At 32.1% G+C, this 103837-nt stretch overlaps 13 protein-coding genes, 1 long non-coding RNA gene and 1 pseudogene across 32 annotated transcripts; 7 read left to right on the top strand and 8 right to left on the bottom strand.

Moving 5' to 3' along the window:
* Positions 1-4992: 4992 nt before the first annotated feature.
* On the bottom strand, positions 4993-6896 carry LOC137814953 (Eukaryotic aspartyl protease family protein). The gene has a single exon (XM_068617931.2). It carries the CDS (start codon positions 6666-6668, stop codon positions 5337-5339), a length of 1332 nt encoding a protein of 443 aa, XP_068474032.2. The 5' UTR covers positions 6669-6896; the 3' UTR covers positions 4993-5336.
* Positions 6897-17223: 10327 nt separating this feature from the next.
* On the top strand, positions 17224-19148 carry LOC137814950 (carbon-sulfur lyase). 5 transcript variants are annotated; one of them, XM_090294019.1, is made up of 3 exons: positions 17310-17359; positions 17896-18003; positions 18401-19148. In XM_090294019.1, the coding sequence occupies exon 3, from the start codon at positions 18459-18461 to the stop codon at positions 18870-18872; it is 414 nt and encodes a 137-aa protein (XP_090150145.1). In that variant the 5' UTR covers positions 17310-17359; positions 17896-18003; positions 18401-18458; the 3' UTR covers positions 18873-19148. The 5 variants fall into 5 exon arrangements, 2 of the variants coding, with proteins under 2 accessions (XP_068474024.1, XP_090150145.1); XM_068617923.2 differs by lacking the exon at positions 17896-18003 and having other exon boundaries at positions 17224-17359; XR_016514910.1 differs by lacking the exon at positions 17896-18003 and having other exon boundaries at positions 17244-17359; positions 18319-19148.
* Positions 19149-19674: 526 nt separating this feature from the next.
* On the bottom strand, positions 19675-26078 carry EMB1467 (NADH-ubiquinone dehydrogenase). The gene is made up of 5 exons (XM_068617919.2): positions 25428-26078; positions 24341-24587; positions 23432-23726; positions 21368-21742; positions 19675-20822 (listed from the first exon to the last, which is right to left on the bottom strand). The coding sequence occupies exons 1-5, from the start codon at positions 25849-25851 to the stop codon at positions 19923-19925; spliced, it is 2241 nt and encodes a 746-aa protein (XP_068474020.2). The 5' UTR covers positions 25852-26078; the 3' UTR covers positions 19675-19922.
* Positions 26079-27746: 1668 nt separating this feature from the next.
* LOC137814941 (signal peptidase complex subunit 3B) lies at positions 27747-29735 on the bottom strand. The gene is made up of 6 exons (XM_068617909.2): positions 29540-29735; positions 29412-29459; positions 28974-29036; positions 28420-28473; positions 28102-28188; positions 27747-28012 (listed from the first exon to the last, which is right to left on the bottom strand). The coding sequence occupies exons 1-6, from the start codon at positions 29663-29665 to the stop codon at positions 27887-27889; spliced, it is 504 nt and encodes a 167-aa protein (XP_068474010.1). The 5' UTR covers positions 29666-29735; the 3' UTR covers positions 27747-27886.
* A 4234-nt stretch (positions 29736-33969) lies between these two features.
* On the top strand, positions 33970-39373 carry LOC137814948 (protein GAMETE EXPRESSED 1). 6 transcript variants are annotated; one of them, XR_011081699.2, is made up of 11 exons: positions 33970-34135; positions 34514-35031; positions 35119-35706; positions 35783-35909; positions 35986-36172; positions 36250-36397; positions 36473-37096; positions 38207-38295; positions 38393-38458; positions 38710-38838; positions 38913-39373. XR_011081699.2 is itself a non-coding variant. In XM_068617915.2 (7 exons), the coding sequence occupies exons 2-7, from the start codon at positions 34556-34558 to the stop codon at positions 36723-36725; spliced, it is 1779 nt and encodes a 592-aa protein (XP_068474016.2). In that variant the 5' UTR covers positions 33970-34135; positions 34514-34555; the 3' UTR covers positions 36726-37349. The 6 variants fall into 6 exon arrangements, 4 of the variants coding, with proteins under 4 accessions (XP_068474016.2, XP_090150137.1, XP_090150141.1 ...); XR_016514909.1 differs by lacking the exon at positions 38913-39373 and having other exon boundaries at positions 33970-35031; positions 38710-38831; XM_068617915.2 differs by lacking the exons at positions 38207-38295; positions 38393-38458; positions 38710-38838; positions 38913-39373 and having other exon boundaries at positions 36473-37349.
* A 556-nt stretch (positions 39374-39929) lies between these two features.
* Positions 39930-47435, bottom strand: LOC137814946 (Zn-dependent exopeptidases superfamily protein). 3 transcript variants are annotated; one of them, XM_068617914.2, is made up of 16 exons: positions 47104-47435; positions 46898-47011; positions 46638-46752; positions 46350-46432; positions 46174-46250; positions 45675-45752; positions 44893-44964; positions 44728-44801; positions 44137-44269; positions 43947-44018; positions 42884-43003; positions 42655-42726; positions 42343-42483; positions 41560-41644; positions 41008-41449; positions 39930-40513 (listed from the first exon to the last, which is right to left on the bottom strand). In XM_068617914.2, exons 1-16 carry the CDS (start codon positions 47168-47170, stop codon positions 40249-40251), a joined length of 2010 nt encoding a protein of 669 aa, XP_068474015.2. In that variant the 5' UTR covers positions 47171-47435; the 3' UTR covers positions 39930-40248. The 3 variants fall into 3 exon arrangements, 2 of the variants coding, with proteins under 2 accessions (XP_068474015.2, XP_090150130.1); XR_016514907.1 differs by lacking the exon at positions 41560-41644 and having other exon boundaries at positions 47104-47433; XM_090294004.1 differs by lacking the exons at positions 44893-44964; positions 45675-45752; positions 46174-46250; ... (2 more) ...; positions 46898-47011; positions 47104-47435 and having other exon boundaries at positions 44137-44273.
* A 2391-nt stretch (positions 47436-49826) lies between these two features.
* LOC137814945 (agamous-like MADS-box protein AGL80) lies at positions 49827-50877 on the top strand. The gene has a single exon (XM_068617913.2). It carries the CDS (start codon positions 49894-49896, stop codon positions 50608-50610), a length of 717 nt encoding a protein of 238 aa, XP_068474014.2. The 5' UTR covers positions 49827-49893; the 3' UTR covers positions 50611-50877.
* A 1177-nt stretch (positions 50878-52054) lies between these two features.
* On the bottom strand, positions 52055-53885 carry LOC137814944 (U-box domain-containing protein 21). The gene has a single exon (XM_068617912.2). The coding sequence runs from the start codon at positions 53549-53551 to the stop codon at positions 52211-52213; it is 1341 nt and encodes a 446-aa protein (XP_068474013.2). The 5' UTR covers positions 53552-53885; the 3' UTR covers positions 52055-52210.
* Positions 53886-55543: 1658 nt separating this feature from the next.
* LOC137814940 (zinc finger protein 4) lies at positions 55544-58310 on the bottom strand. 6 transcript variants are annotated; one of them, XM_068617904.2, is made up of 3 exons: positions 58049-58310; positions 56840-56985; positions 55544-56645 (listed from the first exon to the last, which is right to left on the bottom strand). In XM_068617904.2, the coding sequence occupies exon 3, from the start codon at positions 56539-56541 to the stop codon at positions 55771-55773; it is 771 nt and encodes a 256-aa protein (XP_068474005.2). In that variant the 5' UTR covers positions 56542-56645; positions 56840-56985; positions 58049-58310; the 3' UTR covers positions 55544-55770. The 6 variants fall into 6 exon arrangements, with proteins under 6 accessions (XP_068474005.2, XP_068474009.2, XP_068474008.2 ...); XM_068617908.2 differs by having other exon boundaries at positions 57686-58254; XM_068617907.2 differs by having other exon boundaries at positions 56840-56981; positions 58049-58228.
* Positions 58311-62409: 4099 nt separating this feature from the next.
* LOC137814937 (protein GAMETE EXPRESSED 1-like) lies at positions 62410-64699 on the top strand (annotated as a pseudogene). Its single transcript, XR_016519426.1, has 6 exons — positions 62410-62990; positions 63069-63656; positions 63736-63862; positions 63939-64125; positions 64203-64350; positions 64426-64699. The product of XR_016519426.1 is annotated as a protein GAMETE EXPRESSED 1-like (transcript).
* Positions 64700-65562: 863 nt separating this feature from the next.
* On the top strand, positions 65563-68236 carry LOC137814939 (uncharacterized). Its single transcript, XR_011081697.2, has 4 exons — positions 65563-66066; positions 66308-66424; positions 67385-67636; positions 67713-68236. It is a non-coding gene; the product is annotated as an uncharacterized LOC137814939 (long non-coding RNA).
* Positions 68193-71505, bottom strand: LOC137814936 (uncharacterized). The gene is made up of 4 exons (XM_090293973.1): positions 70252-71505; positions 69893-70096; positions 68526-68636; positions 68193-68383 (listed from the first exon to the last, which is right to left on the bottom strand). The coding sequence occupies exons 1-4, from the start codon at positions 71482-71484 to the stop codon at positions 68297-68299; spliced, it is 1635 nt and encodes a 544-aa protein (XP_090150099.1). The 5' UTR covers positions 71485-71505; the 3' UTR covers positions 68193-68296.
* A 2558-nt stretch (positions 71506-74063) lies between these two features.
* LOC137814935 (putative oxidoreductase At4g09670) lies at positions 74064-75740 on the top strand. The gene is made up of 2 exons (XM_068617901.2): positions 74064-74696; positions 74864-75740. Exons 1-2 carry the CDS (start codon positions 74220-74222, stop codon positions 75482-75484), a joined length of 1098 nt encoding a protein of 365 aa, XP_068474002.1. The 5' UTR covers positions 74064-74219; the 3' UTR covers positions 75485-75740.
* A 1893-nt stretch (positions 75741-77633) lies between these two features.
* Positions 77634-80623, top strand: LOC137814934 (uncharacterized). Its single transcript, XM_068617900.2, has 3 exons — positions 77634-78184; positions 79112-79349; positions 80127-80623. Exons 1-3 carry the CDS (start codon positions 77660-77662, stop codon positions 80273-80275), a joined length of 912 nt encoding a protein of 303 aa, XP_068474001.2. The 5' UTR covers positions 77634-77659; the 3' UTR covers positions 80276-80623.
* Positions 80624-84177: 3554 nt separating this feature from the next.
* KAN (Homeodomain-like superfamily protein) lies at positions 84178-91033 on the bottom strand. 2 transcript variants are annotated; one of them, XM_068617899.2, is made up of 6 exons: positions 89382-91033; positions 89048-89124; positions 88502-88550; positions 87976-88129; positions 84895-84994; positions 84178-84646 (listed from the first exon to the last, which is right to left on the bottom strand). In XM_068617899.2, exons 1-6 carry the CDS (start codon positions 90328-90330, stop codon positions 84527-84529), a joined length of 1449 nt encoding a protein of 482 aa, XP_068474000.1. In that variant the 5' UTR covers positions 90331-91033; the 3' UTR covers positions 84178-84526. The 2 variants fall into 2 exon arrangements, with proteins under 2 accessions (XP_068474000.1, XP_068473999.1); XM_068617898.2 differs by having other exon boundaries at positions 84178-84649; positions 89382-90932.
* Positions 91034-103837: the final 12804 nt, after the last annotated feature.

The raw sequence follows: 103837 nt of genomic DNA, 5'->3' as shown, positions 1-103837 counted from the left end.
GATTTCAAGATTCCATAATATACTATACTACTGTATAACGAGATTATGAAGTTATACCAGTCGGACGATACTTGGAGGTCAACACTTTGTAAAGGTTGACCGACACAACCAAAACCATTACATCCAAATAGAGGAATAACAATACTAATAAGTGATCAAACATTAGATAATACACTTTTAATCACAATATAAATTCTTAATTCGACCTAATAACAAATGACCTATAATAATCATATAAATAGACACAGATTTCAATAACCATATACGTCATCGTACAGTACTAATAACATCGAATACCAAACACCGAATTTTCACTTAAGTGGTGTGAGAGTGTCTTTTACAAATACAATTCCAAAATTTCATATTGAAATCACAAAGACGAGAAGTGGAAAAACACAAAGAAATCATTTCTAAAATAAATCATTTCTAAAAGAGAGGAAAAATGATAAACTGATTGACCAACTAATAATTCTCTTTGATTTGCATCCCATTCAAAAACAGAAATCTTATAATATACTTTGAATAACTCGAGTAGAAAAAGTATTCGAGTACCAAAAGCTATTCGACGTGTAGAACAAATAGTACACCAAATAAGAAAGTTTATTCTACACCTACTTCCATGGCCATAACTTAACCTAATTGACCCTTCCTTTCCCTTGAATTCCAAATTTAAATTTTGGTCCTTGTTTGTGAATGAATTGGGCAGTGTTTGTTGTAGCGAGGTGGAATATAATATGGGAGCTTTCCACATCTTTTGTTTCTTTTTTGGCCAAAATCAGAGATTCCAATCATCTCCAACTTAGCCATAGCTGTAAAATAAATAAAGAAAGAATAAATAGTGTGTGTAATTATTATTACTAGAATCTTGGGTCAGAAAATAACGTAACATTTTCCTTGGGATTGCACTTTTCTTTTGGTGAAGTCTGCTCCAGGATTTTATGGCCAGCTGGTTCCTATAAATAATAATGTTGTGACTGTGACGTAACTTACTTTCGACCTATTCTCCATTCTCCCCTGCAACAACTTTTCACTCTCTACTACACCTGCTTCAACATCTTTTTCCTCCATCATCTTTTCTTCACAAAATACTCCACAAGATATAACAATTTATTTTCTATCAATTATACTGTTATATCACTTTTTTACAACTTTTATTTATTTACATTTCTTGATTTATAAAAAAACCTCATACATGTGTTTAAAAAATGGAAAATAAAAAAATGCAAAATGTTTTATTAAGATAAAAAAAATTAACATTTTTTAGAAATAAAACTTGAAATAGTTTGAAATCTAGGGACTATTGTATTTAATAAGGTTGTAAGTCATTTATGGGCATGGGCCATTCCATGTTTGCTTCTTTTGACCCACTCTCTAATTATAACCCTTATCACTAACATGCCCCCACTCTCTTCCTTCTGCCATTTATTCACAGACGTGTCTCCTTCTCTCAATTTTCATTTTGATGGAAAAGTAGAGTTAATGCATGTTAAATCTGCCAAAAAAGAAGAAGAGATATCGTAATTAAAGAACGATTTAGTTGTCTATGACTCACCTAATTAGAAAAATTGATATCTAAAATTATAGAAAAAATCACAAGGAAAAGGGATTGATTTTTTTATTTAGATAGGTTGAAGGAGAGAGATTAACTCTCTAAACGCCATTCTAACCCACAAAAACCTTTGAATCAGAACAATATATGAAAAATATATTACTATAGTATTTTAATACTTAATATTTGCTACAAAATTATTTAAAGCCACGAGCTTGTTTACTTCCATGCAACCCTTTTTCACTAGTTAAACAGTCTAAAATACAGTTTGAAGATCAATTTAATAATTAATTAGTTCAACTTGAGTTATGAACTAAATATACTAAAATTAAATTAAAATTTTGACCTCCTAAAGAATAGGTAGATAACTAAGCAAAGTCGACCAAGGCATTTTAACCACACAAATGTTGTAAAAACTCTTATATTTTATTTCCAATTTTCCAGTTATAAATGCTAGCGTTTAGCATACACTTTATAGAAAAGTATTAACTATACTTCAAATTGTATAGAATAAAATAATTTTGTTTACAAAAATAAATTATTAAAAAGGTTAAAGTGTAATTGAAATTTTATTTAAGTACTTAATTGAAAAGCTAATAAATAAAAATATTACTAAAAATATATAATATTTTTTAACTTTCTAAGATGAAAAATGTCTCTAGATCAGAAACGGCTAATAACTGAGGGTGATTAGGGTGATTGTCCAACTTCGTAATCGAGCTATTATTTGTCATTAATGATCATCATGAATAAAACGGCTTAATCAATGAGCCTTAAATGATGAACGATTATTGATGAAACAATGAAAAATAATTACGTGACTAATTCAAAAGACTGATAATGGTCTCTAACCTGATTAACCTATAAATATTCATTTTCTAAGAACTATAATTTTATCTTACTTCATACTCTTAATTTTCTTATTGATAAGAATTTACAATTTTTGTACTTCTACGAACTTAAATATCAGATAGTTGCTCTCAGCTGAATTTTCTCATCTCTTTATAAACCAATTAAAAACTCGTTACCTACAAACTCACTTTCAGTAACAACAATAAATATGTTAAAATTATTTAAAGGAATTGTTAAATTCAAACTCAATTCAATCCATTTTAACTAATATAGGTTGAGTTGTAAGATAACCACACTTATATTAATTTTGTTTAATGTAAAAAATATATTTTTTACATTAATTTAGAATTTTCTTTTTATTCTCTTTCTTACTTATTTTTATGCAATATACTGATAAATTTAAATTTTCACCTTTTTTTTTGTCGTTCATTCCTATTTTTCAACCATTTTGTTTGCAATAATGAGTAGGAGGAAAACCGGAGGGTGTGGTAGGGTCTCATTGACTATCCAATGGGAGGATAAAATTATGCAAGCCTATATATACACCCATGAAATAATAATATAAATAAAGGAAGTAAACACTTATGAGATATTTCAACACATTAAAAAATATTTTAAAAGTAATTAAATAACATATATTAAAATAAATAGAAATACCCAAGGACAAAATGTCCCTTCATATTGGGTATCATTAATTTGTGTGAGTGATCCTTCAGATTTTTTGTGTGAGAAAATATTTGAATGTGTTTCGTTTATTAGTTAGTGTAGCATGCAAATTAAGGCAACTATAGTTTATACTCCCAACAAACCAAATAAACGAGTTATTGAAACATATTTAGAAAGAAAAAATGCAAGAGAAAGTAGATTGGTTTATGAGTGTGTTGGAAAACAAAAAGTTGAAAACCTTTTGCTTAGATGATTAATTGTTGTACCAATGAAATTTATTTGATGACAAAAAACACGTTAGGTGTGTATATGGAATAGGGTAACAGGAATTCAAGCATTGATCATTCTATATTTTGTGGGACATGTGTGCAGATATTTTTATGCGTGTGGTGTGGATAACATTACTGTATTTCCTTTATAATTCACATTTGAATTTATTTTTGCTATAATAATAATTACAGGCTGTGCATTACAAGTATTAGTTAAAGCCTTTTTATAATAATTTGTTTACGTCCAAATCCCTTTCCAAAATAGTAGTAAAGTGAAGTGTTAAGATGATGATGTGAAAAACTATTTTACGTTGTAAGATTAAAAAAGTGTTGATAATGCAAAATGAGTTTAGTAATGTATTAAGTTTGCTTAATTTGATTAAGACGGGGTTCACTTTATTCCCATGAGGCTATAACATTATTTTGTTAAGAACTTTAATCATAGGAAAGATACTGTCGGGAATTAGAAGTGTGTTGGGAGGTGAAGTAGTCGAAAGTAGCTGTTCTTGTCCCATCCAACCTCGTTTCTTCTTCGTAATCGTAAAATCTTGTTCCTTCACTTTCTTCCTTCTACTACTAATGCCTTTGTCCTCTTCTTATCAAACCAATAAATACCCTTTTACCTTTTCGGCCAAACCTTATTTTAAACTACTATTATACTATTGCTGAAACCACTTTTTGTGGCGGCATGAGAACTTAACTTGGTTAATACCACCACTAGTCAATGTTTTCTAGTCAATGTTTTAGGGGTCAAATTTTAAACATAAAATATGTTTCTAAGATTTTGCCTCCTATATTTTAACTTATTTTCTCTCACACCATTCTACAATCTGCATTAAGTAGAGAGAGAAAAATCACGTTAATTGGCCATTCCTAAATTATGTACCTTTTCCATTTAATTGGATAGTTGTAGTTGTTTTTTTGGGTAATAGTTGTCATTGCCAGCTCATTCCCTCTTTTTGAAGATTCATCAGAAAAAAAGAAAAACACAACTTTGGCTCTGCTCACAGATTAGCCTGTGTTGGGAACCTGAGATTGATGTATAAAGATGGAGGTGAGAGAGACAAGCACGTGCCAAAGAGACAGAGAGAATCAATTAAATTGTCAAAAACAAAAAAAATATAAACTAAAGGAAAAAAAAAAGTAAGTTTCTTTGTCTCAAATAAAATATAAAAAAATGAATATAAGTTAATATATTTGCACATAGATAGAGAAGTGTGTTTGAAGTAGATGAGTTTTTGACATGAGAAAGAAGTTAGTAATTGCAAGTTGCAACATTGTGTGTGATGCATGCCACGAGGTGTCGTATTCAAACCTTAAGACCGCCACTCTAAAACTTGGTACATGGTCCTGCCAACTATTTCCAAGAACCTATCGCCATTGTTCAAACCGATTCTAATGGATGTGATTCAATCAAATACACTTTTCATTAATCACCAATAATGCACAAACTCACTTTCTTTCGCCCTAACATTAACTTCTTTTAATGTGCCTTCAAAATACGCTGCATTGCAATTACTAAACCTATGCAATGTGTATGATATTTCCGCAACCTGCAAAAGGTTTTTTTTCCTATACATAATATTATATTTAAAAAACAAAGCAATGGTTCATATATTTATATTAAATATGATATATAATATAATACACACCCTCTAATTAATCCTCGTATATATACAATGCGTCACGGTGTTCTTCATATTACAGTGTACAGCATTACTACTTATGTGGCTTCTTCACACATCCTCCAAGACCAGCCCCACACGTCGATCTAAAACCATCCACGTTTTCGTCTCATCATGGCAACAGTTGCAGAACTTTCTTTTTCTTCATCGCTCTTGGACCGTGTGATTAGTTTCAACTTTATAATCATCATCATTATCACCACCGATATCACACTCATCGGACACGTGACAGGTTGTCCTTCGTACAAAAATCCCTAATCACCTACAGCTGACACACGTAAGGTACATGCACCAACACGTATCTAAGCGTTTCCTTTATTGAGCCAATTTGCTACAATCAGCCGCACCGAAACCCACTCTGCGATTGACGAGATCAAACTCCACCCACAGATTCTGCTGATGGAAATTCCCAATGATGTTACTGGCCGCACCCAATTTATCAGAGTTGCCAATCCCGACGCAGTAGACCCCACCCTCCACGGAAGCGAGAACCCTCTCCTTGGGGATCACTATTTCCACGCCCTTCTCGAACTCGAACACCATGTCCCCTATCAGCCGTCCGATCTCAACCGCGTTCCCATCGAAACACATGTCCGCAACGCCAGAGTACACGTAATCCTTCTTCATCCTGGGCCCCACAGCCCTCACTACTTGCGCCCGCACCTTATCATAAGCCTCATTAACAAGGTAAGTAAAATCGGATCCGGAGTCAATCATAGTTTGACCCGACCCGCCAGCGTCAGCACGAAAAACCGCCGGGGAGATATTCAATTTTCTGCCCCCGATTCTTATCCCCAGCAAGGCGACAGTATAAGCCAAGGGGTCAAGATTTGGCATGCGTTGACTCTGAGTAAAAGTCAACATTTGGATATACTTAAACCGGAGAGAGTTCGGGTTGTGGCCAAGGTAGAAGGAACCGGATGAAGTGGAGCCGGGTCGGGTTTCTCGGGTGGGGACGCAATAGGAGAATTTGGTAATTTTGGATTGTGAAGCGAAGGAGAGGCGTCCACGGTTCATTCCCAAAATGCCCCTGGGGTCGGTGGACTCCGTGGCGCAGCCGAGGATGAGAGGAGGGGTAAAAAGGGAACGGGAGAAAGTGAACTTTTCTCTGACGAGATTTCCCTCGGCGTAGGTACCGTCGGCGTAGAAGTAGGAGTAGTGACAGAGGCGGTTCTGGTCGCAGGAAGTGGGGAGAGTAAAATCGGGAATTCGTGGTTTGCAAACGGGGTGAGTACAGGGAAGAATGGAGAAAGTGGAGGAAAGAGAAGGGTCAAAGGAGGCGGTTGGGGGAGGCACCTTGGGTGGTTTTCGGTGACACTGAATCCACGAGAGTTGGCTTCCGGTGTCCAACAACATAGGCTGAACCTGCGGTGGGGTCCCAATGGGAAGGTTGACGATTAAAACCATGGAGTATTTGAAGGTGAGCCTGTAGTTATATGGAGAAGAAGGCGAAGTGAGTCGCGTGTGGTTTGTGGTGCGGTTTGAGTAGGCAATGAGAGAGTCGCGCAGCATCTTGGAGGCGGTGTTGGTGGAGAGAGGGAGTGAGGTGAGAGGAAAAGAGAGTGAGAAAGAGGTGTGGTTGAGTTGCAGGGAGAGGTGTGGAGAGAAGAGAAGAGAAAAGAAGAGGAAGAAGAAGAGTGGAGGCATGGTGATGATGTTAGTGTGTTGTGCGAGAGTTGTGGGTTTAGGTTGAAATGTTGTATATATAGGGAGAAGAAAAGAAGAAAGGAAGGGGAAAAGAAGACGCGTTTTGAAATGGGTAATTCAGATCTATCTGTGTATCTTACGTTATGTTATGATCCCACCCAATTGAATTTAGGGTGAGATATTTAAAGTTGGAAGGTGTATCTTGCTCAGATGGTTTTATAATTTCATTTATATCTCTCTGTCTTATGATCTCTCTTTCCTTCTTTATTACGCTCCCATACTTCACTACACCTAAACCACTTTTTTTCAAAAATCAAATACACTACTCCTTAACTCTTTATTATTATTTGTTCTTTCTAAACTTCATAAATTGATTTCAAGTGAAGAAACTTCACATTACTTATTGTTTAAGTAACTAATAGCATAACAATATAGTAATTATAATGTTAAGTACGAGTTAAAATTGTTTTCTGTGAATTGTTGTTTGAGTTATTATTCTCATATTGTTGTTATAAGTTGAAGTTGTTTTCCTTATTTTTTGTGTTATTATTCTTTCTATCATTTACATTCTAAAAATATATAATTGTGGATACAAAGTATTAACGACCTCAAACATATAACATTTAGTGTAACTAAGAATATGGAAACTCTTAACTAATATGTAATATGTCTTTCTTTCTTTGTGTTATCTATATATACTAAAATCTTCATCCTATCTCTTTTATATTTGATATTGAACTAATTTAATAATAAATGTTGTATTCTTTTAAGGATAATTATATAAAATCCCTTAATTTATACGATATGACATTAATAATTATTCAAAATCTTTTAATTTACATGACAATAATATATTTAAATATAAATATTAATAGACAATTTATTTATACCTAATATTGTTAAACAATCACTGGAACACTCTAATGTGGCCTCATGCATAAATAATCAATGAAAAAAATGGTCAAATTTATTCTATCTCCAATCACTATCAGCATGACACTACTTTGTTATTATTATTATTATTATATTATAATGTTTTTAAACACATAGTATATAACAAGTTAAAGTGGTGTGTGAATTTTGAAAGATTAGATAAAACATTTGAAGAGTGAATTAACAGAAAAAGAAGGAGGGTGAGATACGACTTGAGACGTTGATGTTGGTGAAGTACAGCTGGTGCTTGAAAGAAGAAGACGAAGAAGAAGAAGGAGTGGGTAACCCAACATCATGCTACTGTGCTAGTACGACAGAAAGTGACGTGTGGCTGGTCAACTCACACTGAGTAAAAAACAAACTATTCAACTGTTACATCCCCTACAAAATCTTTTTTTACACTTAAATAATTTAAAAGTAACAAATTCATTTTTAATATTAAATTCCTATATTTATTAAATATTCAAAATAAATTGGAAGTGTGAATTTTATTATTCACTAGTTTTAGATTTTCCAAAATTTATTTAACCTTATTCTTTTATAATTCGATTGGATCCCAGCTTTTAAAGCAGTTACGCTTTCCGCAGTTATTATCTTAATGCTTCATTTATTAATTCGGTTTAGTATATCGTAATCCAAAAGGCTCTTGCTCACTCACTCAATAAAAAAATCTTAAAACCCTTTTTAAAAATTGACAGAGAAATGTATAAAAAAATATTAAAAACCCTATATTTATCTCATGTCTTATTCGTTATAATTAATTATTTTAAAAAATAAGTGATGAACGGATTTAGTATTCCTATGATATAAACATATTCATTAAATATCTGTTGACACCAAACAATATTTTTCTTAGATTTAACATATTGGTAATTCTATCCTTTTTAATAAAAAGGTAATTATATTTATTTTTGTCTTGGCTATAAAATAAGAAACATAAATTTTTTAGAGAGTAGAGTGAATATAAATTCGATATTAATTTTTTTAGTGTATAAGAATATCTCTTTCACTCGAAATTAAGGGAGTAGAGTGAGTTCTTTTATTTGCCACACCAATATTCTAACCATTATTAAATATTACTAAACCCTAAATTTTACTAGAGTCGCTATATTTTAAGGTATTATATATTTTAAAATTAATCATATTACTCATAAATATATTTTATTTTATTAAAATTGGAAACTATTTTTTTTATTATAATTTTTAATATGTATTCACATTATTTATTACAAATTTTAATATGTATTCATATTGTTTATATTATTTTATTACATAACAAAACATTTTACAATTTTTTTTGAAGAAATAAATTCAAATGAGATTATGGCGAGTTAATGGTGATGATGCCACCAAAAGCAATTTCACCCTTTTCATAATACGGAGACTATGCATTGAATGACTACTCACAAAAACAATCTAGAAAATAGGAATTTGAATAATGTGTGAATAAGTTTGGTTTTGTCCTTTTGGTAATTCATGTGATGAAATTTCTAACTATGTATTATTCTCTTGTCCACATGTAAGACAAATATTTTTAGCAAGAAAAAATTAGGAAGTATTGATATATTTTAAAAGCTATTCCTTTAGATAACATTATATACATTTATGATGTAAGAAATATAGAACTAGTTTGCTTGTTTTATTTTTTTCATTCTCGATCTTAAACTAATATTATAAATCTTGAAAGCTAATTTCTTAGTAGTTATTTATTATTTCGGTCTATGAGCAAAAATAATTATTAAAATTTTCTTTTATGATTATCATACTTGCAATGAAATCTTATTTAGTTTTAACTAAACCCTAAACAATATGGATATTAATGGGAGATTTGAAGTACTTTTTTAACTTAAATAAATTGTCGACTTCTTATTAAAAAAAAGTACGAATAAATTGTTGTCTAAAATTATTGAGCCGCGCAATCTTTTTTTGTCCCAATTGGAAATCCTATAACTTTTGCATATTTTGTTACATTATAAAATTTGTTTAGTTGCATTTTACACTGTAGAGCTCACAGATCATGTCTCCCAAAGAGCACGCGTTTGAAAATTTATCCGACAAAAACTTGCAAATTATCTAATATTTTGTCACTACATAAAACAACCATCCAAGTTGATAGCTATCTAAACAAGTTAGGCAAATATCTTGAAACAATTCTATAAATGATTATATTATTAACACCTAAAAATAATAAGCGATTATTAGGAATAACCGAAGTATATCGAACTCGTGCATGAAACTATATATTATAAGTAATTCGATAAGAATCCGATAACGGATGATCTGATAAAGTCTGATAATGGTGACTTGATATAGTCAATAAACTCTGGTTAGAATAAATTCTAAATGAATGTGATACCATATTGAAAAAAAATGAATTTTAAACTTAACTTAACCTTATAAAACTAGTTGATAATGTGAAGTTTAAACCGATTTATACAATATAAAATGTCTTTATCTCTAATTAACATGAGATATACAAATAATTATGTATTTTTTTATAAATTCTCCTTCTTGCTTAACATATTACTGAAAATGTATTCGATGCTTATCATACAAAAGTTTGCTCAATTTTAGTCAAATTTCATCTTAGATGAGAATAATTCAAATCAAGCATGTCATTCCACTGTAGAGATTGATGAAAGGAGCATGCATACAGATAAAGAAACAAAATACAACAGCCCACACACACTTAAATAATTAACTGGATGCAAGATTATTTAATTGTTTGCGCGAAAACAAAATGTACTTTATTTAATTTTATGAATGAACTGAATATTCACTGAACATGAAACAAAATATGTTGGATATCAAATTCCCAAACACATGTAAATGCATAAAAAACTAATTCACGGGTCACACAAAAACATTTTTGACTAAGAATCACCGATTTCAGCAGACTCATCATCTTGTCGGTATTCTTACTAACATGTCATTGTGAAAAATAGCATAAACAAAACGAACAAGAATTTTGAGTTTCTATTAAAATCGACACATACATTTAATATTATCTTATTATATTTAGATTTAAATTACTTCTTATAAAATATTTGTAAAAAAACAATATATTATTAATATGTATAGATTAATAAAGGAAGAACCAAAGTATGATGATAAAATATAACATCCAACAAGAAAGATTAACATAAACTATTGGTATGAGCTATATACTACAACCTGCACTTTTTTTTTTTTTTTTAGTTTGTGAGAATGGATTATCCATTTTGGTTGAGTATGATCCAGCAGAGGTTGATAACTCTTAATCTAATTTATTGGCTCATTTATCAATCAGTTTCAACAAAATAAAGATTGGTGGATTTAAACTATTTATTGTTTGTTTTGTTTATGCTATTAAATATTTAAAATATTTATATTTTTTAATTGAATTTTTGTCATGAATTAGAGTGGCATAATTGTTTAATTTTATAGTCTTGTAAAAATGAACTCGACAATAAAAAAATAAACTTTACAACCTAAATTCTTTATAAAAAAATATATTATTTCATTTTATAAATTAAATATTAAAATAAAAATAAAATTAAACAATTACGTCAGTGTATCATACAAAACATTGTGTTGTACACAAGACTATAAAATTAAACAATGTCATTCCAATTCATGATAGAGATTAAATTGAATAATATAAATATTTTAAATATTTAACATAACATTTTTTAATAGAATTCAATAAACATGCTTAAATTTAGAAGGGATTTACAACTTAATTATTATTTTTATGTAAAAACACATAAACAATGACGTCACCCTATTTAACAACTAAATATAATGATATAAATTCAATTTTTTTAATAAAAATGAAATTACAAATATTTAAATTTATGAAAGGTGTAAAATGAAATGAATTTTTTGTTTAAAATGGACAAAGAATATATAGAAAGAAAAAGAAGATAAATATTGATAGAGAAGATATAGGTACATGTGAGGCATGTAGTGAAATTGGATTTATAAAGTTGAAATGTAATTATTGAAGAAGTGAATGAAGGTAGTTTCATGTGTTTGGACCACTTTGAAGAGACCCACTTTAAGCCATTTCCACTCATAAATCCTTTCTCTTTAGAAACTTAGATCACCAGATATCTCGTGGGACATCACAAAAAACTCATAATTAATATATTGCACAACACTCTATCTTTTCTATCAATTCTATCTTTCAATTGATACATGATATTTAACAAAAACGTAAAGATCATTCAAATATTTTTTTAATAATATAGTTTTATTTACTTATATAATTTAGAAAATAATTAGCAAGATAAAACGTGAAATATAAAGAAGGTGAATGAATTCATAATGTATGGTCACACTCATGGACCAGGGTCAACCAGCACACTGTTTTTTTTGTCCTTTCCATTTTTAACGTTTTCTTCTGCAACTTCCCAGTACAAAAACATGGCAAACAAATTTGTAATTCTCGATGTTTACCGCTAAATAATATTTTATAATATATAATTGTTAGTTATGAATACAAGTATTTAATTATTCGTTTATTCATAAGTAAAAGTATAAATAACATAACTCAGTATGATCATATACTTTAGGAGTATAGATGAAAGATAATTTAAATATATTATTATTTTTTAATATTTTTAAAAGTTAAATTGTTGTAAATTTTGAGTTCTAAAATAGAATACTTCACGTACAACATTTGACTCTAGTGGTTAGTTTTTTTTAACAGCAAGAAAAAATAAATGAATATCAATCACTTCAGGGTAATTCAACCATTTTATAAAATAATCCAATTCAAAAGAGAAATTTTAAAACTCACCAAAAGCTCTCAACTCAAAACCAACAAGGGCAGCTAAAGAAAACATAACACCACAAAATCACTTGCTGAAAACAATCAAAGGCTCTTGATAAAAAACAAATAAGTCAACGGATTAGGTCACCAATCAGGAAAAAGAAAAACAAGCAGAAACACATTTAGATGTTAACTAGGACCAAACCTTTAGTTGAACAAAGGAAAAGATTTCATAATGGTCAATCACTCCTCTTTTAAAGATGTGCTTATTCCTATGCCTCAAAATCTCACCAATAACTGCAATCCAAACACTTTCCCAAGCAACATTTAACAGAGTAAATGCAGATCCTTAGTATTGTTTGATCGATTATGCGGAAGCAAGAGTAAGGAGAAAGAGCAATGCCCCCCCTATTGAAAGGGGAGAACCAAGAATCCGGAGAAACATTAACATAGTAAAGAGAAAGGGAGAAGGGATATGATGGAACGTAAAAGAACCGTGAAGAGAAAAAGAGTATTGTATTTCAGTGTGTGTTTCAAGGGATACAAGTGGGCATAAAAAGCAGAAAAATAACAGAGGCTGGCAACCCAAACAATTCCAAACAGAGACAAAATGTTGCTGAATTGATCGTTATGTCCTCGAAAAAACTGCATAGCTTGGTCCTCACATTTCCTTTTACTAATAACAAAAGCCACAAAACATGAACACTTATATTGACAAACACATATAAGGTTAGATCGAAAATTTTAAAGCTCATCCCAAATAATTATGAGTTTTGTAAAATAGTCAGTTAGTGACAAATCATTCTGACTTAAAGAAGACGCCTCTAATTGCAAATCGAAAATCCTAAAGAGATCACCTTGGGTTCTTGTTTTTAAATCGTTCCAAACATCAACTGTTACATCCAGATTACACTTTGTCTAATTAGAAGAGAGATCGAAAGTACTAACCATGACACAACCATGTTGTTGCATCTAGCCCACGCCGAATAGGTAGGATCGCTCGTTGGTGGACAAAGATGAGTGCTCAAGACGAATTCCATTTTGTTCTTCGCATATAACGCCGTTATGATGGACCTACTCCTAGGATGATAGTTCGTTGAGTCGAGAAACGACGAGACCAATGAAGCTGCGGGATTCTCACCATGATGAAGAAAGAGGTAGCTATTTGTAGAGAGTTCCGACGTAGCTGATCTTGTTGTTCGTTCTCCCGCCATTTTGCTAAAAGAAAGAAAAAGAAACATAACGTAAGCACAAGAAATCATAAAGATGAAGAAAAAGAAAGAAGGCAGAGCGTGCAACAAAGCTCTTCAAAGGAAGAGCTCTGATACCATAACAAAGTAGATGCAGATCCTTAGTATTGTTTGATAGATTTTGCGGAAGCAAGAGTAAGGAGAAAGAGCAATATACCCCTTGATTGAAATGGGAGAACCAAGAATCCAGAGAAACCCTAACATAGTAAAGAGAAAGGGAGAAAGGATATGATGGAACATAAAAAGAATTGCGAAGAGAAAAAGAGTATTGTATTTCAGTGTGTGTTACAAGGGTTACAAGCGGGTATAAAAAGCAACAAAATAATAGAGGCGGGTAGCTTAAACGGTGCCAAACAGAAAAGCCCCAACACAGAGTAAAGGCCTGTAGGTAGCTAAATAAAAATACAAAGTACAAATTTTTTATCAAAATACTTTTCCAAGCAACATTAACAAAGGTTTGAGTATTGCACAATTTCAAATGCAAGAAATGTGAAATAGAATCATTATGATCAACTGACACCACCCCAAGTCACTCATAACATTGGTTTCAAACTAACCAAGCAATTCTACATTCAAAAAATAGATGCCTTGTTGTCTCATCTACTTCCCCACATATACAACAGGATGTACTACCAACTTCAACCCATCGTCTAACCAAGTTAGCCTTAGAAGTGATCGAGTTACCCAACACCCTCCAAGCAGTGAACATAGCTGAAGGCAAAACCTTGATCTTCCAAAAAGGAGCAAACAGAGAAGAACACTCCCTTTCATAAGGACCCCTTAATATATTATATGTTGAACTAAATGAGAATCTAGTAGTTAGTGATAACTCAATAGATTTAAAGTTGTGACAATGATATTTTTACAAAATACCTAATAAACAAGGGACTTGACAGAGAGATTTTCTTTTTAGACAAAGGATAGAGTACACATTTATTACCATATTGTGTTTTGTGATCCCTAGACTTGAAGTTTCAAAGAAGCAAAAGGGAAAAAAAATGAAAAAGAAGACACACGAAAGATGAAAAGTAAGTGTGTGATTGAACTTAAGATGTGTTTAGACTAGAGAGATAATACGTGAAAATTTGAGAGAATGAATATACGATAATTTGAGATAAAATAATAAGTGTGTTTGAACTAATATATATTAAAGTAATATGTGAAAAAAAGAATTATTAAAATTTATGAGTGATATAATGATTTTGATTTTTTTTATTAAAATTTTGAATAATTATTAGATTTGTAGTAATATATAGTGTTGAAGATTTACATTAACTATAAATAAAACTATCTATTTTATAAATTGGTTTGATAAAATTGAGTGAAACTTAACGTCACTTGTTATTATATGGTACCATAAGTAAATATGGTGAGTGACCTACTTGAATATAAAAATGGCAGCATGAATTTTGTGGAGGAGAGGAAGTGTTTGGATTGACATGTGATTTGTTTGAGAAGGTCCTCAAACAACATGGAGCTGTTCCCCCACCCATCATCCATCACCCATCACCCATCTTTTCTTTCGCTTTCTTCTTACCTTTAAACAAAACCATAATCATCAACCCTCATTCCTAACTAACCATACTTACAATCATTCACCTAAACTAATTACTGCTACCATTTTTATTCTCTTCTGCAACTCATTTATCATTTTTTCCATAAATTTATTCCAAAACATTTATAATAAGGAAGAATAAAAAAAATGAATTTCTCTGTTAACTAAAACAATTTTTGCATCAATTGAAAGAAAGTTACCAGGCTAATGAAAACTAACAATAAATCTACCGACACTATTTTTTGTTAAAGACTTTAAATTTGAAAAAAAAAATGTTACTCATTGAGTAGAAATTCCTTATGGTCTCTTTTAGTTCTGCAGTACGTGTCACCAAATAAAAAATAATTTTATCTTATAACAATAGGAAATAAAAAACAAATATTCATTATTATAGCTTCTCACAGTTGTTCTGAATACACATTTGAAGCATGGTGAATTAAACTTTAAATGGAGGATGTAATATCACCTTCTAAACTTTAAATGAATTAATAAACTATGTTTTGTCTTGTTTTGATTAATTAAACTGTAGAGAAGATGAGGTGTCTCAAAATTAAAAATATTCCCACAAAAAAATCTAAATGTTTAAATGCATGGACACGTGCATGGGGACATAAGAAGAGGTGAAGCGAATCGAGTACGTTTAGTATGATCTAATAGATATTCAATAAATGCGGATTCGGTGCCTTCATCTCATGCATTGCAATAGGAGAAAATCAAATATTTAACTTTTTTTTTCAATGGGGAAAGACTAAAATAAATAAGTTATATAATTTTTTTTATATAATTATATAATAAATTTAACTCCAGAAATTCAACCTTTTTATTTCATTATTTGTTCTTGACATTTTTATTTTTTGTACTTTTGCTTTTACTCGTGTGTACTCAGCAAAGGAATATGGACAAATTCTACCTACACCATACCAATTTGAATCCCTATCATCTTTCAAATTTCCAAATTTACCCTTTATTTAACATTTGAAAATTCAGAATTCAAAATGTACAATTTGAAAATCAAAATCTCATTTTTAGTCAGAAAATTAAGAATGTAAAAAGTACATTTTGGAAAAAAAGAATTTCCAGAATTCACAGATGTGTTATTGAAATCCAAATTCAAAAATGTTTTTCGAAAAATGATTTTAAAAATATTTTTTATCTGCACCTCTTTTCAGGTCATTTTCGTTATTCTATTGGGTACAAGTTCAAATTGTTATGGTGCAGAAAGAATTTGCCTCAAATCTGGAGGATAAGCCCAACAACATGGGTTACGTACGATTAGAGCCAGTCTGGACTGTTTCTTCCTGTACCTCAATATGTTATTTTGTCATCCCATATAAAATATAAAAATACCTTTTCATGCTTGTGCCACCCCATTTTTATTTTTTTTATCAGTAATAAAAAATAAATAAATACGAACCACTTCTGGTTCAACCTTTATATAACACATAATAAAGACCAACTTTATACATAGTATCGATGCTTCTGTAGCATAGTGGTAGTGCGTTCGTTTCGTAAGTCGTGAGTTCGATCCTCGCTGGGAGCTTGCTTTTAATACCCCTGTGTTGGGTGTCCAATTCTGGGAATTTCTTGCCGGAAAGAATGAAAAGTTGTACCGGATTTATGAATGAACTATTTTCTTAACCAGACAATAGACATAGTAATGTATGAAAGAGTCCATGAATGGATTATAAATAATGGATTTTACATAACTTGGTATTATCTAAGATGCATAAATAACTTAATCTCAAATAAATAAAATATCTAAAATTTTATATTAACGAGAGATATTTTAATTATTAGTTCTAATAATTATCAATAAATATGGTTCAATATTTAATATAAGAGTTATATTTTAAACCTGAAGAGTATTAAGAAAATAATGATATAGGAATGTAGTAAAATTATATCCGAAATTTAAAAGTATAAATTGACGGAAAATAAAGAAAAAACATGGATTGTGCATTGGGACTGTGATTTGATGAGATTAAAGATAAATAAATCTTCATTATTTAGCGCTATATTAATACCAACAAAGTGTTAGTTAGTGGACAAAATTTGATGTGTCTTTTATTAAAAAAAAGAATGCAAAATAATAAAGAATATTTAATTCTGACATATGGGCAGAAGGTAGTGGCAAATTTAGCCATTGCTACCTCAAAAGAAAAGTAGTCAGTTCAATACCTGCAAGGCCATATAACTGGTATGAAATGTTTCAATTTTGTATTTATTTAATACCCATTTGATGCAACCGTGAAAGGGTTCTGAGAATCTTTGATTTAATTCTGTTTCTTGCAAAGGGTTTTGCTGTACTTCTTAATACTTCTCTCTTTTGTTGATGAGAATACCTTTGCCAACTAAGCTGCTTTGTTATTCTCTTGCGTGCACCTTGATCAATGTTCCTTATTTGTTCGAAATTTAGACCAACAACGCTTTTTCCATGGTTTTTTATTTGCTAGCGTAAGTGGGTAGTTGGAAATTTCATAAAGTTCTTGAAAATTTTATAGAGGTTAAGAGGTGATGTGAGGGGAGACTGGTTGTGGCTTGAAACAATTGCGAGATGTTTATGGAAAGTTCTTTCTTAGATTCGTATCCAAACACGGTGCCACCGCTGTGGTTAATTGATTTGTGATAATATGACATTGATGTTTATGTTTATGTTGTAGTTTGACCATTTTGGTATGCTGCATGTCTGCACCATGATTTTGTCTTCTAATTTTCTTGAAGTTTACTGCTTAGGATCCTTATGGAGGCAGGGGATGAATGTGATATTGCTGTGCATTCTCCAAGTTTTTCGGTCATGTTATAAGGACGATTAGTGATAATAAGTTTAACATTTATCTGATTGTAAGTTGAACTTTTATGTGCATACTCTGTACTTTCATTAGGTCCTGATCTTGAATCAAACCTGATTGAGTTGCACAATTATATTTCAAAATCTTTAGTTCTTTTCATTTTGTTAAATCAAAGATTTATTCAGCTCAACAATAGAAGTCCATGTTTAATTGATGTGAGCCTCACCGAATTCCTCACTTTGATTTTCAAAATCCCCCACCCTTTTTCTTTCTCTCTTTCTTTGGAAACAAAATCTGTAGTTTGTTAACAGCATGAATGAGTATTTGTCACAAACTCATAATCTAATTATTACTGAATTTGTATCAGAAGGCCTTTTGATGGATATGATTCCAACTTGTTCCCTACTTAATTTGAAGTTCTGATACCGATCTCAATCTTCATTGACTAGCCTGTGACTATAGAAGCCAACATTTCATTCATAATTAGCAGCTGTTCAGAACTCTGAAATGGATGCGGAAAAAGTGGTACACACTGGAGGTTGTCATTGCAAGAGTGTAAGGTGGAAAGTGGTTGCTCCTTCCAGTGTTGTGGCATGGGATTGCAACTGCTCAACCTGCAACATGAGAGCCAATACTCACTTCATTGTGCCTGCTGACAATTTTGAGCTCTTGGGAGATTCAGAGAAGTTTCTCACAACTTACACTTTTGGCACTCAGACTGCAAAGCACACATTCTGTAAAATCTGTGGCATAACCTCGTTCTATTATCCACGCTCAAATCCAGATGGGGTTGCAGTTACATTTAGATGTGTTGACCCTGGAACATTGACCCATGTTGAAATCAGACATTTTGATGGGAAGAATTGGGACAGCGCATATAATCAGACAGGTATCTCCTCATATTCAGAGGTGCAGAAGTAACTATCGTCACATCCAGGAGCAAAAAATAGATTCATTAGCTGTCCTCCTGCGTCAAGTTTTCACTCCGTAGATTCATTTTGTGTTGCTACTACAAATGCTTTGGAAAAGATAAATCTGATGTAATGCAATAATAAAAATGTGGATTTCGGAGTGTTTATGCTTCTAGTCCAAGGTTCCCTTTTGTATGCTAAACATGTCTTCAAGAACTATGAAGAGAGAACTTCTCAAGTTTAATTTTCACATTATCAAAGTAAATGTTTCTATACTATTACTCAATTACAAATTATCTTAAGTATAATTTTCAAAATAATTATTATAACACTCAACAAATTTATTATATATAACAATTTTAACTAAATGACAATATAAAAAACAAAATTCTTTGATATTTGATGAGAGATGTTCGTGCTGTGTATAAATGCAAATAATTCATGAATAAAAGACAACTGAATAAAACAGTGAGAGGTAAGAATTGTCTACCACTAACAATATCCCTGACAACATGTTAGAGGAATGAAGCAGTCCAAGTCATGAACTTAAAGGAATTTACACAAATGGTAAAATAAAATCAAAACCATAAATCAGCATAAAAAAGTGACATTTGTATCGTTCGAACTCAATCATTTTTCTACCAAATCCCCAATGTAACCTTAGACTAGGTGATTAGAAAGTTCCAACTCAATTTTCAACTTATCTTTCTGCTTACCCCAGTAACCTAGTACGTCGAATTTAACTTGGGCTTAAACTGTTCATCCTTGATACAGCAAACGAAAATAATTTGCAATAAAATTTGACTCCTGACTACGGAAAATGAATGAGTCGAGTAAACTTTTTCACAATCAGTCGGATAACTCAAATTGTACACGGCAACAGTTCTAAATAGTGGTGCTTTCACACCGCATATTACAAATGGAACAGATAAATCCTAGTTTTAATTTATTGGATACTACTTCCAACATCCAATAAGTTTTTGGCAAGCAAAGTCTTGCATGGCCAGGATTGATAAACGTGAATCTTCATTATTGAAACCAAAAAATAAAAATCCATGTTTCACTTCTTCAAAAGCATAGCACTGCATTGTGCCATTATCTTTGATGCCCTGGTAATGGCGTCAGTCATATAGAAATTTTCAACTACAGTCCCGAATGGAGTTGTGTCTACCTTCTCAGTGAAGGTTGGTCTGAGTGAAGATGGCAATGAGGCTGGTTCTCTCTCATCCACGTTCACAAGGTTTGGGGCTACATTCCTGATTCGGGCACGAATAGCCCCAATTGTATCATAGGGCAAACGCACTCCTGCCACCTCAGACAGAGCTCGAATTATTTTCCAATCATCTCTGGAGTCACCAACTGTTGGAACTGCAGGCAACGTTTGTTGCGCGCACCCTTCAGTATTTTGATAGGTTCCTTCCTTCTCACTGAATGCTGCCGTTGGCAAAATAACATTTGCACGGTAAACACTCTTGTCACCATGGTGACCTTGATAAACAACAAAAGCATCATCTGGGATCTTGTCTAAGTTCACATCATCAGCACCCATCAAAAATACAAATTTTGCAGACTCAAGGCTTTTCTCAGATTGCGGAACAAGTCCAAGGTCAAGTGCAGCAGCCTGGGCAGCATGGAGAAGCAATACATTAAGGCCATTCCAGTCAGGTCTGACAACATTTGCCTTTTGTGCAATGGTTTCAATGGCGGCAAAAATTGCATCCTGGTCATTCCTCTCAAAAACCCCAGCACCAACAATGATAACAGGGTTTTTGGCATCTGAAAGTGTCTTGAAAAATGGGTGGCGACCCTCAGCAATTTCAACAAGGGTTTGAGGGTCAGTACCAAGATGTTTGTGGTCATAGTTGAAATCAGTAGCAGGGCCAATGTACCCAACTTTGGCTTGGTTTGATCTGACAGTCTTGCGTATTCTGGCATTAACCATTGCAGCTTCTACCCGTGGCTGCAAATTTGAGAATGAACACATAAGATAATTAAAGACAACTAGAAGCGACTAAAAATTAGGCATGCATAGAAGATCCCAGCCTATATATAACCAATAGATGAGATAAGTCAAAACACAACACTTCAAAAAGTTTAAATTGTTGAATAACTCAAGCTCCTCCATGCCATAAAATGCCCAAAACAACATTTATGAAAATAAAATCCAGTGCAGAAAGAGAATATTTGCCAAAAAAAATTGATGATAGGAAAAACTCATTTTCTAAAGCAGCATGTCATTGTAAGACTTCAGACCGACTTCTCATAGATACTGTCAAAGTATAAAGAGAATTGAAGGTATCCAAGAGAATTGACAACATAATAGAATACTCTATAATGGGAAAATAGCCAAAACATGGGATTCCTTTTACGTAAGTGGATTGTCAAATCATTATGAGATGAAGTACTGAAAGAAAATCTATAGTCTATACACAGGAACAATTTGACCATCTGTGACATTAAAATACAGAGATATTATTAAAATAAATTAGAGATAATGACAAATACCTGGGTACCAACCAACAGGAACACATCCGCTTTTTCAAGACCAGCAATGCTAGTATTCATAATATATCCTGATCTGAGATCAGCATTAGTATTTACACCAATGCCTTCACCCCATACATCATTTGACCCCATCCTATTTAAGAAATCTTTTAGGGCAATCATGGACTCAGCATCAGAAAGTTTCCCAGCTACTCCAACAATTTCTTCTGGTTTAACTTGGTGGGCAATCTCTGCTACCACAGTAAGGGCATCACGCCAGTTAACAGCCTTAAATCGTCCATCAGGACCACGAATCATGGGGTCATTTAACCTCTGCCTTTTCAAACCATCATAACAAAAGCGAGTTTTGTCTGAAATCCATTCTTCATTTATATCCTGCAATGGGAAAGCAGTTCAAACCTAAAAAATAGCAAACATAAGAACAGAAACCAACCTCTTCTCTCCTTGAGAAGGGGTTTTTTGTTCAAGAAAAAAAGATAAAGATCTCCCCATTGGTAATAGAGCAAGGTTTTCCCAAAAGCATAAAAATATAAAGGAATTTAAGAACTATAAATTCAACTCAGAAAATGATAAATGAAACCCCTTGGTCCCAAAAGATCAACCCTTACTTGGGGATCCTCGCTAGTTGCTCATGTAATTACAATGTTCTCTTAAATTTTAACACAGATTAGGATTCTCTCATGTGAGCTTTTCATATGAATATTAATATGGAGAAAGGCACAAAATTATTTGAATCACAATTTGCATGGCCTAGTACAGTGCATCCGGGACTCTGTAAAGCCTTCTCTCCCTGCATGGCCCTATCTTAAAATTTAAATGAGAGGATCTCAATCGCTGTAAAAATACATTAACATTGTACGACTAATTAGTCAAGACTTACTCCATAATTCATGGTCAATAGCACTCAAAATCTCATACATTCCCTCCAACGACCCTCTCACAAAAACATAAGACCAGTCAAATATCTTAGTAAAGCAACTGCCTGTAAATGGGAGTGTAATATCATAGGTTTAAAACTCATGTATTTTATTTTGAAAGTATGGTTATCCAGTCAGAAATAATCAGAAAACCACTTGGCGGTTTACTTGATCCCACTAGATCATGATAATTTTTTACAACATCCTTCATAGTATGAAATAGGATGAATTGAGACGATATTTTGTAAGTACATAATTATCATGAATAAGTTCACTATTTCTTTCTTTTCCAATTGCCTGGAAAGAGCAAGATGTTTCTTTTGTCAACAATTTCTGATCTCTAGTAGACCTAGCCAACCTGGTCCTTGTTGAAGGTTTTCTTTTCCTTCTTTAATTTTCAATACCACAAAATTATACTTATTTCTAGGTTTATAAACTCATTTATTCTTATAGTTGTACAAACCTTACCTTATAGTTTTTACACTTAAAAATTATATAATTCGGTCCCTATACATACTGTATTAAATCCCTATACATATCATTTTTAATTAGTTCCTACAGTCTACAGCCTACAGGGACTAAAATAGATTATGTTTAAGTAAAGGGACTAAAGGATTAAAAAAAATTCAACTATATGGGCAACATGAGTAAGTAAACTTTATTTCTACTAACATAAAGCAATCAAATTGAAATTAAGATAAAAAAACAATACCAATTTTTTTGAGTACTACATATAGTTCCTTTAAACCATGCACAATGTGTTTCAGAGGCTGCTAGTAAAGAATGTTAGAAAACCATCTTGTTCATGCCATAAAAGTAATTACCATAAAATAACAACAACAGAAACCATATCCCACTAGGTAGAAAAAGTAGTAATTGTCATAGTGAAATGAGAAAAAATAAATAGACCGTGGCCAAAATTCATCAGTATATTGTTTTGATGTGCATCAATTCCTATTAAGTTATAATCAACTTCCGAACAATAAATATTTTTCTAAACAAACTCATAAAACAAGGGAGAAGTATTTCTCAAGCACCAGAAAACATGGGACAATGGTCTTTCTTACAGAAATTAAATAACTTTAAAAACCACAAAGAAGCAGCAATCACAAACAGTTCAACAAAATATTTCCATGAGAAAACCTACCTCATTTAAACGAGGAACAATGCGCATCACTTCAGCTCCTCTGCTATCAATTCGAATATTGGAGCCAACAGCATCAGTAACATCAATGGTCTCAGTGCCCTTCAACTCCCAATTTCGGGCTTTAAATGCAAACGGTTTTGAAGTGAGAGCCCCCACAGGACAGATATCTATGACATTTCCAGAAAGCTCACTTGTCAAAAGTTTTTCAACATATGTCCCAATCTCTTCTCCACTGCCACGACCTAACATTCCAAGATCCTGAACCCCAGCGACCTCAGTTGCAAATCTAACACACCTGTTGCAAGAAAGAAACATTCCACCAGAGCCCTTTCAAGCACTCAGAAAACATTGTTTACCAGGCAAATTAACTGATAGCAAGGAGAGTTTCTCATATGTCAAAGGTTGTGTTTAAAAAATTAACAACACATGCCAAATGCCAAAAGCAGAAATAAAAGAAACCAAAGATGGTCATCTGCTGACATAGCAAAAAGTAACAAAACAATCTGACAAAATTATTACTCACAAAGGTCGCTTCATCATATGCAAGTTAAATTGACCCGTGAATTTTCTCATTAACAATCATAACAACATAACCACTACTTCATTATTAAATAGAATTATACAACACAGGGGCCCCTTAAATTTTTCAAAAATACTATTCAACTAAACATTATATAAATCAATGTATTTCATAACTCTTTTAGAAGAAAGAAGTCATAAATACGACTTCCAATGTATAGCTTTTTATTAAAATCGCATTCACAATAACCAGATGTGCAGAGAAAAATAGAATGTTAAAATCTGCATTCAGAGTAAAAAGATTTGCAGGAGAAAACAGAATATTAAATTTGCATTCACAATAATCAGATTTGCTGGGGTAAAAATTATAAAGTTTAATCCAATATTGACCTTGTACATTGAATGCACCGAGTCATCACAGTCTTCACCAGAGGTCCAAGATTTTTATCTACCACAGATCTCTTCACTTCAGTAAACCGCCCACGATCAGAGCCAAATGCCATAGACTGATCCTGAAGATCACATTCCCCACCCTGATCACAAATTGGGCAATCTAATGGATGATTCATCAATAAAAACTCCATCACCCCCTCTCGAGCCTTCTTTGCCACAGGTGTGTCAGTCTTAATTTTCATCCCTAAATGAACATCTTATCTTATTAGACTACGTCTTTAACAAGAATCATAGCAACAACTGGTTAAAAACTTCATTAAACAAAATCCAAGGATGCTTATCTGTTTTTTGTGTATATGACTGTATATGAATATTAAATGAATACAAAGTAATATCTGATAAAGAAAATGAAGATACCACAAGCAAAACCGAATGGCAAATTATGATTTTTTTCAACAAATGTCTCTGACATTTAAAAAATAATAATATGCTATAGTGCAGATAAGGAAAAAGAGAGAAAAACTAAACTAACGAAATTGTGCACAAACTACATCATATAAAAAACTGCAAAATGAGCAATAAAATGTCATGTAGGACAAGTTTGTTGAATTTTACAATAACTACCTTAAAAGTCATCTAATCAAAATTTCTGACTGATTAACTATCTATAAAACTTTAAAGGTCTGCATATAAATTAAACTCTATTACAGAATGCTTATATGTCAGTTGGTGACTAAATGATGTATTCAATAAAACTCAATCGAATTTCTCGAGCATCACCATCATCACAAATTATAATTTTCATATAACATCAACCGATCAAAGATGACAACTATTCCAACGAATTAGAAAACTGAACAACACCAAGTAACCTGAAACTCAACAACTAAGTTCGAGAATGCTCATCTAAAACTCTATCCTACGGAAACCAGACTCAAATAATCAAATGAAAATAAGTCACGACACACAGAATCACCCAAATCACCAACAATATCAAAATCTAACGATCTAAATCATCACCATACAAGATAATCATAAAAGAGACACCGAAATCATCACTCTAACATAAACGGTATAAGCTAACCAGGAAGAGCGGGCATGGCGCAAGAGGCGACAGGTTTGGGCGATTTCTCGACCTCGACAAGGCACATGCGACAATTGCCAGCGATGGAGAGTCTGCTATGGTAGCAGAATCGCGGGATGTCAACGCCGGCGACCTCGCAGGCCTGGAGAACGGTCATTCCCTTGGGGATTTTGACGGGGTAACCGTCCACGAAGACCTCGATGGCATCATCGGGGTTCGCGAAGTGAACGCGCGCGCCGGCGAGCGGGGTCCGCGGCGGAAGATCGACGGGCGGCGGCTGCTCTGGCTGTGCGGCGGAGGCCTCGGGATTGCGAAGCGGAGGCTTGGAGACGATGGTTCGGAGGAAGATGGTGGGGTTTTGGGAAGAGAGGAGGAACCTGGAGGTGGGTCTGAGGGTCTTCGAAGCTAACAAACCAAACCCCATTCTCTCTTTTTTATTTTCTGATTCGCTTTCTCTTTGCTTCGATAGATAATGGCTTTGCTTGGAGTGGGAGATGGGGATGCAACACGCGAGGGTCGCAGATCGTTGAAGGAATCTTCGGTTTTTGAAGCTGCGATGTGAGTGAGTTTGTTGGTGAAGAGAAGGGAATGGTTTTCAGATTTGGGTGGGTATAGTGGTCCGATACTCGGTTTTGGTTTTACCCGACCCGAAAATAATAAATGGTTGAAAATGAATTAAAACTGCTTTGAGGACTTCCGATTCCAATCTTGGGGAAGTTTCTTCCTACACCTTTACATTTTTCTTCTTACACCCCTACATTCTTTAAAATATCGAAATTATCTTCTTACAGTTTTATGTAGAGGTTCCGTAAGAAAAAGTGTTTCCAAAATAAGAGTTTTGTAAGTAAAAAATATTTATGGAATAGAAAATCCAAAAGACAAAAAATAATTTTGAAATATCTTTTTCTGGAATACATTTTTTTTATTTTCAGATTAATAAATTTAGAATTAATAAAATGTGTTTTAGATGTTGTGCAAATATTTCAGAAAGAACAATCTGGAAGTTATTTAAAAAAAAAAAAAAAATCTTCTTTAAAAAATGATGGGGTGAAGGAAGAAATTTAGGGTTCTTCTTCCTGCAGCCCTACGTTTTTCTTTCTGCATCCCACAATTTTCTAAATTTCGACTGGTATTGATCTCTTATTTAAAAAAGGACACCATGGTTACCGGAAATAGGGATCTGAGAATGTGTTATATGGATTCTTCAATCTAGAATTGGATTTTTTTTTCTGGATGAGGGATGTTCTAGAAACAAATTTTGCATAAATTATTAATTTATGGATTGCTGAATCTAGAAACCTAATTTTATTACAGATTGGTGGATCCAGAATGCCTTTTTTGAATTATGAATTTTTGAATGTGAAATGCATATTTTGAATTACGGATTGGTGAATCCAAAATTTTACCAAAATGGTAAATCCAAAATTTTTCTGAATTCCATCATCCATAATGTAAAAAAATAAATACAGTTCAAGTGCATTTTAGGGTTTTTAAAAAATAATAGAGACAGTTTGGTCTTTGCAAAACATTATGGGGTGCAGAAGAAAAATGTAGGGATGCAGGAAGAAACTGTCAGAAATTTATTTGGGTGCAGGAAGAAACAGGCCCATTAATAGCCCACTCAACAAAATCATGAATCAAATAAGGCTTTTTCTTCGTACACTCCTATGATTACTAAATGCACTCTATACTATTCATCAAAATAATATTCAATTTTAAAATACATTCGCAAATTATATAGCAATAATTATTACTTCATTTTTGAAGAATTCGTGCCAATTATTAACAATTTTTTTTCCAATGATATAACAATTGATTATAATTAATTATCTATCTCATATAACAGATTATAGTGTCAAAAGATTTTAGTCACTCAATTCAAGTTATATTTATTATCCATCCCAATTAAGTGAATTCATGGATCAACCAGCAAAATCAAAATCATTCAACAAAATCTCGACAATTCAGATTTTATCTCAATAAATAACACCCAAAATATAGGTTACATATTGAATCAGTGCAACGTTAATATTAATTTTGGATGCAAGTAATTTTATAAAAATGATTATCAATCGAAATGGTACTTATGTTTGTATGCTTTTATTTTCAAAAGTTGTAAATCTTAATATAAATTTTCAACTGCCATGCAAAAGCTACCTCAATAAAGTTATTATTATTTTTCCTCAAGATAGAGAGGCATCGCTTTTTAATTGATTAACAATTTCAAAATTTCCAAGCAAACTCTAGATAAACATCCTCTTTTTTTTCAGAAGGAATTAAAAAGGATGAGATCAAGTCAAGAGACAATTGAAGACTAAATTCAAACTTCTAATGTTTGGGTATTCATTCAAATGCTATTGATTTCACTTTCCAAAACACAAACTTCATGATTCTTTTCTTTGAACTAACCGTCATAGAAAGGGTTAGAGTTACAGCTACATAAATAACATCACAAGACATCATCTATATTCCTCTGGCAATCTGTGACCTGGCATAACTATTTTATCTGCAAACATTTTGCCAGTCTTAGGCATAACATGCCAATGCATAGTCAGGTTATATTCTTTGCCACGCAAATTGCTTCCCTAAACATGAAAAAAATAAGAACATTAAGGCAAAGCGAAATCTGAAGCAAATCATAAATTAGTCATAAAACATGCTTAGATTTGTGTACCTGGTCAATGAAGCGGTACTTATTTGATGTATGAATCCAAAACTTGGCATGCTCTTTAGAGGGAATGATAGCATCCCATAGAGATATCTGTAAAAGGGAATTTCAAGAACCTAAGCAACATTCATGACACAACATATACCCAAGAGGGGAGATAAACAGCAAGGCAAGGCATCCGAGTGACACGAATAATATAAACAAAATCAATAAACATTATTATGTCTCCTTTTGTTTTTTCCCTTTATAAAAAGGAGCTGAAAAACTTATAATAGAAATAATTATATTTCAATTGTAGATACAAACCAACAAATCAGCTGTTACCTGATTCAAGGAATTCTTAGGTGTTTCATACTCAGCAGCAAGAAAAACAAAAACCTGCAACCATACAAAATGAAACAAAACTAAGTCCTGGACAACCCTGAAATTCTAGCTTCCAAAATATTTAGAATAATAACTTGTGAGAAATAAGAAGATAATGGGTAATTAAAATAAAGCAGATCCAAGGTTTCCATAGAAATACAACTTTGTACACACAAAAATGAAACATGATATAATAATAGACAAGACAATTTAAACATTAAGACACGCATTATGCTGGGAGGCATAGAAAAGAAAACAAACACACATTTCGTAAGGATTTATGTTCAAGAAATGATGTTTATTTTCTCTAAAAGCTCTCTCTCAGAGGGGTTTCTTTTCAAGAATAAATTGAACCAAAACACGGGGGGCAAAGTTGATAACATGACAAGATATGAAAACATTATCAATTTTCATTTTAGCTCCTACCTACGAAGAACATCCTTCTTTCTTTTGAGAGGCAAAGGGTGAAAACACACAAAAAATTAGAATGAAAAATCAAAATTAAAGGGAATAACCTGTTTTGTGTTCCATGTAAAAAGGGACTGCAAATCTGCTGATATATTCAATGTCATGCTGACCTACAAAAATTGAAAGGCTTCCACATTCAGATTAAATAACGACTAAAGATGACATTTGAATATCAGCGAAAGGGATTACATGCAAGCTGTTTCACTTTGAATTCTCCAATTCTGGATCCATAATTAATTAACTTTAGGTAGCTTTTGCATTGATCAAAAAATTATACCGAGTCTTGCTACAAACTTGTGTTCACAATAAAATAAAACATCCAAACAAAAATGTCACAACTTCAAAGTCAATTTTAACCGAAATAAAATTTAATGATTTCATTCAAAATCAATTTCGTAATCGCTCATCCAAACACACAACGATACGTTCACATGATATCATAAATGTGAAATTCAAAATAGGAGAAAGAAAGATGAATAAGTTACCTGGTCATTGGCGTTGGGCTGTTTCTTGAACCAGTTTATGTTCAAGACCTAGACAGAGTGAGTGAGTGAGTGAGTAAAAGGCATAGATGGATCTCTAAAGAAGAAATGAAAATCGAAAGAGAAGAGACCTTGACTTGGGCAGAGGGAGAGGGGAAATTAAGGTTGTCGGAGAGAGAGGCCATGCCGCACATAAGAGCTAGAACGGTGACGGCGAAGGTGAGCAACGCGTTCGTTCTGTACCCCAGTGAATGCATTTTCACTGTGTAGCCAGAAACAGGGGAGTGAAGGGATTATTGTAGGAGGAGGCTGCGCATTGGGCTCAATGGGCTCAGTTAATCAATTTTAAAAAATATATTTATTTATTAATTAATATATTTTCATTGGAATTTTTAATATCAAGAATAAAATGGAATTTCAGTTAATTGAAAATTATTTCTTTAATCATATCAAAATAGTTAAATTTGAATTATATTTTAGTCACTAGTTCAAAATGTTGCTTGTAATTGAAATTGGAGACGGAAAAAGATTAATGAATTTTTGTATTACTAATTATTTCAGTGTATTTATTTTTTTATTATATTAAAATATTTTTTTATTAAATATTTTTTTATTTTTTTAAATAAGTAACTAAATTATTATTTTTATTTATTAGAGATTATAATTATTCAACTAAAAGAAGATACCAAAGAAAGTTAAAAAAATAATGTATCCTCTCTTTGTTTCTATTATAGATAGTTATTAAAATAAAAGATATTATTAAATAAATAAAAAATTTCATAAAAGAAAATTATAAAAACAAATACAAATAGTTTTTACAATTTTACTGTAGGTTGTTTTTATTTATCTTATAAGTAGTATGATTTGAGATAGAAAGAAACATTTAGGTTCTTATAGCATGATTTGGCAAAATGTGAGTAGACAGAAAAGTACATAGTTTATGCATATGAGAAAAACTAGAGAAAGTGTGAATTAGTATTTCAGAAAGACAAAGTGTATCAGAAGTCTATGGGTGGGCTGCTTCTTCCTGCACCTCCATGCCTTCTTGTGCCACCCCCATATATTTTTTATATTCCAAAAATACCCTTTATTAATATTCTGGATTACATAATCCGGAAGTCTTTTTCTAGATCCAGAATTAGCTTCTGGATTATGTAATCCGGAAGCCTTTTGTGATTAGCTTCCGGATTACATAATCCGGAAATCTTTTCTATACATAAAATTAGCTTCTGGATTATGTAATCCAGAAATCTTTTTTTTCAGAGGAGTGATTAGCTTCTGGATTACATAATCCGAAAGTCTTTTCTAAATATGAGATTGACTTCCGGATTATGTAATCCGAAATATATCCGGATTACATAATCCATAGGCTTATTTCAAATGCAAAAAAGAGTTCCGGATTTCATAAATCTCAAGAACACTTCCGGATTCAAAAACAGCTTCCGGATTATGTATGGAGGTGGCACAAAAAAGGAGAAAATGGTATTTTTACATTTAGTATGGGGGTGGCAGAAGAAGGTATGGAGGTGTAGGAAGAAAGAGTCCTATGGGTGTAGGTTTCTGCAGAGGAGAAAAATTAGAGAAAGTGTGGATTGGTGTTTGAAGAAAGCAAAACGTGGATCAAAAGTCTTTGGGTGTAGGTTTTCGAGAGGAAAAAAATCAGAAAAAAAATGTAAATTAGGGTTTCAAAAAGGCTATTTATCCTAATGACAAATATAATCAAAGAAAAAACCAAAAGTGTTGGAAAAATATCTTGAATACAACCAGCCATATACATCTTTTGTTTTTGTCACATCCATTTTCTTGTTTTGATAAATTTTGTTTTTATTTATTTTTTACAACACGTGTCATTTCTCTTTGTTTTGTGTTCTCTCCAAATATATATATAGATTTATGTTTGGCAAAAAATTATGCGAACAATGCCATTTCTTTCCGTTTGTGTTATAAGGATCAAATAAATAGTTTTAGAGGAGGAGTGATACATTTAGAATTACAACTAAATATTTTATTATTAAAGTTAAAATAGTATGTAAATAGAAATTCAGTTATTTAGGTTTTATCTTAAAAGAATCATCATTTTTCTAAAAATTTATTTTTCCTTTTCTTTGTCTTTTCTTTAAGATTCTGATCTTCTTGTTCATCAATTTGACAATCGGAGTCTGTCATTAGACTCTTTAACAGAGTAAGTTCATTTTTGTTATTTTCTGCATAGGTTTTGCATGTGACTCCTTTAACTTCAGGGTCATAATGATATAGTTAGATTTTTTATCAGGACTCTGGTGTAGGTTAAACTACCCTTGAGCTTTTGGTAGGTTTGAAGCTCTTAGTGAACATTTGCTCAAGTTCAGGTAAGGGAAGTTAGTTCAAATTTTCAATAGAATCCTAAGTTATAAGATCTGGATGCGGGGGTGACGTGATCACCAGTTTCACTTTTGCTCGTAGGAATGTCTTTCTTTAAGAGTAAAGTAATATATTGTCTGAAATGGTTAATTTTGAATATTATATATTGATTTTAGAGTGAATAAGTTATTGAAAGTGCTAGAATGGTAATATAAATGAGTTGAATTGTATTTGAATAGTTTGTTGAATTACATGAGATGTGATGTTTGATGAAAATTGGTTGTTTGATTTTAGATGATGATTGATTTAGAGAACATATATGAGTGAAAACTCTCAATTGAATGTGTAAATTTATAAAATTATAAGTTGAATGAAATTTTAGTTCAAAAATATAACAGGTAAAAGGATTATGCAAATTTTTTTTTACATATGAGCGAGATAATTCTTGTTCAAACGAGACAAAATCTCGCTGAGATGAGATCTGGAAGAAATTTTGGATGCTCTTTAGTTCAATCTCGCTCAAATAAGAGAAGTTTCGCTCAAGTTAGACTCTTTGTAAAAAAACTTAAAACTATAATTTTTATCTTTGCTTTTAAAATGTTGGATTATTTATATTTTATAATTTTTAATTATAAATTATGTAAAATTTTATTTTATGTATATTTAATTAAAAGAATCTTTAATTAAATATTTATGTAATTATTGGATGAATTTTTAATCAAGACATGATATTTATAAGAATTAAATATTGTTTTAAGATAGTTTATTGGATGCATTTAGTTAGTGTTGATTTGATTGAGCATAATTCAGAGCCAATAGCCTTTATATGCCCATTATATGGTTCCATTGGGAGATTACCAAACACTGTTATTGGTTTTTGCTAACAACATTTATAAAAACATGAATGGATAAAAACTGTCACCAAATTAAACATCAGCATAAAAACTCACAACATTCTTCCAATCCAAAGTCAAGTTGTGTCGATATGTTGTATTATTTTATCCATCAACAATTATTATCAGAAAAGGAAGCATTTGTCTCTTTTAAAAAAAAATTAAGTTATCAATAATTACATCAATATTCATGATAAGTTTGTCCTACCTATTAGTAAATGTTAATAAATAAACTTTATTTCTCAAATCAATGGTAATAAGATTACTACAAGTGGAAAACTATTTCGATACTAAAAGTTAATTTAATTTAAATAACTCTTTAAAGTCTTTTGATTTCACTGAATTTTTAACTACACATCTTCACTTAATTTTTTTGATGGAATCTTCTTATTTTAGAAAATAAATAGGTATTTACTCTCTAATTGTCATTTGTTAATTTTTGTTAAACTATGACAATTATATTTTTTTGGTAAAATATGAAATTTTGCTTTAAAATTATATGAATTCAAGAATTTACTTCATAAACATCGCAATTAAACATATTCCTTTATTTGATTTAGGTTTCCAAATCTTTACGCACAGCCTAGTCAAAGTTAATATTTGTTAAGTTTTACAAGTAGTTCAATAATTTAACTATAAACATTTTATTACAAAATTCAATAAAATTATACACTCCTTTAAAATAACTCAATAATATATATATATACTACTTTCATCAGTAATAGAATTTCAAGACATGATTTTTCTGAATTTTGAAAAAAAAAGTTTGAGTTTTATATATATAAAACTCAAACTTTTTTTTTTTTTGCAAAATTCAGAAAAATCATGTCTTGAAATTCTATTAAAATTTTCCTGGTGAAAGTAGTGTGTTGAAATTTTTTGAAGTGTGATAAGATAGAGATTCCTCCTTAAGAATCATTGTAACTGTTAGTGCCTCCTTAACTGCAGAGCGTGAAAGAGTTGTGTCCAATGGTTTCTTCTCCTACATAAGCTTTATTTATAACTTTTCATTTTCACAATCTTGCAAACACCAAAAGCACCATTTCCACCTTCAGGTTTGTCCCATTTGTTTGAGAATAACATAATATATGCTGCTTTTGATTAATTTTACTTTTTGTTGCTTTCAACTTATTATATTGATACAACCGGTCCCTTTCATGATGTGAAGTTGTAAAACAATGAATTATCTGAAATTGTTTGTTCTTTTGTGATTTGTTGTTTGAATAAAAGGAAAGTTTCCTGGTTCACTTTGCTTTGTGCCGACTTTATATTTCTTGCATCCCAAGTTTCTCTTTCCTTATATATCACTTTCAACCATAGCCCAAATTATAGTCACACTCAACTTGTAGAGAATAGAGGATCTGCACAATTACACTTTCCATATAAATTTTCATTTCTCTCTCTCTCTGTTTCTCAATTTAATTGTGAAAGTAGGAAACAGAAGGAATTGATAGCAAAGCCAAGATAGGATTTAATCAATCGTTCACTGTTTAGGTTTGAGATTCTGAACCGAAAGTTTTCAAGGTTACGGTGGTTTTGGCATAGAAAGCCGAACTAATGTTAATTAAGAGTTTCGATACTATCCAAACTTTGCTTCTTTTTGTCTTCATACAAACAAGTGGCATGCAACAAATAGGTGTTTTCCAGGAAGAAAAGGATAGGAAAAATACCTATTTTGCAATTAAAACAAAATTGAATATAATTAGGAGTAGATTATATTAGAACCAACTGTCATAATTCATAGTGTAGCCTTACACCCTTTATTTCCTTGTCAAAGGAATGTCTTAGTTTATCAATTTATTTCAATATTCTGAATTTCGTAATTGTTTTTGGTAGCAAAAGTTGATTATCTTATGTTGTTTTGTGATGCAGGGTTGCGAAACTAGGACATAAATTCTGTGATTATATTTTCCTATGGGTGGTGGGAGTCCTCTTCTGGTTATTATTTTGTTCTCATTCTTGCTAAGAAGTGAGTCGTGGGGATGGTTTTCATCATCAAAGGAGACTCCTTCAAGTGACAGGACCTATTCCAATGGAGGCAATTTTAGAGGTTCTAGTGCCGAGTTCTCCATTGAGGCCTTCAACGACCAAAAGGGGGTGAGATTAGTAGATAATGCTCAGAAGAAAATGATTAGCTCAAACTCTTGTTGGCAAAATGCTTATCAACATCTTTTTGCTGGGTGTTCTGAGATTTTGTCTGTTGATGAGAAAAGGTCTAGATTAGCTTGGCACCTAAGTGATTGCTTTCAGAGGGATTCTGGAAGATCTCCTTTTCCCCACTGTGACCCCAAAGCTTCTATTGCTTCATGCTTGAGAACCTTAGATGACCTTGCCCATAAGGTTTACCTTGAATTCTACCTTGAAACCAACACCATTTGTTATCAGTTGCAGTTAAGTGCAGTTCCTTTTCCCAATTTATATTTTTTATTTTTTATGTGTTTGTCTCAACTTTTCTAATGTTTTGTACACTTTTATAGGGCATATGCATTCAAACATGAAACAGAGAGACTTGTGACTGAATTAAAAAGTTCAGCCCAGTATGTTGAGGACAAGTTAGATAACATTGAAGAGAAATCAGAACTTCTATTACAAGACTCTAAACGGATTCATGGTTCTCTTGATTTAATTGGTAGTCACACTCAAAAAGTAGCTGAAAATGCTAGAAATCTAGAAGGTCACATAGATTCTGTGTTAATTCATTCACAGAATGTTTACGAGCAGACTACAAAAATTGCACTATCACAATCACAGTTACAAGAAGGTCAAGAGGATATGAAGAGAAGTTTGGATGATGGGGTAACAATGCTCAAAGAATCTTATAACTATTTGGGAAAAGAAATTGAAAAGTTAAGGGATGAAGCCATTGAGATAGAGAATGAGGTAATTAAAGTCGGAGATGCCATGTCATCAAGGATGAACACCCTGCAAAGCAAAGCTGAAGATATTGGGAATATGGCTGGGCTTTCCTTAGATAAGCAACAACAACTTTTAGAGGGGCAATCCACATCACTTGAGTCCCTAAACTCGTTAATTGAGTTTCAATCCAAAGCACTAGAAGAGAGCAGGTAGACAAGTTAACTCTTATAAATTTGAACAGAGATTATATTCCGAAAAAGTTTAGCTCCTTGGTGTATTTTGCAGGAAAACACTACAGTATTTTGCTGAATATGGGCATAGGCAACATGAAGAGCTTGTTCAGCGTCAGGAACAGATTCAAGGATTTCATGATCGTTTGATGGAAAATTCAAAATCAATATTGTCTTCTCAGGTTTGCATTTTCTTGTAGACTACTTATTTTTGTACTTAATGATTTTTTAACCAAAACTTCTATTTCTACTTTACAGGAATCTTTTGAATCAAAGCAGGCTTCCATGTTTGTTGTTTTAGACAGGATTTTTGCTTTGCAAAATGCCTTGTTACTTGAATCAAGAATGATCAAAGCTTTCTTTGTTTATTCCATATCAATCTTCGTCATCTTCATGTTGACTAGTACGAAGCAAACATACAATATGAGACCGTTCCTATATATTGGTATGTACCGACTAGTGCTATGAGTTTATAAACCTCAAATTATATATTTTTGACTAAATATTATTGGTTGTTTACAGAGCTTTTTGCAACTTTCTTTGTGGAAGTGCTCATTATTCGTTTAACCAGTGACAACATTGAGCACCAAACCTGGATAATAAATGTTGCCAGATTATTATTCATGATAGCTGCTTCAGTTCAACTGTTGCATGCCATTTGCACATACAAGTAAGTTGACAAACATTAAAAAATGCTATTTTGGATATAAACTTTATATCTCAAAATTGTTTGTTAATCATGCAGGAACTATGAAACTTTGAACCATCAAATGTTGTTAACTCTAATAAATAAGGTTAACACCCTGCAAAAACAAAAGGAATTGTCATGGGACGTGGATACTGATTACGAGGATTGGTCTGAATGGGTAGATGCTGATTTACCCGATGATGTGAATTGCCTTGATGATCCTGATTACATACCTTCAGAAGAAGTTGCAGAGGATTCAATCACAGCTATGACAAATTATAACCTACGTTCTCGCAGTCTTTTTCATTGATTGTTACCACTTCATACTAATTTAGTTAATTAGAACTTTGAAGTCCACCAGTGAACATCACTTTATTCCATTAATTTATTTCATGATTCTGGACTATGTGTACTAGTGTTTGTAAAAGTTTTTGAAAAGATTCTTGTAAATTTTGATTTAGGTTAAGAACCGAGACCAGGGGAAGGGTGGCTGGTTGAGATGTTTATGGTTGAGATGTTTAGAGTGGTACTAAAATAGGTGCCACCAGTGTGCTAAATTGATTTTTGGCAGTGTGTTTGTTTGCTCACAAAGAGATGCATGACATTGATGATGTTTATGTGATGCAAAATTTGGAAGCGAGAAGAGCAAAGGTGGAGAATTCCAAGTTACTTTAGTTTGAGGTAAACCTATTGCTGCCTCAGTGCAAGATAGTTGCTTCAGTGGAAACACATTTTCATTATGTGACCATTTTGGTATGCTGCATACCTGCACCCATGATTATGTCTTTTGATTGTGTCTTCAAGCTTATTGCTTAGGATCCTTATGTAGCCAGGGAATGAATGTGATGTTGTGCATTCTTAAAGCTATACGGTCATGTTATAAGGACGATTTGTATGTTGAACTTTTCTGTGAATACTATGTATTTCATAGTTCTTTCGATTTTGTTAAATCAAATAATTTATTCATCTCAAAAGTAAAAAAGTTCATGCACCGAATTCCTTACTTTGATTACTTAATTCTTTCTCTGGCACCCTCTTTTTTTCTCTATTTCTTTGGAGAATCTATTATTCACTTCCTTTTCAAATATTTCTTATAGTATTTTACTTACTCCTACAAATTAGGACTAAATTAAGGATATTTGTACATAATTAAGGATAAACCTATAACTTAACTAATCAAATATCTCTATCTCCACACACCCTCCCAAGTTTGGTAAAAGAATGCACATTCTCAACTTGTTTAATAATCACCCAAAAACATGGTTTGTCACAACTTCAGTAAGAATATATGCCAACTGATCTTCAGATCGAATATTTGACAATTCCAAAATATTTTTATCAACCTCTACATGTTTCATATGGTCATATTGGTCAGAATTGTAAGCAATGTCGTCTAGCTTTATTATCACAATATATTTGAATGGGATGCATATATGCATACCCTACATACTCTGGAGAAGTATACAAGATAGAAACATTCTTCTTTTCCAGGAGTTGGAGTTCTTCTTGAACAAAACTCCTTTTCCAGGAGAACCTTTTATGTTTGACTATGATCTTTTTGAATACTTCTTGGATGTTTGACTATGATCCCACCACTTGGGAGTATCCGATGATTTTATAGCATGTGCGTCCATCCTTATACACTTGTAGTTACCCTTTTCGAAACCTTTTGATTGCTTTCCTTGCTTAATTGTCATCATAGTTGTGAGAACAGAAATCATATATTTTGTTTTAACGTTGTTCACTGGACTGCCTCTCTCCAAATCAATGGATAACATTCTTCTAAATTAGGTGTCACTTCCTTGTCCAAGATTTCTCCACGAACTTGCTCAAAATCATCATCCAATCGAGGGATATATGAGCAAGAGTTATACTTTAAGGTAGTCTTCTTGCCACTAGTTTTTCTTCTTCTCAGGATGTAATTGTAACTTCTTTTAGCTGTCAGCTAAGTTTGTTCCCATTGATATTGCTTTTTAGGTTCATTGGAAGGGTTATAGACCTGATACGGATTCTTGGGAACCAATTGAAGGTCTCAAGTGGAAGGTATTGCCTTTGTCATTAAGTTCCATATAGTTTGTGTACGGTTTTTTTTAGAACTGTATTTAAAGGTTTGGTGTGATTATGATGCGTGTTGGTGTTAGGGAGGTGTTGACGTGATATGTGGCAGTACCTGTTCCTAAACAAAGAGAATCCTTTAAATAACGAGAAGAACAAACAACTAGTTGTTTTTATGGATATTGTTCAATAGCTTAAGCCCAAATTTACATTAATGGAAAATGTGTTGATATCTGAAGGCTTTCTTGGGAGATATGGGTCGCCTTCTTCAAATTAATTTATCAAGCGCCTCTGGTAATTATGGCTGCAGGTGCTTATGGGCTTCCTCAGTTCTGTTTGCCCATCTTATGGGGGTTGTGCCTTCTCAGGTGATTAATAGTTAATTAAATTTTACTATTGGTGAATAACCTGTGTTAAATTTATATTTTCTTATGTAATGCAGAAGTTGCCTCAATTTCCACTCCCAACTCATGATGTATTGCGAGGGTGTTATTCCCTTCGAGTTTGAAGTACGTAATTGATCAATTATTCAACCTTTAAGAATAGATTACTTGTTAAAGGCTTGATGTGGTCTGAGGTTACCTTTGGAGACACAAAATATCACTCAGATGCTGAAGTTGCTTGTGTGCAGATTTTGGTACGAACAACACAATATTTAGCATCAAGACTCATCTGGACCATGTTTTATATCCTGGTGATTATGCTCTTGCTAGTTATGAAGAAAAGGACCAAAAGAAACGTGGGAAGCCTGGTTCGTGGAAGCTTATATAAATTGAAATGGAGGTTTGTGATAGGAGAGTTGATCAAAACAAAATGATCTCAAGAATGTGAACAATTTTTGAAAGATTTGTAAAAGAAAAACCTGATATTATTTTATTTTAATATATTCTTAGACAGGTCACTAATAAGAATCGAGTAATATTAATTCAAATTGCTATAATTCTAAATACTTATTAATTAATTTTCTAAATATAAATTTAATTATGTATTCAGTTATCAAATTGGTAGGATTTAGACTTTAATTGCTGGAAGAAAAAATAGCATCCCCTTTAATTGCATTATAGCACGAAATGATAACTTCACCAAATTGTGCCAACGAAGGATTAAATGAAACTTCAACTCTTAATCGAATTATTAAAATATTTCATCCCATTTAACATCAAATGGCAATAACATAGTCCATGGTACTTCTGTCTAAACACCAACTTGCCTACTGATTAGTTCAAATAAAACATTTTGCTTGATGCTATTACGTTTCTGGTGCAATGGAATTTTAGATGCAAAGCTATCAAGTTGATCTTACTCAACACGTTACAAAAGTAAATCCTAATTCAAATAATAGAAAAAAAACCAATGTTGATCGTCAACAAGAAACTATTGTTTCACTACTCGTCAATTAAACATTTTAAACCCTTCGATGATTCTAGATGACCACAAATAAATTAGAACCATCTGTCAATGATAATAAAAGTGAAAATATTAACCAAATAAAAATGGTATAGTACTGACTAGGCATTTACAGCACCAGCTAATTTAGACTATTTTCATTATATTTGCTTACACACTTACCTACAATTGACAAAAATGATCGTGTAATAGAGAAATTTCTGAAATAGAATTCATGAGCACAAGAATGCGGCCCCAAATAATGCACATCCTTGAAAATTCTTCAAAAATGGATCATTTGTCTATCAAAGGACTCCTCCCCCCAATCCCCTATATAATATTTTTAACCTAGTTTTACAATTTACTACTAGTCAGATCCCTGAAGTAAAATGTCAATCCCTCTTCATTGCTTTGGAAAAAAAGGTTCTTGCAGTTGCTATTGCAAGGTATGAGAAGACTGTCAAAGTGATGCCCCCAAATAGAACAAACCGATCATAAGCAGCATTTTGGACTGTGTAGACCCGCATACCTATTGAATTCCAGTTGCTCTCAGTCCAGACAGGGTCCACAATCCCCATTTTTTCAGAGGAATTAGGAGACAAAACATTCCACACTCCTGATTCAAATTTTAGCCGTGTTGAGTATGCTGGAACATACCTGTAAAAGATTAAACATCACATCCATTTACCCATTTATTCACATGTAAAGCCACCAAGAGAGGGCGCATTACATGCACGGTGAAACCCCCCATAAGAATTAACTACAGATCCCAAATTACGTACACCATATGTACATACTTCATGGTGCCAATTGTGATGTAAAGTTTACATATGGTATAGATTTAGAACATGATGACAAAAGCGAATGACACCATCCCATTGGAGTACAAAACGACTAGACAAATCTATATTAATACCTAGTGTGGTGGTGATTATGCATGTGTGTGAACATGTTAGTACCTAGGTTGAAGGTGTCAAAAGCAAGTGGAGTAACTTCCAAAAATGAGTTACACACATCAGTGGCTTAGGCTTTCGTTCTCTATCATCAAGAAATACTTAAAGTGGAACAAACAAAAGTTTTAGTTTTAGAGGAGTTTATAAGCTAAAACATCCAAATGTTGAATCAAACATAGCCTTTGAGAGGGAAGATACCTTGTTGTGGAGAGAGCACAAACTCCCTTTCCATCAGTCTCTACTTTGATGCAAACTTCATCTTTACCATTACAACCATGTTGACAACCTGAGCTGTTAGTCTCCCTTGGGATAGAAGTTCTGTCAGCCAGAAAATTCCAAATGAACCTGGGAACATCATTGATATAACCTGTATATGGTGTAGATGAAGGTTCATCCAAGATAACACCAACATAATGGCTTGGACAGGTTGACAAGGGTGAAATATATTTCTTCACCAATTCACAAGAAAGACCAGGATCACAGTCCAACAAGCAACCCATAAGTTGTTCAACAAGTGAGACATTGACATTTATAGCAGCATAAGTTGGATCTTGAACATCTTCAATTTCACTAGCGAGTATGTAAAGGGTTCGAGCAACAAGAGAAGCAGCAGCAACTACAGCTGACGAATTTACATTTGCTGCATCAATCATACAAAAATAAGAATGCATGTGACATGAGGCAGCCATCAAAATGTAGGACAATCGAGCAAGTAAAAGGAAATAATGTCAAGAGCATTGACTGGCTCACATAAGTCATCAAGGTGACTGTGGTAGAACTTGTTGACAAAGACAGAGTCAAAATCTTCAAGAACAACACCAGAGATTGCAGGATTCTGATCAAAAGAGGAGGGGGAAAAAGAAGAAAAAGACCAATGACCACCGGAGATTTTTTGAATTATATGCCAATATACAAAAATAAGTTATTCAACAAAATATTTTCAAAAAAGCAGTCAAATTCTGCCAATATGAATGATGTGAGAATTATCCATAAAAAAAATGAATTACGCTTATACAAATATGGCACATTGGGTCAACTACATCTTTCACGTAACTTATTGAAGTAGTCAGTTTTTATAACCTTTATTATTAGAGCATGTTATTGCAATTTGTCAACCCGCTCTTTGAGCATTGGTACTACTCAAGATGTGATGTTCACATTTCTAATATTATGTACACTATTATACTGAGAATCTGTATACCCAAATAAGGACAGTTCATGAGCTTTATATCAAATTAATTTAAAGAAAATGTGCAAGTATCTTGGTATATGACTGTTATGTATAGAAAAAGGTGACTTGATGAAACTTTATGATCTCTAATGTAAGATAACATAAATAAGAATCACGAGATCAAGAAGGCTCCTTAGAACTTCTGAAACACTATATTTAATAACTTCAACCAACTGACCATGTCCTTACCTTATGAGTTGTTTACCATCTATTAATTTTCTGATAGCTATTGCTGTACTTTTTTCATAATATAATTATTTAGGGGAGGGGGCAGGAAAAAAGTTGTATTATCTATCCTGTACCTTTTCCAAAAAGGACATTAAAGATGATGGAGGTATCCCAGGATTTGAAGAACTTGCAGATGCTATCTTTACGTTTTCAGATAACAGTGATTCCTGTGCACGTTTCAAGGCAGCCAATGTCTGATTTGTGGCAGAAGAATCCTGCATTGATGATGAAGTGTTAGTCATAAGCAGATTTGGCATATTTCTCTAATTCTGGTAGTGCATACACAGAAACTATGTAACAATACACACTATCCAACTAATATTTCAAAATTTATAATAAAAGCAATGAATGTGCACATAGTTGAAATATCAATCAAGATTACTCACCCCTTCTGTATGAGCAAAAAATTTGTTAACACCTTCACTGAGACCCTTTCCAACAGAACCAATTTCAATGACCTGTGAAATACCATTCAGGAAAGTGCAAGGTTATTAGCAGAAAAAATAATCAAGAAGAAGCATTTATAAAAAGTCTGGCCTATAGATTTAAATGTGACACAGTAGATCCCCTCCAATACTTCCCAGCAGTCATATTTACAAGGAAGATTAGAAATACCGATTCGATTAATCCCTGATTAAGACCATGAACAGCATCTGAGTGCAAGTCAAGTTCTACCAAAAATCTCCTACTTCCAAGATAACCCCATGCCTCTCCAGTGAAAACTGCGAAAACAAGCTGCATTGAGTTCAAGAATTTATCAGCAATCAAGTGTAGACTAGGGGAAATATGTCAGTAAAGTACTTGGTTTTAGAGCATTAACAGATTTTAAAAAGCAACCCTGGAAGTTGAAAAGCATAAAGCACCAAACAATAGGAACCATAATGCGTCTATGTATGATAAACCTCATACAATTACTCGTTTATATACCCACACCCTGGTATGATAGCCACAGTAAGTTTCCTGCCATTAGTGAATTAGTGCACTTCCACAAATAATTCAAATCTCATAACAAAAGGGAAGGATAGTGGATAATTATCTCCCATACCCCGAGAAGATAACCAGTAATTAAGATATTGACCTATCAGGATAATATCCACCACAAAGATCTTGGGGTGTGTTTAAATGAGGGATTTTACAATTTTAGAGATTTTGAAATGCTTTGAAATTGAATTGCTTTTGTTTAAATTCCTATACTTTGTAAATGATTTGTTTGGATAAATCAGTTCAAATTTCTTAAATTTCAAATTTTGGATAGGTTCATTCGATTTCTACTAGTATAAATTGAAATTTTAATGTTAAACATCAGTTCATTTTAAATATTTAATGTAAGAGAAGAATATAGAAGAGAGAACATAAAGAATTTTAAATTCCTATCTTGTAGGTGGAATTTCAAAATTTTACAAGTTTAAGTAATCCAAATACTCATAAAAAAATTATAGAATTTCAATTTCTTTTAAAATACCATATTCAAAGAAAATAATTTTCAATAACGCATATTAAATTATCTAAAAAATTAATTGTTCTCTGAATTTTTTCCATCCAAACACTGAAGACACAAAAAAAGTTAGATAAACTCAAAGCTAAATGATAATATGAACAAATTGAGGATAGATTTACATGACCAAAAAACTTAAATTAAAAAAAAAAAGTTAATATCCGTGGACCATCCCGAACACACCTGTTTACTAAGGTCACCAAGACCGTCCAAATGAGAAAGTGCATCAACAGCCGCTAGTAATGCAATTAAACCCTGTCCGTATCCAATACATTAGACTATAATTTGATTTAAGGACAAGCACATATCATAAAGAAACACAAAATGTGGCCACAAGAAATGGAGAGAATTTAGTAGATGCACTTTCACTCACAGAAATAGGGGAGTCTGCCCCAAGGCTTTTGTCCCGAAAAAATGAAGCAGAATCCATGGAGGCCACTGTCAATAAAATGGGCTTAGACTGTTGTAAGGAAGAAGTGTTGATCGGAGGAAGAGATGACCAGACACTGCCTTCCATACGAAACATACACAAAATTAACAACGAATATAACAGTAAAATTATAATTTTATCAGCAAAAATGAGAAGTGAAGGATGTTAAAATATTCTTCATATGGATCGGGGACAGTCCATTTCCACTACGGGAACAATGTGAGGCTAAATATTTTCTTTTCAAAGATAGTATCAATTTATCTAATCTAATAATGGACACCATATTCACATGGGCAATTTACTGCATTCTTTATCCAGTACAGTACATAAATAAGCCTTTCTTACATCAATATAAACTCAAAGCTGATCATATTTTATATATGGCAATATTCTACACAGATAAAAGGATTACTTTCAAGACTACAAGAGAAATTTTCAGGGAAAAATCTGAAAATTTGGTGTCTTGACTGTGTTGCCTGATTAACTACGAATCTAATTTAGTATCACTATAAAGTAGAGTCCAAGAAACTTCACCTGTATCCACCTAAAGGAAGGCAAGTTTCTTCTTTTAAACAAGACTTTGAATCAAGTGTCCCAGATTTCACCGTCTAATTGAAGGTAACAAAAAAAAAGTAAATAATGAAATATTTTTCTTCATAAGATGGATAAAACAATTTTTTACAAGAATCTGAATAACACCTGCATCACCAGATCAAACTCAGCCACATTAGAAGTATAAGCTTTCTTTTTGTCCTCATTCTTTGTTACAAACTGTACAAATAGTAAAGAGAGAATCAATCAAATTAATTTTTACATACAAGAAATAACAGAATTCATCAGTTCACTACAAAATTAATGGCAATGGAATTAACAATACCACAAAAAATTGTGGAGATTTGTGTAGGTTACTATATATATATATACAACCAAGTTTTTTCCTAGGGGCAGTTGGCTGTACGGGTCAAATTCTCAAGTTAACTACTTTTATGAGTTTAAGATCCTAGGTACAGAAAACAAGTTAACTCATCAATCTTTTTTTTAAGAAAACAAGTAATTAAGTTTGAAATCAAATATAATTGTTGCCCCCACAATGATTGTTTTATTAAGATTCAAATGCTTTGAAGTTGGCTCCTTTCTTAAAGGTTGGCACTTTAGGAATTTATCTTTTCATTAATTTACTCATGACATATTATCATACTTTAGGTCGTTTACCACTTTGCTATATTATGAAGTTAAAATGTTGATGTTGTTATATATTAAAAGTATTATCTTATGCATATAGGTCATCAACAATTTTTAATATGCTGTAATCTTATACGATTTTACAATTTTTGTCTTTGGAATCTAAACAAGTTTGTGCAGACTCTCGAGTTTAACAACCTGGATATGGATCAATTAACTGACTCACTACATTCTCAAAGTACAATGAATCATCACCAGTACTTTTGCAAGTATAAGAGCATGAGAGAACCAAGCAGTACCTCTTTAAGAGTCTTTGACCCACTTTCTGTGAGTAAAAACACAGGAAAACTGTAGGATTTCCACATAATACCCGAACCCTGCACAAGTTGAGACAAAAATAAAAATAAAAACAAAGATATTAATCATTCTAAAAAATTGAATCTGATGTCTCAAGACTGTAAAAGCAATAGGATTAGCCAATATCCAACAAATAATCGATAAAATTCCACCACAGATCTTTTGAATTCATCTAATATCTATATGCTTCAGAACATAATTCAAGAAATTTTTTGCCTATTTATTTACTTACTAAATAATAGCTCTATGACACTAGGTTTTAACAATGTATATCCATTAAAATTAAGAATTTCATAAAAACCTAATTTGCATGATCAAATCAGAGTTGGAAAATGATTATTGGTAACAAGCAAGGATAAAAAAGAAAGGACAAATAATGATGATGTCATGAGCTATAAATATGCCAATAAACTTGATGAAAAAGGGCAGCTCATATCTTACAATTGGATTCCATTCATAGCCGGTATTATGGTAAGGCGCAAATTGACCTTGTGGAAACTTTTGATCGGGAGAAAATCCTAAACATGACAGAAAAAAAGTATCACTGACAGCTCTATAAACAAGGATCAGTCTATCCTTGTTTGAAAATAAACGAGGAGCAAAACAATGATTTCTACCATTTAACTTATTCTGCAAATCAGTACTTGGTTCCACAAGTACACCGCTGACTTTACTAGCAAATCTAGAGTCATCTGATATTCTGAAAGGGAAAATACGTATTCAGAAAACAAGCACAATTTGACTAATCACAAGTGAATATAGAGTAATAACAACCAGCGTCACTTAAAAATAACTAAGCACGGATAACATTTTTCCTGAAGTTACAAAGATTCCGCAACTACAGTTAAAACTAAAATGCAATAAATTACAGCACCTCCTGAAACAGAAACGTTGAATTATGATACCTAGTAAAGAGAATTGGAAACTCCTCCAGTGACACCAGTATAGCAGACGGCTCAGCTATTTTGTCAACATTTTCGAACCGTACAATAGGAGCCACAACCTTATCCCGTCCAGGATCTAACAATTCGAAAACAATAAAGCAAGGAAAATTCACCGGCACAGCAAACATCGTCATCGTTTATATTTAACTCGCAATTAATCCCAAAATCGCAGTTAATAATAAAAAAACGCGAATGAGAGAGAATGCGAGAGCGTGACTCACTAGAACAACCGATGTTTCCAGAGAGATTCAGCAGCCGCACGCAAGGATATCCTTCGATGGAAGCATACATAGTGTTCTGAAGATCGGGAACTGATTCCATGGAGCTCGATTGTCCTGCGGAAAGAAAACGCGATCAGTGAGAAATGACAGTTCAAACGACGCTTAGTGACGATATCGTGAATCGAAGAGTGAAGTCAACGAGGTACCAGAGGAGCGGAAGGGAAGGTGGAAGGTAAAGAGGAGGAGGCAGAGAGAATGAACGAGCAGCGCCATGGATGACTAAACCCTAGTGAGAATGGTGCATGAGCTGGTGCATTAGCGGGTGCAGAGAGTGTGGATTTTCTTCTATGCCGTCTTCTCAGCTTCCTTTCTCTGATTTGGAATTGGTTGGATTCTCAGAATTCAGAGAGATCAGTAGCAATGAAGCAACGTACGGTTTAGATTCTGCTTCCAAAGGACAACTGCTTTGTGCTAGGTACTTGGTTCTACCACTTCATCAAAATCCAATACAAAATTATAAATTTATTTCGTGATTTTTGTTCTAACTGGTTGCACATATTATTTATAGTATATAGTTTATACAAAAATTTAATTTGTAGATACATATTTCACATATTTTATAAAAGAAATAGAATATTCACTTTTTAAGCTGTCCTCTTATTACAAATCGTCGTGTTATCGTTTAATTACAAAGCATTATATATGATAATTTTATTAATGATTATCTTAATTATCTATGAGCTATTAGGATTGACTAATTAGTGAGATAAATTAAATACGAGGAGTGATGTTAAAGACAAATTAGATTATAATTTAATTATATCTGTGACGGTGATAATTACACCAAGAAGTGATATATATTTTACTTTGTTGTTCAATGACAAAAATTAAATTCACATCAGATAACATTTAAACTTATTTTATATACTAATTGCTTTTTATGCATAATCATTCGTAAAAATAATTGATTAAATAAAACTTTGGTTCTTTTTGTTTTTTACTCTTTATGTATGATTTTGTTTCTATAACTATTTTTAAATGAGTTATTGTAATTTTAAATATTTTCAAGTACAGTTACATGTTAAATATATTTATATTTAAATAATTGTACATGTAACTAGAATGTGCTTTTTTAAGAAAAAAAATATTTTAAATTTATAATTCATAAAGAAAAATTGGATCAAAATATCAATTAATTCTACAATTAAAAAGAATATATTCTAAATTATAGAATTTAAAAGGTATTTTTTAATCCAGTACAATATATATTCTATAATTTAAAATATTTTTTTTTTAAAATATATATTTTGAATTGCAAAATTTAAAAAGTATTTTTAAATTCAGAAATATCTTATGAATTTTATAATTTGGGATATTAAATAGAAAAAAATATTGAATTGTAAAATTTATAAGGTATTTGCATATCCAACAATATATTACAGATTCTATAATTCAATTCAAAATGTATTTTTTAAAAACAAAATAAGATTTTCGTCTGAACTATGAGTGTCAGGAGAAACTATCAAGTTGTAGGAATGTATTTTTTCCAATTTTAGATTTTCATATTTTCAAAATGAAGGGTGTTTTTGGAAATTTAAAAAATATGTAGAGTGCACGTTAAAAATGTTGGGTGTAAAAAGAATTTCACTTAATATAATTTGATTTTTACTAGTTCAAATAATCTTGGCCCATGGTGGACCAAGTATGCCTTTTACTATATATTTTCATAAATGATAAAAGTAATTAAGGATTTGAAAGTATAGTCTTGACATCGATTTGGTAAGATAGGTTTACATTTTGATGGATTCATCACTATTTTTTGTTTTTTAGTTTATTAAAATTAACTTATTAAAATCAAAATAATAAATAATAATTTAAAATATACAATTTCATGTGTTGTGTCTATTGTTGAATCCATTTTTTCATACTAAATTTAATATTATATAAGTTGGTAATGTTTTTTTGTTTATGATTCATTCGGGAAAGGTAACCACGAATAGATGTTAGATTAAATAAAATATTTTCGTACATAAAGCTGTATTAAAATTATAGCCAACAGATAATTATTAATACGAGTAAAAGTATATCATATTTACTTAAGCATAATCTAGTTAAATTTGATATAGGTGTCTTTAGGATATGTCTCAACCTTTTTAAAACAATTATTAATACAAGTGTTGTGGCTTAATTTTATGTTAGAATCTGTATTATATATTAAAAAAATTATATTGTAAAGTGAATTATAAATTTAACTTAATTTTATAAAAATTAACTTATAAGATGAGATTTTACTTATATATTATGACAACTTTTTATTTTTAATTAATATCTATTTATGTACTATGAAAAATATTATATCTTCAGTATTTTTTTTTCTTTTTTTTTTCTCTCCAATATTTTAACTAGTGTATAATTCCATATTCTCATGCATAATTGATGAAGATCTGTCCCTTTGCCCAAGGCATAGCAATAATAGTGATTAATGACAGTTAATCAGATAAAGGTATTTTCTGTAATAGAAATATCATAGGGATAAAGTGATATAATGATGTCATAATTTTGATTCTATAAACAAGAACTGTGGCATCTAACTAACTGATATTGCCTTGTAAAAATATATGACAATGAATTTAAGATTTTTGAATTATTAATTACATTACTACTCTATTGACTGAGAATATGTTTTTCCAATGCATTCCGATTCTAGCCATTAAATTGCACACTTGCATCACTTATTATTCCGTTCGAATATCTTAGTAAGAAATAAATTCTGTATCCTCCATTGATGGAAAGGCACTTAAACTCAACATCTCCTATTTGGTAACATATATTTGGTATTGAATGGTCCATGTCAATGTTGCGAACAGTGACTCAACACAAAATAAAATTGGTTACGACAAAGTGATCTATATAAAGATGAGAATGCTAGAACAAGGGAACCACAACAACAACGTTTTCTAGTTTCATATAGTTCTAACTGTCTTCTCATCAGCAGCATGACTAGAAAGAAGGTGAAGTTGGCATTCATAGCCAATGACTCAGCTAGGAAGGCAACGTTCAAGAAGAGGAAGAAGGGTCTAATGAAGAAGGTGAGTGAACTTAGCACCCTCTGTGGGATTGATGCATGTGCTATAGTTTATAGTCCTTATGATCCTCAACCGGAGGTTTGGCCATCCCCAATGGGGGTCCAAAGGGTGCTTGCCAAGTTCAGAAGAATGCCTGAATTGGAGCAAAGCAAGAAGATGGTGAACCAAGAGAGTTTTCTGAGGCAGAGAATCCTAAAGGCCAAAGACCAGTTGAAGAAACAAAGGAAGGATAATAGGGAAAAAGAGATGACTCAGCTAATGTTTCAGTACCTTAGTGCTGGTAAAATTATGCACAATATAAGCATGGTTGATTTGAATGATCTGGCATGGCTGATTGATCAAAATTTGAAGGACATCAACAGGAGGATTGAGGTGTTGAGTAAGAATACTCAGAGTCAAACCCAAGTTGCAGCACCAGCGGTGACTGATGTTGTTGCCAAGATTGAAGACAAGGGACAAGGGAGTCATAATGGTCAGGGATTTGACATCAACATGGATCTCATGCACAAACAGAACTGGTTTATGAATTTGATGAATAGTGGTGGTGGTGGTGGTGGGAATGAGACTATGCCTTTTGGAGATGTTAATCACCAAAATGGCTTTTGGCCAAACCCATTTTTCCATTGAAGGATGTCACGTGCTTGGTTTGATGTCTTGCTATCATTGCCATTCACTTTATATGTGTCTGGGCATGAGAATAAGTGACCAGGGAATCATGGTCAAAAAGGGTTGTTAAATAGAATAAACACCTTCTGGTGTGGCTGTTTATTTTGAAGATTTGGTATTCACTAAAATTATTATTTAGAAAAGGAAGCATGTTTACCTTCCGATGTGTAAACCTATTTCAGAAAAGTTGTAAATTACTTTATCCCATAAATTAATTTATAGTTTCTTATCATGTTCTTGAAAAAATTTCATCACCTTTCATAATATGAATACACTTTACTTGTTTAGCAGAATCTAAAATTGAAATACAGAAATAGGTAGCTTGAAAGTAATAGTAAGTGCTGGTTGTTTGAGATATGATGCCACTGATATAAAGCACATGATTGGTGTGCTTGGATGCAAACTTTATTGGAATACTTTAGTTTCACAGTGGGATGTTCTTTATTTAAAAAAAAGATTTCATGCATCATAACTAGGATTGTGACCACACCATCATTACTTCCACTCTTAATCATCACCACCACCTCCGCTATAATAGAAATCATGTCCCAAGTCAAGGTATTTTTGGCCTCATAATGTCCCAAGGACTATGACAAATTTCCTTCATTTGTTTATTTTCAGCATGCCTCTTAACTATTATTCTTCCATATTATATTGCAAAACTTTTAAGTTTCAGAGGAAGTTTGTGATAGTATAAACTCTTGTATCAGGAACTTTACGAGGCAGGGTAGTTCTCAGTCTTCTACCAATTGGAACCTTGTGAAGTGAGAAAGCATTGCTCAGACAAAAAAGAAATGACACCTTGGTAAGCATGTGAGGGATCTGATGTGTAGGAAGGACAAGCTTCTATATACCTGGGGATAATTTTCTCATGCAGTTCAAATTCATATGCAAGGACTCAGTTTTCATGTAAGCAAGGGGATGTTTCTCGTTGGTGCTATTTGAAAACATGGTTCAGTATGTAAATAGAGTGCTGAGTATATTTTAATTTGGACTTCTTCTATGACTGGTGCTCATTTTGCAAAGGATGGATATAAGTAGCATCAGGAAACAATCATGAAATGTTCATATATAAGTAGCTGCAAACAAATGATGTCAAATTACAGTGTAATGTTCATGTTTTAATATACAAGAGTGAAAAGCTCAACTAGCCTAGTAATTTGAAGAGTGAAGTACTTTTTAGTTTTACCCTAAATACTATCAACATGTTTTAGCATAAAGATGCTTGAATTGGCTTTAGCAGTGTCATTGAATGGTGTAATTTTTCTCATCACTGCGTCTTTTTGTACATTTGATTATTCTTTTTTTCAATTGCTTGTTGGTTTTACGGAAGTTGCTTCAGAATCAATCGGAAAAAATGCAATACACCATATGAAACACAATGACACAAAGATGTTCCTCTGTATTTGCCACAATAATGATTATTGTATTCTAACTAATTACATGGAATCAATTTTCCAAAGAATGAACTGAAAGAATCAATTGAATGTTTGAGCCTACAATTTCTATGCTTTGTTCGTGTGTGTATCTTTTTACATCAAAGAATTATGTTTGAATAAAATCAGAATGACTTCTTAAGATACTTGAAATCCGATGATGAGTCAGTGCACTTGGCTTTGTTCCTATAACCGTTCAACAGTTTCAACAACTCTGTAGCATTCTCCTTTGTTCTCTCATCACAACCAACCTGCAGCAAAACCAAGAGCTTTTGAAAAGCCCCTAGTTGAACTGCCTCAATCAGAGCATCTTCCTCCTTCTTGTCAGAATTCTTCTTAAGAATAGAGACAGCAAAACTTGAAGCCAATGGTGACACCCTCAAAAGCTTCTTAACGACAAGAGGCAAAGTAAGAGCATTGTTTTTAACAACCTCCTTACCCTTCTGGATATCACAAATGCAATCCAACACCCCAAGTGCCTTCTCACACACCCCTTTCTCTCCATCAACAATAGCCTCTAGCAAAAGTGAAACCAAATCCAATTCCACAAATTTTTGAGCAATTTCCCCTCTGTTCTCAGCAGATGACACCAAGTTAAAAATTGTTGTCAAACAAGCCTTGGTGGAAGCACTCCCAATAGGCTCCCTGATCATAGTAACCAAAGCTTCAACAATTTTTCCAACTTTGGCCAATTCTTGAACACACACTTGCCTGAGCAACAAAGCAGCACTTTGCCTTGATGCAAGGTCTTTCCCCTCTAGAAACCAGACCATGCAATTCAATGAAGCCTTTGAACTCAATTTAGACACACCCTCTTCCCCAAGTGGGATCATCCATGTGAGCACCTCCAAAATCTCCTCCAAAACAACCACATGCTTGTCAAAAGAGTCACCACTTGAGAAACAATCAAAGGCATATGCAAGAACTGCATCGGGACTATTGCCAGCATCAGTTCCAGAATGATTCCCAATTATGAACCTCTTGTTCCTCTCATCTCTCCCCCAAACCTTAATCTTCCCAACCAACTCCTGGCACTTTTTATCATCCCCACGCTGAGAAGCCGACAAGATCCTCGTACATGTCTGAGAAACGTCGTAGCTGGAGACAGGAATCCGAGGAGTGGGGATCCTCTGAAACCCATAAGAGCTGTTTTCAACACACCAATCCTGAATCATCCTACGAATGACATGGTTGGGGATGGTGTCAAAGGTAGTGAGCACCTGGTTGGTGACGGGGCAGGTCTTGTTCCCTCCCTCAATCCACTTCTCAATGCTGACCCTGTCGTAGGTGATGCCGGTCGATAAAGTGACCGGGTCCGTCATCAACTCCAAACTCACCGGACACCGAAAGTGGTTGGGGATGACAACCTCCACCTCCAACTCACCACCACAACCATCACCTTGAATCTGTCCCTTCTCCTTCTTGGCACGACGGAAAACGTTTCTTCTAGTCCAAGACAACACCATTTTGATGATGATCTTACTACAAACAAAGCAAGTTGTTTCTCTGTTTCCTTGGTTTGGTGTGAATTAGAATTTGATATGAACAAAAAGGAGGTTGTGTGGTTGGTATATATACGTGGAGGAGGGTGTGAGATAAGGAAGGGTCATAAAGGTGGCACACGGGTCAAAGCTAGCTAGGTGAGATGCGTGGTTCAACCACGAATGTTTCAAATCAATTCAACTCAAATAATAATCTATTCTATATATTTGGTGTGTCAGAGAGCTTTTCCACGTTGACCGTTGAAAGTTTGAAGGCGTGTGAGGGTAAGGTTGGGATTGAAGGAGAAGTTTGATTTAAACGCTCTTAACAAAGTAGTAGTTGTAGGATATTATAGTAGCTGAAAGTATATTAGATTCAGAACAGAGAATTTTCTGGTGTAGCACTGCGCGTTGTGCCAACGCTGTAGCGCGTTATAGTAGCCGTGTAGGCGCAGCAACTTTTCTATATATAAATTTATCAAATTACCTTCAAAATCAACTTAATTAACCTATTTTTATCTATAGATATTTTATTTCCCAAAAATTAATATTATTCCAGAAATATTTTTTAGGTTTAATTACCTTTTTCGTCCGCTAATAGTCAATTTGGTATAGTGGTTTTTAAAAAATTCAATTTGGTCCCTAAATTTTTTAAAATGTATTCAAAATGATAATTTTTTGTTAAATATTACCAAACGGCATTAAGTGATGCTTATGTGGCAGACACGTGTAAGTTACGTGGATTGTGCTTACATTACTTTGGTGAATACTGAATTATGATTTAGGTTATTCAAATTGGGGATTTCGAATTTCTGATTTAGGGTTTCTAATACGAAGATTGCTCCCTTGGTTAGATTCTGTGGTGCGCTTCCCTGCTTCGATTGATTCCATTCGGAGGTGTGCTCTCCTCATTCGATTCTGTGGTGCGAGTGAAATAAAAAACAGAACCACTGTGAAACTAAGTCAAAAATTACTAACCTTATAAAAGAGCAACCACAATGGATCGCAATCGCTCCCCCTTCACCACCTTTGGACCGCACACATAATTGCTCCTCCAAATCGACCATGGGAATGCAACTCACCATCGTAACTCACGATCGCACCACATAATCGAATGAGGGGAGCACACCTCCGAATGGAATCGAAGCAGGGAAGCGCACCACAAAATCCAACCAGGGGAGCAATCCTCATATCAGAAACCCTAAATCAGAAATTCGAAATCCCCAATTTGAATAACCTAAACCCTAATTCAGTATTCACCAAGGTAATGTAAGCACAATCCATGTAACTTACACGTGTCTGCCACATAAGCACCACTTAACGCCGTTTGGTGATATTTAACCGAAAGAACCATTTTGAATACATTTTAAAAAACTTAAGGAGCAAATTGAATTTTTTAAAAATCACCGTACCAAATTGACTATTGACTATAAATATAGGGACGAAAAAAGTAATTAAACCTATTTTTTATTAACAAAGTATAATCATCATGTGGTAGAATTTATGATTTTCACATATTCTCCCACCCTTGTGACCATTTCCACATCTTTATTATGAAAGAACTTTTGATGTATTTTCTTTTTCAGTGCATCTGTTATTACACTCTTGGGCCTATCTACACCATTAGGATAATCTTTTATACATTTTTCCTTTTAGTTAGCCTCTCACACTCAATAGTGTATCCACACCCTTATGAAAGAACCTCTAATTCATTTTATCTTTTAATGGTTCCCTCACACCCTTGGGTGCATCCTTGTAGAAGAATCTTTGATACATGTTTTCTTTAGTGTAACTCTCACACCCTTGTGAATGTAAAAATTTGATTTGAAGTTGACTTTGTTTCGGTTCTCGGGGATGTGTTGGACATCTCTAGGAATATTTAATTAGAAGATATAGATTTATAAGTCTCAAATTGTTTTTCTTATGATTGAAGAAGCAAAATAGTTCATTACGTGAAAAATGATACAGAAATCACGGTTGAAGGTCAGAAACTTACTGTAGAAAATAAACATGATTTATTTGGAAAACACAGAACCTGGAAACTTGTCCTCTCACAGTAATTATACAGAGAAAAACAGCAAACTAAGATTTTGTAAGACGAAAACCTGAGAACAAAATTACATGAGATCAGCAAGTTTGATAATGAAAGTGATGAATCTGACACCATTGCCTTCATGCATGTCCTACTGTACAGGAATATGGCTTCAAAGTTTCAATGTCAACTCAGGTGTTGAGTTCTCTATGTCAGCCGGTGGATGATTCACCCCAATAAAACTCAAATTAGAGCTTCCACTGAGTGTGAAATTCTGATGAGTATGGCCTCCCTTATTGGGAACCTGATGGTAACTACCTTGCCACAAGAGTTCTGCCTCATCCTCCTCCAAGAACATTGGAAGACCAATATATCCTTGCTCAAATCTTGCACTGCTTTTCATCTCAGGAGGCCTCATTGTTGGTGAAAAGCCGTGGTGCAGTGAAGAGTGTGCCTTTATCCCTAAGGACCTGAAAGAACCGTGAAGAGGGAGAGATGCTAGACTGGCATACCTCTCAGAGAGAAACCCCATGCGCAAGGCTCTCTTTGCTAATGTTCTTTCTCTCTTGTGCGCATTTTGGTGGCCTCCAAGAGCCTGAGAGCTGAAAAACTTGCGGTTACAGTAGTTGCAAGAGAAGACCCGTGGCATGGTTTGAGAGGGAGGATCGTTGTTGCTCTCGCTACCAGTGCTTGAGGATGAGAGTCCTGATGAATCTGCAACCACCAACTCATTGTTGTTGAAGTTGAGAGTTAAGTCAAGGGAGATAGCATCTGAATGGAGATGATGTTCTATTGGTTTCGTGACATGGGAAGAGTTGGTGAGGTTGTCACTGCAAGGACCTGCATAGGTTTCTTGAATAGTTATGTTGGAAGCAACCTGGCTGTTAACTTCAGATTCATGTTCTGCTGAGGCCACCAGTTCAAGATCAAAGTGTTGTTTCATGATTTAGCAGAGCTAAGTTCCAAACTAGTTGACCAAACAAGTGAAACAATCCACCCTCACAATAAGATCCATTTAAGAGCTTGCAGTGAAATAATTGATTGGTCCTGCAATGAAAATCCAACAGTTAGTAAGTCTCATAAAATGAAATTCTGAATTCTTGACTCAGTTTGACAACAAGCATATAAAACTGCTCATCCGTGTATGTTGGTTTTTTGATCCTGCGGAAGATTATTAGTTATCCACTATGGGGAGAGAAACAAACATGCTATGCTTTATTTTTTCTTTGTGGAGAACGTACGCTTAGTGGTGGCAGCCTGGCACAGATACACATTTTCATTGACATGGAAATGATGGCATGTTTTGTGATTCAAGTGCCTTGATAAGTCTACTTTCTGCTAAAAAGCATTTGTACTGGGCACTTCGTTTTGCGTTATGCTGGCCTACCTAAATAGTAAAAGAAGCAGGTACTAACATCATGCATCATGATTCGAAATTTTTGGTATATTGGTTGAACACAGAAATGTACAATAAAAGCCCCTGGTACCTCATCTTCTTACTAACAAATGGGACTCATCTATGATTTGATGAAAATCTACAAAACCAGATTCTTTTTCCTTTTTTTTCTTTTTGTAGTCTCCCTCAGTTGATAGAGTTATCTATCCCTAGCCTATTCTGCTCTTTGTGGCTCTTCTAAGAAAGAAAAAGCCAATAAAACAAGAATCCTAAATGTATGATTGAAATTTAAAGTCGAACTAGATACTTATAAGTTATAACTAGTTTATTTTGGAAATTCCCATGAACTCTTCATGCAAGGAACTGTTCCTGATTGAATCTTGCCTGCATATGTTTATTATCTGGCCCACTTCTTTGTAAGTATGTGAAAATCTGGAATAAGGTAGATAGGAGACATGTCATGAACTATAAGTTGACCAATAAATAGTGAATTTATATTCACCTTGTACTGAGCACTATCATGGATCCATAAAATCAAATGCCTATTACTTAATTAGTAACAACCTCCTCAGTTATGATCTGATATCAATCTGGAATTTTTATTAAAGATTTTCTATGTACAGATTTTCAAGAACCAAATCACCTATGAGTAGCATTAAGACAGTAAAAGATAGGGTGAGTGAGTAGCTACCTGTTATTGTTAAGAAAAACCAAAATATAAAAAATTGAGGAATAACAACTTGTGCATATCCCAAGTCAGAGTTGCAAGCAGATACTTGTTTCATTTTCTTCAATGCCAATTCTTGGAGGGAAATAAGAATTACTTGTAATAATATATACTGAAAGGAAAGTCAGTTTAGAATTTGGTGATGGGGTAAACAAGGCAAAAGTAGAGCACAGAAGGGTTGATGCAACGTTTGAAGGTAGGATACTAGGATCCATAAAACATGTGGTCTTTCCAGTGATTGAAACTTACTTGTTCAGAAACCAAGAAAGAGACCAAGAAACAAGCAGAAAACGAAAGCAAGAAGAGAAGTAGCAAACATCACATAACCTCTCTCAAGTAAGTTTGAAGATGAAGTGAAAGTAGCTTGCTTCCAAGATCACCAATGAAAACTGCTTTGAAATTGAAGACATGTATGGTGCATCTCCCTTGTTGCTTCTCTTGGAGTGGTTGATTATGAGAAGACAAAAACAAATCTATGTGGTTTTCATGTTCCTTAAACACTAATAGAGGGAGGGTAGAGTGAGAGCTAAGAGGCTTTATGTTCTAACATTAAAAAACAATTTAAGTGAAAAGGAATAATAATAAAAAAGAGTAAACAGAGACAGTGAGATTGTGGGTGTTTAATTATGGGAAAACAAAGGTAAGATGGGACTGGTGGATTGGGAGACGGAGAAATCAGAACAAAAGGTAGTGGGAAAAAACAAATTTTAAAAGAGTATAATGGATTCATAGTTTTTTCTTCTACAAGATTTGTTGAACTAATTTTATTTTTAGATAAATTATTAAATCTTCTATTATGATGGTATCTAATCTGTCCATTTATTTTAATCTACCCAATAATGTTGACTCTAGTGTGAATATACATTTATATTAAGAATTTAGAGAAGAAATATATTATTCATAACATTGTAATAATTATATCTAATTCTAGCATGTGTTTTGGAGAGAAAAAGAATGCTGAAGTTTTGGATAGTTAAGATAATACTGAATAGAAAAAAAAATGTTACTTTCGCAAGTATAAAGATACTAATTTATAAAAAAAAATTCACATGGATTCATATTTTAATAAATAATTATTTTTTTAATTTAAGTTTTCAAACCACCATAAAAAATGTATTATGACTCTTCATATAAAACTACAAACAATATACATTTTTTTAATTTTGTATAAGGATAAACTCTAAATTAACATATTTATTTATTTATTTTTATTGATAAAAAGATAAAAAAATATGAAATGAAAGTATGAAGAAAGGAGTTTCTACCCCATGCATTGTGGACTTATCTGAACCACTTTTGGAGTGGGCAAGAGAGAGAAACAAAAAGAGAGACAAGAGAATCTTTGGTGGGAACAAAGCTTCTTCTCATTTCTTCCCCATACTATGTTCAATCAACCTGCTTCATCTTTTTACCCCTTTTACATACGTCATGGAACCAATCACATCTTTTCTTTCCTTTCTCTTCAAACACAAAACGTTCATGGTTGTTTGATAACTTACATTAGAAGGAGAATTATTTACTGAAATATGAGTCTATATGTAGTTGTTAAAAGTAATTATTTTAGTTATATATAATGTCAATTTTTTTTATCAACAATAAAGAATAAATTAATATAAACCATTTTAGAAACGGTCCAACCCTTATACAAAATTAAAACGTACTAATAAACTTTCCTCTAACATAACTAACAAGCCTCCAACCAACAAAAGCAAGCTCGTGAGAACAACAAAGAAACAAAAACACATCAATTAACTAATCTCATACAAAACAAAGAATCAAGACATCAAATAGAATAAGAGAAAAAAGATGAAGATGTCTTGGATGTGACCCATGACCAAATCTTTGACTAGGCAAGAGCAAAATTTATGAGACATCAACCACACCACCTTTAAATTTTATTCATATGCTTCCAAATCTCACTCACTACTACAATCCAGCACTACCCAAACATCATCAACAAATTCAGACGTTCTACCCAACTTAAACTGTAAAAAATGATAACATTAGTCATTGTGATCCAGAGACTTCACTCATAGCCAAACATAACATTGACTCAGCAAAAGTAAAAAAAAAATAATGTTAGTTAATAACTAATGTATACAAAGTGAAAATTTTGACACTATTGTAGTTTAGCTCTTGAAGAAAATTGTTTTATAATACCATGTTTTCGAAAATTCTCATTATAAAAAAAATCCAAAACTTGATATTTGTATTTGGAAACAATAATCAAGATTTTTATATCGACGTCTTTGTAATTGATAATGTATTCGTAAAGTTGTTGCAATATAAATTGACGTGATACATTAGTGATGTAAATTAACGTATTTTTTTTATCATTGAAGGTATGGTTTTAAGATTATTGTGTGGTATAACTTTATTGGGTGATAGGATTTTGTTCTTCATTGTAATCTTTAAAGGAGCAACACGGTGCATAGTTGGTATAGTATAATTGATTAAAAATTCAAAGCAAATATTCTATTGATTTTGTTTTGCACTCAGAAACTCCTGTGAGCTTGAAGAATGGCTACTAATTAATCCACTAAGGCTAAACACATTTTGAAAAAGATTAGTGATTTTTTTTGAATCATATCACGCTAATCCAGAAAAATATTTGTAAAACAGAAAAAGAAAAGAATCCCTTGAGAAAGTAGAGAAAGATAACATGCGTGTTCTGATTTATTCAATCACAGAAATGGCACGTGAGAAAGTGATGGTCCACCTTTTGGTCATGCCAAACGGAGACATGTCCATGTTTCCGCCGCTTACAGCACTTCCCATAAGCATCTTCAAATATTTCTCTCGGTTTCACTTTTCAAGATCTCTCATCATGGAATACTGATTCTAGTACAGTACTCATAAGAAAAATTTATTCATGTACTATATTTCATATCCATATTATGTACATATTTATTCAGGTATTATAAGAAAAATTATATAGGTAATTGAATCACCCCTAATTGTTATTCAATCTTTATTGTTGATAAAAAAAAAATATAAGGAAAACATGTTTTTGTTATTCAAAATTGTTGCTGACAATAGTCCAATAACTTAATTCAATTCTTTAAAAAAAAACTTCAAAATATATGCAGTATTCCTGGAACCAGAATTATAGAAGGAAGAGACCAAATGTATTGTAGAAAATAAATTTCATATAATCTAATGGATATTTATAACTGTTCATACAAAATATTTATGATATTAACAAGAATTAATTACTTTTTTCTGTGCCTAAATTCGGAATAAATTTATTTTATTGAACGCCTTATATTCCTTCTTAACCATTGTAACGGTTAGTCTCTCTTTTAATAAACGTTATGCTTTACAACTTCATTTTCACAATCTTGCAAACGCACCGTTTCTACCCTTCAGGTTTGTCCCTTCAGTTTTGTGAAGTGCATGCATTCATGCAACTTTGTGATTGATACGTGCATTCTCATACACATAGGAAGTGTAAATTTAGTTTCATTTGTGTCTTTCACTCATTCATCTACTTATTATTTTTTCTTCTTTCACTTTTAGCCATCAAAATTCAGATTTTAACATCATGTTAATCATAGCACACAAGGATACCACCGATTTTGCTTTTTAACACTTTCTTGTTTTGCTTCACCAATGTTTAGAAAATTGTTAATATTATTTTACGCAATTCTGATTTGTTAATATTCATTGTTTTTTGACATTTGTTGTTTGCAATAAAAGGAAAGTTTCCTGGTTCAGTTTGCTTTGTGCTATAAAGACTTTATATTTCTTGCATCCCAAAGTTTTTCTTTCCTTACATATACCTTTTAACCATAGCCCAAATCAACCTTAAATTATTGTCACACTCAACTTGTTGAAAACAGAGGATATGTCAAGGTACACTTTCCTTCTAAATTTTTATTCTCTCTCTCTCAGTGTCTCTCAATTTAATATTGAAGTGCATATACTGCATACTATCCAACATAGAGATTGTGTATTTGTTTTCCACCTTACAAAGAAGGAAACAGAAGAATGAGATAGCAAAGAAGGAAACGGAAGAATGAGATAGCAAATACGTTTAAAAGTTTTGCTATACAAATAGAAAACCACAATAGGATTTAATTACTCATTCAATGGTTAGATTCGAGATTCTGAACCCAAGTTTCCAAGGTTAGGGTGGTTTTGGCATAGAAAACCAAACTAATGGTAATTAAGAGTTTCGATAGTATCCACACTTTTCTTCTTTTTGTCTTCATAAACAAGAGGCTTGCAGCATAGAGGTGTTGTCCAGAAAGAACAGGATAGGAAAAATACCCTTTTGCAATTACAACAAAATTGAATATAATTAGAGTAGATTATATTAAAATTAACCTTCTATAATATAACTTTTATTTCATTACTTTTTCTAAATGAGAATACAATATCTTTAAATATTCATACAATAAACTTATCAAATTTTACATTTTCTCATAACAAATATACAATAAATTATATTTAAAATTATAGTATAAATGATATATAAAATCAAAATTGATAATGACTTTGAGTTTTGAGTTTAATGCTAACAATAATTTCTGATGTACAGTTACACCTTTTATTTCTTTGTCAAAAAAAAGGTTGTAGTCCTCTGCACAGATAACAGTCCTTTGCTTTCTTGGTGAAGTTTTTATCTTAAATTTTGAGACATAAGGCTCGTCGTAGTTTATCAATTTATTTCGCGTCTTATTTTTGTAGTGCAACATGAGGTAATTGTTTTTGGTAGCAAAAGTTGATTATGTTGTTTTTTGATGCAGGGTTGCGAAACTAGGACATAAATTCTGTGATTATATTTTCCTATGGGTGGTGGGAGTCCTCTTCTAGTTATTATTTTGTTATCATTCTTGCTAAGAAGTGAGTCGTGGGGATGGTTTTCATCATCAAAGGAGACTCCTTCAAGTGACAGGACCTATTCCAATGGAGGCAATTTTAGAGGTTCTAGTGCCGAGTTCTCCATTGAGGCCTTAAACGATCAAAAGGGAGTGAAATTAATAGATAATGCTCAGAAGAAAATGATTAGCTCAAACTCTTGTTGGCAAAATGCGTATCAACATCTTTTTGCAGGGTGTTCTGAGATCTTGTCTGTTGATGAGAAAAGGTCTAGATTAGCTTGGCACCTAAGTGATTGCTTTCAGAGGGATTCTGGAAGATCTCCTTTTCCCAACTGTGACCCCAAAGCTTCTATTGCTTCATGCTTGAGAACCTTAGATGACCTTGCCCATAAGGTTTACCTTGAATTCTACCTTGAAACCAACACCATTTGTTATCAGTTGCAGTTAAGTGCAGTTCCTTTTCCCAATTCATATTTTTTATGTGTGTCTCAACTTGACTAATGTTTTGTACACTTTTATAGGGCATATGCATTCAAACATGAAACGGAGAGACTTGTGACTGAATTAAAAAGTTCAGCCCAGTATGTTGAGGACAAGTTAGATAACATTGAAGAGAAATCAGAACTTCTATTACAAGACTCTAAACGGATTCATGGTTCTCTTGATTTAATTGGTAGTCACACTCAAAAAGTAGCTGAAAATGCTAGAAATCTGGAAGGTCACATAGATTCTGTGTTAATTCATTCACAGAATGTTTACGAGCAGACTACAAAAATTGCACTATCACAATCACAGTTACAAGAAGGTCAAGAGGATATGAAGAGAAGTTTGGATGATGGGGTAACAATGCTCAAAGAATCTTATAACTATTTGGGAAAAGAAATTGAAAAGTTAAGGGATGAAGCCATTGAGATAGAGAATGAGGTAATTAAAGTCGGAGATGCCATGTCATCAAGGATGAACACCCTGCAAAGCAAAGCTGAAGATATTGGGAATATGGCTGGGCTTTCCTTAGATAAGCAACAACAACTTTTAGAGGGGCAATCCACATCACTTGAGTCCCTAAACTCGTTAATTGAGTTTCAATCCAAAGCACTAGAAGAGAGCAGGTAGACAAGTTAACTCTTATAAATTTGAACAGAGATTATATACCGAAAAAGTTTAGCTCCTTGGTGTATTATTTTGCAGGAAAACCCTACAATATTTTGCTGAATATGGGCATAGGCAACATGAAGAGCTTGTTCAGCGTCAGGAACAGATTCAAGGATTTCATGATCGTTTGATGGACAATTCAAAATCAATATTGTCTTCTCAGGTTTACAATTTCTCGTAGACTACTTGTTTTTGTACTTAATGAATTTTTAACCAAAACTTCTATTTCTACTTTACAGGAATCTTTTGAATCAAAGCAGGCTTCCATGTTTGTTGTTTTAGATAGGATTTTTGCTTTGCAAAATGCCCTGTTACTTGAATCAAGAATGATTAAAGCTTTCTTTGTTTATTCCATATCAATCTTCGTCATCTTCATGTTGACTAGTACGAAGCAAACATACAATATGAGACCGTTCCTATATATTGGTATGTACCGACTAGTGCTATGAGTTTATAAACCTCAAATTATATATTTTTGACTGAATATTATTGGTTGTTTACAGAGCTTTTTGCAACTTTCTTTGTGGAAGTGCTCATTATTCGTTTAACAAGTGACAACATTGAGCACCAAACCTGGATAATAAATGTGGCCAGATTATTATTCATGGTAGCTGCTTCAGTTCAACTGCTACATGCCATTTGCACATACAAGTAAGTAGACAAACATTAAAAACGGCTATTTTGAATATAAACTTTATATCTCAGAATTGTTTGTTAATCGTGCAGGAACTATGAAACTTTGAACTATCAAATGTTGTTAACTCTAATAAACAAGGTTAACACCCTGCAAAAACAAAAAGAATTGTCATGGGACGTGGATACTGATTACGAGGATTGGTCTGAATGGGTGGATGCTGATGTATCCGATGATGTGAATTGCCTTGATGATCCTGATTATATACCTCCAGAAGACGTTGCAGAGAATTCAATCACAGCTATAAAAAATTATAACCTACGTTCTCGCAATCTTTTTCATTGATTGTTATCAATACTAATTTAGTAAATTAGAACTTTGAAGTCCACCAGTGAACATCAGTTTACTCTATTAATTTGTTTCATGATTCTGGATTATGTGTGTAGTGGTGTTTGTAAAGGTATGGGAAAGTTCTTCCTTTAGAGTGTTACTGAAATACAGTGTCACCACCACTGTGCTTAATTGATTTGTGGTAATATTTTTGCTCACAAATAGATAGATGACATTGATGTTTATCTGTACGCAAAATTTGGAAGCGAGAAGAGCAAAGGTGGAGGATTTCAAGTTACTTTAGTTTGAGGTAAGCCTATTGCTGCCGCAATGCAAGATAGTTGCCTCAGTGATAAGGATGATTACTGATAATTAGTTTAATATTTATCTGATTGGTATGTTGACCTTTTCTGTGAATACTATGTATTTCATATATTCATCTCAAAAGTAAACCGAATTCCTTACTTTGATTTGCTTAATTCTTTCTCTGGCGCCCTCTTTCTTTGAAGAATCTATTATTCACTTCTTTTTCAAATATTTCTTAATAGTATTTTACATACTCTAGGACTAAATTAAGGATCCTATTATACAATATTTTGTACATAATTAAGGACAAACCTATACTTTAACTAATCAAATATCTCTATCTCAACACTCCCTCTCATGTTTAGGTAAATGAATACATTCTGAACTTGTTTAATAATCACCCAAAAACCTGGTTTGTCCTTAACTTGTTTAATAATGAGAAGAATTGACTTCTTTATATAACAATTTAAACTTTATTTTGCTTTTACATTCTTCACAACCAATCACCGGGCCAGTTTCTTTCTATCCTTCTAAGTCTGTATTCCACTCTCTCACCCTTTCATTAAATAAAGAGGTTCCTTTAAGGTCATGTCCTTCATGTTGGGATTTTTTTTTGTATTTGCGCTCTTGAATCTTTTCTGTCTAACTTGCATTTATATATAACCTATATGCAATCTGTAGTTGTTACTATAAATTATCCTGTTGTGGAGATGTATTTATGTGATTCCTTTTTCCTGTATTTTTTAGTATAATTTTAATATTTTTCATTTATTTTTTGGTATCTTATGCATATCTCATTTTCATCTCCTGTTTTTACTGCATGGCTGATAGATATTTGGTAGCTGAACTTGTTGTTGAAAGGTTTTTGGATCTAGTATTTGGTTGGTAAATCAGTTAACTTCATATCATTCCCTCTTCTCTGTTTCAGGTTCAATCTTTCTTTTGAAGAAAGCTTAGATGATATTGATGGTTCTGATGAGGGGAGAGATGAAGCTGGAAAGCCCTGTTTTTCTGCGATAGAAAGAAGTGCTGGTTTTGTAGATAGGGAACTTGCTGCCAGTGGCTTTACTAGAAAGGAAGAGGAAGATATTCAAAGGGTATAGTGTTTTTCTTGTTTAGAGGGGGAAGAAAATATAGGGATCATTTTTCTAAAGGCAACATAACTTTGCTTTTATATTTTACACCTCGTTTGGCTTAGCTGCTAACACCCTGCATGGACCTCCATTTGGCATCTGGTGAAGCATAAAATTGTCTGTTTTTAGTAATTGTGCGTAGATTGGTAAGCTTTCATTTTTGTATTTGGTTCAGCCTCAAAGGTATTTAAATCTCTATGTGCAGTTCATTGAAGGCAGGGCAGAGAGTGATACAAATTCAGACAGTGAAGATGTTGACTAAGTAGAAGACGTGAATGAAGGAGGCACTATTGATGGTAATTCTTCAGACTTGTTGGAACGGGTAATGCCATAAAGCAGATACAGACAGACTATGTAAAAATGTGTTATTTATTTATTTCAATAAAATTAATTATAAAAGATGTACATGTAAATAGAGATAAAATAATAGCTAAGCACAAGCTGACATAAAACAAATAGGCTTACCTGTAGGGGAGATTAACAGTGGGAAACTGAGCTATGAATCAGGGGGAGTTAAGAAAGTTGTACCCCAATAAAAGAAGTGACTTCATAACACAGGCCCTGCAAGTAACAACATAGAAAATCTAAGAACTGAGATGTGTTCTTGATAATGAGCATTTTTTTCAAAACGGAAACCATAATATAGCATAGGCGGCTGAGATTATTTGTTTTAATTAAAACCAAAAAATAACTATCACAAGCTGACATAAAACAAACAGGCTTACCTGTAGGGGAGATTAACAGTGGGAAACTAAGCTATGAATCAGGGGACGTGAGAAAGTTGTGCCCCAATAAAGAAGTGACTTCATAACAAAATCACTGCAAGTAACAAACAACGTAGCATACCTAAGAACTGATATGTGTTCGATAATGGGCATTTTGTTCAAAACAGAAACCACAATATAACATTGGCAGCTGATAGCTCATTTTAATTAAAACCATAATATAGCACAGATAGCTGAAAATGAGCATATATAATTCATGCGGATGGAAGGTTAAGGGTATTTTGTTTAGCAGATCCGTGCTGAACTATACTAAACTTTCTTTCTGCACTTGAGATGGCTGAGCTTGAAATTTTTCATTGTCCTGAATATATCATTAAATAAAGTATCTAAGTGAACAGTGATAGCTAAATTTGAATTTCCAAAATTTAGTCTAGTTTTAGTTTGTCCATTGACTAGCGGGCATATATACACTCTACAATAGTTTTTTGAGCTTATTTCATTAGTGTAAGTCTAATTCTGCAATGTTGGTTGAAGGATTGTTTTTTTGTTCTAACCAGAATGAGGGATGTGAAAATCAGAGGAAAGTGGAGAGTTGTGAAGCACGTGAAAGCAGTGGATCTTAAAAAGAAGATGCAAGTGACAATGTGAGCAATGTTTACAGAGCTTTTTGCAGCTTTCTTTGTGGAAGTGCTCATTATTCGTTTAACAAGTGACAATATTGAGCACCAAACCTGGATAATAAATGTGACCAGATTATTATTCGTGCTAGCTGCTTCAGTTCAACTGCTACATTCCATTTGCACATACAAGTAAGTTGACAAACATTAAAAAATGCTATTTTTGAATATAAACTTTAAATCTCAGAATTGTTTGTTAATCATGCAGGAACTATGAAACTTTGAACCATCAAATGTTGTTAACTCTAATAAACAAGGTTAACACCCTGCAAAACTTTGGCCTTTGCAGAATGCAGGCATCATTTCAGCAACTTCGGCCTTCCCTGTAACAAGTGGAATTGTCGATTCACGTCCCAGATCTTGAAAAGAATTCAGGTCCTGCGCTTTTTCACTCAGTGGTCGATATTCCTAAGAAAGAAAAAGCAGATCTTAGTAGTGAAATTATTAATAATATTGCGAGTTATGGAACAAACAAAATACTATTGATAAAGTCTTCAACTGAGGTGTTCCAAGCTCTGCACAAATTCGAATTCCCCGTGCTGCCTCCTGAAAAGAAGAGAGGATAAATAATTGGATATAGAAAATTGCATGCGGAATGAAAGCAAGCTAGCAGGAGGGAGAACCTCTCTGATAGTAAAATTTTCGTCATTGCATGCTTCCAGTAACTTCGGAAGATAAATTGCACAGTACCTATCAAGTAAAACAAACAACAGTGAATTTTCAAATGTATCATATCGTTTTGAGATCCATATAATGTTTTGAGTATACAGGAAGGGAAGAAGATTAAAAAGACTACTTGTGAGCAACTTCTTCACACCGTTGTACAACTGTATTTAAAGTTGACAAAGCAATATTTTTTAGCTTAGAGCTTTCTTTGTCCTGCGGAAAAGAAAACCCGAAAACGAAAAAATAAGATCCTAATGTAGGTCTGGCAAGATCCTACCAAATTAGTAATGGTAAATTATGTGATAACCCTCACACGGACATTGAATCCAGCATAATGTAAGATAATAACTCTTACCTGAAGCAAAGGCAAAAGTTTTCCCATTACCGTATCCGCATTATCATTCAGCGTTAAACTTTCTGGCAACGTGTTATTTAGAAAAAATTGCATTGCTGATCCAGCTTGCTCCTAGAAAAGCACATGAGATTGCTAGCTTATCATTGTATGTTTGAAAACGAGTTAACGAGTAGAAGACACATATGCTGATGATAACAATACGTTAAATATGTGTTGAGGACACTGGAAATGTAAATAATTGAAGAGTATGAAGGGAAATGAGCAAGATATTTTAGGCAAGGGTCATGGTTCATGCTTCCAAGCATAAGCGTTTCCAATGTTCACACCCTAAGTATTCATTTCAAAGCATTAATTGCCACTTCTTTTTTTCCACTCCTAGATATATAGTAAATCTTTCTCTTGCTACTTTCACACTATTCTACCTTCACTACATATATATGACAAACATTTTATCTTGCTCTCGTCTATTATGTTATTCTCTTATCCTTATATCCTATCATATCCTATTATAGTTTGACGGCCAAACAAGTACTTGTTATATTCTATCACTACCAAACAAGGATTTGCATATTCCATGCAAAATATTAAATCACTCGTTAGTTAAAAAGCAAAATAAAACAAATAGAGTGAAACGTTTTTTTGAAGATGAATTGCTAGTTGGAACAGAACAGCAAACATTTAGAAAGTAACATATGCTATAATGTGGACGAGATGTTACATATCAAAATCGAAAGGACTAAGCCATAAGAGCATAATTTCTTTAAGAAAGGTTAAAAGGAAAGGATATCTTCCGTCACTTAGGTTAAAATAAACTTTGCATCGTGCACTATCGGGGTATTATTTGTGTGATGATTTATTTATTACTTTCAAACCAACATTTAAAGCTTGTTTATATTGCTATTGTAGTTCTGGTAGAGATTTAAAAAATGAAAACAGATGAAAAAATTGGATTTCAAGTGTCCATCGAACACTTCTCATTTCACTGCTAAGTGTTTATTTAGTTATGATTGGCAGACCCAAAAACTACTAGAGAAACTACTTGGGAGGTAGGGTTTGCATTTAATAACACATCCTCCAACCACCACCGAAGCATCACGAAACCTCTACCTCCAAAGAATAACACCATCATCTTTGTACTGTCTGAGATAGCACCAGAATATACATAAGCAGACCAAGAAGATGTGGAATATGGATGAAGTGAAGTTAAAACTCAATTAATTCAGACAAGCAGTGAATATAAACTTTAAAAGGTTTTCCAGGTATTAATATTTCAGGTAAGGAGCAACCACCAATGGTTTATGGAAGCTGCGACAACGACAACAGCTTGAGCATGATATATATATACCAGTCAAACACAGGTACCATACCTTTACATCAGGGTCTTGTTCATTGTCAAGTGCATTGCAAAACACATGCACAAACCTTTGATGGTAAAGGAGTTGCACCGCCTGAACAAAGTTTGAAGAGGCCGTCATGAATTTGAAAGTCGCCATCCGAACCTGAGCATGTGAGTCTTCCATCAACTCCAAAACTTCCCTCACTACTTCAACAATAAAGCTTCCCATCATTACCTGCACAGCACACGAAAATCATTACTAACAAATCATCACTGTGATAACAATCTCTATAAGAAATAATACATATATACAATAATATTTCAATATTTCTACAAATAAGTTTCCTAAATTTTTATTACAGAATGCTAAAATTATATAGATCAGGTCACCATTTCATCGGAGAAGTCTTCTACGAGCACACTCAGCATTGTGATTCCTGCACGGCGCAACCTCCATTCCGTATTGTCCACGTGAAGAAGGAACACTTCACATGCAAGAGGCACTGCTTTACTCGCTCCGAGTGCGGCACTAAGCTTCTTCAAACCCTTCATGCCAGCCTTCTCAATTTCCAATTCACGCTTGCCATCACAGCCATCCTCGGCAACGTACCGTAGCATCTTCATCGGAACAAAGAACAGCCTCTGCACAGTCTCGTGAGGAAGATTGACGAACACGTGATCGTACTCCTTCACCTCCGTCATGACCACCACTAGCTGAAACGCTAAACAGTGCGTTTCCTCGCTCAAACTATCGCTCTCCGCGATCTGAAGCACGTCGAGAACCATGTCATTCATGTACTCCTTCAAAAGCAACGGCTCTTGAGAAACCAGATTTATTAACTCCGCAAACGCGCTTCGGAAATAGGAACCTTCGGAGCCATGCAGGAGCGTGAATACGCCAACCATGATCGCGCGGAGGAGGTCGTGGAACATCGCCGGTTCGGAGAACAACCGGACGAGACTCACGACGGCGCCGAACGACGCGACCTGGACGTCGCGGTTAGAGGAGGCAAGGCAGCTGAAAAACGACGCGTGCAGCACGCGGACGGTGTCGTTTTTCTCCCCGAGAGCGCTGGAGACGAGAAAACGAGATTCGTTGGGGAGGTTCTTGAAGACGAGCGACGCGAACTCGCGGCAGTTGTCGTCATCGGAGGCGATAAACGACACGAGGAAATCAAGAGCCTCTGGCCAGTTCTGGTGCGTTGTGTAAGTAACGGAAAGGATTTCAGCGAGGAGGATTGAGGTGAGGCGGAGTACGTGGAGAGAAGATTCTTTGGCGAGGTAAGCGAGGAAGTGGGCCTTGAGGCGGCCCTGGGCGATGGGCTTGAGTTTGGGCCAGAACTCGGGTGGTTTGAGGAAGTGCAAGGCGCGTGCGGCGTTGGAGCGTGTTTCGAGGAGTGTATCGGTGCGTAAGAGGAAGAAGAGTTTGATGAGGAGGAGATCAGGGTGGTGGTGTTTGCAGCATTGGAGGAAGGCGAGTGCATGGGAGCGGAGGCTGTGTTGGTTTTGATGTTGGGGAGAGTAGATGTGGGAGAAGAGGGTTTCAATGGGTGTGTTGTCGTTGGAGCTTAGTATTTGGAACGCTTTGCTTTGCAATTCCAATGGGAACTCTGAGACCTCCATTCAAATCTCTTCTTCTTCTTCTTCTTCTTCTTCTCCTTCTCTTTTCTGTTATAACTAACCCAAAGTATGGCGGCTGAACCTGAAACAGAGATAACACTCACAAATGGAATTCCTGATCTGCATTGGAACTGCTTAAGCGAGTGTGATCTTGAAGAGTGCGATTCAGTTGCGCCTTCTTCATAGAGTTCCGCCAGTGGAACTAAAAATAACGCGGTTTAAGGAGAAGTTGTTCACCATTGACAAATTAAGTGATTATTGATGGTCAATGATCTCGTTACTCAATTTGGAACGTCTTTTAGGTAATATGCATGCAGAGAGTGTTTTTGTTTTTATTTTTATTTACCAGTATTAAGTTTGTTGGAATTTGGCTACAATTTCTTCTTCAAGTTTTATAAATTGACAACGATAACTGGGAGATTGATTTTATTAAAGGTTATTAGTAAAGTTTTAAATAGATAAAGCTGAAGAATATTTTATATGTATTCCAATACGTGTAGTTTAAGAAAGAAAGTAAGAATAAAAAATAAGACTGTTTATGGTAAGGGAGAGAGTGAAAGAAAATAGTTTCGACTTATAAAATAATGTAATATGTAATACAAATAAGGATAATTTTGTAGTTTATCATATTAGATTTTCTTCCTTTAGAATCTCTACCTATATATTGTGAGTTTGGTACTTTTCAAATTTGACAAATCTAAATATATATTCATAATTGAATTGAATAATATAATATTTTATTTAAAAAACGGTTATAAAAATAATTGTTTTGTATTATTAGGGTATTAAGCAAACCTTATTCATTAAATAAAAGTCAATAAGTTGTTTCTCATCTTTCATGGTCTTCATATTTATCATCCTTTGACCATACAACTCCGAAGGGTACATGTGATCCAACTAAGTAACCAAGAGATATGTTATTTTTAATCTAATCTTTAGAAAATTTATCGTAGTGGTTTCTTGATGAGTTCCTTAACTTGGAAAAATAAATCTACAATTAAAGATATCCTAAACTACATGAATAGTCTTTTAAACAAGGTTTTAATGTAGTTTTGTGCATCAAGCTAAATATTCCTCTTTTAGTCTTTAGACCACGGCTTCATCTTCATGAATCATTGTTCATCTCAAGTGAATGTTCATCTTTTATTACTTGTTTGTTTTGTGAAATATTCGATATAATTTTTTATTTATTTTTACATTAATAAAATGATATTAAAAAAAAGTGAAAGAAGATGCTATCATAGTTTCTTAACCATTTTCTCTATAAATATGTGAATGGGAGAATGTAAAGTAGTATATAAACTCTATCGTATTAGAAAAAAGTTATTAATTACAATTGTTCCTGTAAAATATAATATTTTTAATGACTGAATTGGAAGTTAAAGTTTGTGTCTTTACTTAAAATGTTTGAATTTTTTAAACACTAAAAAAATTATTAAATAAAAATTAATTTTATAAACTAAAAATAAAAAAAATAAAAAAAAAATGATATTTAAATTAATTTCTATTATTGTTGAAGATCACACACTGACTAAATATGAGAATATTTAATTGTATATAAGTGGATGCAAACCTCACCTCATGAACCTGTTTTATGGGGTTGAGTTAGGCTTAAAATCTCATTTGTAATATGGCATCAAAGCCATTTAAAGTCTATCCTAACGAGTGTTTGTTGGGTCTATTGTGTCACCCGTTATCGGGTCATTATCGGACCACCCATAATATGTTGTCTCACGCACAAGTTGTCACATCGTAATAATTATTGATAAATAGTTTTTAAATTGATATAGTTTTGATTATTAATTTTTTTAGTCTATAAATAATATTTAATGTAGTCAATAGTAACTAATTTTTTTTTCCAACATTAATTTTTATTTAATAATTTTCTAATAGTAAAAATTGGAGATTATGATTTGTTTGCTTGTACTAAATTTAGTATTGTATGAAAAAAAAAGAAAATAAATTTGTGGTGAAAGTGGTTGATTTTCTTATATTAATTTGAAAATAAATTAAGAAATCAAATGAAATTTAATGTCCTTTTATAATTATATAATTATTATGTCGCATTCATAATGGATTATATAGTTTCATTATAACAATGATATTATAAGATTTTAATAATCCATTGTCTATAACTCATAATTGAGTTTGTAAGCCTAAAATACTTATGGATTACCTTAGATTTTTTCCATATTTAGTATTTGTTTCCCATAATATTTTGGTCATTATACTTAAAATTTATATTTTAAAAGATTCTTTCAACATAATCTTATTTAAAAAGTAAAAAATAAAATTATCCTCAAGTATTGAAGGACTTTATCCAATATTTTTTTTCTTCAAATGAGTACTAAACAAGTAACCAAACAATTTTTTAAAATGAAACAAATAAGAAGTATTTAAATATTTAATGATATTTAACTATGTTTAGTTTCTTAATATAATAATACTTTGACAGTTGTTTAAATTACTAAATTATCACATCTTATTAATCAAGTAAATTATAAATTATTTTTCCAATATTTTTTCTAATCTAATCTACTTGACTTTCCATTTTTTTTTTCCATTCTTTTAACACTCTAAATGAGTTGAAGCCCACCGATCCACCAAACAGTATCTGTGGCATCTCCGTCACTGATATCCTATCCATTATCAAGAGATAAAATAAGTACTCAAATACCTTGCGCCAAAATCTCCACAACGAACGAACTTACCTGAATTGAAAGACCCGTGCATATATCATGGTCGATAACACCAAAACGGTGCGTTTCGGCATCTTAGGCTGCGCCAACATTGCTCGGAAAGTGGCTCGAGCCATTGCCCTTGCCCCCAACGCCACTCTCTGCGCCGTCGCGAGCCGTTCCAAGGAGAAGGCAGAGAGGTTTGCCGCCGAGAACGGGTTTCCAGCAAGCGTGAGGGTTTACGGGAGCTACGATCAGGTGTTGGAGGACCCAGGCGTGGACGCCGTGTACGTGCCTCTCCCCACGAGTCTGCACGTGCGGTGGGCGGTTATGGCTGCCGGTAGAAAGAAACACGTGCTGGTGGAGAAGCCCGCGGCTCTTGACGCGGCGGAGCTTGACCGGATCCTGGCAGCGGTTGAATCTAACGGCGTGCAGTTCATGGATGGGAGCATGTGGTTGCATCACCCTAGAACTGCCCACATCCAACACTTGTGCTGTGTTCCTCGCTCTGCTAATTTCATTGGACCAATTCATTTTGTGAGTAATCCAATTCATTTGATTTATTTAGTTATTATTATACTTTTGTTAGTTCAAACATTGTCACATAATGAGAGAATATTTCATTACTCTTTCTGATTTCGTGGAAATTAAAGTCCATTGTTAAAAAAATCTGACACGTTTTATAATCTGCCAATTTTTTGAAGATTCACAGTACATCAACTATGGCAGCAACACCTGAATTTTTAGCGAGTGATATTAGGGTAAAGCCAGAGTTGGATGGTCTTGGTGCACTTGGTGACTTGGCCTGGTACTGCATTGGTGCTTCCTTGTGGGCAAAGGGCTACCAATTACCAATCACTGTGACTGCTCTTCCTGATTTCACAAGAAACAGTGCGGGAGTCATCTTGTCCATCACAGCCTCTTTGCTGTGGGACCAACCAAACCAAACACTAGCAACCATTCACTGCTCCTTTCTTTCTCACACCTCCATGGACCTGGCCATATGTGGTTCCGATGGCTCTGTACATCTCAGGGACTTCATAATCCCGTACCAAGAGACTAGTGCCTCGTTTGACCTCACATTTGGAGCCAAGTTTGTTGACCTTCACATTGGGTGGAATGTGAAACCAGAGGAGGTTCATGTGGTCAATGAGCTCCCTCAAGAAGCTCTAATGGTGCAAGAGTTTTCTAGGCTTGTTGCAGGTATTAGAGATTGTGGGTCTCAACCGTCTACCAAATGGCCTGAAATCAGTAGAAAGACCCAACTGGTAGTTGATGCAGTAAATAAGTCTCTAGACCTTGGCTGCAAACCTGTTTCCTTGTAGAAGGATGGTTGCAAACATGTAGCAAATAATCCAACACCTTCTTAAAACACCCTCATTGCCAGCAGAAACGCCCTTAACCCAACCGAGTGTTTCAAAATTGGAATAGATCACCATGGTCTAGTAAAGAAGGCAGCTTTTGGAACAGCTATTCCAGATCAGTTTCGAGGAGTGATTGTAACAAGAGATATACTCTCTCAGAATCGTCAATGTTCCTGTAAGTAGTATGTATGAAGATAAAAATTTGCCATCGGAACCATTTATCATCTTCCGTTAATTATAGCTTTTCAATTCAGTCACTAGTAAAATTAGGGGATGTGCTGTGGAGACGTGTGGAACTTTAGGACAGAAATCATCACCCTTAAGGATCTAGCAGATTACTGTTGGGAAAAACAGAGATTTACAAAAATGTTTGCGTAGGTTTTGAATTTAAAAAGTTTGCAAATTTGACGAGTATAGTAGACAAGAAATTCAAAAACATAATAAATTAACTAGAATTCCAATTCTTGAAAATATGGGACTGCAATGCCTGGGATTGCAACGGAAACTGAAGGCATCAGGAAATTTTGCAAAATCTACAATCAGTGCCATGGAAGTATGTTGAGAAACATGTTGTCTGAGTTGCACAGCAGCAACACACTGGTAGGGTTTAGCCTGGACTCTAGAACAGGATTCACACATATGCTCTTGTTTAGTCCACAGATAAGACTGTTCAAGAACTTCTTCTGAACGTTGATCCTGATTTTTGTCCATCTGGAATAGGGCTCAGTCTAAATAAACTCGCTTGCATCAACCTCACTTTACTTGAATTCAATTTTTTCTGCAATTTCTCAAACTAAATGTCAGCAGCTCCTTCGTAAATCTCTAGCTGTAGTTTGTTGGTGGCTGCAAGCAAATCTCAGTCAGGCCAATGCACCAGCACTCGCGGCTTCAGTAATCCTTCTGTAATATCAACTTTCGAGCACAAACTCTTCACACAGCATTTGGTTGCATTGGAATTCCAAGCTTGCAACACATAATACTGTCGGTTGTTTGATGAACCTTAGACATATCAGTTTCCTCTGCCATGTCTGATGAACTAAACATGTTGATGATGAAACGAATATAGTATTCCCCTGTTCAAATTAGCATGGGTAAGCAGAAGGATTAAAGGAAGTTTTCAATTGAAAAAATAATAATAAACAAAAAGAAAACGGGTTCTTTGTAAATAAGGAGGAATTATAAGACCCTGTTGAAAAAATCCAAAACTCAGTGTGAAAATTATTTGGTAGGACAAAGACACAAATATGAATATAGTCTATAGAACGCAAGGTTAAAGAACAATCAGTAAAATTTATAAGAAACATAAATATTTAGAATCTTTCTCACAAAAATGATGAGAAGTAAAGTTCAAATTAATAATAATTAGTAAAATAATTTATATTTTTTATTTAATTTTTAAATGTGGTTTATTTATTTTAAGTTGTTTATATTTCAGATTAAATTAAAATTAGAAATATGATTATTAAAAATCCAGTTTAAACCAGTTTTTAATACTAATTTTGAATACCTTTTACATATTATTTTTTATCAAATTAACATATTTTTCGAATTGATTATGAAACAATGTTCAATTATAATATTTTTAGACTTCAACATTATATTTTGCTGATTAACAAAGATATAATAATATTTATAGTATACAAGTATATATGACTGAATATGTTCAAAAAAATATATGTATATTATAACAATAGGTATAAGTGCAAGACAAAATAAATCACAGCATCTATATTCGCATACATAATATTTTTCCTATTTAATATTTTATGTGAGTTCAGTGTGGTCGGAATAGAATAGTCATTCCTTGTTTGTACCCCTGATTTTTATACTTGTTTAAGAAAATTATGCATAAAATATATTTAAATGGATTTCTCAAAAATACTCATAATATTAAAATAACATTAAAAGAAAAATAAAAAACCTACATAAATTAAAATTCATTTAAACACACCTCAAAAATAAAAAATGATAATTAAAGGTTATTTATAATTAAATTGTATATAAATTAGTTAATTGATTAAAAAATTAAATTCATTTTTTATATTAAAGTTGGTCCAATGATGTCATAAATTAACACTGTCCAATATCTTCATTCTTATGAGAAACTCAGACTTATATTAGAGGTGTAGGCCATGCATGAATCACACCGTCCACGTGGAAGATAAAGCTCAAAAGATGCTGCCGAAGTGCTTCTCGCTCTATGACGTGTTCATCTTCACACTAAATTTGCAGTCACACGTGGGACCCACCTTGATGCAACTCTTCTCCCCATTCTTAACAAAAAAGATAACAAAAAATAGATTCGAATCACATACTCTTTCTCCTCTGCAATTGAAAATGGCAGAAAGTTCCAAAGCCAATGGTAATGGTAACGACATCTACGTTAAAGAAGAAAAAGAAGAAGAAGAAGAAGAAGAAGAAGAAGTGAAGTTGAAGCAGAAGAAGAGAACAGTGAACGATTCCTTGCCGGAAGTCCTTAACCGCATCGCCTCCGCCATTCTCTTTCCGGAACCCGGTGACGATGGATCTGTAATTCATCGGATCAAGGTCTCCGTCACCGAAAACGCTCCGCTCCTTCCGGAAGCTTCCAGAAACTCCGCCCGCGACGTTCTCCTCTGGTCTCGCGGCGGCACTCCCCTCCGCGCGCTCTTCGTCATCTCCGTAAGAATAAATTATTCAATCGAGTTGTATTTCTTCGATTTGTTGATTGAATGACGTTGCCTCACCGTTTAAGAATCTCTTCGTTCTTCTAGCTTTTGCAGGATGTGACTTTAGCTTCTGCATGCGTTTCTATTGGTTAAATCTTTCAATCAAGTAGATTGACCTCAGTGTAACTAACTGATTTTTAACTTGAAGCGTTTTGTTTTTAAAACGTTCAGAATTTAATTAGGACGTGCATAGAGGTCTGTTTACACTTTTACACTAATTTCTAATCACGAATTGGTAGGTTTTTCTGTCTGTTTGGATAAGTGTTTGCGACATTGATTTTAGTTGAAATTGATTTTGAAGTGAAATTTATTTCTATTTTGACGTTTTTTATTTAAAAGCAAATCAGTAGAAAAATTTAGTGTAAGAATCTTGATCCAATACAAATTGTACCTAAAGTTGTTTCACCTCAATTTTGGATACAGTCGATTTCGCAAAATATGAAATCAAACTTGCCACCTTTGTAAAAAATCTCGTTAAGAAATCCAATAAAGATGCATTGTTTTGTATTAAGAAGTAGTGGTTTCGAGAAGTTATAGCATTGTATTGTAGATGTAAAAGTAAGCTAATGATAAAATATGCTTAAAGAGATGTTTTGATGGAGTTGTTAACACGCAGATTATCATCATTAGATTTCAAAGCATGCAGGGTTTGTTTCTTTTCGTGAGATTGAACATTGGAGTAATCACAAGGAAATGCATGCGGCATGATTGTCACTTATCAGATTTGTTGTCGTTTAATTACATGTTACATACGTTTCTAAAAGATTAAGTTGAAGTAAAATAAAAACTGTATAATATTCATGTCAAGGAAGATTTATGATAACATAATTTTCTCTTTTGTTTAGAATGTTTATGATTTTGTTTTTCCTCACTGCTGCAGGCTGGGACAGTTGCTTTTGTTGCTTTGACAGGACTGCTTGTGTTTATGCTTTTCCTTCTGTCTGCGACCATAAATGCCATAGTCATATCGCTGCTGATATCTTTGGCAGCTGCAGGAGGATTCTTGGCTCTTTTCTTTGCTTTTGTTACGGCTATATACATCGGAGCATTATCAATTGCCATATTTGCTATTTCACTTACCACATTTTGGGCATTTGTGGCTATTCTGATAATCACAGGTAACAAGTTGCTTGGTCACCATCCTTTCCTCTTTCATTTTCCATGCTTCGTGTTTTTGGTTTGATTTTGTTTGCGGTTACGTTGTTATAGAAACTTTAATTAATTCTGTGAAATTCAATTGTTTGAGTACAAATATAGACATATATCTCTTCAACAAGATGTGCCTCTGAATAAAATTTAAGATATAAACTGCATCTTTTTGTTGCAAATAGGCAGACATTTGTCAGATTAAATGGCTCTACTATTGGTTGTTTCCTTCCCACTGTAGAAAAGTTCTTCTGTATACTGGCAGTAAGATTGTACTTGTTTCCATTCCTAGTCACTGAATGTATATACATTGATCAAATGGATGTTTAATTTTTTTGAATATAATTGCACTGGTATTGCCATTTTGCTTATCTTAGTGAAAATACCACCTACTGAATTCCTAATGAACATAGGTGATGTAATGACTTATATATATGTCTACTATCAGAATTTTGCTTCACTCAGGAGTTTACCAATTAAACACTTTCCATAGACCAATATTTCCTGATGTGCTGGATTACCGCAATAGAATTTCAATAAAATTATAGAATATTTATACGAAGATCAAAGCTACCAGGGAGATTCTATGGCATCACTCACTTAACTGGAACTGATTTTATCCTCTTCAATCTAAAAATAATATTATGTTGATGTTTCTTTGATGGATTTTCATAATGTTGCTATTTCTTTATCATTCTTATTTTTTCTGTGGGTTAACTCTACTGAACATGAAAATCAATTTGAATCAGGCTGGACTGGATTCATTTATTCGGTGTGGGTGGTAATTAGAAAGAGCTTTGGATTTGCTCAAAAATCGTTGGGCGTGACTGGCTCTGCAATTTCATCTTACAGTACTGCACGGCATGCCCACCAAATACACACAAATTCGAAGCAGTAGGGGATGATAACAAATGGAAACTCGTGTACAAATCTTAAGCTGCATGTCCGTTTTGGAATGACACTTGCTTCTATTGGCTGGTATGAAGCCTTGATCTTAGATCCTTCATATGGTTTCAATCCCTATCCTTTGTTCCATATCAATGAATTGAGAGATGTTTAGATAAATAAGCCAGGTTATTGTGTTGCAACTTATAACCGATATGAAATTACATTTCTGTGTAAATGATGTAATTTTGGAACGAGGAATGTTTGTTGCATTTGTGGGAACAAAGATGTACATGCATGCATATAGTTGTATATATTTACATTCTGTTTTAAAGCTAGTATGCAGAATTCCGGATTGGCATTCCTCTTTTTCTTTTTTTATCTTTTGACCTGTGATAGAGGACGGATTTTATTCCACCACGAAAACAGGGGTTGGACAAGCACAAAAGAAAGGGCAAACTTAAAAAGTGAGAAATACTCCGAATCCTGGAAAACAAGGCCTTTCTTTAAGGCTTATGTTGGTGGCCCTTTGGTAATTTACTGAAATCAAATACTCACCCCGTTGTACAGTTTGTATTTAAAATTCGTTTTTGAAAATCTGAGATTAATTTGGGAATAAACTTTGATCAAATTTAACCTTTTAAAATAAGTTTTATTAAAATGACAAACAAAGTATAGGGTGAAAATAGTGAAAATTTGAGTGAGAATATCAAAGGCCTATATAAGTTTTATGATTAAAACTGATAGGCTGACCCAAACTTGTTAGTTTGGGTTGAGTTTTTTGTTGTTTGGGTCAAATTCAGCAGTTGAGTAAATCAAATTTTGGTGAATTTGGACAAAGAGTTTATGTTTCAGCTACAAGATAGAGCTTGCATTTGCACATAAAACAATTCTTGCTGAAAGTTTGTTTAAATTCCTCAAGTTCTTCGGCTGTCTCTATAAAATAACTATGAAGAGTGCTTTACGTGTATAAAACTTGTAATTTAACATCTTCTCATAGTTTATTTTCTTGTTTTATCTGTGTTTATTATGCGCATTGAAATAGATTTAATTTGCTTTAAGTTTTAATGCTAAAATCATTGTTAATAATATTTTAGATTAACATTTAAGTTTAATGCACCAATATAATCTTAAGCTTAAGTAATATGTATAAAGAAAAATAAAATATTTATAACAATAAATACTTTTATTATTAATAGTAACTACTTTATTATAGTAATTATGGATAAATTAAAGAAATAAGGCATTTAAAAATGAAAAGGAAATTAGGGAATAAATTATTAAAATCAAGGCACATCACTTCTATTGATGTGATGTAAGATGATTTAAAATTGATTTTTTTTTTATTAAGAATGTTTAAAATTACACGTGAAAAATCAATTTATTAAATATGATATACTATATCAAAACCTTAATCATACAGGAAATTAAAATAAAATGTAAAAATATAATTTGTAATGAATAAAAATTATAATTAAATACACAATACGGAAGTGACAACTTCATTCTGGTTATCTTATTCTTGGGAATAAGAAATCCCGACTTAAAGCTTTATTTAGTAATTAATTACATGCTCAATTAAGATACTAATTTGATTTATTAGTTGCGTTTGTTCTTATTTTTCTGCGAATTGAATATTCATGAATAAAGTTAGACACTTATTATAATTACTTCCAATTTAAATATTAAACTAAGTCTCGAAAATGAAGTTAGGCAACGTAATATGATAGTCTAAGAACAAAGTTTATCAGTAATGAAATCACAATGGATTCTATATCTTGATCTTAATTAGCATTTGCCTGATCATTAAGAAAATGGGATTCTTAGTAGGAGAATATAGTGAACTAAAGGAATTGAATTTCAACTAACATAGTAAATTTGGTCTTTAAGTTCATTTCTAAAACTGGGATTAAGATAAATCTGGATTCCCTGAATAAGGATGGTGAAGACGTATACTCTAACGTTTCTGTACTGTAAAATCCTTTATTTTAGTTAGTTTCATCACTTCCTTCTAATTTTCTATATTAGTTTACGTATTGCATTACTTTACTTGTCCAAATCGTAATCAAATTCCTCACTGTCCATAAAGTTGAGTTCGAATAAAAATGAATTTGTAATATTGATTCTTTGTACACAAATGTCTTCGCACAACATTTTTTACTCACTTTATATTCTGTGATTCGATATTGCAATAATTGTTGAGTTTGTATCAATACATTGATGTATCAATTTTCACTTGTATAATTTAAAAAAAGTTAATGTTAAAAATAAATCCAAGTTTTCACTTTTATTCTTTTAAGAGTTATATTGTAAGAATAAGTTTTTTCAGGTTTAGAATGGATAATTTTAAAAACATAAATGATAACATTTTAAGCCGTGGTAATAAAGAATATAATTTGGAATCCTAACATTTAATTACTTATTTATTAAAAAGTCGCTATTTCACTAAATTCATTTTTTTTAATCTTCTTTTTAATTTTATGATACTTTTTGAAATCTTTTATTTTTTCAATAAATCTTTCCATTCAGGAGGTGACTGAATTAAAATCAACTTTTGCTGCCTGAGTTGGTCTAATTCTTTAATGGTCTTTTATTTGGTTAGGTGTATTATAGGGTTTTTAGAGTTTTTGAGGATTTTCTAGTTTTTCTTTCCATTTAGAATTGGAGTTCTTATCACTTTAGGAAATAAGAGTTGACATAAGATTTAGTACAAGAGCAATTGTGATTATAGATTATTGTGGATAGTTGAATGATAGAGGATTTCTATCGGTGTTAGATTATCTTGTATGTAAACACTAAAAAAAAAAATTGTGAAATAGAAACTATTTTTTAAAGACCAAAATAATTAGTTGTAATAATAATTAAATTAAAAATTATTTTAGGAACTAAAAAAGATATTAGTTTTTAAATTAGTTTTTATTATTGTTAAATAGTTTCTAAATTGGTATCTAATTAGCAATCAATGTTTTCACTACCAAATTTAGAAATTAAATAATTACTAATTAGATACCAATTTAGAAATTATTTAACAATAATAGAAACTCATCTAGAAACCAACATTTTTTTAGTTTCTAAAATAGTCTTTAATTTAATTATTATTGTAACTAATTATTTTGATCTCTAAAAATTGGTTTCTATTTCATAATTTTCTTGTAGTGACATTCCATACCATAATTAAGATTTTTTTTTTCCAAAAAAATAAATAAAATTAAAGTTGTGTCATGTGTGATAGGGAGATTAAGAGTACATATAACTTATTTTTCACATGAAATGAAGTTGTAAGAATTTGGAACATAAATGCTAAGTGGTTAGGATTTGTTTCGATACATCATGGAGCAACTCATTCGACTTTGCGAGTTTTAATAAAAAAAGAAAAAGAATATTAAGTTTTTTTGGATAGTCTGCTCTAGAAGATATGGACTTTGAGAAACAATATCATTTTTCACAATCACACCAACAAATATTTACGATGCTACAAGTAAAATCTTGATAGGGCTAAGGTTGTCTATATACACTTTTCCTTCTACTGTATAATCCTTAGCACATTTTTGCCTTTCTTTTTATTCTTTTCACATGTCAAGATCTATATACATTTCTTGATCTTCACCACAGTCCCTGTAACTCTACAATGAGCTCGAACTACTACGTCAATGCTGTCTTCATATGCATGTTTATTTATGAATAATGGTTTTATTTCACGAGACTCCACAATTTATTAGTTTAAAATTAGTACAGTAATCACTATGCAATGGTTTCTGGTCTCTTTGGTTTGAACGTAAACCTCTTATTGTCGGAATACTTGTTATGAAGTTTCAATCCTGCTGATGATTTTCTTCTCGTGTGAAATGCCATAACTGTTACTGAATATTTTAGTAGGGTTTGATATATACGCTGAGAAAAAGAATGAGAGCAAGAGAACAAAAAAAAGAAAGGAGAATACGATGAGTTTTCTATTTCTTCCCCTTCCTCTCTATGTTTCTTCACTGTTGTTCTGCATTTGCAGCTACATAAGTTTGTTGCTGTATCTCCTCCTCACCAATAAATAAAATATAAATACAAGAAAAGGTTAACCAAAACTGTTCAGGAACCAAGGAAACTTCCAAAATGAACTTACTAGAATTCTATATAGGGCTTTTCTTCTTCTGCTTGAATATATATTTATAGTGATGATGATGATGATGATGTTATCATTGTTACCGTAGGTGTTAATTAAACTAAAGAAGCACACTAGCTAGCTACAATAAGAGAATTAAACCAATGAAAATTAGGCTTGTCCTTTGCCATTCCAATCTGGTCTCCCTAATGTGAACTCCAAGCTTGGGTTCTTGCATTCTAAATTTGATGATCCTGACAAGCTGTTCTTCAGTTGGCTTGAATCACAATCCTGCTACACAAAACAATCATTCGTACACCAATAGTTTCAAACTACTATATTCACTAATTATGTGAGATCAGTTACCTAGATCACATCACGTTATCAGTCAAAGTTAAAAACTAAAGTTTTCCAACAATCTCGAGTTAAATAAGGAGTACCAAATGGTTTTTATAATTTAAGAATATCTTATACAAATACTTCATGATAAGAATGTGAAATGGTCACAACAAATCAAAGTACATAACCTATGGTAGTACCTGAATTTGATGCCCTCCTGATATTTGTTGTGACTGGAAGATCGGGGGTCGGAAACCATTTATGTCGTTAGAACTGTTTTGTGGCCATGCTTCTCTATTGCTGATATCAGATTCATTCATATATCAGAAGGACACAGTCAAACAAAGAAGAAATTTCATTAGTGTCATTGCTCCTACAGATCATATACCATATATATCATCACAAACTATTTAATTTTTTTTGTTGAATTGTAAAACTTCTCTATATGTGTGTTTTGCAGTAAATAGATTAATCTCCGCAATTCACACCGCAAAAACTACAGGTAAAAACTGTAGAATGAACTAATACAAAGGAGCACTCAAGGTACTTCAATCTTTATACAAAATAAGATTCTTATCAAACCTTGCACACCAAAAGAGTAAAACAACTAGTTACAAAACAGTAGATTGTCCTTAACTGACTACCAAACACTCCTTCCAACTGTTACCCAAAGCAAAACAACACCACTGATGAACCTGTTAAAAGCAAAGTGACCATGTCTAGCCTAACAAAAGTAACAGAAAATGTGCCATGCACATACAAAATACTATGCTTTGAAAGATAACTTCGACTGCTGCTACTGCATTTCACTGCCATATTACCACTGTCATTGCTTTGAAAAGTTTTTGGTGTATTAATTTAAGGACGGACATAGTTGGTAGGAGAGGAAATTTCATTTCTGGGCGAAGAAAGTTATATATATGCTTCATATGTCTTAACAGAATTCCAAGATCATAGCATTCAAATCATGGTGGTGCAATGGAAAAAAAAGTGAAAACACTTGGATAAAAATCACATTCTAGTCTTTTGGGCTCAATCCACTCTACATTGTTGGCGTATATGTGTTTGTATACTTGTTCTCCAAATGAGATAACCTTATATTCAATTCCGGAATATCAACAAGTAAAGACTAACCCAGTTGAGTTTTTCCTTTCCATACACAATACTTGAAATTTAAAACCTGTTAAACAAGAATCAGATATGTATCAACTATATCTATTGATATTCTCCTATATATGAGTGTCTTGAGAAAAAAATCATGAATATCTTTCACTCATTTTTTCTATCTTAATCATGACACCCTAAACCACTTTAATGAATTACATGAATCTATTATAAAATCATCAAAGTCATATCTGATCATAGCATAAAGCCTGGCAGTCAACACAACTACACAAGAGATTGAAAAAGATATATGTCGTCTAATCACAGTCACGAAATATCTTTTATATATTTAATGTTGTCACTTCATCTCAGAGGTAGCTAGGAATGAAAACCAGGAGGAGCAAACTAACTTAGCTTCTATTAACTTCTGCTTCTGGACTTAATTTCAAAGATAGAATCACACATGTTTCAAACTAGAATCGCATGCATATATATAAATTCGAAAAGTGTCTTATATTTGTAATCCACACAAAAATCTAGATTTAGCTAATATAAGCTGCGAAAATTTTAACCCAACTTGTAAACTTTGGGTGTTGAACTACTTTTCTTGGTATGAAATTTTATTTTTATTGCATTGAAAGGGAATAAATTAAAACAAACAAAAGCCTACATATTGCAGTCGTGACAAACACTATATAAAAAAATGATGTAGTTCTTTCCAGAAGTACTGTCAATAAACACTGTATAAAAAAAAGTAAGAAAAGACTCATTACGATATTTTGATGTGGACAGGCAAGCACATGGTAACTGCCAGTTACACGTACAATAAAACTCCATTATTATAACATAAGAATTATGAGCCTTTTTCTTCCACCAAACGTGACGTTTATTTTGATGTGAATTTTTTAGATCAGAGTTTAAGTTTACTTTCAATCGTACGCCAGACAGAAGGTGTGGTGTTAGTCTAAAGTTTAGTAAATCCAGAAACCGAATAAGAGAGTGAATTCATGGTCATGATGAAGGCATTAATTAGATGCATGAATATTAATATAGATAGTTGAAGAGAATGAATGAAATAAAATAAAATATTTAAGTGATCTTCTGACCCTTAAAAAACGAAATAGAGTAACATAATGGAGAAAAACCACCTAAATCCTACTGAATAAAGCTATTATATGTATAGTAATTTGTAATTAAATGAAAGTATATATAACTATTTTATCTTGTAATAGCATAACGTTCTTCTCTTTTTATATGAAAGTACAAACTCAAAAAGATAAAAAAGGTTACAGACTATCTTTACTTGCAAGAGAGGCAATTCAACCACTTGGAGTATATAAATCTATCTTTTGCTCTTTTTTGGGGAATATAAACTTATGTGGATTCCGTTGCAACGTTAATCACTTAGTTATTCAAAATTAATTGGTGCAATAACTAATTAATTACATGTTAATCTATCCAGCATTTTCTGTCACAAACTCTTCAAGCTAAAAGCAAAGAAACACCATTTCAAGAGAAAACTTAGTCAAATAAGAACATTTCCCCACTTTATACAATATTTTTCAAAATACATTATTTTCTAAGTAGAAAAAACCTTGAAGGAAAACAACCTCAATACGAAGAATTTAACCACTTGTGTTTTATTCTAACAATCACAATTTTGACAGCATTCGATAATTAAGATCGAATAAGCATCGAGAGTAGTTACTGGTTAGTGGGTAGCAATCGAGAGACACAGTTCTAAAGGGAGAAAAGAGAGGGGGCAAAAAGAAAAGTGATTGAGAAACTGAGGGTTGCTTTCCTTTTATGCTGATTAACGTTGGATTATGTCTTGTAGCTTTCTTTTGACATTGGCTACATATATCTAAGGCGAAAAAATTAACCAAGGTACAAAGATATATAAAGGAAAGAAAAGAAAGAAGAAAATCAAACACAAGTAAAGCAAAAGCTGCCACAAGAACCCTTTTTATTCTTCATAAAAAAGAGTGAGGTTGGACGTGGGTTTGCGTTGATTTCTAAGAGATACCATGCAAAAGCAAAAGCTAACAAATCAAACAACGCAGTGTCCCAAAACAAACCAAAAACGTACGTCCATGCAAGCACAAAAAACATATGAAACCATTTTTATAGTGTATAAAATGAGAAAGAGGAATTGATAATAATGGTAATATATTTACCTTGAAGAGTTACTCCATAGAGTATTGGCGGAAGAGTAATCCATATCTTGTTGCACTGCTCGATCTGAAAGGCTTCTTTGATCTGAAAATTGACGCATTCCACCGCTGCTTCCCATTGGAGACATGTCATCTTCTCCTGATCCATCTGAAAGGCCTGCAACAAAAACAATCACACATTATTCACATTCAACATCTTTGTATGTATAAATATTAATTAATATATGTGCGCATGCATGCACGCATCTTCATAATTTTTATATAATATGTCTTGGAGTAATGTGGAAGTCTTCTTGGATATCTTTTTTATATATATATTTGTTGAAAGCCTTAGTTAGAAACAGTATAAGGCTAAGAGAGTACGGTAGAAAACAAAGGGAATATATAATACTTGCGGTGAAAAAACCGAATAGTATAGTAGTAGAAAATGTCTGAAAAGAACGAGGTAAGTAGCATTTTCATTTATTTAGTTTTACATAAAAACGAAATAACTATGAAAAAAGGGTGAAAGTGGAGCAATATGAATTACCTGAAGAAGCAGCAGCAGGCTTGTCAGTGGTCTTCACAGTTCTATACATCTGGAAAGAATTAACACAAAAACAAGGCATTTTCATTTCCACAATTTAAAGAGAACTTAAACAAGTACACTCACACACGTATATATAGATAGATAGATAGATAGATACATAGTTAGTGTATAATTATTGGTGACATAAATTAAATAAAATAGCTGGTGATTCCCATTTAGATCCCCTTGCATTGTCTCTCTATCCCTATGTTATAGCTGTGGATTGTCTGAGTTTCCTCATTAATCACGAGGTTGATGTTTGATAAGGTGGTAATGAGAGGTGTATTATTGGTAAATGATGACTTTTGTCTGTTGTTTTTCTCTCTCTATAAGCAGAAGCTGTGTGTGTCTGGTTGTTTCAGACGATAAAGCCTCCAACTAAGCTCACTTCACAGTCTTTAAATTCATCCACTCCCACATTCACTGCTTTCTTCATCGGCGAATGTGCCTCTTGGAGAGACCAAAAAACCGCCCCACAAACAAGATAGAGAGAGAAACCAAACATACCTGCAAATGGCTTTTGACATGAGCTAATGTGAGATCCTTCACATCCATGAGCTCTAGAACTGACTTCGGTGTAGCTCCTAAAATTCATCATCTAAATACATTAGCCAAAAGCCTAAAAGAGGAAAAGAAGAACATGAACCAGAAGAGAAATAAAAAAGAAACCTACCTAACTGTCTAATATTGCACATTCTTTGATTACAAGAAAAGAAGATATAATATGACAAGTGAAGCGAAAGTCAAAAGTTTTTAAAATAAATAAATAAATATTTTTATAACAAGGGAGAAGAAACAGTGGAAAAAAGTTGGGGGAAAAAGATAAGTAATTTATCTTTACTTTCATGGCCACCAAGAAGCTCCACAGCATGGACAAATCGAGCGTGTAGTGTGCTTGTCCACCGCATTCTCGGTGCTCTCATGCTTCTCTTTGTTGGCAACTTGGGCAAAAACCTTGATCTCATCAACCCCGAAGAGGCCTCATGAGACCCTCCAAGTCCAACCCCATAGTGTGATGATGAGTGATGCTGGTGCAATGGATGATGGGATTTGAAGCTCTCCCCAGAAATTCCATTAAACCTTGTGGCCGTGGCAGCCCTATAAGCCGCCGCCGCCGCAGCGGTGGTCCCACCGGAGCTCAAATAGGACATGGGATCCGGGCTACCTGCCGCGGCGGCAAAGTAGGGTGTAGGAGAAGAAGTGAAAGAAGAAGAAGAAGAACACAGAGGCGAACAAGAGGAGGACAAAGAGGGATATGTAGGCATGTGATGATATAAACACATTTTGGCATGATGATCCTTGTCTCCCGAATGTTCCATGGGCAAGAAAGGGAATGAACGGTTGTGATACACCGGAATCCCCTTGATTGGCCTCAATCCTTCCGATGACACATCAAGCAAAGAAACCCCATAATTTATGTGAGCCAAGTGATTAGTGGTGCTTGTTGTTGTTGCTGCTTTCGAAGCACTCCCAGTGCTGGAATGGTTTTGAAGATGATGGAAATGAGCCTGTTGTGTTTGATAATAAGGGTTGCTGTTGTGCGGTGGCCGTTCTTGAATACCTCCTCTTCCTCCGCCACTGAAATTCCTTCCCAAAGAAAGCTCGGTGTGAGCTGGAGAAGCGAAATTTGCGCTTGTTGAATTGTGAGCCTCATAGTGGGTGGCACCACCAGATGTGGTGTTGTTGCAAATCAGAGAAGAGGAAGATGAAGTGCTTGGTGGACTTATGTGAAGGGAAAGATCAGGTGTAGAAGTTGAAGTAGGTTCAATGAAAATCCCTTCCAAGGGCATCTTCTTGAGAAGAAGGGTATATAGCTTGATGGTTACAGAATATATAAGAGAAAAATAAGTACAAAGAGAGAGATGAAGAGATAGAGAGAGAGAGAGAGAGAGTGGTTCTTTTCCTTTATTAAAATCAGATTTTGAGACAAAACAATTAAAGTGCAATATTCAGAGGCAAGAAAGTGTGGAAGAATCGTTTTGTTTTGTTGCTGAGAGAGAGGGTTGAAGAGATGGAATGAGATGAATTGTTTTCTCTCCTCCTCTTCCTCTTTTTAGGCTTTCCCCGGGAAAGAATCTGGAAAGCTAACTCTTGCTATCTGGGAACAAAGCTTTGTGCTTTTGAAAGAAGCAAGAAAAAAGAAAGAATTAATAAGAATAAGAGAAGGAAGAAGATTGTACAGACAGAGAGAGAGAGAGAGAGAGAGAGAGAGAGAGAGAGAGAGAGAGAGAGAGAGAGAGAGAGAGAGAGAGAGAGAAAGCTAAGGGGAAAAGGAAGAATGATAGTAAACAAAAACAGACATAGTGAAGAGAAAGCGGAAGAGTGTGAAGAAAATAGAGAGAGAAAGAGAGACAGATAGATAGGAAGAGATAGGAGGCAGTGATGTTCAGCTAACAGTGGAGAGATGAGAACACAATTTTATTTCTTTCTCTCTTTTTTTTTTCTTTAAACAATTCAACAAAGAAAATATGGTAAAGAATTCCAGAAAGGCATGGAATAGAAAAACAGGAGGATTTGCGTTTTGTTTTCCTCGAGAGTATATCTCGGAAAATGACACTAGTGAGACGTATGATACACAAACATTATTATTATTATTATTATTAATATTATTATTTATTTTGAAAGTGTTGAAGGGTTTTAAATATCTAGAAATGAGAGATTAGAGGATAAGAAGACTACATATGCGGAATTTCCCTAATTTAATACACATTATAGGCGCAATCATCCAAGCTTAAATCAGATATAGGTGATCAACATATGTATATATGTTTGGTTTAGATGAAAGAAACCCCAAATTTCATAAACACGTGATCTTCATTTTAATATTATCACTTTCATCAACAAATTAAATCCTAATATTTTACTTTTTTTTCTACACATATTCACATCTAGTTAACTACCTCAAATCACAATCTAATTGGTTACTACCCAATTCATTTCAATGTTTTAAATTTTCTGTATCATTTTTTTGCAATTATAAACGTTAATTCCTTCATCTTCACTATTATATATTGATTACTGCTTAGTATTTCAGCCCATCATAAACATATGTAAAATGATAATGTATTTATATTAAAGTTTACAACAATTCAATTGAAAACCCTCTTTAGAATATATTTATTAAAAAAACCGCTATTTTCTTACAAAGTTATGCTATTTGTATAATTATAACACTGAGATCATTTATTATAGGTATAACTTTCTTTTACTTGTAAGAATTGAATGATTTACATCAACAGTTGAATCCATATTGTAATCGATATTACAATGTTAAATCACCTCTTCTTAAATAAAGATATATATATATATATATATATATATATAACTTAACTGAAAATTCCTTGTTTACAACATTAAGGGCATTTATTGTTTTTTTACTCCAATATTAGAATAAAACTTGAATTATAAAATTATTTTTAGTTATTGCATTATATTATGTATTACATCATTTATCTCTGTCTGGTTAGATGAAAAACATTTAATATCCAGGAATAATAATAATTATTATTATTATTGTAAAATCTAGAAACTTATTATGTCATAATATGAGTATCTTGTACCTTGTATCCATTAAATTGCAATCCACCGTACGTACTAAAGGCTATTTCATTAGATCTATCTTCCATTGGACACTCCCAAGATTTTTTAAATATTATTACAGCCATTTTTTTAAAATTAAAAAAGATTAATTGTATTATTACAAATTAAACCCATAAATTTACTGTACAAAAATTATGGTGATTCTGTATGAAGCCTTTTTTTTTAAGTCATGTATGTATTAGAAACATAACACAGTCTTCCCCTCTCCTGAATATTTAAATATATTAAGTATTTAAATGTAGAAAATATTGGTGTATTTAGTATTAAATTGATAAAATTGATAAAATTGCTTAAATAGGAAAAATGAGTTATAGGAGAATGCTTTTATGTTGTTTACATTTTCAAATTCCCTGGTCGTAATCGATTTATGTATTGGTTCGTGTACAAGCTACTAAGAATTAATGCAAACATAAAAAATAAAATAAAAACATTGACCAAAGTGTGAGTCAGAAAGGACTACAAACTAAAGGGCTTCTGCTTGCTTCTCCATTTATGCATATGCACCTCAAAAAACTGAATTAATTAATGACTCCCACATGCAAATTTATATTACATATACACTCCTCATTCATTCATTCAAACAAATATTTTAGAGATTCTAAATTTTCATTCACAAAATCTTACACTCTTCAAGACATAAATATAGAAAAAAAAAAAAAAAAGGTACTATGTATTACCATTGAGCCTCACTTTAGTTGAATCCAATTGCTTTCTAAATGCACTCTAAAATTTTAAGCATTTCATATAATATATATTTTTATTCTTAAATATTTTCAGTGACCAAATTACTACAAGTCTGCATTTCTTAATTTTTTTCATGAATAATACCTTTTGAAGAACTATGTAAATTGATTTTTTAGTTTGTTTAGTAGAAAAAACAAATAAAATTAAAAATACGAATAAATATGTATATATACATAAAATAATAAATAAGATAAAAGATTAAAAAAATAATGGTAAAGTACAAAATTACTAGTAAATCGCATCCTATTTTATTTTATTTTTATTTATCAAACAATCAACATTACTACATCTCATATTTTCACTCTCCTCTGCTGATTAAAAAAAAAACTTTCCTCTCTTTTTGTATGAGTGAGTATTTTTCTTTGACTAGTTTTTCCATTCACACTGTTCCCACACAACATTTTATTTAAAAAATTAAAATTCTGTGACATGTTAGTATTTTCATATTTAGCTTTAAAAAATGATCAAAGTACACTTGCATGTTCCACAAAAACTGAATCAAAGTAAAATATATATATATATATATATATATATATATATATATATGCTTTCCATTTTTCTCTTGAAATGATTGAAAAAGGCTCTAGCATTGACCAAATAGAGGGGTGTCAGGTTTTCAAAACCCTAGGTTAAATCAACTATTACCATAATTTATTACACAAAATATGAGATCCTTAACTCTTATTATCGGGAACTAACCCCCAATTTAATGTCTGACACCCTAACTTGGGGGTGGGGTGTCATCTTTTCTTCGTAGAAGATGTTGGAATAGAAATTTTGAAGAATTTTTATTTTGAAGTAATAAATTTTAAAAACACTTATAATTTTGCATTGTTTAAACTATTTTTTGTTCTAACCCTTCTGCGAAATTTTTGACCCATGTCTCTAGAAACGGTCTTTAACCGACATGCACAGTAAAGCAGTTAAACATTTCATTCAAATTGTTCGTCGTATAATGGCAAATATTAATTGGTAAGCAGGTTTTTTACAGAGCAGGATCTTGGAATTACATAAGACACTGAACACAGTTTTGTCTTCATCGGACACGGGATATGTCTATACATACATAGATTAAATACACTAATTGGTGTGGTTAATTAGTAAACATCGTAATCATTTAGATATAATATAAACATCAATTTTAATAGGGATTTTCCAACTTAGCTATCTGAGTCTTGAAAATAATATGTTGGATTGGGATCCTCACCATTTTGTCATGAACAAGTGTAATGTCATAATCATGACGAGTAATTTGAGATGTTAGCAGTGGTAGTTAAAAATGAAAGTCCTAATGTAAAAGGTTTTGTTCAGGTTTTGATGATGCGGGTGAAAAATTATTAGACGACGACATATACCTTTTTCTTGTGCATAGAGTGGGTCAAACTCTTGGAAAACTACACATCGAACAAATTATTATACTATTCTTCTCATTCACCTTTGACATGTACCTTCACGAACAAAATTTATTTCCGACCTAAGAGTCAAATAACACTATGCTTTTAACATTCATCAATATTTCCCACACTCAGAACCAAAGTATGTATCACTTATCAACTGCTACAATCATCACACGTATAATACCCACAATTTACACACACACACGCAATATTTTACTATTAAAATTAAAATTAATTATTTAAATATCATTCTAATATAACCAACATCTTTTTACAAATTATTTTATTTTCTTCATGTGTATTTTCTAATCATATTATTTATCAAAATGACAATTGGAGACTACAACTATGTTACTGCCTATAAGCAAAGTAAAATTGTGTAATTAAAATTTTAACTGCAGCAAGTTCAAAAAAATTTCTTTTTTCTTTGATTTTGTTTTCTGTTTATCCGTATATTTCTTTGCATGTGGTACTCAAAAATTTAGGATGAGTTTATGTTAGTTAAAAGTCTTACTAATATATTTGGATTGTTAATAAAGATTATAGGATAAATTATTCCTACTTTTTTAGGAGTTTTTATGAATACGCTTATTTTTATTTATATAAGAGAAACTAGTTTTACTTTTAATAAAATCTTAAGTTAAAAAATCTTGATGTAAAAGTTAAAAGATTTGAAAGCATAAAACTTCGTGTTTTTTTATTTTGATCAATACTAACATGGCAAACAATCAAGAGAGTAACCATAATTATATATATATATATATAATATAACATATAATATACATAAGTTTTTTTTATTTCTTTACAATTTTAAATATGAAGTTTAATTGATCTTTATTCTTTTTTTTTCTCTTGATTTTGCGTTCTTCATCAGTCTTTCCTTTTTATACACTAAAAACTTGCTTTTCCATTTTTGAAATAAACAAGGATAAATATTAAATTTTGCCGATACTATTTTAATAGTTATGGTATGGGTACTGATTAAAAAGTTACAATTATCAAACTAATTATTATTGTCCTAAATTAGAAACATTTTTATAAACTAAAAAAATTATTAATATTTTTAATATCATATTAACATTAAGTTTAAGTTTTACTTCAGTTTATAAGAAGATCATTGTTTATAGAATCATTAAATATAAAATAATTTTAAGGAAACAAAATAATTAGTTCCTAAATTATATAGTATTTTATAGATTAAAATAATTATTAATATCTAAAATAATTTTTTATTGATACAAATTTATAAACTAGTTTTAAATTGGTTGATATCTAATTAGTTATCAAAATTTTAGTTAATAATTACTTTATTTTATAAATTAATAGCTAAAATAAATAATTAGATGTTAATTTAAATTTACAAATTAATTTACAAATTTTATTAATAAAATAAATTATATTTTAAATACTAATAATTTCATAATCTATAAAATAATATTTAATTTATTTAATATAATTTTTTTAAAATCAATTTATAATAAATTTTCGCATTCCAGTATTTTAAAAAATATTCATAAATCAGTTACCAATTAAAATCATTTGTGATCTCATCATATATTTTAATAGTTCAGTCACCAACAACAATTTTATTATCATTTATAGGGAGGAATTTAATAACAACTGAATTATTCTTTGTTTATATTTATTTGTATCCGTATGGTCAAAAAATTTTACATAACCATTAATGAGAACATACCGAGTCAAACTTGCTCTTTTAAATTTTATTCTTCAATCTCTAAATTATTTTAGTGTTAAAAAAAAAGAGGTTTTAACTCCATAAACAGTAAAACGCATAAATTAACAACCCCATACATTATTACTTAAATTATATTTATTTTATTTTTAATTAAAAAATAGATTTATATTATTATAATTGATTGTCAAATATTATTATTTTAATTATATTTATTTCGTTTTTAATTTAAAATATTATTATATTATTATAATTGATTGTTAAATGTATGTGGTTTGAAAAAGAGGCTTGAATAAACAGTTATTTCAGCTTATTTGCTACAGTAATTGTGATGTAAATAAGTTACAGTGCTACTTAATTTACCTGTCTTTCAGAAAAGAGTTAAAATAGTGGTTTGAAAGGTTACAAAATTGAATAAAATAATTACCATATTATCATATTGTAATAAACACAGAATAAAACATATGTATTTTAAATTGATCTTAGTACTAATTATTTATTTATTTTAAGTTGAGAGATATCTGTATTAAAAAAAATTCAAATAAAAGAGTGCTAATTAACACCCATTACAAAGAATAACATGAACAACATGTGTGAAATAAATAAACAATGACAGATAAAAAAAAACATCGTAAAACTGTAAAATAAAATAAAAACATAAAAATGATGTTGGATTTAAATGAGAAATTAAAAACATAATTAAATATAACAAATAAAATTTAAACACTTAATTATTGTTTGAATTTGTATCGATGATGACCAAAAATATTGATAACATCCAAATTGAATAAATACCAGACAATAATATTCAAAATTAACTGGATGCAGTTAGAGGTATAAGTAAGCCATAATTTTTTCAATTTGGTACAAGAAAGATGATGAATATGTAAATATATCTCATTTTTATTTTCATACTTACTTATTTCTGTTATAAATTATTAAAACACCTATACTATTTTAAAATTTATATATTTACAAGTTTTTCTTTATTATTTGAGATTGGAAAGAAAAAAAAATGTATATTTACTAGTTTTTATTATTTATAAGTAATAATTTGACATAACTTTTGTTGGAGATCATTAGAGATTAGAGCATTTCATTGTATATAAGTGGGTGCAAACCGAGTCGGTTTTATGGAGTTGAGTTAGGCTTAAAGTCCACTTCGTAATAATTATTAAATCTATAATTTTCTAATAATGTTATATTAAAAGGCATTTTGAAAAGCAAATAGAAATAAATGTTGGGAAATACCAACCTTTTGCTTTAAGAGATAGAGAAAGATTGGATAAGAAGCAAAGAGGGAGCATAGGTTTTCATAAGAATATAAAGCAACAATATAGTCCATATGAGATTAAATTCATGTTCATAAAAAGATTTTTTGACATATTTTAAGGGAGTTTGTTTTTCTTGAAAGAAATTAAAAAGAAATGGTAAACTGGTGAATGATCATACAACTTCTTTATTATTTTAATTCTCAAAAAGTATACAATCCTAATACTTTAGGATATTGTTTACTATGTTCTTAATTAGTTTTATGTATAAGGTGTGTTGTTTAAGGTATTAGAAATAGGGATGGCAAAGCGGGCGGGCCGACACGGCCCGCCCGCGGCCCGCAGGTAGGATGACCTTTTCAACCTGTTAATCTGCATTAGCCCGCAACCCGCGGGCCAGTAGCGGAACAGGGCGGGCTGGTCCGCAAACCCGCAAGAAAAAAATATTGGCACTTAGTAGCAGCAGGGCAACGTAAACTGGGTCATGCCAATTAAATCAATTTCAAACACGATAAAGGAGCAAGACACCAGTCAGAGAAGGAGAAGTAAGCAGAGAGTATTTAGAAGTTACCCATGACCAAACCTTCAATTGAGCCAAAAGTTATCTTATTTTTGTTGTATTATTTTTATAAAAAATTAATTAATTGTCATTGTTTTAATATATGCAGATGATGAGGAAAATTATAATTATGAAAAAATTGGATGAAAGTTCTACTACAGTGACATCCAATGTTACTGAAATGGAAGAATAGTGATATTTGATATTTATCTTAATGTTTTGATGTTTAACTATATTTGAAAAGGAAAGAAAAAAAATTAGATTTGATAATAACAAATATATAAGTTTAATTTGCCAATTTTTTAATAACAAGATGTAAAAAAATAAATATTTAATTTTTTTAAAAAAAGAACGCAGGCTGACCCGCAAACCTGCGGGCCAGCTCTTATGCGGGACAGGTCGGAAATTCTAGCCCGCAATAACTTTGCGGGGCGGGTCAATCCGTCCCACATTTTTGCGGGTCAAGCGCGGGACGGGCCAATGCGGGGCAGGCTGACCCGCTTTGCCATCCTAATTAGAAATGTTGATGTTTCTTATATCATACTTTTGTGTGTATAGAGTTTAAATATTCCTTAAATGATCTAAATAATTTGTTGATAAACAAATTCCTAAATAAAAAAAGTGTTCTGAATTATGTTTTGAAAAAAACAAGAAAATAAGTGTTATAATGAAAAGAAGAACAACAGGTAAAAAATACTAATAATTAAGTAATATTGATAATTTTATTCCATATATGCATGAGGCATGTGATTAACATATACTTCATAAATGGTCTCAAAAGTAAAAAGCAAAATGGTAGGGAAATTATTAAGTTAGTTGTGAAGTTAATTTTAGGTTTTAGAAAATAGGCATTGATGATATTTTGATCACATGCATGTCATTTATTAGTTGTCAGGTTGAGAAGAATGTATGGTGGAGAATATGGAATAGGCTGTAGCATCAGACGTAGTATATTCGGTACAGACCCTATACCATTCTAATCATGTTCCTTCTTCCTTCATCAATCACACACCATTCATCAACCCGGTCCCACCTAAATATGGAATAGGCTGTAAAATTCATTTTGCCTCCATTTTTTAAACATATTTTTACTTCATATAAATACCATTTCCTCTTGTCTAGTTCCTATCATAAATTATCATTACATTTAATCATAAAATAAAAAATATTAATATAATTAAAATAAAAAATATCTTAAATTAAAACAATTATTTGTATTCTTACGTAATATAATTAAGTAATTTGTCTTTAACTGTTGTACAAAAATCGTAGATAATGACTAACTATATATAAAAGAAAAAATATAAATCAAATTACATTTTTGTATTTTTTTATATATTAAAATTGCTATTTTTACTTATACCAACTATTACAGCATAAATATTTTTTTTATAAAAATCAATTTAATCAAATCGAAAGTTTTATTGTAGGTTTTTTATTGTATTAGTTTTATTTTAATTTATTAAAATGGATAAATTTTAAAAGTATTACAGAAATGAGATAGATAATATGTTTGAAGTAGAATTTTAAAACAAAGACTATATTTTTAAATCACATTTTTCGTTTAATTATGTCTTCTATGAATGGTGCTTTAAATTCGAGTCTTTTTTTACTTTTAATAAATTCATTCTTCGTATATATATATATATATATATATTTATATATATATATATATATATATATATATTTATTTATTTATTTATTTTTTCTATTTTTTAAAGCTTTTTAAAAAAAAATATTTATTTAAGACAAACATATTCTGTTACTTTAAAATATTATCATATTGTTTTCTAAATATTCACATATATATTTTTAATAAATAATATATATATATATATAACTTTAATAAAAAAATTATGTTTATATAAAAATAAAAAACATCATACAACAATTGGAATGTAGCAAACAATTCAATTATATTGTTACAACTTTTATTAATTTTTACATCTTTCAATAACTTTAAATTGGATTGTTTTTACCTCAAAATTTACTATTAAATTTAAAAATTCATTGATTATACAAAATTTTATAGTGGTACAAAAATATTTGAGGATTAATTATACATATAAAAATTTATATAATATATCTCTTTTTTAATTTATTAAAATATAAAATGATTTCTTTGTTTATACTACTATAATACAATTTAAAATATTATTTTAAAATGATATTGTTCTTCGCCAAAAATTTAATAATAGTCTTGACACTGAGTTAGCTATACGAACATTAAACTCACGCTAAATTATTTTGCATTGAGAAAAAATATTAAATATATTTTAGTTGGAGTTTATTATGTTGAGCTTAATTTTAAAATTTTAAAATTATACAATTTTTCTGAATTTTAAAGTTAATTATATCTCATAATTAGAGTAAGTAACTCTAATCCTCCTCGGTATATATATTTTTACATGTTACACGTGGATCACACTTCTTGCAAAGAGCGCATCGCAGTGTGGAGATGGTTAGTGGCATAATAAAATAGTAGTAAAGTTATGTTTTTTTCCATAGTTAACATACTATTTTTTTTTCATGAATAAATAAAATAAAATGCAACATTTAAGGAGTGTTTAAACCTTTATATATAATGTTAAAAGTTTCTTATTAGAAACTAAGAATAAAGAATAAATATTGTAAATTTGTAATTTTGTAATGTTATACCTTTCAATCTCTGAACTAAATAATGTACACGAATTTCACAATAGACTAGAAATATAAGCTCCAAAACACAACCGACCAATGCAACATCATCACCTAATAAAAAACCTTTCATCCAAAAGATCCAAATAAAACACGAAACATCAATCCTTCATAACAACGATAACTAACTCAAGAACCTGTAACAAACACCAAACTCTTTTGTTAGCCAAAGACCAATGTTAGTAACACCCAACCCGACAAATAAAAGATAGCATATATGTCACAAAAAATAAACCATACCTAGCGATTCCTCAGAAACTTCGACCCACAAAGATTCCAACTCTACCCTCACTTTTTAATTGACTTTAAACAAACCATTGAACGTAAGTAAGTGAAACACCGTTTATTTTACTCGTGAGTCATAATCACACCTTAAGTTTAACCAAAATAAAAATCTTCAAATAATAATAATTCTAAAACTATATTTCTTTCTAATAGAACAAAGAAATACATAAATTTCAAAAAATAAGATAATAAATTTTACTTCTAATTTTTCACAATTAATTGTAAAAAAAAAGTCAAATATAATTTATTACTTTATAGATATGTTCGTATATTATGTCATCAATATTTTATTAATATTAAAAAAATGCAGTGATAAGTTTACACAAATGTTTACTTATTTATTATAATATAATGAATAATTAAACAAAAATATTGCAATAATAATAAAATTTTAAAAATGTGATGTTTTATGAAGTAAATTGTTTTAAATATTTAGTAACTGAGTTTATAAACATTTTTAAACTTAATTTTATTATATTTTAACTGCTTTATACTTTCTATGTGAAAAAATTATACTTTATTTACAATTAATTATTTTAATTAATTCAATTTAGTTTAATTTTTTAAATAAGTTTTAATATTATTTCCAATTTCATAAAATAATTATTTCATAATTACTTTTTTTTAATTTAATTTTATTATTGTTTTTATTATATTTTAACTAAAGATATTTTTATGCAATTCATTATATTATCTAATCAGGACACATTCAACAAAATATAGTCTAACAATAATGATAAATTAGCTTTTTTATTGAACTCGTATCTAAGTCTAGAAGTTTATAAATACCTTTAATATCTCAGAAAAATTTAATCTCTTCTACTATTTACAACTCACCTATATTCTTACTTATTATCGCGCCATCCAATGTTAATAGTAACAAAATAGTTTGCTTTATATCTAGTTTTGTGCCTCAGCAGGTTTTCCCACCAAATAATTTTGAATTATGTTTACTCCTTTGTGTACTGAATTGATTTCAATTTTTGTTTTTAATTTCAACATGAAATAAAAGAACGTCAATGAAATAAAAACAATATAATATAAATAATTAAAATTTTGATATTTTAGTTTAAATGTGTTTATTTGTAACTAATTTTTTAATTCTTAGTTAAATCAATATATTTGATATATATATTATAACATGAGCCTTCGGCCGACAAAATGTTTTTGACCCCATAAACTATAAGGTCCTCAAAACATCTTACTCAATTAAAAATAAAAGGGAAAATTTCTACAATGAACTATTAAACTGTACCGACACTCTATGAATATATTAAAATTCAGATATGACGTATTTGATTATTTACGCTGGAAAAAATTTCTGAACAAAAAAAATTATATTTAAGAATAATTATTTCTTCTTCTTTTTTACGTAGTTTTACCAAATTTTCAGAAAAACGTTATTTTGATATTTTGTCAATAATTTCCTGTCATGTGGCCACTTTATTAGGGATTTAATGGATTAAACTTAAACGATTAAGATTAAGACCACTTTATTAAGCTTAAGAAAATATGTGAAAATAAAAATATTGATGTTAAAATGTTGGGAAAATACTTACGTGGTAAAATTTGTGAAATAATAACAGTGGAATGGTAAAACACGTAATTTAACATACATTAAAATATCATTAAATGATGGGAATACAAAACATTAAGATAGATTAAGAGAAAGAGAAAATTCTAAATAAGTGTATTTCTTTTAATTCAATTAAATTCTAGCTGATAAAAAATATATAACTAAATTACACCCTAAGAAAGTAAATGTGATTAACTTAATTTGGAGATTTTAGTTTGTATATATTTATATAATGATTGATCCTTAGGTAGTTGGAAGTCTTTACATGTAATGAAAGAAAAAAAGTTGTAGAAAAGAAGATAAAAAAGAGAAAGGAAACGTCCTAATATGTGTCCTTGATAAAACTATGGTGATAGTGTTGGTTAGGCCTATGAGCTGAAAAAGTTATATATATAATTTCATAGTCACGACATTCACTATATAATGGTGATGATAATATTAGAAGGAGTTGTCTATTCTAAAGTTTGGATGTTAGGCCAAAGATATTTCCTTCTCTTAAGGGGAATTATACTGTAAAGGGTCCCATGACCCAATGAGCTTCTGTGAAAAGTCCTTATTCATGATGTATCTCACTACAATACATATGGCTCTAAAGAAATACAAACCCTAGTGATGGTGAACTATCATGCACTACAACTGCATATGTTGCCTTTGATATGATCCATTCATCAGAGTAACTAGAACAATTTTCTAATTATTTTATTATCACCATTTTGGACCACAACATTTTACTAACAATTTTGTCATTCCATGTATCATATATACCCAGCCATGCCCATCAATAATTTTTTTTGCATTTCCTCACATTCTTATCACCACTGTTTTTCCTTTTTCCATTTCTTTATTTGGAGTTTTATGATTCCAATTTCATGTCACATACCCTTTTATAATAACAAAAATTTAATTTCAATTTTCAAAACTTGGCTCCTTCTCAAGATCTCTTGTGAGGCCCACCATATATTCAAACCACAAGTGGGAACAGGCTGGTGGTTTCAGATGTGTTGCCATACTATTTGTTATCTCAACTTCCAACCATATTATATATCCATTTTCTTACTTTCTACTTTCATTATTTATATTTTTTACTCTACCAATTAAAGAGTTAGATTAAAAAAAAACACAAGATTACTTTTAGAATATCTTGATTATATATGTAATGTATTAAAACTATAAATTTGAGTATAATTATATATATATAAAAGACTAGTTAATGGTGATGTGATACTTAATTCAATATTCAATATGTTCTAATATTTATTTATTTATTTTTTAATTATTTATTGTAACAACAAGAGTTCATTGTAGAAAAAATCATTAAATAAAAAATAATTTTTAAGAAAAATAATTAGTTACACTAAATTAAAGATCATTTTAAAGATTAGTTTTTCTTTTTCTAAATTAGTTTTTGTTATTGTTAAATAGTTTATAAATTGGTATATGTTCCTACTAGGGAGATGGGACCTAGAGAACTATTG

Source organism: Phaseolus vulgaris, chromosome 1 (assembly GCF_051622355.1).
Source record: "Phaseolus vulgaris cultivar YP4 chromosome 1, ASM5162235v1, whole genome shotgun sequence".
NCBI classification, from domain to species: domain Eukaryota; kingdom Viridiplantae; phylum Streptophyta; class Magnoliopsida; order Fabales; family Fabaceae; genus Phaseolus; species Phaseolus vulgaris.
The sequence above is the reverse complement of the archived record's forward strand: the minus strand, read 5'-3'. Positions and strand labels throughout refer to the sequence as shown.

Bases quoted from the DNA above. Each gene is read 5' to 3' on its own strand.
- LOC137814934 (XM_068617900.2), top strand. From the start codon at position 77,660: ATGAATCACACCGTCCACGTGGAAGATAAAGCTCAAAAGATGCTGCCG. The intron at 78,185-79,111 runs GTAAGAATAAAT...TCACTGCTGCAG, and splicing joins GCGCGCTCTTCGTCATCTCC to GCTGGGACAGTTGCTTTTGT. The intron at 79,350-80,126 runs GTAACAAGTTGC...AATTTGAATCAG, and splicing joins GGCTATTCTGATAATCACAG to GCTGGACTGGATTCATTTAT.
- LOC137814953 (XM_068617931.2), bottom strand. From the start codon at position 6,668: ATGCCTCCACTCTTCTTCTTCCTCTTCTTTTCTCTTCTCTTCTCTCCA.
- LOC137814950 (XM_068617923.2), top strand. From the start codon at position 18,459: ATGGATGCGGAAAAAGTGGTACACACTGGAGGTTGTCATTGCAAGAGT.
- LOC137814944 (XM_068617912.2), bottom strand. From the start codon at position 53,551: ATGGTGTTGTCTTGGACTAGAAGAAACGTTTTCCGTCGTGCCAAGAAG.
- LOC137814945 (XM_068617913.2), top strand. From the start codon at position 49,894: ATGACTAGAAAGAAGGTGAAGTTGGCATTCATAGCCAATGACTCAGCT.
- LOC137814946 (XM_068617914.2), bottom strand. From the start codon at position 47,170: ATGGCGCTGCTCGTTCATTCTCTCTGCCTCCTCCTCTTTACCTTCCAC. The intron at 46,433-46,637 runs GTATCATAATTC...TTTCCCTTTCAG, and splicing joins TTTCCAATTCTCTTTACTAG to AATATCAGATGACTCTAGAT. The intron at 44,019-44,136 runs GTGAGTGAAAGT...GGATACGGACAG, and splicing joins GGGCAGACTCCCCTATTTCT to GGTTTAATTGCATTACTAGC.
- EMB1467 (XM_068617919.2), bottom strand. From the start codon at position 25,851: ATGGGGTTTGGTTTGTTAGCTTCGAAGACCCTCAGACCCACCTCCAGG. The intron at 21,743-23,431 runs GTAGGTTTTCTC...TTCCCATTGCAG, and splicing joins TTGTTCCTCGTTTAAATGAG to GATATAAATGAAGAATGGAT. The intron at 20,823-21,367 runs GTATTTGTCATT...TCAAATTTGCAG, and splicing joins TCCTGTTGGTTGGTACCCAG to CCACGGGTAGAAGCTGCAAT.
- LOC137814936 (XM_090293973.1), bottom strand. From the start codon at position 71,484: ATGGAGGTCTCAGAGTTCCCATTGGAATTGCAAAGCAAAGCGTTCCAA. The intron at 68,637-69,892 runs GTATGGTACCTG...GTGCTTTTCTAG, and splicing joins AACAAGACCCTGATGTAAAG to GAGCAAGCTGGATCAGCAAT. The intron at 68,384-68,525 runs GTAAGAGTTATT...TCTTTTCCGCAG, and splicing joins AACTTTTGCCTTTGCTTCAG to GACAAAGAAAGCTCTAAGCT.
- LOC137814935 (XM_068617901.2), top strand. From the start codon at position 74,220: ATGGTCGATAACACCAAAACGGTGCGTTTCGGCATCTTAGGCTGCGCC. The intron at 74,697-74,863 runs GTGAGTAATCCA...AATTTTTTGAAG, and splicing joins TCATTGGACCAATTCATTTT to ATTCACAGTACATCAACTAT.
- KAN (XM_068617898.2), bottom strand. From the start codon at position 90,330: ATGCCCTTGGAAGGGATTTTCATTGAACCTACTTCAACTTCTACACCT. The intron at 89,125-89,381 runs GTAAAGATAAAT...GATGAATTTTAG, and splicing joins GCTTCTTGGTGGCCATGAAA to GAGCTACACCGAAGTCAGTT. The intron at 88,130-88,501 runs GTAATTCATATT...TTTTTGTTGCAG, and splicing joins GCCTGCTGCTGCTTCTTCAG to GCCTTTCAGATGGATCAGGA.
- LOC137814948 (XM_068617915.2), top strand. From the start codon at position 34,556: ATGGGTGGTGGGAGTCCTCTTCTGGTTATTATTTTGTTCTCATTCTTG. The intron at 35,707-35,782 runs GTAGACAAGTTA...TGTATTTTGCAG, and splicing joins AAAGCACTAGAAGAGAGCAG to GAAAACACTACAGTATTTTG. The intron at 36,398-36,472 runs GTAAGTTGACAA...TTAATCATGCAG, and splicing joins CATGCCATTTGCACATACAA to GAACTATGAAACTTTGAACC.
- LOC137814940 (XM_068617904.2), bottom strand. From the start codon at position 56,541: ATGAAACAACACTTTGATCTTGAACTGGTGGCCTCAGCAGAACATGAA.
- LOC137814941 (XM_068617909.2), bottom strand. From the start codon at position 29,665: ATGCATTCACTGGGGTACAGAACGAACGCGTTGCTCACCTTCGCCGTC. The intron at 28,474-28,973 runs GTTATTCCCTTT...GTATGGTTGCAG, and splicing joins TTACATGGAACACAAAACAG to GTTTTTGTTTTTCTTGCTGC. The intron at 28,013-28,101 runs GTACACAAATCT...TTTCATGTTTAG, and splicing joins AGTACCGCTTCATTGACCAG to GGAAGCAATTTGCGTGGCAA.